Raw genomic sequence first — 144,179 nt, forward strand, 5'->3', positions numbered from 1 at the left:
AAGAGACAGTGAAAGAGTCTATAGCCATCGAAGTAAGGAGTAAGTTCATAGATAGACACAAGAATGATAAACACCAGTTCGTAGTCAATTGTACACGATAGTTGAAATACTGTATCAAGAAGTTGTGGTGATGATGCAGAGCCGGTTGCGGTACATGTTGTACGTGAAGTTGTGGCTGGGATGCTGCTGCCTGGGTCACTTGGTACAGTAGTTTTCGCAGGTTGTATAGTCACTGTTGATCCATGGTGAAGTAGTTCACAAACAGTGCAGTGTTGTAACCTGGGTGAGTTGCGTGTTGAATTGTGTATGTAGAGAGATGTTGACATTAGGACGAATGGTGGCGTCAGAGATGGAGGTGGCCGAATGCTGTTGGACGAAGTTGATGAATCTCCATGTGGCTGCTGTTGTGTTGTTGCTGGAACTGGCGGTGTCTTGTGTGGTCAGTGGCCAAACCTTAAAAGGTCAGGAACCAAAAACATCAAGACAAGGAAAAGTTAGGTTTTTTATAAGGAGTTGTAGGCTCAGCTGAGGTAGAAAAACAGGCTGTCACACGTGACCTTATTTGAAGGCTGCGATTGGTTGGGTTGCATATTGGCGCATGATAGAGCAAGAGACAAATTGCGCCAATACCAAATCAGAAAATAACTTAATATTACTAGAAAGAAGCAGGCAAAGGAGGTGGGTGAATGATTGTGGACCTTGTTATAGAATCTCTCTAGTGTTAGCATCATAATTTACACAATCTCCTCTTAGGCACTGTAAAGCAACATCTCTAGTGTTGCTACTACAATATATATACACTCAGTCTACTCTGCTATGATTTGATCCTATGAAGGATACTCTCTTGTAAAATCTCTACCAATGAATTATGAAGGACAAATTTGTAACCTTGATTGTTATATAATCTCTTGAAAACTGTGATGTTATATGGCTTTGAAATACAGGCCCTGGAAGTGGAAGATCTGTAGCAATAGCAACATATGTAAGGTGTGTGACACTATGTGGTAATGAGGCAAGGGTTGTAAATGTGGGAGACCTGTGAAGGTAGACTTTATATGAAACACGTAGAAGAAGTATAATGGGGAATAGTAGTGAGACATAAGTACTGAATATGGAAGATCTGTGGAAACTGGAGAGAAATGAGTTGATTCTTATGTTTTTGGATGTGCATATGAGAAGCAGAGCATAAGTGACTTATTGGGCATTAAAGTCATTGGATGATGTGTATAGGGTATGTGATTGTGGTGTTATGGACATATGAATGAACAATAAGTGGACAAAAAGTTCCATATTCTGTCCATTTACTTTTTTTACTTCATAAATTATATAACATTTGGTTCCCTTGCTGTTCATCTTCTTTGTTCATTTTTACTTTGTAAAATGAATAACATCATTAAATTGTTTTCCTAGTGATAACTATATGTATGAGATTTTAGAGCTTGTTTCCTATAGTTTCCATATCAAAGATAATAGCATGATATTGAGGAACATCTACAATAATAATAAGGTAGATGTTTCCTCTGGAGCTTGAGGTCCCTTTTATGTTGTTGTTTTTGTTAATGTATGAGTTGTCTGCAATAAACACTATGACAGTATCTGGTAACTGAAGCTCTTTATTATGTGTTGTATTATCACATACAATAGTTATATTACTGAATAGAGAAAAGTGTCAGAAAGTTTTGCAACCTTTATGTAACAATTTCTAGCGAATGCTGTTATGTTCAGCTTGTTTGACAAGCCTGTAATGATAGTATGGCTGCATTCTAGAAAAGGAAAGTTTCAATTTCTTTTTATAAACTGTAGTTTCATTTATAATACATAACAGTGGCTGCTTGTTAAAAGAGTTGACACTTCCAGTTTGTTATATATTCCATTAAATACAACAAGGTTACTTAATTTTTTAAAGACAGGGAAAGGTTTACTAAATTATTTCAAAAATTTAGTTTCAAAATCTGTATTTAACAAGTCACATTGCTAGGTTATTAAATCATTTCCAATTAATTTTTTTTTATTTCTTAGAGATTTAATGTTTACTTGCTTGTAAACCAGACAATTGCTATAACAGAAGGTTCAGTGAATTAATTATATTTTGGTTTTATGTTGTTTACCATATTTGAGAAGTTATGAGTGGTTTTGTTGTAGGAGACTAATCATAGGAAATAAACTGTGGGTGGGAGTTAGAAACCTTAAGTGCCTCGAGTGTAGTCAGCAGTTGAGGAGAATTGTTAAAAATGAGAACTTGAAGGAGCAATCAAAAATAGCAACTGTTAGTAAAAATTTGTTTTTATGTAAGGGCCAGATGGTTGTTATAATACTTTTTCTTACTGCTGGAATTGTTCTTGGTGTTAGTGCTGTAGTTACTACTGCTACTGCAACTTCTGTATTTTCTTGTTACTGTTACAACTACTGGTTACTATTGTTGCTGCTTTTGTTGTTATTGTTGTTGTTGTAACTACTTCTGCTGTTGTAACTACTTCTACTGTTATTGTTGTTGTTGCAACTGGTGTTAGTGCTGATGCTTTTGATGCAGCTGCTGTTAATATTGTTGCCGCTGCATCTGCTGTTTGTTGCACCAAAATATTTTCCATTTGCTCTGAAGTGCACTGTGACTAAAAAGTTTGGTAAACAACTTCTCTCAGTTGTCATTTGGCCTGCAATAAATAGATGGATAATAGCGAATCTTGTGGGCTTCTACCAAGTCAGCTGCTAGACATCAAAACTTTAATGTGTCAATGCCGACAGAAGTAAAACATTGAAGATATGGTGACTGATGGAGAATAGTTGTCTGATTGCATGTCTCTGGACAGCTTCCAATAAATTAATATTCTAGACAAGATGGTGGGGGTCCAGATTGAAGATGTTGACTGTAGGTGTAGATGTACCATAGCCATATATATGAATGGGTGCTGGAAAGTTCCTGGCTTTAAGGGTATCACGAAAGGCTTGGTTAGAGGCTTAACCTTCTGACTTCTTTTACAGGGCTTAGAAAAACTGAAGGACCACTGCAATAAGTGTGTGAATCTGAGAGGGAAATATGTTGGGTAAAATCATAATCAACTGATCCTCCTGTATTTCCCTTTACCCAAAGCCAAGAACTTTTCAGCACCCCCTCATGTTGCTAAATCATATCTACTGTCTTAAGAAATAGGAAGGACATATTGGATAATGTAGCCGTAAGTATATTTCCTGAATTAATGAATGCATATCTTCAGCTAGATTAGCACTAATCTAAAGTGAAACAACAACAACCTCAAAACACCTCTACCACTACACCGCTCTTCATTATGATTACATGTCACAACTGCCAACACTCAACAACACCAGTATCAACAACTACCATAACAACTGTTTCCATCTTCAAAAACCAACACCTCCATAATTCCCCCACCTCTTCCACCACCATCATCACCACTACTACAGCTTTACCATCACCTAAGTGGTTAAGCTACTATTATTAATGGTACTCCTTGAGTGGAAAGTCTCAGAGGAAACACTCAAATGGAATACTCAACTAATTAGTGTAGTCTGTGAGTGTTTGTTTCCTGTTGCAGAGACTGTAGCATTATTTAGACAACAGGTTATTTCTCCCCTCCATCCACACATCTCTCTCTCTCCTTGTTTTTCTATTCACTTTCTGTATGTTGGTTTATCTCTTTATCTCTCTTGCTCTCACCCCTTTCTTGTCTTCTGTGTGTGTGTGTGTGTGTGTATGTTGAGTCAAGTGATGTCACTGTCGTGGCCGATGCCAGTACTGCCTGGCTGGCACCCATGCCGGTGGCACGTAAAAAGCACCATTTCAGCATAGTTGATGCCCGTGCTGCCTGACTAGCCCTCATCCCAGTGGCATGTAAAAAGCACCCACTACACTCTCAAAGTGGTTGGCATTAGGGTGGGGATCCAGTTGTAGAAACTTTATCAGGACAGATTGGAGCCTGGTGCAGCCTTCTGGCTTGCCAGCCCTCAGTCAAACCATTGAACCCATGCCAGCATGGAAAGCAGACGTTAAATGATGACGGCGACGATGATGATATATATATACTCACACGTACACGCACATGTGCATGCAAATTCACATGCATGCACATACACACACACAAACTTTTGACACCCTAGTCAAAAGTTTGAATTCACTGATAAAGTTAAAGTTTTATACCTTAGCTGATGATATAAGTTAAAAACAAGGAATGGTCTTATAATAAAGTAAGTAGATAACCATTCTGGAGAACAATTTATAAAAGTATTAATATTAATGCTATAGTGTTCAATACTTTGTATGCCACCCCTATGTAGCCAGGTATGCTCTTGATCACATTCTCACATTAACCCTTTTATTACTTGTTTCCAAAGCAGCAGTACCTTTTCTTTTAAATCTTGAAATTGATCAAGTATTACATGTAACAATTTTCTTTTTGATATGATATCATGCCATTTCTAAAGGGATCAGATTAGGAGATGGTCCTGGTTCATTTATCCAATAGAATAACGTTATTAGTACTAATGCTCTTTCATATATTTTGAAGAATAGCAGGGTGCATCATCCTGTTGGAATACAGTATAGCTATGGCTGATCGTATGAGTAGGAAACGTCTTCAGAATAGCTAGATAAGTTTTATAATTTGTGGTTTTATCTTGAGGCATTATATCATATTATATTATAATTATATTATATTAAAATTATATCATATTATATTATAATTATATTATATTATAATTTATGGTTTTATCTTGAGGCATTATCCTGAAAACTGCTTCATGAATATTTTGTTACTAAATGTGATTTTAAGCTAATCATCCTTAGTCCAATTATTATGATCCCACCATGCAGAATTGCAGACAATCCTAATTGTTTTTCTGTTTTCCTTTGTTGAATTCATACAATAAAATTGCTTGAATTTAATGTTTTTAGTGTACATTGTTTACATGTCGTTGAATCTATGTTTTGTTTATAGATAAAACACTTTATCCAATCTACCTTGCTGTTTTTAGGTACCATAGTGTGTGTTTTAGATCAATGGACTGCATTGATAAGCAAGTCACTTGATTGTCAATAGTACAGTTCGTCTAACTGTTTTTAAGTACCACAATGTGTTATAGATCACTGGATTGTCTTAGTACTATCAACAATTGTCAACAGTACAATCAACCTAATAATAAGTAGGTACCACAAGGTGATATGATATAGTTCATTGTACTGTGTTTATGATCAAGACATTTCTCTGTCCACCTAGCTGTAAATGTGTACTCTAGTATAGTATAAAGCTTACTGTGCTGTGTCAGTAACCAAGGCACTTAAATAGTCCAATTCACCCAATTTTAGATAGGTACAATGATGTAGTATAGTTAACTGTACTGTGTCTATTATCAAGAAACTCAAGTGTTAATAGTCTAGTCCAACTAACTGTAGTGAGATATAGTTCATTTTTATAAATAGAAGTCACGATATCAACAAGTGTTTAACTGACTTGCAATGCAACATTCAAAGCCAGTATCACTCAGAAAGATGTATTTGTGTCTCACATGTTCTCATTGAAAATACTCTTGTGTACCATGACCCCTGATCATGAAAATTTATGTCAATTCCAGTTTTGGGTAGAGGATCAATGACTCGTGTCAGTACATGCCAATGTTTGTGTACCTAACCTACTAATACAGCAACAGCAAATTACTTTTTACTAATCATATAAAACCACATGTCTACAGGTTAACAATAACAACAACAATAGCAACAGCAGCAATAACAACAACAGTAGCAGCTGCAATAATAATAATGATGACAACTGCAGCACAACAATCCTGACTATCAGTGAGGATATCTTATCATGAATGCACATCTTCAGTGTAGTAAAGACTGTATCTCAGAAACTGACCCTTCTCTTCAGAGCCAGAAAATACTTCAGCTCAAAATAGTCACCAACTCAGTACTAAGCTCAAGTGAAATTCCCAATGATGTATTTCTCTTTCACCTGGGATGGTGCTACTGTCATGCACACAGACATTCCCGATTGCATTTAGAGAAAGGCCATTTAACTGATTGGCATAAACATAAATTTACTCACAAAAACACACTACCACTTTTGGTCCATGGACATGCAGTCTCTTCTCTGTGCATTTCTACTGCTTCTGCAGTAGCCTCTGCTCTTTCTGAATATGTGGATGGTCATAAGAGTGGCACCCACCATGAAAAGATGAATAGGAGGTGCCTCTGATGATAGGGATATGTGAGGCACAGAGATGAGCAGCTGGTGGCAAAGACAACCTTAAGAATCAGCTCAAATGGACAACAACAATGCAAACAAGATAACAATGGATAGACCAATTAAGAGAGATATGCAACAGGCCAACATTATTCCAGGCGAAGGGCATACAAGAAATTGGACCTCATTTGGCAACTCAAAAATACTTGATAGTATGAATAAATAATTTACGAATGTACTGATATGCAAATGAGCAAAATCAACACCTATTAAAGAATTTTAAGAAATATTTCTAAGCTGCTTCCTCTGTCATTAAGAGGAATAGAAGTAGGCACACTTGATAATGAGACATCAATAACCAACTGAAATGAATTGAGTTGTTCTTGGGTTCACTTTGCAAACAGAGGCCTGTTGATTAAACACAGGGCTCTGTCTACACAGCTTGGCTGTGTACACATTGTCAAACATATTCATGTGAACTTATTTATAATTTAACTGCATACACACACTGATTAAGTACTTTAGTTATTCTTATTTACTTTATTATTTCCAAAAGGATTTAAAGTCAAACTATGTTATCCCTTGGGACAAATACATCAATGGGAGACTTAATGAGAGATTAAGAAAATTTATGATTAGTGACTAGTGATCACTTCACTAATTCTTTTTAATGTCAGAAGGATGATAATCTCAGTGTACTTAGAAATTAAGTCTTTTTATGTTGGTTACTGTTTAGTGTTAATAGATTTAAGTACTGACTATTTTCTGTGGCATATAAGATAACTGGTTGGTTTCCAACCTTTTATCATCATGACCCATTTCAGCAAATCAGTAATTCTCCACTACCAATTTATTTCTTAGATATATTTCAGTTACTTATAAACCCTAACCTACAAATCTGTGACCTTATAACATTGGTAGACAGTGGTAAAAATGAGTGTTTGGAGCTTGGTCAATAAAAGAACAGATGAATTAAAAACTAAAGAAAAAAAAGAATATGTGGTCATTTCTTGTCATTGAAGAGATTTCATGATCAATATTCTTCTTAAAAAAGGAGCAATAATATTTCATGTCTGCAGTTGTTGATGTTGATGTTCCTGGTCAACTCTGATCTACAAATATATGATCAAAAATGCTCTATCCATGACCACCCAACTTTATTCAATGCTTTATTCAATGAATCTTTCTAAGGATAGTAGGTTGTCATTTGAAGGATATCTGACAGCTATTTCTAGCAAGTTAAGTAACAACATAGAAGCTTCTGTCATTGGTTCAAAAGGATCCTACTACAATTTTTATAAATTCCAGTCTAATCTTGTTTTGCTAATTAGATCACATTGGCAACAGAAACTATCATCTATGCTTAGTGTGACATCTGAGCAAGTCAAAGACCTATTTCATGAGTTCTCCCACAGTTAACTACACCATTATATATATTACTCATGAAGTTCAAGTACCTAAGATTAAAGTTGAATTGATAGAGAGTGGAATTTTGTATTTGAAAACTGTGCAGAAGCCTGTCCTATGTGTTGGTAATAACTCTTACATGACATCATAGTTCATACTAAAAAATCAAAGTTTATATGATAAACTATTATGCAGTACATCACTTCTTGATGACTAATTTATTGGCAAAAAATATAACAAAAACTGTTATCTCTGAAATGTAGTTTCATGCCAAGATTCTCCATTAAATTCACACCCTAATTAGACATGGGCTGACATTTGAAAAGGTTAAATTAAATGGGAAACTTTTAGGAAAGCTACCATTTAGAAAGCAAATGAAATGAGATTACAGAAACAATTTATCTCTGTACATAAACACCCAAACATCAGTAACAACAACAACAAAGTATGAGGTTGATTAATGCAATATCATACAAATTGTTGATGTTGTGTTTGTCAAGAACATAGAATTAATTTAACTCGCAGCCTAATCTACATTTCTGACTAATATGTAGGAAGCAGTGCACAACTTATTTCCTTCAGTACTTCTATTAATGAGAACTAGTTGCCAGTACTTGGATGTTTGAGTTCTATAATGAATGCTTATTATATAGTATATTGGTGTGATAATCTGAATGAAGAGTAGTAAGAGTTGACTTTAATTTGCAAAAGAATAGGTGGTTTCTATTGGTCACCAGTGACATTTATGTTGACTGTGATAATGGAATGTGAATACCAGAAAAAAGGAAAATAAAAAAAAGAGTTCAGTAGTGGGTGTGGCAGCAAGCAGTCTATATTGGCTCATGTTCATAGTTTTGTGATATTTAGAGCTGAATTGAGTGAGAGTTGGGTGTTACATTTCAGAAAACTAACTCAGACATCAGTGTGAGGATTGTTTTTTTTTTAATTTTTAGTGTCAGTTGTCCTTTAGAAAAAGGTATTTGGAAGTTAGTTTCTCTCTCTCTCTCTTGTGTGTGTGTGTGTGTGTGTGTGTGTGTGTGTGTGTGTGTGTATCCATCTGTCCGTCCGTCTGTCTGTCCGTCCGTCTGTCTGTCCGTCCGTCTGTCTGTCCGTCCGTCTGTCTGTCCGTCCGTCTGTCTGTCCGTCCGTCCGTCCGTCCATCCATCCATCTATCTGTCTATCTATTCTTTTACTAGTTTCAGTACCTTTAAAAGACTTAATGTGCCTGCAAAGGGATATATATATATATATATATATATATATATATATATATATATTATATATATATAGTAGGGTTCAGTCCCACTGCATGTCACCTACAATGACCCCAGACCATCTAAAGCTCTGTGACTGAGTGAATCTGGTAGCCAAAAATTGAAAGAAGCCTATTGTGTGTGTGTGTGTGTGTATGTGTGTGCTTGTGTGTATGCATGTGCACATGTGTGTGTGTGTGAGTGTGTGTTACCTTGTCTTGACATTGTGTGATAATGTTGTACACCAACTTCCCCATCATACCAGCAGTGTCATTCAACTCCAATTTTTCATGTAAACATGTCTGGCCATAGGAAAATATTACCTTGTTTGGAAACAGATGAGGGTTGGTGACATGATGGGCATCTGGTTGTAGAGAATCTGCCTTGGTAAATTTAATTTGACTCATGCAAGCATGAAAAAGTGGAGATTAAAATGAGGGATAATGATGTTGATATGTGTGTCTGTCTGAGAAAGTAGAATGAATGGGATGGATTGTGAATGAAGGAAGAGTGAGGGATGGAAACCAACAATGAAGATTGGATGTCAATAGGGGGAGAACCACAGTTGTTTGAGTGAAGAGAAGGGGTCTCAGTTATATGCATAGTGTGCATATACATTATTCTTGGAGAGCATCAGTTGTATGGTTGAGAGCCTCATTTATATGGTTGGGTAAGTTTTCTTGAGTGTTACATATTATCTATCATCTGGGTCCTTTGTCATTTCTTCTGTGAGTCTCAGCATCTTTGGGATCAACCTTCAACACCTCATCCCATGTCTTCCTCTTCCCCAGATTGTTTCTCCTATGAGTGATTGGCACTTCTTTATACTACTATATTCACTAGCTTCAAAATCATAGACTGATCAAAATATTTTCCCTTCTATTCAATAAAATTATTTTCTTGTTTGCTCATTCTGTGGTGCAATTTGTTTTTGTAATGTCCTTCAGGATAAGAATATTTCAGTTTTCCACAGTGACTTTTGTGTTATTTTTACCAACATGTCATTAAGTAAAAAGCAAAACAAAAGCAAAAACAGCAACAAAACAAAGCAAAAAATAATTATATGAAATAAATAAAAGTGCAAAAGAATATAGAGATAAATTGATTGGAACAAGATCTAGTTTTAATGAAAAAGCAACCATCTACACATTGTTGGGAAACTGCCACCTGTGTTAATCAGGACACTCCACATTCCTGATTAAGCAACTTTATTTTCACTCTGTATTGTTCATAAGTGGATATTCTAGAATCCTCTGCGAGTTATAGTAGGTTAGGGGTCAGTGAACCAGGGTAAGTTACTCCAAGTGGGGTAAAAATGAAATGCTTGGGAGTAATGAGGACACATTAGACAAGTAAAGTTATATAAAAAATGGGTTCCTTGTTACAACAGAAATTTTTCTTCTGGCAACACTGTATCTGTCCAATGTAATGGATGTGTAAATAGATTCATATAGAAAGATTCAATAGACCTTTTGAATTTTAAGAATCTATGATTTTCTTCCTTTGAAATCAAGTGGGTAATGTCGGCGTAAATAAATATATTTTGAGATAATTGGTTAAAAAAGTTCCCTGACCCCTGTAGTAGGTGAATAGGGCCCATATCCTGTGGAATGTTGACATAGAGTATCTCATAACATCTGTTGGAGATGTATGCTAATATTCTGGCCTTTTTATGCTACTTGGAATGTGATCACATCTCTTTCCTGATGTGCAAAGTCTAGAAAGTTCTGATGTATTTCATATAAGGTCTTTTATTAGATACATTTTAGCCTCACAAAGGGCTGTGAAGTCCATTTCATTTAGGAAGGAAGTGGTGTTGGGGGTCCTCTTTATAGGAGCTGAACTCCTCTTCATTAGTGATGAGTTTTTCCTCAGCAGAGAATGCCTCTCCTGCTATTTTTAATTATTTTCTTTGGGTCTTCTAAATTTAAAAAAAAGAAAAAAAAAAAAAGCCTATTAATCCCCTTCAGCTCCTGTCTGGCCTCCATCTCCATAAGTGGATGATGTGGTACTGCTGTGTGGTGATATTTCTTGGTCAGTTAGTGCTCACTGCTGTTGCTACTATTGTAGTTCACTCACATTGTGACTACTGGTTGTGGTAAGGAGAGGGAGTTCACTGGGTTTCTTAGTTAGTGCCTGTCAGTGATGATGGGACAACATACAAGATTTGATTTTGTTCTTTTAGGCTTTCTATACAGAAAACTCTTAGATGACTTTTACAGTCATGTCTGGCACCTGGGCTTTCTGCCATTCATGCTGTATTTTAAGACTCCCCACTCAGCACCCTGTACAGGATATGAGTTTGGTATTATTTTGTGGTCTTGTAGAGTTATGAGGATTTGTATGTTTATTGCAACCTCACTTGACCACAGATCACCAAAAGTTACATTAGCACTGACTACCCCCTTATATTGTGGTATGAAAGTGACTCCAAGCCAAGGATTGATGTTGTCACCAATGTCTCTGATGGTGATACTTGTGTTTTCTTTTGTCCAAAATGTGTGATTAATTTATGAGCAGGTCTGCCTTCAGATATTTGGGTTTGTACTTTTGCTGTATCCTCTGTTTTAAAAACAAACACGTATGGTACTTTATACCTTTTCTCTCCATTCTTCAAAATCTGTCTTATGCACAAACTAATTAAGACAGCTGCAGGAGGAATACCTAGCCAGAGATAAACCTCTGTACTTGGCTTTCATTAACAGGGTCCCTCGATCCCTTATATATATGTACACACACACACATATATATATATATATATATATATATACATATATATATATACATATATATGTATGTATATCTTTGTATATATGTATGTATGTATGTATGTATGTATATATATATATATATGTGGGTCATCTGTCTGTATACACACACCTATATCTATTACATGCATATATGAATATTGGATTGAAAGCAATGCAAAAATAGGCATAATTTTTTTATTAACTGACTTAGGTTGTTCAAATTACATATGTTGGTAGAGTAACCCTTTATAACAACTCTTCTTATTCCTTGGAAATAAGTAATGGATTCCAAGCAGAAGCAATGGGCTTTCATTAAATTCTTGATGAAAGAAGGGTGCAAGATGTCCAACAGCCACCGGAGGGAGGCTACAGGTTGTTTACAGAGATGACACAATTGACAAGAGCAATGTGTACTGATGTATTTTAAGAAGGGGAAGTCACGTAGTGGAAGACCATCAGCTATGACCACTGGTATGAATCGCCAGCAGGTGGATGAATTGATTCATACAGACAGACGTATCGTAATCTGCGTGCTTAATACTCAATTCAGCTGTGGTCACAATGCATTACAAAAGATGGTGGAAGACTTTGGGTATCGGAAAGTGTGTGCAAAGTAGGTACTGCAGAAGATGATATCCAATTTGAGGAAGAGAAGGATGGAAATCTGCTCTGACCTGCTAGAAGTGTTTCAAACCAATGAAGACATGTTTTTTTTTGTCTCTGATTTGGTGACGGGGATGAAATGTGGCTATATCTTCATGATCCTGAAATAAAGGCCCAGTCTTGAGAAAGGTATCACACTTCTCCAAGGCCTAAAAAGTTCAAAAGCCAGTGATCGGCACAATGTTTCAATGACTGTTTTGAATGATGGCAAGGTTATCATTCTCTTATTTTTCTAGAATGTGACTGTGCACCTGAAAAGCTTAGGGAAGCTATTAGGAAGAAGGGACTGAACAAAACCTTAGAATGACCCACTTTTACCATGATAATGCGCAACCATACACATCTTTTGCAACAAATCAGGCAATCGGCAAATTGGGCTAGCCAGTGTTCCCCCACTTAACGTACAGCCAAGATCTGACGTTCTCCAACTTTCACCTGTTCGGCTCAATGAAGAAAGGTCTCCAGGGACAACGAATGACACAGACAAGATGCAAGTGATCATGAAGAAGTGGGGCCACCGTACATGCTCGAATGTTTTCAAAGGGTATTCCAGACTTGGGCTCAACGATGGCGTAAAGGCATCACTTGTTATGGACACTAATGTTGAATAGTACTTTTGTATAGAGGAGGAGTTACTCTACCAACATGTGCAGTATGAATGACCTATGACAATTAACAAAAATGTCATGCTGACTTTTGGGACAAGCCTTGTATAACTGTATTGGGTAGCGCTGTGTCTGACCCAACAAACCTACAGACAAAGCACTCTAGCCATGACCAGCTTTTTTATTCATTTACAGTGTATCTAGGATTACATTACCCAGTGTGTCCTTTAAAAAAAAAAAATATAGGAAATGATTTAAAGAGGGTTTGGCTGCTGTTTTTAGTTGGTTGAGGAATTGCTTAGGGGCTTCTTTGTTGTGACTGTGCAGACCGGTGAGTACAGCTGACCATTCTGTTGATTGTCAAAAGTATGGATTTCTTATTCCCTTTACAATTAAAGAGTACATTTTCTGTATGCTGAAAAAAAAAAATCCTCCTCAAAAATATATATATAAAAACGAAAATACATATATTCAAAAATTTGTACTCAAACTTTCATACCTCAATAAGGGACATTTACCTTTCAAAAGTTGTATAAAGACTGGGGCAAATGTGTATATAGATATACAAGGGTTGGACAAAATAATGGAAACCCCTTAAAATTTCAAACAAATTTATTTTAATAAGGGGTAGGATAACCTTTGGTAGTAATTATAGCTTGAATTCTATGCGGTATGGACTCATACAAAGTTTGAATTGTTTCCAAAGGAATTTTTGTCCATTCTCCAGTTCTTGTAGTGATGATGGTGGAGGATATTGACTCCTTACATATTTTTCTAAAATGCACTATAGAAAACAGGTTGTTGTCCTTCTAATGTGACTCTACTCAGAAGGCTGAAATCTCATTTGACAGGAAACCCAGTATAAAGAAATACATGGAACAAGGTGGTGACTTTAAATGTCTTTAATGCAGGGCACACGTATATATACACAAACTGAATGATAAATGGAAGTGGTTGATGGACATTTATTCATATATCTACATGCATCTGCATGGGTTGTATATTAGCTGTTAATCCCGGTGAGGAAGATCATGAACAGTTATATGTTAGATCCAATGCAGTGTAAAGATGTTGTTGACGATGTTGGTGAGAGACATGATGGTGGTGATGAAGATGGAGGTCACTGTCAGTGGTTAGACCTTAGAAGGTCTGAAACCAACAAATCTTGAGACAAGAAGGAGGTGAGTTTTTTATAGCTAATGGTAGGCTCAAATGCAGTCTGGAACAGACTATCTTGCATGATTTATTTGGAGGCTGCGATTGGTTAGGTTGCATATTGGCGCATGATAGAGTAAGAGACAAATTGTGCCAATACCAACTAATCAGAGTGGTAGACACAACAGGGTCCAAAACAACGCCCAAAGATTATCTGTTATCTGCCACGCTCGTATGTACGTATATATAATAGAGAGAGAGGAAGTTCACTAGAGTTCGCTACAGCACCATAAATGTTCAATAATATTGAGATCTGGGGACTGTGGTGGCCAGATAACATATTCAACTTCACTAGAATGTTCCTCGTGCCATTCAGTAACAACTTTAGCCGTGTGAATTGGTGCATTATCACCCTGAAAGATTGCATTTCTCTCCAGAAACAGTTCCACAATCATAGGATGAATTTGATCAGATAAAATTATTAGATAGTCTTGACTATTAATTCTGCCACAAAGGAAAACCATTGGGTCGGCAGATTTCCAAGATATAGCCCTTCCCCACCAGATCATCACAGATCCTCCTCCATGTTTAACAGTTGAAAGAAGGCAGTCTGGGTCAAATGCTTCTTTTGGCTGGCTCCACACGTTTACTCGGCTGGTGGTCGGAAATAAGGTAAAAGATGACTCGTCCGAGAAAATAACATTCTTCCACTGTCTAGGGACCAATTCTGTAGGTTTTTACTCCACTCTAAATGCTTTGCAACATTTGTTTTTGAAAGTAGTGGTTTTCTGATTGTAGCCCTCCCGTGAAATCCAGCTTTGTGCAGCTCCTGGCGAACAGTTTTTGTGGAAACTGGGTTCTTGAGGTGGTCATTAAGCTCTGCAGTACTTTTGTGATCCTTTCTAACAATTCGCGTAAGAGCCCGACGGTCCCTATCTGAAAGTTTTGGTTTTCTTCTGGAGTTTTGTTTCGACGAGGTTTTTCCCGGTTTCTCAAAGGCTGTCATTACTTTTGAGACAGTACTTCTTGATACACCAAACACTTCAGCTGTTTTTTGTAACGCTAGCGCCTGCCATACGAGCACCAACAATTTGACCTCTTTGAAAGTTCGATAGATCTGTCATTCTAACGAATTTTAATTACCTTTTTCTGATGATATCTGAAAAGAAACAGCAATTTTAGCAAAACATATTAAGCAACACTAATAATAAAAAAAAACATAAAAATAAACAAGCTTTTGACGGATGCTAGGTGTTTCCATTATTTTGTCCAACCCCTGTACATACATTTGACACAGAGCCGAGTTCGTTGTGGTCAATAAGTAATCGATCTTTGCATGAACTCGATATAAAAATGTAACTGCTTTTAAGTTTATTCATTGATATAGTTTTTTGGGGAGTAGGGGAAGAAGGCGTCGAAGGTAGGATGAAAGAAAATACTTATTCTTTTGTACTCTTTATAGCATTTTGATTTCCAGTTTGAGCGAAGAAACGAGGTTAGGTATAAAACAAGTACCCAAACAAACCTTTGGCAAACTCTAAAAAGAAAAAAAAAAAAGAATCAAATTGATAAATTCGAGCACCTTTCTTCTCAGTCGTAATTGTTTCTTATTAAGGTATATTTTTTTTAGAAGAGAAGAAACGAGATAGCGTGATGTTCATATTTATTCCAAACAACAGAGAAATAAGTTTGATCCAACTGCGAATCGAACCCGCGTTGTGAAATGTATTTGTAGGTATCTGTAAATCTTATTCCACCACATGCGCAACATTCACAACCAGCTATGTATTTGCTAAACAGATATTAGATATCAAAAGCAGGTCCTTTACTCAAAACCTTAATTTCACCATGTTTAGTTAGGTGTACAGGGATGTCAGTCGGTCGAGCTGTAGTAGTGGTAGCGACCCAAATAACATCGTACGCGTCGGATTGCATGCAACAGGGGAGCAACAATTCTTATTACTATGTAAGCAATCACGTGACATTGGTGGCTCTTCTTTCCACTGCTCGAACACCCCACCGATAACTTCATCTAAATTGATTGGAATCGATTGAAATAAGTATCTCATCTCAAAAATCCTGATCGAACCATAAAGCTTAAGTATATATTCATTTTGATACATGGTCTCAGTTTCGTTTGTACTCAAACATTGTGTTTAATTGAGTAAAATTGCCTTCTTAGCGACTGGGGTGTGATGCATGACTTTGAGAGAGTTGCACACAAGTGTTACATCCATCACAGACGCCATATCACCTGGTGGTAAACTCGCCCCTTGGTCTTCAGTTTACAGTGGAGTTTGTGTCTGCTTCCAGTTTATATAAAAGGTAATATATATATTTATTGAATTTCATTTCCCTTGCGTTCCACTATTTTTCTTTGCATTCATGTGCAGGGAGGGTGTTATTTAACTAGACAAAAACTTTTCCTCCTCTGACTTAAATTTTTTCTGTCGACCGATATTCAATGCACAGCCATAAACTATGATGCATGTGTGTGTGTATATATATATCCATACCATAGCGTGTGTTTATACGCACACCACAGTGCGCGCGCGTGCATATATATATATATATATATATAATACACACACACACACACACACACACACACACACACACACACACACACACACACACACACACACATATATATATATATATATATATATATATATATATAATCTCGGTAAATTTTTAAGGTAAAAATTTACCTATACCTCTAGTGACAGATCTTATTCTAAATAAGGGGAAAATTATATTTCTGCAAGATGGCGGGATCTCCCAGTGTGTATCTCTCTCTCTCTCTCTCTCTCTCTCTCTCTCTCTCTCTCTCTCTCTCTCTCTCTCTCTATATATATATATATATATATATATATATATATATATACGTGCATGCATGTATGCACGTATATATATATATATATATATATATATATATATATATATATATACGTGCATGCATGTATGCACGTATATATATATATATATATATATATATATATATATATATACGTGCATGCATGTATGCACGTGTATGTGTGTTTTTTAATTAAAAAAAAAGAGTTTAAATAGGAAATTCAGCGGCTGTACCACCATATCAGACTTCGTTACTGACAGGTGCCAAATTTGAATATCTAGATGTAGGCCTACTAGTAGGCCTTATTGAACAGGGTGAAGTCAACCTGTTACATATATTTTTAGTTTAATTTAAACATTAAGTACTAGCAACGCTTGACCACCACCGTTATGTATTCAAAATTAGTCATCTGCTATATACTCGCACATACTTCTGTATGCAAAATGCACATCCATACATGCAAAGTAAATATGCATACATCTTTAAGCCTTTTATTTTCATATATAACATAAACGTATATCTTTTAGAACCTTGTCATTTCATAAGATTTTGCTGGCAAATTTTTAAATTAGCATAAACATTTATTTATATGAAAGAAAATCACCGGAGAAACCTCATTCAACGCTTTCAAATCCTATCAAAACTATTGAAATCATTTGTATGGATTTCTTATTATACATGTCACATACAGAAAACATGCAGACGGATACATACTCAGACACGCCCAGATACAAATATGTCTCCTCATATTTAAAGCTTTACACAACTCTTATGTACACCAGCATTTACACTCTCTTAAACACGCATCTTGACATATAGGGTTTGGTAGAGCAAATAAAAATAGAATTCTATACTCGAGTATATATAATTTATCAAAGTGCCCTGCACGAAACTCGACTCTGATCACTTTTGTAACGTCTTCCTATTATATAGTCACATCTACAAATGTATCTCAGACCTAAATATATATTGGGATATGTGCTACAAGTACTATTAAAATGATCATACCATAGATGTAGACTAGCAGAATCACGCCCAGAATGTACAGAATTTATTCCAAAGTGAATAAAGTGCTCCATGTAAAGCGTAATCCCCATCAAAGTCTAGTTCCCTGTTCACTGTCAAATCTACTTAAATTTTATTCGTCAGTGTCAAATCATTTGAAAGTAGTTTTTTATGTAATTCTCTCATTTATAATATTAGAAATTCCCAGACAAGCCATCTGTGACCTCGGGTGTGCCTAACGTATGTAGGTCATTTGAATTTAAATCTTCTGCAAATATGTACATTCAAGTTACAGGTTTCAACATACAGGTCTGTCTACACAATACATACATGAAGCAGATATGACCGAGTAATTAAGATTGTTTTGCAAATCATGAGATCTCTAGTTTGATTCTATTGTACAAGGCGAGTGTCTTAGGCTATAGCTTCTGTTCGACCCAAGCCTTGTTGAGTGAAATTAGCTAAATGGAAACTATCAGCGCGGATCGTACTTTTATTTCAAAAGGTCAGTGTCATACTGATTCGGCTTGAGAAGTTACATGAAATGTATAAATGTCTGGAATACTCAGCTACTTAATGTATAGTTCACTTGATCTAACAACTGGCATACTCAACATCAAAATAGACGGAGATCCATTTACCTAGCACTTTTTTTGTATGTCCATCCAATATATGTGAAATCTGGTAGCTACTTAGCTATTTTTGTTGCAATTATGGTAATATCGCAACAACACTGTCACGTACATCTGATTGGTATTAATAATAACCTAATGTACATGACTATGTGCAGGATATAACCTAAAATAACGGGTAGTTTGCCCACATGCATATAATTTACACGTTTGAGATATGCATTTTCTTATACACATAGATAATCTGGCGAAGGTAAAGAATACGTACACCCGGTGGTTGGGTTTTTGTTACGCCGAAAACTGCTCCGCCGATAATCTTTGCAATAATGTGTAGGAAGAAAAAATAAATACCTTAATACGTTATAAAACAAACGGGCTATTTTCCTTATATGTGTGTAAAAATATATGTATTTGTATAGTGTGTGTGTATATAGATAGATCATCAAAGACGAATATGAACAAATATGTATGCTGAAACTAGTAACTAATATATTCATGTGTGAATCTACGTAGATGTACTCTGTATATTAAATTATAAATATATGTATATTTATGAATGCAGTCTAATATATTTATATATATATGATTATAGTTAATGTTTACACAAATCTATATACCCGCATCATTAATTGGGTGTGAATCACATAATCTCAGTGTGTCTCGCGTTTGTGCTATGAGTCACTGTTAAAGTGAGCCTACTGCTCTCACTAGAAGCCATAGAATATCTTCACAAAATTACAGCTTGTTGGTTCCTCTATTTCAACTAAATTAATGGTACTATTGGGTGGGGCTATTTAGTTTTATATTTCTGCCTACAAGAAATACATTAAATACGTATTCGTCGCTCCACATTTTTTTAGATGTGTGTGTGTGTGCACGCTAGCTTCGAAGTCGGCCCTGATACGATAGACCATATTCAATGCTGTTAATAGTCGTCTTTTTCATAAGGTTGGACCATGATTTATATTATCTATGCCGATTTGGCTGCTACTTGTAGCAGCTCGAACGAGTTTGTAGAGGTTTTTCTCCGTTGGCTTCTGGAAAGAGAATCTTTTTGCGTTTGGTTTGTGTGTATTTTAATGTATGATTTTAGTAGTTTATGTATGAAGTGTGCTTTCGTGCATAATTTTAGTGTATGCTTTATATTTGTGGGTGCGCGCTGCAGTATATAATATATGCTCTAGTGTATGCTTTTGGCATGTGTGTAATTCGGTATGGTTTTAGTGTGCGTATGTGTGTGTGTGCTTTAGTGTTATTTGTTATAGAGACTCGGGCGTGTGGGGATTGAAAAGGGGGCATGCAAATTGCCGTGCTAAATAAAATTAAGATGGTTTAAAACTTTATAATCTTGTTCAACTGCAGAAGAATTATATAGATACAAATTATTTTGACACCTCATTAAGTAGGTAACAAGAAATTTTACGAATAATCACTGCTTTAGTGTTTGATTTTGTTCTTTGGCATTTAATTTTAATGTGTGCGCGCGTGCGCTTTGGCATATGATTTTGTGTGTGCATTGACATACAATTTTGGTGTGTGTGTGCGCGCACTCTATGGCAAATAAATTTTAGGGTGTGTATTTTAGCATGTAGCTTTAGAATGTGTGTGTGCTTTAGCGTATAATTTTAGTGTGAGGTATGCTTCAACGTTATGATTTTAGGATGTGTCAGCTGGTGTGTGCTTTTGCGTATGATTTTCATGTATGTGTGCTTTAGTGTATGTGCACACGCTTTAGTACATCTATCTATCTGTCTATCTATTTATCTATCTCTTCTACCTATATTATAACGGAGAAAGCTGCTTATTAATTAGGTATGTAACAGTTACTAAAAGAAATGTATGTACATGCGTGTGTAGTATGTTTGTATATATATATATATATATATATATATATATATATATATAATATATATATATGCATATGTCTGCATGTTCTATGCATGTGTGTTGGTATGTATGTTAATATGTATACATACGTAGATACATGTATAGGTGCGTGTGTATGTATATTTGTATACATGTATAATTTATATATATATATATATATATATATATATATATATATATATATATATATATATGAATGTGTCGAAATGCATGTCTAAATATTTATCATTAATTTTGCCTGCTTTCCATGGTATCATGGTTTGGACATTTTAATAAGATCCAATAGGTCAGTCATTTTGCTGCAGTATATGTGTATATATGATTGTATAAGTATGCATACAGAAACGTATACTTAAACACAGGTATACATCATCATTTAACGTCTGGGAAACGGACATTAAATGATGACAATGTATGTATGCGTGTGTGTGTGTATATGTATGTATATACACACACACACACACACACACACAATTATAGATATGTATGTATACAAATATATGTATATTTGTATATACACATGTAGGTGTGTCTATGTAAACATTTGTATGTTTTTACATTTTTATATGTGGATATTTGTATTTGTATACATGTGTGTGTATATTGTGTATTAGTGTGTACATATGTGGGCAATCTTTCGTTTTGCAGGTTAAAACGAAAGGTTGCCCATATGTGTATCTTTTGTTTCAGTCATTAGACTGCAGCCATGTTGGGACATAGCCTTGAAAATTTTCTAGCTGAATGAGTCGACCCTAGTGCGTAATTTTTTTTACTAAGCCTGTTACTTATTCTGCTGGTCGCTTTTACACACACACATATACACGATGGGCTTCTTCTAGTTTCCGCCTACCAAATGTACTCACCAAACTTTGGTCAACCTGAAGCTGTAGCAGCTAACACTTATCCAAGATTCCACGCAGTGGGATTGAGCCTGGAACTATAAGGTTAGGAAGCAAGGTTCTTACCACACAGCCACGCCTGTGGCTGTATGTGAATATGTGTATCTATATTTTTGTATGTGTAAGAATGTTTGTAAGAATGTTCGTTTATATAGACATACATATCTATGTGTATATACTTGTCTATATATGTATCTAAATGTTTGTATGCCTATATATACATATGCATGTATCTGTGCCTATGTGTAGTTATGTGTGTGTGTGTGTGTGTATATATATATATATATACACACACACACACACATATATACATACATACACACATATATATGTATACATATCTTGAGAGTGGATTTATGTGGACACATAAGTGGTGTGAATGAGGCCAAGGAAAATATTACTTTATATGCAAAGAGATGTGTGTAAGTGACAGGAAGGGATTCTTGTAAAATGTGTGTATATATGTATATTTGCACATGTATATGCACTTATATTTATATACATTGCATGTGTGTGTGTGTGTATATATACACACACACACACACACACACACACACCTGTCTTTGTCTTGTTTTTCTGTAAATTTCAACATAATTGCAGGAGTGGCTGTGTGGTAAAGTGACCTAGGCTGTGTGGTAAAGCGACCTAGGCTGTGGGACTGGCAATTGGAATGCCAATAGGCACTTCAGCTCCACTCTCGGGCGGGCAATGCCGGCAATAGGAGTTCCACTGTGGATTTTTATAGTGGGTTAGTAGAGTTTAAGTCTGAAGACGCCTTGGGGGAGACCCTGGGCTATGATGAAAATCAGTTCATCGACCTGTTCCTGAAAACTTTCGGGCCCAGGTATCTGGACAATTAGCAGAAATCCCTGGCTTGGCAGTGCTTTCGTGCGGCGTTACCTGTTCGTGATAAACTGTCAAGGCACGGAAGTGCCAACTCGCCGACGAGTTCGAGGCGCGGGCAGGACAGGGAAACCGTCTTGCACGCATTTGTAGAATGTCCGGAATTAACGGGACTGATAGTTTTCGCAGAACAACTGTTGTCATCGATGGGAAGAGTACAGCTATCAGCTGAATCTATCATCGAGATTGTGCCGCCTCCTTCCCTTAACAGGGAAAGGAAACCTTGCTTTTTCTGCATAGTATCCATACTGAAAGAAACAGTATGGAAGACGTGTGTGAGAGGAATAATGACTGGTACCTTTGTATCTGGCCAGGGGTTGGTTAACTTTTTTAGTTACCACATCAGGAGTAAGATCAGGCTGGAGAAGAGGTACCTGTCACAAGACAGATTCATAAGATAGAAGCCTGTGGCGAGAAAGCTGGAGTGTTTGACTCTAGGTAAGTGAAAGCCAGAAAAGGGAGGAACAAGCAAGGGGTCTACCCTGGTGGTCGGATGCCTCTCCTTCAGAGCAGCCATTACAAATCGTAATGAGCAACGCCGAATAAGAAAATCAGTAATATATTAATTATATGTTGTTGTACTTGGGGATGGTCATTTTGCCAGTTTAGCCAATAAATATGTAAACGGAATATTAATTATATTTTTATATTTAATCGCTAAATAGCAGCTACTACACCCTTTATGTTTGTCTGTCCTTGTTCGTCCCCTCTTTGTAATGCCTTCATGGCAAATCGTTATAGCATCGGGTCGACCAAAGCCTTGTGAGTGGATTTGGTAGACAGAAACTGAAAGAAGCCCGTCGTGTATATATATATATATATATATGTGTTTGTGTGTCTGTTTGTCCTCCGAACATAGCTTGACAACCGATGCTGGTGTGTTTACGTCCCCCGTTACTTAGCGGTTCCGGAAAAGAGACCGATAGAATAAGTATTAGGCTTACAAAGAATGAGTCCTGGGGTCGATTTGCTCGTCTAAAGGTGGTGCTCCAGCATGGCTGCAATCAAATGACTGAAACAAGTAAAAGAGAGTATATATATATATATATATATATATATATATATATATATATATATATATATATATATATATAAATATATACACACACACACACACACAGACATGCATACATCTTTATTTGTGAATATATATAAATAAATGATGTATGCATATGTGTACAGGAAACAAAAGACAGACAGACAGGTGAAGGAACAGTAAGCAGGTGTATTAATTTGATGCTCAGAAAAAATGCAGTGTATCTATCTATCTATCTATATATATATATATATATATATAAAATAGGCGTAGGAGTGGCTGTGTGGTAAGTAGCTTGCTTACCAACCACATGGTCCCGGGTTCAGTCCCACTGCGTGGCATCTTGGGCAAACGTCTTCTACTATAGCCTCGGGCCGACCAAAGCCTTGTGAGTGGATTTGGTAGACGGAAACTGAAAGAAGCCCGTCGTATATATGTATATATGTATGTGTTTGTGTGTCTGTGTTTGTCCCCCCCAACATCGCTTGACAACCGATGCTGGTGTGTTTATGTCCCCGTAACTTAGCGGTTCGGCAATAGAGACCGATAGAATAAGTACTAGGCTTCTAAAAAAGAATAAGTCCTGGGGTCGATTTGCTCGACTAAAGGCGGTGCTCCAGCATGGCCACAGTCAAAAGACTGAAACAAGTAAAAGAGTAAGTCCTCAGTCAAATCGTCCAACCCATGCTAGCATGGAAAGCAGACGTTAAACGATGATGATGATGATGATGAAATAAATATATATATATGCACACATGCATAAAAATTAATACTGGTTATTCATTAATGATGTTAATGTCATGTGCACTTGTTGCAATGATTAACCCGTTGAGATCACTGGACATATCCATGGCACTTTGAAATATAATCTGCCTTGTATACCTTCAAAAAACCTCATGCATTTCAGTTTAGATTAGGTTTAATCATCTCGGGTGTTGTTTTCTTTCCTTTTGATGTATGTAAAAGGGGTAAATGTTCTAGAAATACTATTGTAAGTCAAGCATTTTCTTGAACACCTGATCCTAATGATCAGAATATTAATTTACCAGTTTTTAATAGTGATCAGTGTGTGTATATGTTGGAGAATGTGGAAAACTGCTCCCATTACAAATAAAATCTTTCTACAGTTGTGTGTGTGTTGCGTGAGAGTGAGAGAGAGAGAGAGAGAGAAAGAAAGAAAGAAAGAAAGAGAGACATGGTTAGATGATGAGTCAGTGTGTGTTGAATGTAACTCTGCTACTGACTGACTGATAAGCTCAATGGTGATAGTTGAGTGAGGGAAGAAGATACTCCCTCCACTCCATTCATGAAAGATTAGATATTACAATTGATTCTGGTTAGTTACTGCCATAACTACTGTTACTCCCATACTTTAGTATTCTATTATTCATATCCACCACTGCCTTCTTATGTCTCGTGTTACTGATTTTAGTTTTGATCCTTTAACCTAGATTTACAATCAGTTCTGTAATCAGTTTATTCCCTCCCCCACTACAGTTTTCCGTAATGTGTAGGTGTTAGGCTGTCTTTGATGTCAGCACTTTAAATGGCTGCACTCTTCATTAAAATAAAATGTAATGAAGTAGTACTTACTGTAATTGAATTTATAGTTAATGTTTCAGTGAGTACTCGTTAGGTATCAACAAATGTTGAAAGTACATTATAATTGCTATGTTGTGACTAAATCATTTCTAATATGAAATTTAACACCTTTCTTGATCCATAGTTGAAAAGAAAAATATTAAAAACAAGAACACGATTATGTAAAATTTCTTTAATAATTTTCTTCTCCATCGAATGACATTTTCATTGTACTTCATCACTTCTGCTTTGATATTCATTTTTGTATTCTGGCATTGGGTGGATCAGTCTTCATTTGAGGCCTTCATTCTCAGATCTGTCCTAATCTCTTCTCCCCAAGTTGGCTATAGCTGTTACCTTCTACTGTCAACCAAAAGCTTTTTCTTTGTTTCTTGGGTTAATCTAGAATGTATCTGGCACTATTATTATAATGTCCTTGTATACATAGCTAATACTTCTGATGTTTATTTAATATATATATGATGATTCCATTATGGTAATTACTGATGTCTAGGGCTAATCACTCTACCATAAGAGTGTTTTGTCCAACCTGCTATTAGCCAGTATGGCTGGGTAAGCCTACAGCCAATATAAATATGGCATACTGAGGCTTCAGGAAGCAGAACATTGAAAAGAGCTAAATAGAATGGAAAGATTAAATGGTTGGCTGCTTTAGCTTGAAAGTTCTACATCAGTTAATCAGCAACATCTATCACTCTCTATGAAAGGAGCTTGTTCTCCCCAGGAAAGAAATTGAAGATTTAAAACATTTTGAATAAAATATATATAAATAGTTTAATTTGAAAAAAAATTAGGTCTTAGTTTAGTTTTGAAAATTAACTGTTCTTGTTAATTTTCAAACTTAGTTTTTTTTGTGGTGTAAAAATGTGCATAAATTTTCACTTCATTGATGAAAATTATGTCCATTGTTGAATAATTACCTTTTAGTCTGAGGCAAATCAGTTAATAGTACAAAGAAAATGTTATGCTGTTTTGTTATCATATATTTATACTATTGCCAGTGCTTTTAGTGTTGGATGCATTCTTCTAACCTGTTGATAAATGTAATATACCTTTCCCCATCACACAACCATATTATGACCATGATAAACAATGTGAGCCTTGTAAAAAAAAATTGAAATAGCTGTGAAAGAAGAAACCTGTTAGTTTTTATCTATTTTGAAATTGGCAAATATAGTTAGCTTACATTGAATCACCAGAAGCTTCATCCCAGATTTTGCATAGTGGCAATTCAATGCTGAAATATCATAGTGATGAATCTTCAGGTAGTAACTCCATGGGATGATAATTTTTCAGGTGGGGTCAGTGAGATCAGATCACTGACACATCACCACTGCCAACATTTACTACCACTAACATCCTCTACAGCACTGCCTTCATTACCTCCACTATCACCAACACCAACCTAGGAAACCTATGTGGTTGTTTGCCCTGCTAGAAATAGCAACCAAATGTCATCCTATAATTTTAAGGATATATTGGAATATGGTCCCTGATATGAGAAAGATGTGGTGCTCATGGTTGAAACCCCTTTGAACATAGGTCTGCTTGATTTATCTGATCTGGGTTTAAACAATAGCATATATTTTGCTATATTTAATTTTTTTTGTAGCTTCAGTTAATTTTGGTACAGATATATGTATTTTTTTAAACTTTCACAAAAAAATTATTAACACATTTGTTATTCTAATTATACAAAATATGTTCACTGTAGTCTGTGGTAAGGATTCTTCAGCTCATCATTCTGAGTGATCCCTTTATATATTTAGGGTCCTTTTTAAAATGAGTTGGGTTTATTGGCAATACTTATTGTTTCACTTTTGATCCTGCAGACTTCAGATTGAAGGTGTTCAGTTGTGCTCATTCAGTTATTTTTTGGACATTTTGTATCTCAAACTATATTGTCCAATGTGTCCTTTTTTCAAGGTGGTAGGGATGATTCTGTGGAGGTGGATGTTCATTGCTAGTTTTAGCAGGTCAGGCATAGATGCTCCTTCTTTGGTTTGATTTTGTTTTATTAGGATTGATGTAGTAATATTTAGACATTGAACGGCAGTGTACCAAAGAGTGCATGAAATGTCTCATCTGATTGAATTGTCTGCCTATTCACTTATAATAGTGTTGAAAACTCAAAAAGTGTCAGTCTCTCTTTACCACTCACAGTAGTTGTGACTGAGACCTACACAAACCATAATTTATGGACATGTGAGTTGCACTAACTAGACAGTTGTTTAAATTACTACTTTCTCAATAAATTACTACTTTCTCAACAATTATTCCCTTCTGTCCTCTCTTGTAGAATTTCTCAATTGGTTTGGGGTTAGGATATATTGCTTTTTGTTTTTTTTACATTTTTTTTTTTAACTTTTGTTTGATGTTTTTCAGTTTTCCTGTTGGTTCATACTTTTATATACTTTCTTCCCTTTCAGAATTTTTTTTTTTTTTTCAGAAAAATAAAATAAATTATTATTACCATTGTTCATTTTTCATTATGTTCATTCTGTAGTGCATTCAATCTCATTTAAGGTGATTTTGCCTTTCAGACTTTGAAAAATGATAAAATAAGCAGTATCTAGATATTGGGATTGATTGAAGCTAGTAATTCTGCTCTGCTCCCCAGATATCTGGTCTGTATGGGTGTAAGAAAAGAGCAACTGACAAATTCATTTGTAGTATTTAGTTATGTCTGTATTTTGAGGCCGGCTTTATTCTTCATCTTTCCAAGGTTGATAATATATATACCAGACAAGTGCTGGGGTTGATTTAATCAAGTATACACCATGCAGAATTTCTATATTTGTTCCAGTGTTAGAAATGTGATTATATTAAATTGTATAGCATCAATCTACACATATTTAGTTTCACCCTTCCACACACCTTGCTACTAAAACTACTGTGTCAGACTAAATGTTTAGTTTCACCGTCTTCTCCCCCACACATAAGTTTAAATCTTGCCAATGTTACTTAGGTCATACTTTTCAGATCAATAAAATATTACCAATAATATACTGCAGTCTATTCAATCACTTTTACCAAACACTGGCTTTGAGTTTAGCCAAAAGAACTTCATATTTGTTACCATTGCTATTAATTACGGATAGCTAAGTTTTTATTTCCATATAAGCTTGATAAAATACATACCAATAAGATTGCTTTGTTTTATTTGTCTTAGATGATAGAATGTATTGGAGGAGTATGGATTCAGTTGTTTGTACTGTTTCTTTACAAAAATGACTTGGTAAAGAGAGGTTGTAAATTATTATTGTGGCTAATTTGGTTTTCATTATCTTCAATTAACATTCTTAATTTAAGGAATAAGATCAGTAACTCTAAAGTTCGTAAACTGATAAAGTACTAGTAAAGCATTATGATTATTTACTTATTAGCATTATTGCCTTAGTAAAGACTAACTATTTGGATTTGCGTATGTAAATGTACTCTGTTAATTTCTTTTGTGCGATCTTTGATTCTTGTAGTGGAAAATCAGTTTTCTTTTTGAATATAAAGACATTACAGACGAGTAGTATTAATACATGACCCAATTATCAAAAAGATCGTCTGTACAAAAGCTTGAATACTAGAATTCCTTTTGAAGCTTCATGTAACAAAAAAGTCTCAGTTTGAAGAGAAGTTTCTGTTGTTGGGTTTTGTTTATCCCCATGTTTCCTTGAAAGTAAGTCTACCACCTGTCAGTAACTGCTCACATTTCAGTTTTGAGTCTCTTTTCTCTAGTAAAGCTGTTACATTAGAGGGACATAAGCAGTTACAGTGTTCACAAGTTTGTTGTCAATCCCTTTTGTTTTTATCATTGAAAGCAGGTGTACTTAGAATTGTATTTTATAAAGATTGTTACCACTTGATAGCAAAACAAGTAGATGTTATCTGGGAAACTAAGTTGGTTACTTATTAAAAGTTTGTGTTTGTGTGTAAATATATACATGTGTGTGTGTGTATATATATATTTATAATAAACTTGTTTGCCATATGTGACCTTATTGTAGTGACTAATGAATTAACAGGAATGAACAAGTGAATGCTGAGTGCCAGGCTTAAGTGAAATGATAGTGATAATGATTTTAAATATTGACTGGAATTTACAAATTTCAAAGATGACATATAGTTAATTCAATTCATTCCAGTTACCTGATTTGTACATACATTATAGGTCCTGTAATTTACATGATTGATTGGTCCTGTTGGGATGAAAAGCAAAGTTGATCTGGATAATGTCTGAACTCTGAATGTAGTTAGTGAAAGATATTTACTGCATACCATAATGATGATTGTTTTAAATAGGCATAAAGCCACAAATTTAGTGGGCTGGGGAAAAATCAATTATCTTGACCTCAATACTTGACAGGTACTTTTTATCAACCTTTGTAGGATGAAAGACAAAGTTGACTTCGATGGGAATTGAACCCAGAATGTAAAGGATTGTAACTAAATATTGCAATGTGTTTTAATCAGTTCCTCAACAATTCTGCTACCCTTTCCAAAAGTATTAATATTGCAAATGCCAAAACAGACACGGAAGTATAGTGCAGTCTTCTACCTGGCCCAACCCATGCCAGCATGGAAGGATGTTAAATGATGATATCATTAGTGTATATATGTCACATTTTAATATGGTCCCTCTGCTTCAATGCCTTTTATAATGCAAATCATTTTACAGAGTGTAGATTAAAGTAATTCACATAAGTCTTATGAGCAAGGTTTGAACTAAAATATTGTAAAATTTTATTTACTTTGGTAAGAAATGTGAAGAATCTAAAAGCCAACTTAACTTTTGATTCATAATGACTCTTTGTCAATTATTTTATTCATTCTTCTTAATTTCTTAATCTCTCTAAAATCTTTTCTCACTTCAGAATTTCCTTTTTAGCCTTATGTTCACTGAGATAATAGATCTGAATATTTTAAATCCAATATCAACTGTTCAGTATCAACACTAAGAAGACTAAAATTCTTGCTACTCAGAGTATTTTAGTGGTATTCAAATAATTTTATGACCTGTTTTATTTCTTTAAATTTGTTTTATAAGGGTACAATGGAGAATATATTTTTATTTTGTGATACATCTGATTTAATGTACTTGAAGAAAAGACTGGTTGATCAAGTTTTCCAACAGAAGTTATTTGAACACTGCTCAATAGCGTTCCTATGAACTGGTCGTAGGTGTACAAGACTTTAGAGCTGGTCTTTCTAAGAATGAATAGCTGAACTGATTTTATGTCTGTTTAAAATGGTAATGATTATTATTAATGATAGATATGTTAATGATAAAGAAAAGTGGGAACTAGATTTTCAGGAAACAAATAATGGTGTCTGTAAAAGTAGCCTTAAAATGTTTTGTGCATTGTGAGGAGAGGTGAATTCTAATGTTTTGTTATATAAATGATAAGTTGGTTAAAAGGTGGCACATGAAAAAAACATTCAAGTGAGGTCGTTACAAGTGCCGCTGGACTGGCTCCTGTGCAGGTGACACGTAGAGAACATCATTTCAGCGTGCCCATTGCCAGTACCGCCAGACTGGCCCTTGTGCCGGTGGCACGTAAAAGCACCCACTACACTCTCAGAGTGGTTGACGTTAGGAAGGGCATCCAGCTGTAGAAACTCTGCCAGATCAGATTGGAGCCTGGTGCAGCCATCTGGTTCGCCAGTCCTCAGTCAAATCGTCCAACCCATTCTAGCATGGAAAGCAGACGTTAAACGATGATGATGAAAGAATGCTTAAATTTAAATGTTGCAGTTATTTAAATCCAAATGATATAATCATTGTGAAATAAAGTTGAACTTGAAATTTCAAATGTTATTAACACTCCTTTCATTTGTTTTTAAAATTAGGGTTGAACCCGCTAGAATTCAGATTACTCTGTCAAGTGTAATATTTATTTATTTACATTGTTTTGAATTAATCATTCATTATCTCATAGCTTTGAGTTTTTGATGATGTGATAATTTATTTTTAGAATGACATTGTAGGGTAGGTGTAGGAGGCCAGATTTAGCCATCAAACAAGTAGAATATTTAGCCCCAAAATGACCAGTCTAAATTTAAATGTTAGAATAGGGGCCAGTTGAGTGTTTTAGCTGAAATCCTACAAAACTATATTTTATTCTTACTAGTTTTGCTAAAGTACTTAGATTTAGTCAACTGATTATAATTTTCTTATTTGAAGAAATATTTTGCATATTTATTTTACTCAGTTCTCTGCAAGTAGGTTTATATTATATCTGTATAGTGTAATTGTTGATTCTTAAGTAACTACTGGCAGTTGTGATTTTTAGTTTTGAATGAAGTCAAAAGTAATTCAGTTGCGATAGTTGGCTGGTTGTTGTTAGTATTGATTCCTTGTTGCAAGGAAGCATTGTCCCATTGTCATGAGCAAGTATTATTAGTTTGGCTTTATTTTAGGATTATAGCATTTTTGTAGAGTACATTGACTGTAGTAATATCTTATTTTTCTGAGTTTAATGTGAAATTCAAAATGAATATAAAAATGTTAAACTTAAAAAAATATAAGTTCAGGATTTTCTACTCTAAGATAGTGTATGAATATGATAAATTGTTCATCTGGGTATTATTGTTTTCTAGTAATTAAGTCTAGCAAAGATTTGTTTTTACTTAAAAATGCAAATAGTATCATCATCATCATCATCGTTTAACGTCCGCTTTCCATGCTAGCATGGGTTGGACGATTTGACTGAGGACTGGTGAAACCGGATGGCAACACCAGGCTCCAATCTAATTTGGCAGAGTTTCTACAGCTGGATGCCCTTCCTAACGCCAACCACTCAGAGAGTGTAGTGGGTGCTTTTACGTGTCACCCGCACGAAAACGGCCACGCTCGAAATGGTGTCTTTTATGTGCCACCCGCACAAGCCAGTCCAGGGGCACTGGCAACGATCTCACTCGAAAATCCTACGGGAGCCAGTCAGGCGGTACTGGCAACGGCCACGCTCAAAATGGTGCATCTTATGTGCCACCCGCACAAGAACCAGTCCAGGGGCACTGGCAACGATCTTACTTGGCTTGCCGGGTCTTCTCACGCACAGCACATTTCCAAAGGTCTCGGTCAGTAGTCATCGCCTCGGTGAGGCCCAATGTACGAAGGTCTTGCCTCACCACCTCAGCCCAGGTCTTCCTGGGCCTACCTCTTCCACGGGTTCCCTCAACTGTTAGGGTGTGGCACTTTTTCACGCAGCTATCCTCATCCATTCTCACCACATGTCCATACCAGCGCAATCGTCTCTCTTGCACACCACAACTGATGCTTCTAATGTTCAGCTTTTCTCTCAAGATACTTACACTCTGACGGGTATTCACATTGACATTACACATCCAACGGAGCATACTGGCTTCATTCCTTGCGAGCTTACGTATCTGCATTAATATTATATACTGTTGTCTTTTACACAATATTTACTTTTGTGTTTTGTCTTTCCATTAGTGTTTACTTAACCTTTTAAACCTGTTATGAATATTAGATGTTTTCTCATGTTCATTGTAGGACATTTTTATTGATTTTGTGTATGTTTTGACATTTTTCTATTTTCCTCTATGGCATCTAGGGTCATATTTAGGTTAGGGGTTTAGAGGAAAACAAGTTAGGGGTTTAGGAGAAAAAATGATTTTTGTGCAGTAATGTATTACGTTGAATACAAGCCATTGACATGTTTTCAATATTGACTGCAAGCAAGCTGTTGCTATCATCTGAACAATACTGGTGCAGATTAGAATAGTCTTGATACTACATCTTCTACATGGATTGATATGTGAATTACACAGCCATGCTACATGGCAGTGAAACATGGGCTGTAACTGCTGAGGACATACGTAAGCTCGCAAGGAATGAAGCCAGTATGCTCCGTTGGATGTGTAATGTCAATGTGAATACCCGTCAGAGTGTAAGTATCTTGAGAGAAAAGCTGAACATTAGAAGCATCAGTTGTGGTGTGCAAGAGAGACGATTGCGCTGGTATGGACATGTGGTGAGAATGGATGAGGATAGCTGCGTGAAAAAGTGCCACACCCTAACAGTTGAGGGAACCCGTGGAAGAGGTAGGCCCAGGAAGACCTGGGCTGAGGTGGTGAGGCAAGACCTTCGTACATTGGGCCTCACTGAGGCGATGACTACTGACCGAGACCTTTGGAAATGTGCTATGCGTGAGAAGACCCGGCAAGCCAAGTAAGATCGTTGCCAGTGCCCCTGGACTGGCTCTTGTGCGGGTGGCACATAAGATGCACCATTTTGAGCGTGGCCGTTGCCAGTACCGCCTGACTGGCTTCCATAGGATTTTCGAGTGAGATCGTTGCCAGTGCCCCTGGACTGGCTTGTGCGGGTGGCACATAAAAGACACCGTTTCGAGCGTGGCCGTTGCCAGTATCGCCTGACTGGCCTTCGTGCAGGTGACACGTTAAAGCACCTACTACACTCTCTGAGTGGTTGGCGTTAGGAAGGGCATCCAACTGTAGAAACTCTGCCAAATTTAGATTGGAGCCTGGTGTTGCCATCCGGTTTCACCAGTCCTCAGTCAAGTCGTCCAACCCATGCTAGCATGGAAAGCGGACGTTAAATGATGACGATGATGATGATGATGATGATGATGATGATGATTGTGTAATCTATCAGTGTGGTAAATGCTGGTCCAAAATGCTGGTCAGAAGTCTGAATACAAAGATGAAATTTAGTATTTTTTTAATAGTATATTTTTATATAATGATAAACACTAATTAGCTACTTGATATTTGCAACTAACTAAGTGAATTTATATCATGGTTTGTGAATGATGAAATAATCTATTATATAAATATTTCATAATTTCAACTGACATGTATGGTTCTATGTACATTTATATAGATTTATGGAATTGTCATCTAATAAAAGGGGTTCAAATTGTTGCTTTATATGGCAGTGTACTCACATTGGACATTTACTAGTATCATACAAACATGCTAGCAGCAATAAAATGCTGTTGACAAGGCTTTATTTCATTAGTAAAATGTCTACTGAAGAAAATCAAAGGCTATTTGGGAAAACATTCAAGAATCATCTTCAGTTTTGTAGGAATTTTACAAATTAGACTAAGATCTAGTTTAAAGTTGTGATCAGGCTGAGATATCCATATCCATTTAACAAGCTGTATCTAACACTATACAGCTGTTGAGTTGCTTGTTTGAATCTGGTCAAATGTAGCTGAACAGATTCATCTTAACAGTATTGCTACTCTCTGAATCTTCCTTCATCACTGTTAAATTAAGTCCATTTTCCTCTGGAAACTAAACAATCCAATAACTTAATAAACTTATTCAAAGGTATTAATATTATTAATAGGTAACATATATACTAAGTTGTTTGTTCATCTTCCTAACAACTTCAGCTTCTCTTATTTGGAATCACTTAGTCTATCAACTATCTGATCAAAAGCAACTCTTTTGGTCATGGGGCTGTAGAAATTTGCTTTTGTTTTCTGTTGTTTTCTACAGATGGATATGATACTTAATGAAGATTTGATATGTATTACCTTATCTAAGTATTAAGTAAGTGTTGACTTAAGTGAAAATAATGAAATATTTGCAGTAGATATAAACACTTGTCTGGGAATTGGTTGTGCAGTTCAGTACTTTGTTCATTCAGTTATCTTACCTCATGAAATGAATTAGTAATGTCCTTCTTCAATTGGCTAATTTGTATTAAATTTTTAATAATCTTGAGTATTTTTAAAACTTGGTTAGTAATTAGTCTGAGAGAAAAGATTTTAAGACTAGCATCCTCCATTTGTGATTCAATGTGATGTACTTGTACATGAAAATCTAAGAAAAAAACAAGTAATATGCTTTGAGTGATGTTGCAAATAAATACTAGGAACTCAGCTGTTATAATTTACAGATGAATTGTTATTCATGTGAATAATGTCTGCTTCTAATTTAGATAAGAACACTAACTACAGAGCTGAAGGTCAAGCACAGATATAACTTAAAGGAAAATATGCCAGTTAGTAGGGGTGAGAGTGAGGGAAAGATGTTTAAAAAGAACCTTGGCATGGAGATTTAAAAAGAGAATTGAAGAGCCTGTTGGTAGCTGCTGAAGTTGTAGCATTTGACACAGTCTGTATTTGATGAGCCATCTATTATCTGAAAAACTAAGTTTGGCTGTAAAATACTTGCCTATAAAAATTTGGAATGGCTCCTTAAAGTATGATTCTATTTCCATTGGAATATCAAAAGTATAGATTTCAAATTTGTACAAAATGGTAAATTTAATCCATGCCTTCACTAGCCTTGAATGCCTAGTTCTTGCAACGATTCAAGTCATGTTTCTGGTTTGAGGATAAATTTCACTTTTCTCCCAGCAGACATGGAATCCTACAAAAGGCCCTGGGTGCTGCTCCTGCTGTTCTAAGTTGTAAAAAAAATGTAATTGAAACAGCTTTGAAGAATAAATCTGCAAAAGTGTCTTCAACATAGAAATAGACTAGAGTGTGTAATGTCAAAATTGAAACATATTTTCATTAATGGAATAATTTGTTTCCCTAATTGGAGATAACAATATTGTTTACAACAAATTTTGAAAAGATAATTACTCAGATTTAAGAGCTCTTGAAAATATGGAGGAGAATGTAATGCCAGTAATAGAGAGTAAGGCTTAACCTTTCAAAAGCTTCCATTTTATCTTGAACAATCACAAATGAAATCACACAACACATATATTTAAGAAAAAAATTTAATGGTTGGGTATTGCTGATGTCTCCAGGAAATAGTTTTCCCTTTTATTTTTACATGTCAACATTGCTATTGTACAGAAATAATAATTCTGGTGGATCCCTAAAAGATGAAAGACAAAGTCAGTCTTAGTAGGATTTGAACATGGAATGAATAGAGACATTACTATATACTGCAAGGAAATTTTATCATTTGCTCTCTTGATGTCTGCTATAAACTTTTCTAATAAGAAGCTGCTTATAACATTGCAGAACAGTATTTGTATAATCTGATTAAGAGTTAATTAAAAGAAACTTCTACTTCCAATAGATATCCAGTTTTTACTTTTTACTGGCTCAAACAATTTTAATTCCAGTTTTTGTTCTCTCTCTCTCTCTCTCTCTCTGTAGCTCACTCTCACTGTGAGTGTGTGCTTTAAATTTGAATAGTTGTTTTGACTATAAATGTCTAAACTAAAAATGTAAGAGAAACAATTAGGAACAGTAAAATAATCTCTTGAAATATTTTTATTGTATTTTCTTTAATTCCAGTGGTCTTCTTGAACAACTTGAAAAAAAAAAAAAAAAAGAACTGAGAAAGGTAGGTATTAAACACAATTTTTTTTTTCACATAAAGTTCTAGTTTTAATAGTGTTGTGAATGAATACCCTTCAAATAAAAAATTATTTTAAAAAGCTGTTAAAATGCCCAGTTACTGATTTGTATAGGAAGCAGTTAATCTTCTGTTAAGGAAAAAAGAAACTGTCTTATGAGTAATTTCAATCTTGGGTTAGTGGTTCATGTGAGATAGTCATATGATGCCTGTTATTAAATTATTTATTTCTGCAGTGTAGAGTTCAACACTGGATTGACTTCTGTCGCTATTTGATTTTAAAAAAATTTGACTGAAATACTGAAAATATGTAACACTCTCTTCAAATAAATTCATTCATATGTTATTAAACAGAATTTCACAAGGGAACATGTTGAATTTCTGTTTAATAAATTTAATTCAATTCCTACAATGTGTTTTGTATTTTAACTTCAGGATATTCTGGTGTTCACAATTACTGACTTTAAATCACATAAAATTTTCGTCATCATACATTGTTATAAATCTGCTGTATTTTGCTTAGCCTTTTTGAGTTATTTTTTGTTTCAGTTAATTGTTGCACATGTTTTGACGGGACAAGCAATATGTGCGCAGTTCACTTATATCCTGATGCTATTCTGCATCTCTGCTGCAATTCTATTGATTTCATGTTGATTGCTTTGTCTGAATCATAGCATCTACACACATACACACATTGTGTATTGATGTATACGTGTGTTTGTACAAGTATATTTGTGTATACACACACATACACACAAGTGTGTATGTGTATATATATGTGCATGTGTGTGTTTGTACATGTATGTGTGTACACACACACACACACACACACACACTTGATTGTGTTGCTCTCCCTGTAAGCCATTACCTGAATTATTTTTATCTAACTATTCCTGATTGTTGGCATTTCTGTGTACAGGTTATTTTGAAGCCACTCTTCTATAAATTCAGGCGTTGTGTTGAATATTTTACTGTTTTCTCCATGTACTGTTAGCATTGACAGAGTTGCTTGCAATCATAGTAGCAGTAGCCATTTGTGAGATCTACTTGTCGCTATGCAACTGATGACGTTGTTATTGGCTGCTGCTGTATTGATCAATCATTACTAGGTTCGGTGTGATGAGCTGTGCAGCTTGGCAGCAAGCTGCTGACACTTTTCCTTATAGACATATTTTCTTTATAATCAGCTGCCCATGTTTAAATGCCCTTTCCTTAATCAGTACCCTGATGTATTTGCCCTGTTAATAATTAGCCTCATTTTGGCCTATCTGATTTATTACGGTTTATATTGTCTTTTTCTTTACTTATTAACTATCAAGAAAGAAGGTAAGTTGTTTTTCATGCATTCATCTAGATCAACTTGTAAACTCTGTTGCTAATTGCATTTGTACTATAATTTCTAGTGGTTGTTGAGAATTTTACCATTGCACTAGACACATGCCCACACATACACACACTTACATCTGCATAACACACACCTGCACACACCTCATCTGAACTGTTAACTATATTCTCCAGGCAGACTAGCCTCTTTCATTGCGACCATTTTCCACTTAGGAATTGATTGACCGTGGAAACTTTTTTATGCAACCACTCTTGTTGTTTTAGCAAGCTGATAAATATTTTTGGGTTACGCCTGTTTCATCAAGACCATAGCTATTATTATTGTTATTGTTGTTGTTTTATGATGGACTTTCAAGGTGACTTTTTCCACAGACAGATCTATTCCAAGTGATGGAATTTGCTCTGTTTAAACTGCTGATGTAATCTTATAATGGTTATAAATTTATTTTTTAACACTTTCTTAACTTATGGTAATCATTCTAATGTAATTTTATTTACTCATTAAAAGAAGTGAATTTAGAATTGTAAATATACCATATCTCTATTTTCTCATGAAATCTCTTGTAAATTCATACTATTTAGACATCACTATATAAATTTATTTTGATTTTTTTTTTTTTTCAGTATGTATTTTTCATAATTCTACTGTAAGTTAATTCTATAAGTATGATGTTAGATTCCATTGCTCTCAATGGATTCATCACTTGTCTACCCACTACGTAGCTATTTATTTCTGTCTCTAGCTTGATTTGTAAGGCAGAAACTTGAGTAATTAATCATAGATACATTTTTTTTTTTGTATTCTTGATTATGCATTTAAGAATTTTTTATGCACATAGATACACACACATAAATGTACTTGCGAACATACATGAGCCACATACAATCGTACATACAATTATACATATATACATAGCAAACTATTTTTATCTTTTGCTGCAGACAGACAAGCTATGACTTCATGTTATTCATATTCATTATAATGCAACATAAAATTATTTTCTCTTTCTCATATATGTATATATATATATATATATATATACACACACACACACACACAAACACGCATACAATTAATCAATTACTTCAATAGGATTGTTTATAACTTTAAACTATCTTCATACATCTTATTAAATTTGATAAAATGTATTCTTTAAAACCATTTGTCCAACTGTTTAACTTTTCTGTGACTGTATTTCTTTTGAAATACATTGCTTTGGTTTCAGTTTTTGGAAATAATGAAGAATTTTGTAAAATAACTTTGTCATTATTAAGCTGGTGTTTGAACATAAATTAAGATGGAATTCTGATGAAAGGTTTTAAGTTACTTTAAAACAGAAAGTTTGTATTATAAAACCAAAGGTGGTCTCAACTGGGTTGTTATCAAAGGGGTTAATTTAGGGATAGATAAATAACTTTGTGTATATGAGTAAATATTTACAACTGCTGTGTAATTGCTTGAATTCAGGTAGAAAGTTACATTACACATTTGAGATAAAGATCTTTACTAAACTCACCATCTAGTTTCTTGTGATGAATGGTTCGTTTAAATTACATGAATTAAAAAGTGAGTTAGTATAGCTTAAATTAGCTTTTAACTATTATTTGAATACTACCAGTAACTGCCAAAATAATTTAGTACTTAATTTTCCTGAAAGGTTCTGACTTCACTGTATACTGATTGTATATATAATTGGCATTGAATCTCCTCTTACAATTAATGTTAAGTATTGTCTTTTACTATAACCTCTTGGATTGGTCAAAGTTTTGTGAATGGATGTGGTAAATGGAAAATGAAAGAAATCCATCATGTGTATGTGTTTGTCTCTATACTCTGATATGTGTAAATGAGTCTCTGTCATTTTTCAATCTTACATGTAAACATACCTAACAGGGCAATATTACCTTGCTTGGAAACTGGAAAGGTTAGGGTTGGTGACAAGAAGGGCAAGCATGGAAAAGTGTAAGTTAAAATGATAACCTGCAGTTTATTATTGTTCCTGCAAAAGATAAAAATAGCATCCTTTGGATGTGTTACTTGTATTTTGTGAAAATGCATAAAGAGACAAGAATGGTGTGTGTGCATATATGTCTACCTGGAGTATGAAGTTGAGGCAATATTAAATTAAAATAGCCATCTACATATCATACGTAATGTACATATACTGTTGATAGTCTAGTTACAGCGGTATTTGTACTGAGATAACATCTCTTATGGATTGCAGTGTTAAAAGCACAATACATATCAGAGAATAATTGTTTGAGCATGTGGTTGGCTGCAAGTATGTGTCATTGAAAGGGCCTAAAGAGGCTTAAATGCATCTGACTCTCTTGCTGGCCACTATTGGGATGAATTTTATCTCCTTGATATTTATTGTACAGTAACTAGCCTATTGACAATGTATATATATTAAATATGATACATAGATGACTATTTTAATTAAACACTGTTTCAATTGTGTATACTGGATTTTTAATCAGTGGGCTGCTTTTTGCAACATGACTGAATGTTTTATTCACTTTTTCATGCATCAGAGATGGTGAATTCTGAGTGCTTGAATATCCCAAAAGGCCGAAATGCACCGGCCACTTTCACTGGCTGTTGCTGGGATGAATTCTCATCTCTCTCTGGTATTTATTGTTTTTAACACAGCAGATCCTTAGGAAATATCTCAGTTCAATTATTACAGTAACTGGTCTATTGACAGTGTGTATACATTAATATATATATATATATATATATATATATAATTTATTTATGTCAAACCATTATCTAACATTTATTTATGTCAAAGCAAAGACTACCTTGTGCTCCAGTATCTGCTTTGGCATGGTTTCTGTGGCTGGACACCTTTCTAATGCCAATCACTATACAGCATGTACTAGGTCCTTTTTTTGTTGCACCAGTACTAGTGAGGTTGGCCCTGCAAGATGAAGATCCTCTTCAACTAAGTGAGGTTACATTTGGTGAGAGAGAAGGGGTCAAAATGGAACTTTTTTTTTGCTGTAGGGGTATCTACACAGCTACACATTATAGAAGAGAGGGTATGAGTGGTCAGGGTGAAACTAGAAAGATAAAAGTAATGGTGATTGAAGTGTCAGGTGGCCCCACAAGATAGGTGAGTAGATGTGAGTGGGAACATGAGAAAAAGTGTGGGTGGATAGAGGTTGCAAATGTGTATTGGAAATTGAGAGATGATTAGAGATAGGGAATGGGTGAGAAGGTGAATGTTATGAGCAAGTGTTATAGCATTTGATTTATGATCAACTGTTCTTTAATGGCTTGTATGGTGAACATTAGAGAGGTGTGCATTTGCTTTGCTAAGTGCAGTTATGTTTGAATTGTGGATTTAAGATGGGAAACAAATGTTAGTCTATTAGTTAGCCAATTATCATAATGACCACTGCTAATGAAAGTTTATATCATTTAACTTATAGGATATAAAAATTAAACCCCCCCCCCCAGCAAATATGAATATAAATATTTAAGATACACCACTACATACCCCTATAAACCTATCTACATGAAGCAGTACCTATACTAAATACCAATCACTCTTGAAACAGTCTGCCTTGGTTTTAATTGAATAATACATTTGTTGAGTTTGCATATAAATTAGTCTATATTTGTTGGAATAAAGTTATAGTATTTGTTTAAGAGGTTTGTGCATTTTTAAGGAGGATACAGAATTATCTTCACTTGCAATCATTGATTTTAAAATGTATTCCTGATTCAGTTTTATAGAAAAGTAAATGTGTTGTATTCTTTTGCAAACGAATAGTTAGAAATGTTGAAAGAGTTGTGGAGGTGGATATTTGACCTGTGTGGTAATTATTATAGAGTTGGCAATTTTCCCATTTTACATTGTAAAGTTATAAATTGTATGAGGACTGAATTATTGTCAATGGAATGTGTCAACACACTCACACACAATCTTTTTATTGACTGGCATTATTTCAGGCTTCTATAGCTATCAAAAAAGTGTGTCTAAACTGAAAATTTCATTTTACAAATATTTATGTAGCTGAATGAGTTGTTGGTTTGGTTAATGCTTAAATTGAAGCGTTTTATGTATGGATTGTTTTCTATACTGGACATGTAACTATGAAGTGGTGCTGGTGTTTGTAGTGAGATTACTTTAGGAAGTAGAATAGTGTTCATTATATTGTCAGTTATGTTGAGTCTAGCTGGAATGTTGTGGTTTAGTCCCCCTCCTAGCCCCAGGCCTGCCATAATCATACACACTTAAGACTAAACAATCAGTGACCATCCTGACTTCTTGATATGTGCAGGGAATCCAGAACCCACATTATCAACTGCATTCTTTTATAAGACAGTGAGGTATTATTTGAGATTTGGATGCTATTTCTAGCATGTCACACGACCACGTAGAGGCTCCCTTGCTGGCTTTCTGATTTGAATGCATTTGTTAAACCTGATATTTCATCAACAGAAGAGGTTTTGGTTTTCTAATTGCTCTTTATTCATCATGTTTATTTGAAGAGTTTGCAAAAATCCAATGTTCAAATGATTTCTTTAAAGAATCCTTTGTATAACTGACAGTGTTCCTTCAACTCCATTACTCTTGTTATTTTTCCATGTCTTGAATGATTAATTCTTGATATTTGCTGCTTACAAAACCTTGTGCAGCTTTAAAGGCTTCTATGTAGAATATAGTGTAAATTTTGTTTTAAACAGAGAATGTTTAATTAGTCAGAGAAGCCTTTTAATGACAATTGATGTCATCTGGTTAGTTCCTATCTTAACTAAATAATTCTTAGAGCTCACAGACAACAGATAGTCTTGTATTCAATTGAATTTTCTTTTTCATTCTTTCTTCAATTAAACATCATTATAATTTTTTTTTTTGCACCAATATTTCTCCATTTTTCCATCTGCTTTTCCATCAAGTAATACTTGAATTGATTTATTTAATTGTAACAACTTTTCAAATTGTTGAAGCATAATTTTTAGTTACGTAATGTTTTTACAGTCATTATGATTTCAGCTACTAGGGTAAAATTAATGAAATGTGTTACCTGTTGGTTCAAAATCAAACTACAGTATACTAAAATCAAATTGCAGTAACACTGGCAATCTTTGTAATTATGTCCTTATTCTAGTGATTGGTTTGAATGTAGTTAGAAATATTTTTTAGTTTCAGTTAAGAAATTATTGGTTCCTGGGTGGTGTAGTAGTTCTGACTAGGAAGGATTAAGCAACACTGCATGATTGAGATATGCTACTGGAGCATTAGTCACAGGTGTTTAGTAGCATGAGACCATTTAACAAAAATGATTGAAAAGACGATAAATAATTACCATTACTTAGAACAAAAACTTTAGTTTATTGGTTCTTTTACATTGAGACATTTCTATTGATAAGAGAATTTTTCTTTTTCAATTTTGTAGAAGCATATTATAAATTCTACTATTGAGACTGTAAATTTAGTAGATTGCTTATAATATTTAGCTTATGAGGGAGTACTTGAAGGAAATTGGAATTTTGCAATATTATTTTACTCAGTTTTACATGTTTACACTTTTATTGCCTTCAAAGTATTCTCCATTTGAAGCAATGCAGTGATCTAGGCACATTTTCCACTATTCAAAGCAGTGCTAGAACTCTTGCAAACTGATAAATTTTAATACCTCTGTTGTTTTTTTTTCTTCACCTCTTCCACATCTGCAAATTCTGTAGCACCAACTTTCATCACCAGTGATGACCTTTGAAAAAGGTCTGGATCACCTTCCATCTGTTCTTTCAATTCATGACATGCATTCAGTCATGACTGCTTTTGATCCACTGTGAGCAAACGAAGCACAAATTTTGCTGCAACTCTTTTCATTTGCAATTCCTTACTCAGAATTTATTGGTAGGAGCTCCAGGATACATCAGTCATATCAAGTTTGCCAATTGTTTGGTGATGGTCCTGCAAGATCAGTTCATGAATTTTCATGATGTTTACATTCATTCAGGAGGTTGACATTGTTCTTCAAGCAACAAGTGACCATTCCTAAAGCATGGGAACCGCTTTTAAACTTGTGTTTTGCTCATGACAGCATCCGTGTAAGCTGTTTGAAGCATGACAACTGTTTCAGCCACCATTTTCAACAGCAGAAAACAGAACTTCATGGAAGCATGCTGTTCCTTCATTTCAGCCATCACAAAAATTGACAAAACAAAAATGCACCATGTGGTAGTGCGACATTAGTTGATGCTGCTAGTCAGCAGACTGATGCCTGAGAGTCATATCAAGTGGCTTCTAGTAGTGGAAACCTGAACTACAACGGGCTTGTCCCACAGAGAATGTTTCCAGTTATTTTTGGATATCCCCTCATATGTTTCAGAAAGAAAAAGCTTGGAGAATTAAGTACTACTTATGTGACTGAGTTCTGTTTTAACTCGTAGAAATGATTATGCTGATGTACATGTCAGTGAACTGAATGAGTATCACTCTGAGCCCAAACCTTTTCCTAACTTAACTGTTATTAGTCCTGTGACTGGATGAATTGCTGAGTTGGCTTCAGAGTGATTTAAATATCAGAACATAAGGAAAAGGGTACTTTTCAAATTTAGTGTTATTTAGTTCATGAGTTTAGTTCACTTGATCTAATACATTTAAAACATGGTTTACTTGAATTCCTTTATTTCCACATGCTCGACCTTCATTTGTTGGAAATCTTAGCTAGAGGTTATTATTGAGTGAAGCTTAGGAAAGGAATGTATGAATTGGAAGGTATTACTACCATCCAGTGTAGTTAGGTAAAACAGTTTTATGAGAACTTTATGTTGATTACATAAAGCAATTAAAATAATCCAAATTATAATTCAAATTAGCTATTTAGAAAAGGTTTTGTAGAGATATTTGATATATCAAACCGAAATAATTTATTGAGATGGGAAGGAAGTTTTTTTTATCAGTTTTGAAAGTTATCTTTTATCTTTGCAGCCGTTATTTCAGTCCTGATTTGATAAACTTATAATATCAAAGGCATTTCAACTGTTATGATTTTATATATATATTTGTAGCCATCCATCCAAAGCTACATTGCCTAATGTGTGTGCCTTTTTAAGATGGTAGTATCATCTAAGGGAGACTTGGCTGCTGTATCTCGCAGGTGTAGAAGTTCCCTCATTAGCTCATCTTCACAATTGTTGCTAACCCTTTACTGTTCAGCTTTGAAGTTTCAATGATGCAATTGTTTATTTTTAGAATGACATAAGGTAGATCTGAAAGGCTAGATATGACCGGTTTGAATGTAAAATAAGTAAAATATTTGGGTTGGACATAACTGGTTAAAATGTTAAAGATGAATTGAACAGCCTAACTCCAAAATCTCAAGTATTTCTACATGCATTTGTATGATATTTTTCATGTGTAACAGTGTATATAAACTGCAATCCTTAGTTATCTTTTCTAGATTGCAATTTGTTGTGAGCACTTTTACTAGACATTGTTTCCTCTTTGCAATGCTGTACCGGGAGAGTTCTGATTGTACAAATTTCTCAGAAGAGCGAGACCTATGACAATATGCTCTGTTTGAGAAGACCCATCAAACCAAGTGAAATTGTAGTCATGGCTGATGCTGGTGTCACCTAACTGGCACCTGTGCTGGTGGCATGTAAAATGCACCTTTCGAGCATTGGGTTTCATGGAGACAAAGTGGCTGATGGCAGTGGCATGTGAAAAGCTCCTTTCAAGTGTTGAGCCTCACGGAGGCAATGACAAATGACAGAGACCTTTGGCATTGTTGTGTTTGAGAAGGCCCATCAAACCAAGTAAAACCGCAGTTGTGGCGCATACTGGTTTCACGCAAATGGCATCCATGCCAGTGGCATGTAAAAGCACCCATTACACTCTTGGAGTGGTTGGCGTTAGGAAGGGCATCCAGCCGGAGAAACCATGCTAAATCAGACTGGAGTCTGGTGCAGCTTGCCAGCCTTGGTCAAACTGTCCAACCCCTGCCAGCATGGACAGTGGACATTAAAGGATGATGATGATGATGATGATGATTGGCAAGCTGCCTCATAGTCAGTTCATTTTGCCATATTCTCTTTCTTGCTCACTGACTCATATGTTAACTAAAGTCATTGATTTACAACTCGGTTAGGTTGTCACAGCAGTTAGCAACAAGCCTTTGCAGTTGTCTTTTTCCATTTTTTCGCAACAAAGTTTTTATCTCTATTTTGTTATCTTAAATGAGATTTAAATGGTTATTGGCACATCTTTGTCCTCTTAAGTAAATTAGCAAAAGATTATATTAATTCTATACTATTTTCAGTTGTATGCCTATCTTCACTTTTTTTTCTAGTTCTGCCTAATGATTTCAAAAACCTTTTATATCTGCATTTAATGGTTTCATATTAACTACACGGATTTTATTATGTTTTACAACTGTCATTGTTGGATTCAGGGGAAGAGAAAGTTTTATTAGAAAAAAAAATATTATGTATTGTTACCCTAAATGAAGTGTCAAAAAAAAGAAATAAAAACAATAAAGAAACAACTTAGTGTTAAATTTCCAGTAAATAGACATGCAGGAACCCTCAGTGATTATGTCTCTGAAATTATGAGATTTTGTTATGGAGGGAAAAAAAATACTGAACAATTTCAAAATTTCATCTTAAATAATGTAAATGTTTTTGTTATTTAAATCCAACAATTCTAGTAGATGGACAATTGTGTAAACTGTGCTAGTGTGACAGACTTCTCAATAATGCTGGAATTGATAAAACTGATGAAAAGTATTCTTTTGTTCTTGGTAAGTAATCTAGTAACCTACATTTATTTACTGTTGCAGTGAATCAAGATGACCGACGTCCAGCCAAGAGAAGTGAAGATTTTGGAGACGGCGGAGGACATTCAGCTACGTCGTGAAGAAGTTATTAGTCGTTATGGCTTCTTTAGGAATGCCTGTAAGGATCGGAGAGAGCGACTGGAAGACTCTCGACGTTACCAGTTCTTTAAGCGAGATGCTGATGAGTTGGAAAGCTGGATTTATGAGAAGCTTCAAACAGCATCGGATGAGAACTATAAAGATCCCACCAACTTGCAGGTAAAACTTCAGTTATTAATAATTGCGTTCTGTGTAAAAAAGAAAAATGAAAGGGAGACAGACAAATATAATATTTCAATGTTTTTCCTCATATTTCAAACAATGGCCATTTATAGTTATATTAGTTTTTCTAAAGATGTAACCTTTTCACTCTTCTAAACTGGTTTGGTAGGGTTAATTGGGCCAAATAAATGTTGATAAGTATTTATTTTGACTTTTTGTATATATAAACTTCTGAGAAGTTTAAATATTTCTTGGGTTAAATGTTACGTTTAAATTGAATATATTCTCGAAATATTTAAGCACAAGTTAGTTTGAAGTGTTTATCTAGTTTACAGTAGCTAGTTATTTAATAATTTCTTTTTAAACATTGCAAGTTTTTGGTTACTTAGCTGATAAAATGGTATTAATTAAACAATATTATTTGTATTACATTTTTCTCTCAAGGTAAACTTTTCAAATATTTTTTAGCATTTGAAATATTGCAAATAAACCTAAATTCTATTACTTCTGTAATATGTGGTTTCTGGTGCATATTAAATATTTTAATTTAAAAAAAAATGTTATCTTTCCTTGTAAGTGACATGCAATGTACAGCTAATCTTTGATGGGTAGTCTGTTAAAAGCACTAAACACTTCAGTATTAGATTGATAAATCTTGTTACATTGTCTTTTTAATTTTTAGAGGGGTTTATGAAATATAAAGCCTTTTAAATTGATAATCTCTCAAAATTATTTTAGTATCTTTTAAAATCTTTCTAAAAAAAAAAAATGTATTGTAATCTCTATTTCCCAATATATTTTTCTAAAAAGTTCATCTAATTTTCTGTGTAAATTTTAAAATCCTGTCCATTTTCATTACTTTTATTTAGGCATTCATGTATATTGATCAGTTTTGAAAATATCTTGCAAACATTTTCCAAATTGTATTGACTCCTTTTTGTTTTTGAATTTAAGAAAATGAAAGTAATTTGCATGAAAACAGATCAACTGTACATTTTTTCTTCGTTAGAATAACTTATATTGATTCTAATAGTATTAAAAGAAAATTCTTTTTTTTTTATTCTGTATTTAACACTGTTATTGATATATGCTGCTATTATTCAGGCTAAGATCCAGAAACATCAAGCTTTTGAAGCTGAAGTCGCTGCCCACTCTAATGCTATTGTGACACTGGATAATGCTGGTAAAGAAATGATTGACCAGAACCACTTTGCCTCTCAGACTATTCAGGTAACTTTATTATTTAGATGTTACCATAAATAAATTGAATGTATAATTGACAGAAAAGGAGACACTAAACTAAAATCTGACTTAGATGTCTTAATAAAAAAGCTCTTTGCATAGATGAGACTCCAGCTTTATAGAAATAACTCCAATGTTATTCAGTTATTCAAATGATTATATTTAAATAAATAATAAAAAATGCAATATATAATGGAAACAAAATCACTTGACAAATGAGAAAATATACTGTATATAATTTGAGTGTTCTGCTATCATTCTTTAGATTAAATATTCAGCTTTCTTACAAATCTGTTTTCTTAGTTCCAGTATCTTGCCTGGTGGTGTATAATGCCAAATTTTGACGAGTGTGATGTGTGAGGCTACTGCCAATGTAAATGCTAAACTATCACAATGTTTACTGAATCAAAATGGCTTAACTCATTGTCCTTGATATTTGTTGATCTGGAGAAAGCCTTTGTCAGGGCACCTCATTTTGTGATCTGGCTGATTCTGAAGAAGCTAGAGGTAGACAGATGGTATGTTAGAGCCATACAAGTAATGTATAGAGGTACTATCATTTAGGAGAGAGTTTGCAACAAATTTAGCATACAGGTAGGAATTCACGAGCGTGTGGTTTTCAGTTACTTCCTATTTTAGTATTATCTTCCATGCCATAACAGAAATTTAAGATTGGTTGCCCTTGGGAACTACTATATGCTGATGATCTCATCCTTATAGCAGAATCTTTAGCAGAACAGAATAGAAAAGAAATTCCAGGTTTGGAATCAAAGGGCTTTAAAGTTAACATAGCAAAGACTAAAGATCTAGTTAGCTGGAGAGCAAATAGGGCCCTACTCCATTTCTGGAAAATGGCCCTGCTCAGTATGTAGGAAAGGTGTAGGTAGAAATTCAATGTGGTGTACTCAGTGCAAGCTATGGACACACAAGAGATGTAGTGGGATGACAGGAAAATTTAACAGAAGTTAAATTTTCTATGTGGTAGATGTGCAGGAATAATAAACGCATGGGAAATAGATTTTTTTGAATGCCTGGGGGATTTACAAGTGGTAGTAGATAGTTTCTGTTACTTAGGTGACCTAGTTAGCTGTGGCAATAGATGTATAGCTTAGTTGTTAGAATAAGAACTGGATAGAAAATGTTCAGAGAGCTATTACCTATGTTAGTAACAAAAGTTCTTTCTCTCAGAGTGAAAGGTAGATTGTATGGTGCTTGTGTATGATCAGCAATGCTACATAGTAGTTAGATGGCCATGAATTCCGAGGACATTCAAAGACTAGAAAAGAATGAAACACCTACTATACGCTGTAATGAGGTTGGCTTTAGGAAGGGCATTCAGTTATAGAAAGCATGCTAAAACAGACACTGAAGTTTGGGTTGACAGATTTTGTTAAACTATCCAACCCATACCAGCATGGGTAATGATGATTTAACATCATCCTTTTCTATTATTTCTATAAATCCAAAAGTTTATATAGTATTTTTTGTAAAGTAAGATACTTAAAATATATCTTGATGGTTGCTTAGTGTGTTTTAAAATTATAAAATTCATTTATTTTCCATCAGGAACGTCTTGACAAACTACATGAATTGTGGCCATTGTTGATCAGCAAATTGTCTGAAAAAGGTTTGAAGCTGCAGCAAGCACTACGTCTTGTCCAGTTCATGCGGGAATGTGATGAAGTCATGTTTTGGATTAATGACAAGGTAAATTGTGTTTGTATTATTTTAAAATTATTAGTATTACCATAATAATAATGATAAAATTGAAGGCTCATATCTTGTATTCTTTTCCAGTTTTATGTCTTTAGTTTTTAAAAATTTATTTTTTAATGCTATTTTACAGTCAACATTTGGAATTCCATTTGTAAATGATTTAAAATTCATGACCTAAATATTATTTTTAACTCTACATTGTAAAAACCAATTACAAAAAAAGGAAAAAAAAAAGAAAAAAGAAAACAAACTTTTCAAGGAAATATGTAATTGAAATTTTTATGTGATGTCTGGTAGAAGGTGTATGAAAGTCTGTCTGTTGGAGGCAAGCTTAGTTTTTAAATTGCAATTCAGATTCTAACATTAATTTCAAATAATTGTCTGGATGATGGAAGTGTAAAAGTTAAAAAAAAAATATATAAAAAAAAAAAAAAAAAGAAATAACTTTAGCTCTGAAGTTTTCTTTTATTCTTTGACTTGTTCATTTCAATGTTGACTTTTTTCTAGTATCCTATTGAAAAACTGGTAAGTAGATAGTGTGACATTGCTGAACAAGCTGCTTGTGGCCAAGGGCATGCAATGTTCTTGGGAAAGTTGCCTCAGGCCGCTGCTTTTTTTTGTTCTCATTTGAAATTTTAAATTAACTTATAAAACACATGACCAACAAAATGTTCTTTTTTAAAAAAAGGCGAACAAAAAGTAGTTTGGGTCCCAATATTTGAATTAAATTTACAAAATGTAATATTATTGTAGTGGGAGAAACTTTTTTTTTAATTAACAGGTCTATTTGTGATTGGATATGAAAATTATATAGCTTTATGACTGTTCATCTTTATTTTTTTTTCATTACTTTCCTTAGTCACTGATATAGAATCTATTGGAAATATTCACCCTTATTATGGCATTTTGTTGACCTAAATTTTTTAGCTTACAAAATAGAGTTTTTGTATTATTGAATACTAAAAGAACTGCAGTATGATTTTTATGTACTTTTAGGATTACTGTTATCTTGAAGTTATAGAAAAAGAAGTTTCCTCAGTTTATTGTTTAGTTAATAAGGTTAACCCCAAATTAAATTTTATATGTATATTTAATTTTCAAAATGATTTAAAGCTATTCCTTCTAGTATTTGAATAATTTGTTTTCATCAGGTCATCAAGAATGAAATGTCCAATTTTGAACTCTCTTTTGACTGTGGCCATGCTGGAGCAATGCCTTTAGTCGAACAAATTGACCCCAGAACTCATTCTTTGTAAGCCTGGTACTTATTCTATCTGGCTATTTTGCCAAACTGCTAAGTTACGGGGGCGTAAACACACCAGCATCGGTTGTCAAGCAATGGTAGGGACATACTCATACACACACGATAGGCTTCTTTCAGTTTCTGTCTACAAATTCACTCACAAGGCTTTGGTCAGCCTGAGGCTATAGTAGAAAACACTTGCCCAAGGTGCCATGCAGTGGGATCGAGCCCGGAACCATGTGGTTGGGAAGCAAGCTACTTACCACACAGCCACTCCTGCACCTAGAACTGGAAGTTTATTTTACTTTATCTCAACAAAAAGCAATGCATTTAATCAAAGTATTCACCTAGGTTACCAACAGAATTTTGCCATTTATCTGTAGCTTATTTATGCCTGCAGTGAAGAATTCTGGAGAGCAAGAGGTGATGAAATCATGAAAGGCAGTTTTTGCATCTTCAGATTTGAAGTTTTTTCCTTGCAAAAAGTTGTCTAATGCCTGGAAGACGTGATAGTCAGTTGGTGCAAGAATCCATTTTTCATCACCCATAACAATATGATGCAAAAATGTTATTCCGTGACAGCAAAGAACTGAAAGTTTCAAGATGACGTGTCATTTGATGCTCGTTCAGTTTGTGTGGTACTCATTTGTCCAGCTTCTTTGCTTTGCTGATTTGTTTCAGATGGTCCAATACAGTTAGAATCGAAACATCAAACCTTACTGCTAACTCATGTGTAGCTTGAGATGTATCTGCTTCCACTACAGTTTCCAGCTCATTATCCACCTTGGTCTCAGGTCTACCACGGGGCTGATTTTCAAGAGTAAAGTCACCAGACTGGAATTTCTCAAACCATCAACATACAGTGTGCTCATTCACCACATCTTCAAACACCTCTCTGATGTTTCAAGCTGTCTGGGATGTATTGGTTTCACGTCATTAGTTTATATTCATAAACATGATTTTTTTTATCTATCCATGGGTGCACAAAAATTGATTTACAAGAGAAAACTCACAATATAACCAGATACCATGAATTGCATTTCAGAAAGTGATGTAACTCTTCAATTGTCAGGATAAAACAGAGTTAACGACTGTCAAACTTGGTGCATGAGAAAATCGGATATTTCATTCTTAATGATGTGATATTACTGTACTAAAGCTGGTAAACATGTAGGATATTGTATAAAATAATTTTCATTTAATAATTGTTTTGGGTTTTTATGTTATCTGTGTGATCATCATGGATAAAGATAAACGATATTTAATTCATATTGGGCATTAAATATCTTTAAATTTGTCTTTAGGTATGAAATTTGTTGGCTCCCCTCCAATGCTGTTTGCTCTTAGTTTACAATGTTATTCTTAACTGAATGGCTTTCTATAGATTAAGGGATTATTGTCTGCAACACTCTGAAATTCTATAAAGCAAATCATTTTCAAACTTTTTTCTTTATATCTACCAATATTTATTTAAAAAATATTTGGATGTTTGTAAATCTGTTTCCATGAACCAATTTGTTTTTAAGGTAAAAAGGTAATAAAAATAAAATATTTTTGTATTATACAGTATCTCTTATAGGAACGATCCTTAAATTATAGCATTTTTCTAAATTTTCAAGATTATATCCATTTGGTCCAAATTATTTTCTGTTCACCTTTCCTTCTTTACAGTTATTTTATTCAATTGAACTACCCATTGATTGTTTCTTCACTTGAAGAAAAACTCCTTCCAACAACCTGTTTTAATTGATTGTTTGGAAATTGTGTGTTTATTCTCTTCCATGTTTTGTTGTTATTGATCTCCTCTCCTCCATAAATTCTATTTCTTAATTGATATTTTGACATGTGTGTTTCCAGTCTAATAAAGTAGCTTTAGTCACTGACTGTTAGCCTCTTTAATCAGCACTGTTAAATCTAATTTTATACAACAGACTTTAAGTTTGTTGTTGTTTCTATCAGAGCATCTACTTCTTTATTCCCTACAAATCCATAAAAAATAATTGGACAATTTTGATTATGTTAATACTTTCTGATAATTTACACAGTAATAAAAATATATTTGTTCAGTACTTAACATATTTAAGCAACCTGTACAATAAAATATATTTAAAAAAAAATCTTATAATTAGATGTACATACATATCCATTAGATTTTAATTTATAATCTTTCTATTAATATGGAGAAATCATCTCTGTAGTGTTTCTGTTGGTGAAATGGTTTTGGTATTTAACAAACCATTCTTCAGTGTAGTATTTTGTATGTCTTTACATTCTGAAGAAATTGTTGAAAGATTTATATTGAGTAGTTGATAATATGGTTAGGAGAATAGAAATGAAAGATGAAAATATTCAAACAATCTCCTGTGAAAGTTTGGTAACAAGAAAATATTTTATTCAAGTTATAGCAATGTAATTCTGTGTCATGTAAAGTATAGGTCTTCAACCAAGAGTGATAAATAGTATTTCTATTGTGTACACTAGCTGTCAGGTTTTTTTATGAAGACAATGTACACAATGCAGAAGTACACAATGCAGAAGCTCTAGAAATGGAAATGAATATGTGTTGCCTAGGAGATTTGTTTTCTGAGAGGCCATGTTATAATCAGCGAGATATCCTGCTTTCTGAGTGGCAATTCTATAGCTAGTTTATGGGGAACATTGCTAGAAATATCTAACTTTACATCATATGAAAAATGTCCTTGAGGAATATCTAGACCATGATGTATGTTTTGAGAAGTATTCTATACAAAAGAATAAGCAAGATGGCTACTTGAATGTACAGTATTCTGTCACATTAAAAAGTGTTTTAAAAGAAGCAACTTTTAACAAGTCATCTCATGAGTCTGGAGTAAGAAAATCACTGAAAATTGTGAACTTGTATTATATCTAAAGTTGATCCAGGAAACTTTAGCAAGAAAGACTAATCCAAGTGATTAATTTAACCAAAAGCACTATTAAATGGAAGAAACATGGCAAAGTATGCTTTTGAAAAAGTAACTTTTTAAAGCTTAAGCTTGTTGACATTTTGGTTAAGATCAAAGCTTATTGTTATTATTGAAGATACTGGACTGGCTGAATCATTAGAGCAGCAAACAGAATGCCTAATGATATTACTTTCAGTTGTTTGATCTGAGTTCAAGTCTCTTGGCCATATTTGAACTTCGAAATTCTACCTTTCATTTTTTTGGGGGGTCAGTAAAATAAAGTACCACTCAAATACTAAGTTGTTGATATTAGCTACTCTCTTCGCCAAATTTCTGGCTTTGTGCCTATTAAGGATATTATGTAGTGAGTTTTGTTAGAGCATTGGCGAAAATGCCTTATGGTATTTCTTTTTACATTCTGAGTTCAGATTCTGCTGGGGTTGACTTTCATATGAAATTGCTTCAAATAAATTTTTCTCTTTATGTACATTAATTAGTATGTGCACACTTCGGTATATTTTGTGTCCTTAGCATTTAGCTAAGAAAAGCTGTTTCTGAAGTTCAGTTTGAAAATAAGATGTGTTATTGAAATGATGAGTGTTTTGAATTCTGTTCAACCAATATAATAGGTTATATAAATGTGATATCAGAAGCTACACTTTGTGATAAATACTTCTTTTAACTACTTCAAATAGACATTAGCTGTGTAAACAGTCAATGAATAGCTGCATTCTCTCCCTCATCCTACCTTTTATTACACAATAACAAACTGGTATTGGAAGTTGATGTTTATTGGTAGACACTGCTAGCATGAATTTGTTTGACACTTGCATTTGCATTTTAAATTCTTCGTTGTTGCTTCCTTTTCTCCAGATACAAAGGAAATTAGTTTGATAAAAAAAAAAAATGTATGTGTTGGTGTTCAGTGAGAGAAAGTAGTCTTGTGATTTAAGCAGAAACTTTTGTCGAAGTAGTTAGTTTCAAATTTAACATCTATTGTTGAAATTAGTGACACAAAACCTGAATGAAAGGCAGTTTGTATGATGCTTCTGTATGTAGTGCAATACTGCAAAGTGATAAAATTTTGGCCTTGAACATGGAAGATTTGAAAATGCTAGAAAGAAATGAAGTGATCATACTCCTTTGGATGTAGTGTTAGTGTATAGAAACAATGGAACACTCAGACGAACTGAGAAAAACTGGATATAAGAGGAATCAAATAAAGTGTGCAAGAAAGAAGACTATGCTGGTATAGGCATATGCATGGAAAATACTAGTTGTATAAAGAAGTGCTGAGTGCTCCAAAAGTATGTGACCTATGGAAGATGGAGGTCAAGGAAGATATAGAGTGAAATGCTGAAGATGATCTCAAGAGGCAGAACCTCACAAAAAGACAAAGGACTAGCATATAATGGTGTGATGAAAACACCCATACAATCCATGCTGGCATACCAATAGAGATATAAAAACTGGTCATGGAGGTTAGGTTGTACAATTTCTACATTTGGGTGTCTTTCAACCATTATGTTTAGGTTTATGTCTCTACTGCTCTCCTTCATTACTTTCTCATCTATTACTGTGTCTGTCTATTTATCATTATTCTCTCTTTCTCATCACACTGCCCTTTGTATATCTGTCCATATTCATTCATTCCTAACCACCACTCTCCCTCATTACTCTATCATTCATTACTGACATCCATCACTTGTTCTCTCCTGCTCCTCTCTCTCCTATCATTCTCTTGCACCTATCACTGTTCCATCTTTCTCTTGCTTTGATTTTCTTTTCCTTTTTTTTTTTTTCATACTTTTTCTAAATATTTATCTGCTTGATCATGTTGCTTTGAACAAATGGAGACAAAGTAGTGGAAAAGACTCTTGGGTCTTGCTGGAAACAAAATAACCTCTTGTGCTGATGCTATGATAAAATGTATCCAGTACACTCTGTAAACTGGTTAATGAATAAATGGAGAAAATGTAGGGTAGTCTTGCCAGAGACATGAAGAAGGCAATTGTCCCAGAAATGGCTTGAAAGAAATTGCGTGAAGTTAACTTTTGTAAAAAGATTAATAGGGAGAATAACGACTATTATATAGTAGCAGTCACCAGAGTTCAACAGCAGTAAAGTGAAATTCTATGCCCAGGTGGGTATGCAAGAATTTAATATTGTTGCCAGTGCAAACCAATACATACAATAGGGTTTCTGAGTAAGATGAGAAAGAACCAGAAATTCAGATGTTAGCTGTTCTCAAGTAATAAACTTTATGAATAGCCACTGAACATTAATTCTTTTATTAGCAATAATAACAGTAGAGTGGCTAGTGGTTTTTTGGCAATGGTTTTTTAAAAGCATTTTATTTTACACAAAAAATGTGGCAGATACATAATGTTAGCAATCGTAAATATTTAGTGTGGAGAAGTGAACTAACTTCAGTAGATGTGCAATGTAAACTAAAACCAGTTTAGACTAAGTAGAGAAAGGGGACAAAGAAGGTTTGGTTGACATTTGAAGGAGAGATAGTTGTGTGTTGGTTTGGATATGTAAAGTGTGCTTTGTGAAAAACGTCCTGATGTTAAGAGTGTTAGGTATCTATAACAGAAGTACTGTTAATTATGAGTAAAAGATTATTTTTTTCCCCCTTTAAATAACTTAACTTTTTCATAAGTTTTGAATTTCTACTTCAGGAAGCATTCGTAACTTCAGAAGAGTTTGGCCAAGATCTTGAACATGTTGAAGTTTTACAGAAGAAATTTGATGAATTTCAAAAGGTATTTGTTTTTAAAATCCAGACTCATTTCTTTTCATATGATATAGATTCTATATGATGTATCTACTCTTCATATGCCCCTTTATGCTTTTTCCTATAGCTTCCGTCTTAGAGAACTAGATATTAATTTGATCTATGGTTAATGATTTTTAGAATTATTGTTTTTAAAGAGTGAGAAACCATTAAAACGCACTATGCTACAATGACTTTAAAATTAATACTATCCTTCAACAACTGAGCTGTGTTTTCCTTATTACATCTAATTAAATTAATATGACCCAAAATTGAAAAATGAAAGCAAATGATTGTTGCAATACTAGATGGTTAATGAAGCCAATCTGCTCCTTTACACTCAGTTATTTATTTATTTATTCTCTCACTGGCCTTATCATTCTTCATAGCAATATCTTATTTTGTTTTCTTTTTTTTTTTAAACCAAAATTACTTAGGAAAATCGACCAATTTAGTTTGTAATATTTTGGTTCATTTTATTTGTTCACATTTTACTCTTTAAAGGTTACTAAACTATGTATAAAGGTATATTGGTTATCTATTTGTTAATAATTTATTAATACCTATTGATATATTCTATTTGCTATGAAACTATAGTTTTAAATGCTTATATGTAAGGTTTCTGTTGCATCAGTTTTCTCAGAAAATTCAACTGAAAGAAGGAATAACTTTTATAACTGTTTTATTTCCTTTTTAAAATGGATATTTTGTGTGCCTTTATTTTCTCAAAAGGAATAAATTTTTTTACTGTTTTTTTTATGTTGTATTTTCACTGTTTTTATATATATTTTAGGATTTGGCTAACAATGAGGATAAAGTAGTTGAAGTGAACACACTTGCCGATCAGCTGCTTTCTGAAAGCCATCCTGATGCAGAGTTGATCACCACTCGACGACAGGTATGGAATCATACAATAGTTTCACTTCAAACTTTGATACCCTAATGTGTAATTTTGATGTAACAAAATCTTGATATCCTCATACATCTTGACTAAATAATTGATGTGTTTTATTCTGCGGCTTATTAATGTAACATCTTGAACAATTAACATTTAATGATATTGAGCTATTAAGGGAGCCTTGAGCAGTTGCTTGACCAGCGAGAAATAGCAGTTAAATCTTCAAATCAGACTGTACTGTTTTTAAAAAAGAGAAAAGACATATTAGGTAATATAGCTCTAGATATGCTAAAGCTGAATAATTTGCAACTGGAACACTTTTGATCATTGGCTTACTTGACTATGGCTACTGTTGTTCTATCTAAACAACTTCAATGATATTTGAATTTATTTTTGCTTTATACTTTTGAAGATTTATTTTATCATCCATTTCATTATATAATGAGATTGAGGTTTTGCAGTAATTAGTCTTGTAAAGCACATATTTAACATTAATGTATGCCTACAGTAATATCACTTGATTTTAAAAGGTAAAATAGTTAAAATATTTTTTTAAAAATCATGCAAACATTTGAGTAATGATTAATACTTTTTTTACAGGAGGTAAATGAAGCTTGGCAACGTTTGAAATCTCGCTCATTGTTTCGTCAAGAAAGACTTTTCGGTGCACATGAGATCCAACGTTTTAACAGGTATCAAAACAATCCTATCATTATAGTATATATCTATGAATGAATGAGCAACTATGCAATGCCCCCACATTCGTTGGTTGGTACCCCTCCATCCAACTGCTCTACCACCAGTTATGAAGTAGGGCATATCTGATAACACATTTTGAATATAAAAGATTTTACATTAATAATTGAATAGATTTCAATTATTTCTTATTGCATTTGAAATCATCTTTATCACATTTTATTAATCTAAAAGTCCACTTCATATAACCTGGTTCTTGAATGTGTTTATTGAATATGTTGATTCAACAAGTTTCAAATTTTTTTTTTATATTACTTTCTTGCTTAGGTAAGCACTAGCTGTACTGAGTATGCAACTTTGACTCATTTGATTCTATCATTCTAATTGCTTATACTTAACTGTACTTCATGATTCTCATTTCCTCAATCATAGGCTTCTTATTTTCATTTTGGGCTTTTGTGTTTATCACTGGCTTATATTCACTTTCCATTGCTATTATGAGTTGGATAGTGTTGAAAATTTGTACATTAGCATTTTGCTGGAGGAATTGCTTTTAAAGCTGAACGACCTTTTTATCACAAAGTACTCATGCCAAATTAGAACTTATTGGCCAAACTAAAGCAAGCACTGCTTAGCTTGTATTTTACATTTCTTTCAATATCTACCATTAAATATTGTTTGACTGAATCACTGTTCATCAATGTTTGCAATGGTTTATTTTTCAGAGATGCTGATGAAACTATTGCTTGGATCACTGAGAAAGATACTGTTCTTTCATCTGATGATCATGGCCGAGACCTTGCTAGTGTACAAGCACTTCAGAGAAAACATGAAGGAGTAGAACGAGATTTGGCTGCATTGGAAGAGAAGGTAATTTATCATAATACTCATTAAGTATTATTTTTCTTAAGATATAAGTAACTCCTTTACACATGGTTGCTAAAGTATAATTGTTTATAGTAAACTAATACATAAATCAAATCTTTGAGTGTATTTTTATATTTGGGGAAATTGTCCAAATGTCTTTTTTTTTAATAAAATGTTTCTTTCATAAATTAGATTTGTATTTCTATTAGGCTAATGAAATTAAAACTGACAGTTTGCATTGCCTTTTGTTATAGGTGACTTCATTGGGAACTGAAGCTAAACGTCTTCAAGAAATCCACACTGACCAGGCTCCTCAAATTGAAGTTAAACAAAGAGAAATTGAGGAAAACTGGCAGAGTTTGCGTGAGAAGGTAGTTTTTTTTTTCTTTATAAGGTTAAATGTTTCTATATTAAATCTATTGTTTAATGCTTTTGTTGTTTAATGTTTTGGTTGTATTTCTTCAACAGTTGGTATCTATTGTTACATTTTATTTCCTTTATAGGCTGCTAAGAGAAAATCTCGATTGGATGATTCCAACAATTTGCATCGCTTTCTTGCTGACTTTCGTGATTTGATCTCTTGGATTCATGATATGCGTGCCATCATCTCTGCTGATGATCTTGCCAAAGATGTTCCAGGAGCAGAAGCTCTACTTGAAAGCCACCATGAACACAAGGTCAGTTTCCAAATTCTCAGTATTTATTACAATAAAAAATAGACTTATAATGTAAAAGATTGATTTAATGTTGGTCTCACTAGTTTTTTGTTAGTGTTTTTCAGTGTTTAAACATTAAGCTTGATTGGTAGTCACTATGGAACCCCTTTGGTTGATTGAGGCAGGTGATGCTTCTTACATGTAATGTTTTCCTATTCTAGTACTAAAAGCAAAAAAATCTAACTTTTGTACTGTGACTCATGATAATATTTATAAGCTATTTAAAACAACTATATTATATTTTCAAGTTATAAAATTATTTCATCATTTTCCATACTGACACAGATTGGACTGGGTGTCATGGTATGAGTCAATTCTTATTTGGAGTCATTGCTCTCCTAGATTGGTTGAAAAACAGATGCTGATCATAAGACTGGACATGAGATAGTTGAATGTGAAAACACTGAAAAATCAAATATTGAATGCCATATCATTACTTTTATAAAAATTTGAGTAACATTTTTACTTAAAAAACCAAAAAATTAAAAGTGTATTGCAGACACAAAATATCAAATATAAGTGCAAATGTAAATAGCTTTATAAATATATATATTCTTTGAATTATTATTGAATAATTGAACATTTTCCTTCTTTCAATACAAATATAAACAATCAGTAATTAAAAGACTGAAGTTTGAGTGAAATTAGTCTTGTACTCTTGCTTATTCTCCTTTGTCAGAGAATGATCTTGCATCTCTTTAACTATTCTGCTTTATCTTACAGGGTGAGATTGATGCTCGTGCCGACAGTTTCAAAGCTACAACTGAAGCTGGCCAGTATTTAGTGACCTCTGAACATTATGCTGCAAATGATGTGAAAGAAAAGGTAAAAAATGTTTTTTTTCTATCTTGATTTTTTTTTTGGTATTTGCTTTTCACCCTCATTATTTACTGGTCTTCTGCTTTGTTATTTGCGTTATAGTTGAATGAGTTAACAGTTGAACGCAGCAACCTTCTTGATTTGTGGGAGGAGAGGCGAATTATGTATGAACAATGTATGGATCTCCAGCTGTTTTATAGAGACACCGAACAGGCTGACACTTGGATGACCAAACAAGAGGTAAATAATTTTATCTATATTATTGATTTGATTGATAACAATTGGCTACATCTTGACCTTTATAATATTAACAAGAACATGAATTCTGGTGTCATGAATTTTCCTGTACTAAAATGCAATATCAACAAAGCAAGGTGTAGCTTAGATTGCTGAGTTAGCTACACATATTTTATTATATTTAGTATAAAACTCATTGTTATAAACTGTAAATTTAAGGAGTCAGTGTCAAAATTAATCATAAACGTGTTATAACTCAGAAGTTGTTTACTAACAGTTGATTCATCAACTTTGAATTGATTTTGACCTGGTTGAGTGTCAATTATCTTCAATGTAACCTGAAGTAGACATTATCTGACTGTTTATATGAGTCAGTATCCAGAATAAGTGACTGTTTATTGAAACTAAATATACGAAATAACTGAATGTTTATTTAACTATCAATATGGAGAATAACTATGACTGTTTAAATAGGAGTCAATTATTCAGAACAACCATGACTTTCACATAAGTCAATATCTATATTATTCTATAGATCAGTTGGTGTTTTTTTATGTGCCACCGGCATGAGAACTAGTCGATGCCAGGTCCACCTGACTGGCTCCCGTGCTGGTTGCACGTAAAAAGCACCAACTGATCGTGACTGATGCCAGTACCCCCTGACTGGATCCTGTGCCGGTGGCACGTAAAAAGCACCCACTACACTCTTGGAGTGGTTGGTGTTAGGAAGGACATCCAGCTGTAGAACCATTGCCAGATCAGATTGGAGCCTGGTGCAGCCGCTGGCTCTCCAGACCTTAGTCAAACTGTCCAACCCAACCCATGCCGCCAGCATGGAAAACTGACGTGAAACGATGATGATGATGATGTTTCTGCATTGTTTTTGATTGTGTTACGCTTACGCCAAGGGAGGTAATAACTGAAATGGAAAACTGTAGGCACAGTCGAAATGTTTAACATAGTGAATGAAACGTCATGAAGATTTATGAATCTATGCAATAAAAGACATCGATCGATAGTTAAATTAAAACTGAAATAACCTTAGTTAGCAAATAACTGTGGGTGCTACTTTTATCTTGTACATGTACCAGACCAAAGGCTGTGGCCATGCTGGGGCACTGTCATTATTCATTTTTTTTTTTTAATGTTTGGTTTAAATACTTATCAGTATCATGAGATTAGAAAAATACAGAATAGAATACAGATATGACAGTTAATTAGCTAGCTAGCAAGATAGATAGTTATGTAGGTGAGTCTTGTACTTATTTCTAAATGAGTTGGAAATATTTCTGATTAAATTTTAATTTTTTTTGTTGAATTATTTTAAACTTTTGAATAAAATCTGTTTACAGGCTTTTCTTGCAAATGAAGACCTTGGAGATTCACTTGACAGTGTGGAAGCACTCATAAAAAAACATGATGATTTCGAAAAATCTTTAGCTGCTCAAGAAGAAAAAATAAAAGTGAGTTTATAAGTAACATTTAAGTAAACATTTTTTTTAAATATCAAAACATTTGAATGTTAAAGTATACTTAGTGAGTGTTGAAGTATGCTCTGTAGGTTTAGTGTTTTCTAAATCAAACTATTTTTTTTTGTTTCAGGCTTTAGATGAATTTGCTACAAAACTTATTGAAAGTGAACATTATGCCCATGATGATGTGGCTACCCGCAGAAACCAAGTATGTAATTGTTTTTCTTTCAATTTGAAAGTATTAACCAATAAATATCATGTTAATTTTAAATTCCAACTGGAATTGATATTACTATTTCATTTTCTACATCTGCCTCTGTTAAACCCTTATTTCATTTTGAACATACTAAATTGTGTTGGTGGTATGTTTGTGTGCATCTGTTTGAGTGACTGCCATTTTGTATTTTGTGAAAGAGGATTCAGTGGCTTGAAGGCTAAAATTATTAAACAATTTGATTTTAACTACCAGCTGTTACACAGAAGAAATACTTTGTACCAAAAATCTGCTGAACGTAAGAAAATGTTGGAAGCATCTTCTAGATATCAGATGTTTGAGAGAGACTGTGATGAGACAAAAGGCTGGATCAATGAGAAGCTGAAGACTGCCAATGATGAGAGTTTTAAAGTAAGTTTGCATTTTAAGCATTTCATTGTTCCTAATGAAATACTTGTCATAAGTAGTTACATGCTTTTGAACCATTTCTCATTAACTTATATTTCATTTTTCTGTAAATGTTTTATTAAAGTTACTCTTAAATTTTGATATTAAATTTTACCCATTGTCTCTTGAAACTACTTCGGTGTGTAAAGGAATTATTGTCTACATGTTAAGGTTCATTCAGACTTGTATATAGATGTGGGTGTTGGAATTTAAATTTACAGATAAATCAAAGACATGTCCCACTCAGATTTTTTGTTGAAAATTTTGACTTCTACTAGGATGATCATATTCAGTGTTGGTGTTTAGCTCCTAGGATTCATGCAATCATGTATTTGAATATAGGTATGACAGATTAGATTTGTGTAGGAGTACAAATCAAGGAGAGGTCAAATTCCTTATGTTAAAGGATTGATTTTAAGCATACCTTCTACTGAGTAAGAACTTGGTTTCTTTAAGCACTGGCTTTGTAGATAACTGTGGGTGTTATTATTTGATGTAAAATATAGTTTCTTCATTGGTTGCTGATGGATATCTATATAATCATTGGTGCAATTACAAATTTTATTCACATCTTAGTGGGCAAGTAACATACATCTCTTCGTACACAAATACAATTGAAACTTAATTTTAAAACATTTTCATCTATGCAGGCATATCTATATATACCCCTCCACCCACATTTATATAGGGATATATTCCTGTGCCAATCCGTTTACAAACATATGTACACCTGCAAGTGTGTGTATTTATGTATGCATGCATAAATGTGTAGATATGGTGTTTGCTTTGTATCACCTGGTCTCAAGTTCATTGGAATCTTGGCCAAGTGTCTTCTGTTGTAGCCCTTGTGAATGAAATTGGTAGACAGAAACCAGATGGAAGCTTGTTATGTATATGTGCATGGTTGTATGTTTACACCATCCTCACAAGAAAAGTGTTGTTTGTTGACATTCCTTGCTAACAAATTGTCCTATAGCTCTGTGCTTTTGAAGTAAAGCCAATTAGGGTTAGCAAATGGAAGTCTGTCTGGTTGTAAAACAATGCCTTTGTCCAATATATTTGTTCAACTCTCCAATATGACAGCATAGGAAAAAAAAGGGGCATAAAATGAATGTGTGTCTATACATACATCAACATATGTATGTATATACAGGCACATCCTTGCCTGTGTAAAGAAGCTCACTCTATAACCACATGGTTTTGGGTTCAGCCCCACTGTACAGTACCTTGGGCAAGTGTCTTTGACAGCAGCCTTTGGCTGACCAATGCCTTGTGAGTGAATTTGGTAGATGGAAACTATGGAAACTCATTGTGTTTGTGTATATTTGTGTTTGCTCCATCAGTACTTGACAACCAGTGTTGGTTTGTTTATGTCCTCTGTAAACTTAGTGTTTTGACTAAAAGGGCAGTTGGAATAAGAACCAGATTTTAAAAAGTGCTACAATTGATTTATTTGACTAAACCCTGCAAGGCAGTGCCTCACCATGGTCACAGTCCTGTGACTGAAACAAAAGTAAAAGATAGGTATATATCTCTTCATTTCAATGCCAACATATGTCAGACAGAATTCATTGAGGTAGTTCTGTGACTGAATGCTCTTTGTGTTGCCAATTCTCACCTGTTTCTAAGTAAGGTAATATTTTCTCATGGCCAGACATGTTTTTACATAAGATAGGAAACAAATGACACTGCTTGTGTGATGGCAAGCTTATTTACAACTATCATGTGATGGCAAAAAAAAATCTCTCTCTCTCTCTCATTCACACTTGTTAAAGTATTCTTAAAGTAATTTTGTGTTGTTTAAAGAGCATTTAAATTTCAAATTGCAAACTCTTATTGAACTTGTACGTTTTTTCTCTGGTTCCATAGGATCCAACAAATTTACAAACCAAAGTTCAGAAACATCAGAATTTTGAGGCTGAGCTTGAAGCCAACAAGAGCCGTATTGATTCCATTAAAGAAACTGGTGAAGAATTAATCAAAGAAGAACATTTTGCTTCTGAAAGCATCAGGTGCTGATCTCTTATTCAGTTATCTTTTGTTTTAATTTTTTATGCCTAGTTTGAATGGATTTACAAAATTTATTAGAGCTTCTGTCCTAGGCATTATTAATTTATTGGACATTTGTTGTTGCTGGATATGATAAACCCCAGCTATTCAATGTTTAAAATAAGAGTTGATTATTGCAAATTGCCATAGATGTTTTGTCAGATAGGCTATAATATTCATTACTTCAAACCAAACTAACCCTTTCAGCCACATCTCTTTACTGCAACTAACCTATAATCTTTTTTTTTTAACCTTCAGAGAACGGATTGATGAAATTACAACATTATGGGTACAGCTTCAAGGACAAACAGAAAAGAAAGGTGGTGTATTTGTCTTTATTCATTCATGCTAATTTATATTAACAATTGAAGTCAAAATGAAATGTACCTTGAAAGATATATTTACTGAACTAATAATGAATTTTAATATAAATTTTATATAATCAGAGTAATTATTTGTTCTGTCATTTACTTACATTGTTATTTTCTTGTGATACAGGTAATAACTTAAAAGAAGCTAGTTTACAGCAACAATTCTACCGTAATGTTACTGATGTTGAAGGTTGGTTGGTTGATATTGAGGGGCAGTTGATGTCTGAAGATTTTGGCAAGGTAACCTCTGGTTTTCTAGCTCAGCTACCTCATGAAACAATACTGTTGAATTATTTATCCATTTGATAGTTCACATATATTAACCATATCATTACTCTTCTTATTCTGTATTAGGATTTAACCAGTGTACAGAACCTGCAAAAAAAACATGGATTACTGGAAGCAGACATTACGGCTCATCAAGTAAATATTAAAACTTTGTATTTATGCTCTTTTACTTTTAGATCTGAAACCTTATATTTCCAATAATCTCTTGTGTGTTTGTGATACACATACATATACTGACGCACATGCGCATATGTTAGCTAGTTTTAGAAATTAGGAGCAGTCTTGATTTTAATTTCTCTTTGCTATTACTACAATGACCTGAACTCTAAAATTTACCTCCTTTACTCAAACTGAATGAAAATATTTAGCCGCACATATATCTCTGCAGTGTTTTTAAGGTTCCAAATTCAACATTTATCCAGCAAACTAAGTTCCTCAGAAAAAAATTGAGGAACCAATGAATTCTAAGTGGTTAGAAGGATTAGGTATATTGTTTAGTGCAGGATCTAGATGACAGGAGAGGCAGGTATTTTATGCTGGTTTTGGTTTTGTGTGATGGACCATTTGTAAGAAATGGAGAAACACCTCTAAGCATTGTGGTCTGGGAAATACTCTCACCACTCCAATTGGCTGTTCTAAAATGTTTTGTTTTTATCAAAATATTAATTGTTCAAACAGCGATTAGTAGAGGACTAATTTATATTATGTTTGAATACCAGGATTATTTCTAGCAGTCAAGACTTGGAAAATTTAGCATTTTATTTTTTTAAAATTGGGATTCATGATGTCCATAATTTTTTTTAACATAAGATTCATAATTTAAGATACAGTTAATTTGTTGTTGAAAGATTGAACCAGTATTTACTCTAATTAATATTTCTTATTTTAGGATCGCGTTGATGGGATCCATGTTCAGGCTCAGGCATTTGTTGAATCTGGTCATTTTGATGTTGAAAACATTCAGAAAAGGAAAAACGAAGTTCTTGGACGTTACAAATCTCTCCAGGTAAAAATCCTTAATATGTATGTTATTTATTCATTATTTGAAAATATTTTAGTAATATATTCTACATTGTAGGTTTAGTTGCAATAGTTAAGCACTGTCTGAAAATTATACCCCCTCCATTTCAGGAACCAACAGGTGGTCGTAAACAGAAGTTGGATGATGCTCTCCGACTTCAGCAGTTTCTTCGTGATGTTGAGGATGAAGAAGATTGGATCAGAGAGAAAGAACCTATTGCTGCTTCTACAAACAGAGGTAAGAAATAAGGGTTTTCACAAAACTCTATAAGATGTACCCGGTGCAAGCTATGGACACATAAGAGGTGCAGCAACATCAAAGGCAGGTTAACTAGCAAGTTAGTTTTTGTTTGTGGCAGATGTTCAGGTGCAATAAAGACTGTAAACAAACAGGAAACAACTTCTATCTCATTCCAGGGTGAAAAACTAGAGGTAGTCGATAGCTTCCGCTATCTGGGCGACCAAGTTAGTAGTGGGGGTGGGTGCGCTGAAAGTGTAGCTGCTAGAATAAGAATAGCCTGGGCAAAGTTTAGAGAGCTCTTACCCCTGCTGGCGACAAAGGGACTCTCACTCAGAGTAAAAGGCAGACTGTATGACGCATGCGTACGAACAGCCATGCTACATGGCAGTGAAACATGGGCTGTAACTGCTGAGGACATACGTAAGCTCGCAAGGAATGAAGCCAGTATGCTCCGTTGGATGTGTAATGTCAATGTGAATACCCGTCAGAGTGTAAGTATCTTGAGAGAAAAGCTGAACATTAGAAGCATCAGTTGTGGTGTGCAAGAGAGACGATTGCGCTGGTATGGACATGTGGTGAGAATGGATGAGGATAGCTGCGTGAAAAAGTGCCACACCCTAACAGTTGAGGGAACCCGTGGAAGAGGTAGGCCCAGGAAGACCTGGGCTGAGGTGGTGAGGCAAGACCTTCGTACATTGGGTCTCACCGAGGCGATGACTACTGACCGAGACCTTTGGAAATGTGCTGTGCGTGAGAAGACTCGGCAAGCCAAGTAAGCTCGTTGCCAGTGCCCCTGGACTGGCTCTTGTGCGGGTGGCACATGAGATGCACCATTTTGAGCGTGGCCGTTGCCAGTACCGCCTGACTGGCTCCCGTAGGATTTTCGAGTGAGATCGTTGCCAGTGCCCCTGGACTGGCTTGTGCGGGTGGCACATAAAAGACACCATTTTGAGCGTGGCCGTTTTCGTGCGGGTGACACGTAAAAGCACCCACTACACTCTCTGAGTGGTTGGCATTAGGAAGGGCATCCAGCTGTAGAAACTCTGCCAAATTAGATTGGAGCCTGGTGTTGCCATCCGGTTTCACCAGTCCTCAGTCAAATCGTCCAACCCATGCTAGCATGGAAAGCGGACATTAAACGATGATGATGATCTTTCCTGTTTCTTTGTTTTTGTCTCTTTATTGTTTGCTTTTGCTCTGTAAACTCCTTTAATATTATCATTATTTTTTCTGTAGGTCGTGATTTGATTGGGGTACAAAGTTTAATCAAGAAACATCAAGGTTTGCTAGCTGAACTGGCTGGCCATGAAAGTCGCATCACCAATGTTTGTCAATTGGGACAAGGTATGATTGGAGAAGGACATTTCGCTGCTGATGAAATTCAACATAAAATCCAAGAATTGGATGAGAAATGGAATAATTTAAAAGTTTGTACTAAAATCACATATTTTTATTTTTAACTCTAACTTCAATTTTAATTTTTTTGTAAAAAAAAAAAAAAAAATTTAATCATGTAATTAAGGAAAATATTTGAATTTGAAAATGGACTACTAAATGAAATCGATTAAAAGATGATTATTTTTTCATTGTTTAGGATAAAGCTAACCAACGCAAACAAGATTTGGACGATTCCCTACAAGCTCAACAATATTTCGCTGATGCTAATGAAGGTGAGTCTTGGATGAGAGAAAAGGAACCAATCTCTGCTAATACTGATTATGGCAAAGATGAAGATTCTGCTGAGGTAAGATTGATCCCTGCAAGATAACTATTTTCTATTTCTTTCTCTTAAAAGATATAATATGATATAACAACATGTTCATTTTTGCTTTGCAGGCTTTGTTGAAAAAACATGAAGCATTTGTTGCTGATTTGGAAGCCTATAGAACTGTTATTGAGGGGCTCAGGGAACAAGCTTTAGCATGCAAGGTAATGATCTGTTTGTTTCAATCTCTTGGTTATGGTTATATTGGGTAATCACCTACCATTAAGACTGTTTGGTCAACACACTGGTACTTCTTCTAGTTTTCAAATTAAACTATGTCAAGTTTATCTTTAGATGCTGTTGTTATTCAGGAACATTATTGATTTGAAGAGCATTTCTCTCATTTGAGAGAAATGCTCTTGTAAACCTAATAATTCATATGCAAATATTTCATTAACCAATGGTTTTAGGTCATTAAGTTCATATTTTGTTACTATAAACATTATGCTTTAGAAAAAGCTACTTAGCTCATATATTTCGACTCTAGCTTCATATATTAAATATAATAAATTTAGCTACCTACTCTTAATCGTGTGAATGGTGTCTCGGAATTATTTTAATTTCCAAAAGCTCTATTTCTTGAAATAGACAATAACACCCTGAGTATAGTACCCCCACCATACATGGAGAAAAAAAAAATGAAAGTTGACTCCTGTATTTCTAAAACTAAAGAATAATAGAGTATTTTATTTTCAATGTATAGTGCTACATCCATTAAATACACTGATGGCGGCATAACTTTTGCTTACTCTACAATATTTACAGTAAATAGTTGAGAAAAAATGTTTAATCTCCACTCTGTTTTAGATATCATCTAATATAATGAATGCGAAAACTAATTTCTGTGTCAGTGTGTCACACTCTCTCTCTATTCAATGAGACTTCTTCTGTTGATGATGTTTTATTAAAAGTAGTAGTGTTGATGGTGTCATTGGGGGTAATGATAAGAGAGAGAAAGAGGGACTGAACACTGAATTCATTTTCTTAATACCACCACCATTGCCACCACATCTGCCATACACTCACTTAAGAATTCTGACGCCACCACCATCAATACCTTTGACTTTGCCGCTTTCCCCTCCACCACCACCACCACTGTCTTTTACTTCACTTACTCTCACCGTCATCCCTGACTGCTCCAGCTACCACCACCACCATCATCACTGCCGCCTCTGTCTCTATCATAACTACAACTCATGCTATTACTATCACCCCATTCCCATCACAAAAAGACTGAATGGTTTGTGTATGGCAGATATGGCAATGGTGGGGGTATTGTTGTTTATCATGTAGCTTTGCGATAAGTTCCAAGTCGACAAATTATATCATTGTTTGGATGAAAATTGTTCTTTGCTTGAAAAATATTGTTCAAATTTAATAAAGTTTAATATGTACTCAGTGCATGAAATGTCATTGTTGGGCCCAAAGCCTAATGAAGAGCCCTGCACAGGAGCTAGCTTAAAAGCTATCCGACAAGGTGGCTTTTAAGCTAGTTGTTAAGACATATATATGAATGAATGAAAGGACATTAATGGAAACTAGGGTTGGTTTATTTGGGTAATAATTCAATTGGTTTCATTTTGATCTTCTAAAATAAGAGATTCTGAATTTTAATAACCATTAGATATTCCCATAACAGTAGAGATACACAGAAACTATGGTCTTTGTATATCACAGAATTTTGAAATCTTTGTACTTTCATGTCATTGAGCAGCTAAGATGATTATAGTACCAAATACTGTACTTTGTTGCTGTATTTTATTGTCCTCATCTAATTTGAGGATAATTACATGTGTTACTTAATGACAGCAACTGGTATTGCCACCTGCTAAAGAGCACAGAACAACTACCTAGATAATAAAATCACTATAAAACATGTTACTATTTTAATTTTTGTATTTCATTTTTTGCTATGTCGTTAAGCAATAGCTGATGTTGGTGTAATAATTTACTAGTTTGAGGTTATTGAGTTTTCTATATTTTTACAATGGCATCCTTTCTTTTTAGCAACAAGAAGCACCTGTTATTGATGACATTGGAACAGAGAAAGTCATGGCATTATATGATTACACTGAAAAATCACCACGTGAAGTATCCATGAAAAAAGGAGATGTCCTTGTTTTGCTCAATAGTGCCAATAAGGTAATTTGTCATGAACTTTGTCAATAATTCAACTCAGTGATCCTAGTAGATGTAATTTCATGCTTTAGGCAATCTATTGTTAATGTTTACAAATAAAGTAAAGAAAAAAATGTAAATCATGAAATAATATTTTAAATAAATTACATTTTATATATATATATATATATATATATATATATATATATATATATATATATATATATATATATATATATATATAATATAATATACACAAAGACACTTCCATTCTTGCTATTGTCTTTATTTTAGGAATGGTGGAAAGTTGAAGTTAATGATCGCCAAGGATTTGTACCTGCTGCATATGTGAAGAAATTAGATCCAAGTCTCTCTGCAAGTCGAAACAATCTGATGGATGAATTTACTATATCTGTGCGACAGAATCAAATTGAGACCCAGTAAGTAGCAGTTTTAGTAAAATGTGAATAAGCTGGCCAAGCAGCATATTAGCTATGTTAAAATGCAACCAATTAAAATTTAGCATTAGCAAGATGACTTTTAGTATCACCAAATTGATGAAGTCTTTTATGGGGCAAAGATGGAATATGATGTAGGAGGCAGGGTCTGCAGTGTGATGCGAGATATTAAATCCCAAAACTCTTCTGAATATAGTCCAGGATCAGAAAATAGGTGATTACCATTATTTTCAATGTTAATAATTATTCAGAGCCAAAATAATTTTTTGATCTAGGTTTTTTTTTCACAAAGAAAAGAAAGCAGGCATTCTAGGAGACAATAAATTATACCATGTACTACGACTGAGGTGTAGTTGCACTGGCTAGCTTTGCTGCTTGGTGTTATATAATTGATAGGAAAAAAATTTACTGTTCTTGAGAATTCTAAATTGACTACATTATTAGTGTCACTCATTATTTTGATGGGACAGTATTAAATGTTTTATAATGAAAAATTGTTTTTTTTTTCCTCTTTAAAAAATCCGTCTATATTCAGGTTGGAGACTATTTTACATGTCTGTTTGGAATATTCCAACTGAAATAGTTATTCAAAAAGTTTTTGACATAGTGAACTTTTGAATTTTTTCAGATATGCTAGCTTAATTGACCTTGCTGATCAACGTCGTACAAAGCTTCAGGAATCTTGCCGTGCTTACCAACTAGTGCGAGAAGCTGCTGAACTAGCTTCTTGGATTACTGAAAAGGAAACCATTGTTGTAGAGCATGATGTTGGAGAAGATCTGGAACAAGTTGAAGAAATGCAGAAAAAATTCGATGACTTCCAAAAGGTACCTAAAAATAATAATAAAACTTAGAATGTTTTTACTGTCATTATTTTATTTCTTGTATGCATTTGTCTTCTATTATTAAAATTATTAAAGTATATGCTGCTTATAAACATTTACTAAATATTTTGAAATTTTTAACAGGATTTGAAAGCCAATGAGGTCCGCCTACAAGAGTTGAATTCTATTGCCGATAGATTAACAGCTATGGGACAAACTGAAGCTGCTGAGAATATCAGGGAACAGATTGCTGTAAGTTATTTTAATCCTATACAAAATTTCAGGCTTTTGTGCTTAATTTTGTTTTAATTATGTATGTTCATTTTGCTTACAAAAACTGACTTTGGTGTTTAACATTGATATTTGTTGAGTTTAAGATAATTGATATGACAATAGTTTGATCATTATCTATTCCATTTTAGAAACTCAACAACCGTTGGGAAACCCTTCAAATGGTTACCCAAGAAAAACAGCAGACTCTTGGCTGTGCTCATGAAGTTCAGAGATACCACAGGTAACTATTATTTAGTTTGTTCATAGTTCACAGTAAGTGGACATTGTTTTGTTAGGTAAAAATATAATAGTTGAGGTATTTTTATTAGTAGTTCTTGTCTGACTAGGTTAATCTATTGTTTTTCTTTTTTTTTAACAGAGATGTGGATGAGACAAAAGACTGGATTTGTGAAAAGGACAATGCACTTAACAACGACAATTATGGAACAGATCTGAGTAGTGTGCAAGCATTGCAACGTAAACATGAAGGTGTTGAACGTGATCTTGCTGCACTTGGAGAAAAGGTTGGTTACTTGAGTGCATTTTTTAAATGCATTTTTCTGAAATTTATCTCTCTTTCTCCTTTCATGTGTTCAAAATTGTTAGCTTTAATGGGAGTAAGGTATGTGGGATAGACATCTTGGTACTGCAGAGTGTGTGCAGAAACTATTTGGTATGGAATGTTTTGGTGCTGAGAAAATAGTGAGTGCTCAGATGGTACTGTGTTTGAAACATTTTGTCAATGTGAGTACAGACAACTATTTGTGTATTTAAAGCGCTCTGTCTTGGTTGCTGTTGCAAAGCAGCCTTTTCTCACAATGCTTTGGTCTACACTTGCTGCTGAACCTTCAGATTGAGAGCTTAGAGGATGTAAATCGTACATTTTGACACCAAAAACAAGTCTGCTCCGTTACTTGTTTAAACTTTTAAAACGACAGAGAAAGGTCATTAAAAAAAAGGGTTACACTGTAGACGACTTCTAATCTAGTTGTTCAGACAAAGAATCTTACGAGTGATAACCAATAAGTCGTATGTAGTTGGATCAGTTATCTTCTTCACTGTAATATAATGACTGTGTAGTGCATCCTGTTGGTTACTGGAGTGCATTTTTTAAATGCATTTTTCTGAAATTTAATCTCTCTTTCTCTCTTCATGTGTTCAAAATTGTTAGTTTTAATGGGAATAAGGTATGTGGGATAGACATCTTGGTACTGCTGATTGTGTGCAGAAACCATTTGGTATGGTGTTCAGACAGATTTGTACTTCTTAGACTAGAGATTTAATGGTCAGAAAATTACTTTAATGCAGGTATGAATAAGAATAAAGGTTTTCAGCCTGTCATTATTACATTACAAATATGTTTAAAATGTTCCTCGAAGTCAAGAGTGGTGAGAGGTTGTAGTGGTGGTAACTGTAAGTTATGAGGAATGAGTTTTAGGGGTAGATTATTGGGGAGGAGTTACTTTTATTGTCTTAGTTACCTTTATTGTCTTATGGATTTATCCAATCCATGGAGATGGATGATCGGATGATACTGCTGATTTTTCTAGTCCATATATAACCAGAAACAATATTTTTGTTTAATCTATAATTCGCCTAGTCAGTGGATAGAGAGACAATGATGTAGGTTTGTCTATTCCATATTAACTTGGGTAAACTAATATAATCTTGTGAGAGATTATTATTGTTTCTCTAATATTTCTGTGCTTTCTGTTTAGGTACGTGACCTTGATTCCTCAGCCAAAAGACTGATGGAAAGCCATGCTGATCAAGCTGAGAGTATTTATGTACATCAAACTGAAATCAATGAAATGTGGAATGAACTTACATCAAAGGTCAGTAAACATTACCATATTTTCGAATTCCAGAAGTTTGTTTTCCTTTGTGGTCACTTTGTCAAAAATGTTGTGACATTTTCCATTTCTTTTGTGCAGGCTGATGCCAGAAAATCTAAACTTCTTGATTCTTATGACCTTCAACGTTTTCTCAGTGATTATCGGTAAGATTTTCCTTTGATTTTCATTATCTTAAATGAATTATATAATATAAATATTTGTAATAAAATATGTGGTATAAGAATACATTTCCAATTTTACATTGTGAATTCACTGTTGTATGCCATTTTTGTGTTTACACATGCATTCATATACTATGTTTACATTATTCTTTTAATTTATTGAAACAAATGATTTTTTTTTATATTAGTAGAAATTTGAATTTTAATCTAAACTTCAATCACTGTTCTTCTAACTTTATCTAAAGAATTTCAGCTTTAAACAAATATTAGTTAATTGTCAAGTAAAACAATTCTTACTAGTTTATTAAATTTTCTTAATATTCCTTGAATTTTGGTATTTTTGTTTTATTTAATGTTTTAAAAATGTGGAACATTGAATGAATATGTTCATTGGCTCAAATCTTGAAATATGCTAGAATTTTAGTACTCTCAAATCATTTACAACTTTGACTAAGTTCATGAGACTATTCACTCAAATATGAGATGATTTTTCACAGAGAAGAGTACTTCATAAATTTTCGACAAATATTTGAAATGCATTTACTTCTTCTTTCAGTGATCTCACATCTTGGATCACTAGTATGATGGCTCTTGTGTCATCTGATGAACTCGCTAAAGATGTTACTGGTGCTGAAGCTCTGCTAGAAAGACATCAGGTTTGTGTTTTTATTTCTGATCATTTAACTAACAAGTACTCAAATTACCACACGCACACACATACCCATTACATTATTGTTTTCATTTCATTTACACTTTGTATTTATTTTAGATATTAATAATTATCCAGGTATTTAAGTTTTTTCCTGGATTCAAAGTTTCTCCCTCACTGAATTTGGCACACTGAAATAAGTTAATATTTTTGTGAAAGATAACTTCAAAAATAGCTTTAAAAAGTCTTCTGGGTGAGCATTAAGCATTATTGTAATTGTTTACTGGTTATTGAAACTCACAAATCACCACCCATTATTTGATGTTGAAAGTGAGGAATATAGGTACTGAAAGAAATTGGGTAGCTTTTTGACATTACTTGAACCAGCACATAAAAAAGCACAACTGAAGAATGAAGAGAAATTAGAATGTGTTGGAATGAGGGATGGAACTCATATTTAGACTTTTTGCAAACATTCTGTTTTTATAGTGAACATTTTGGTATTATTTTAGTTAATTATATAAATGAAATTATTTTTATGTGGTTACAAATTATTCTGTTTGCTAGAGGGAACAGCTACTAAGGTTGACTATTATAATGTTTCAAAGACTGATAAAAATATAAAGACAGAGAAAGCAACAGTGATAGTTACTTAGATGTTGAAAATATCTGATAAAATAGAACACAAGCTAGTTACTTAGTTACTCATGTATTGCAAGTAGGTAGTATCTGCAATGACTTGTGTGACCTCATTTGCAAGAGAATGAGATTTTTAGGAAGGAGTAATTATAGTGCAGCTTAAATTAGCTTCATTTTGGGTTTGTGTCAAGACCAGGAATCTGTGATGTCCTCTTTTTAATGAAACAACTGCAAGAGAAATTCTTAGCTAAGAACAAATACTAAACCTTGCATTCATAGCCCTTGTGAAGGTTTTTGACAGGTTATGATACTCTGAAGCTGAGAGGTCAGAGCTATTCAAGCTATGAGCAGGGTTGCGGTCTGCAAAATGAGAGTTAAGTTTAGCAAAGAAATAAGCATACAAGTAAGGTATACACAGGGCTTGTCTTTCAGTCCCTTCTTGTTTATTATAGTTCTCCAAGCTATAACAATGAAATTCAAGACTGGCTGGCTGATAAGTATTAGAGGAAGATTTCCAAGTGTAGAAGTAAGGCCTAAAAGTTAACCATGTGAATAGAAAAGTTTTAGTAGGAAGGAATGCAAACAGCTTTACTACTATCTTGGAAGTGGTGATGTTCAATATGCAGAAAAGGAGTCTGTAGAAACTTTGTACTGTGTACACTGTGCAAACATGGGTATACAAAAATTGTAATATGATCTCAGGGAGACTGACAGAAAAATAAATTTCCTATATCATGGATGTACAGGAATAGCTAACAGTAAGAACATCCCTTGATTTAAGTAGCAAAGAGAAATTACTGCAGAATTCAGTAGCTAGAATTACAGCAAGGTGGCAAAAGTTGAGGCTACTACTGGTTCTGCTGGAGGCAATGGACTTTTTTCTGTGAATGAAGAGCAGATTTTGTGATGATACCAATGTGTTACATTACATAATAGAAATGGACCCAGCATACTCCATTAGATGCATAATGTCAGCATGCATAAATGACAGCTGAAGTGAGTTGAGAGGAAAAGAAATGAACATTAGAAGGATCAGTTGTAGTCTGCAAAAGAGAAGACGGCATTAATACAGACATCATCATTGTTTAACGTCCATTTAACTTCCTACTTACTAAGACTTTGGTTTTTGCTCCCTAAGACCCTTTGATTCTAGACTCCCACACCCTAAACTTTGTCTCTAGTTCTGGCAGTGACTCAGCTATTAGAGCAAGGTCATCAACATAGAGCAGCTCCCAGGGGCAGTCTGTCTTGAATTCCTCTGTTATTGCCTGGAGGGCTATGATGAATAAGAGGGGCCTGAGGATTGGTCCTTGGTGAACCCCTACTTCTACTCGGAATTCTTCACTATACTCGTTGCCAACCCTCACCTTACTGACAACATCCCTGTACAGGGTTTGTACAGCTCTTATCAACCACTTGTCTATCTCCAGTTTCCGCATTGACCACCAGATATGGGATCGGGGGATCCTGTCAAAGTCAACAAAAGCCAAATACAGAAGTTTATCTTTGGCTGGATATTTCTCCTGCAGTTGCCTTACTGGAAATATAACATCAGTGGTGCTTCTGCCTGGTACAAAACCAAACTGCATCTTATCTAGGCTAACTCACTCCCTAATTAGTTGGGCTATGACCCTCTCTGTAACTTTCATTACCTGATCCAATAATTTGATACTCCTGTAGTTATTTTTATCTAAAGCATCACCTTTACCCCTGTAGTAGTTGCCTATGGTGCTGCTACACCAGTCATTGGGTATGACTCCTTCATGAACTACCTGATTTATGATGCGGGTGACAAGACCATAACTCACACCACCCGATATTTTAAGCATCTCAGTCGTGATTCCTGATGGGCCAGGTGCTTTCCCTGTCTTCATATCCTTAATTGCTTTATCTACCAGGGTTCTGTCGATTTGGGTAGCTGGTCCCTCAATTGGGTCAACCTTTGGCAGACTCTCCTCCTCTTTAAACGCAAGGGCACCATCATCCATGCAGACACATTTCTCTCCTATGACATCATGATTTTCTCTCATACTGTCTTGCAATATAAATGCTTCAGTTCTTTGGTCCTCACATTGCTGAACATTGGCAAACTTCTTTTCTGCTACTCCCTTGGCTATATATACCTGTCTCCTAGCTTCCATTTTGGCTATCTGATACATTCTCTTGCTACCCCAACTCTTCCAAGCCTATTTCTTTGCTCTAATGGACCTGTCTACAGTATTGTTCCATCACCATGTTACCCTAGGTCTGGAAGGGACTTTGCACTAGCCACAGATTTGGTCTGTGGAACTCAGCAAGCTGTCTCGCAGGAATTTCCAGCTGCCTTCTATGTCACAGAACTGTAGCTCCTCCTCCCTATCATCAAATTTAGACCTGTAGCTTCCTAATACAGTTTCAATATTGTTTGTATTGTGTATAATTATAGCAAGAACTATATGAAACTGCCTATATCGGTGTAAATAATGACTGAACAAAACAATAGAACACCACTTATACACATTAGAATTACATTTGCTGTGTCAATGATCACCATTTTTTTCTTTTTTATTACTTTTCATTATTTTGTTTGCTGTTCCCCATTCTCTTCCATTTTTAAAAATCTTTTGTTTTGACTATTATGTGATGTTAGTGACTCGACCATCTCACAATCTTGCAGATGTTCAGTTCTGAAATTGTGAGCCATTATGGAATCTCGCAGTACCCTGAAGATGATGAGGATGAGGTAGAAAGAAGCTTGTCCTGTGTGTGTTGGAATGACATTGATATAGCCTTACTTAGGTCTGCCTGCTTTAACAGGCATTATTTAGGCATGACTTTTCCAGAAATCTAACCATTTTAACTTCTTACTAAAGTTTAGGAAAATAAAATTCCTCATATCAATTATTGAAGATATACTATTGTAGGATACAAAAAGATGATCTCTACATACTTACTAGAAAATGATTTCTTTATGCTAATTCTCACAAAATTTGTAAGTCATTAATTTTGAATTGTGTTGGAGCTAGTTTTCTGGAATAGTCTTGTCCTATTGCTGTTGCCAGACCAGGCAGTTATTGTTTTAAAATAACAATTGTTGTGAGACTGCTAACCTAATCAACCTTTTGTGAATCTGATAATTCTTTAAGAATTTAACTATTTTTTTTCAGCATTTTGATGATCATATTTATTCCCAATTGTATTTTTAAGATTTGTCTGTTGGAAAATATTGTCATCATCACCACTATCAGTAATTTAATATCAATTTGCTTTGGAATGTTTGTATCAATTTACATTAGGGATAATAATTATGGAAAAACCTTCTTCATATCATTTTTTCAGATGTTACCACAGTAGTTATCTTCTGAAACCTTCTATTTCTCTTTCTGAGCATATATCTCTAATTTGTTCAAGGAATTAAAAAAAATTTTTGTTCTTTTGTGCTAACCTTTAAATTCTTTCTGCTACACTTGTGTTTGTTCTTTAGTACTGTCACTGTAAAGTCAGCAATACTTAGCTTTCTCAGGTTTTAGAATGCTTAAGTTAGAATTACATGGTAGAATTATATTGTAGGGGTTTGTTGGTGAAAAATAAAGATAAAAGCAAAATCTCAGTGACTGAAAGATGGAAGCTTTCTTTCATTAGCATCTATTTTTCTACTCAGAAAATACAAATTGTGTGTTTTGCTTCATGAGGATTTTTACATATGACTATTTTGTTTCCACCTGCCCTCACTTATTAGTATTTGAAACATATCACAACTTATCACTTTCTATACTTGATAATTCTAATGTATATTAGACACCATCATTAAAATCTTCAATCAGGGAAACAAGGAAAAGCTTAAGTAGTGGAATTTGGTGTTTATATTTCTCTTGGCTATTATATCTAATATGCAGTGTATCACCATAATATTATAAAAATAATGTGAATTTGTGTAATGAAAACTGAAATTTTACGACTCAAAGATTTGTAATTTGAGTCTGGAGACAAGGCTTATTGAGTTGGAGGGAGAATATTTTTTGGAATTTTTTTTCAGTATGTCACAATGAAATGTTTGTAGGATGTTTGAAAAAAAAAGACCATCTTTATATCTAGTTAATTCTTTTAAAGATTACTGTCTGAAACTATTTTTATCATTCTGTTACATAATAGGCAAAACTTTTGTTTCAATTATCAGTTAATATATAGCAAATATTTTAAAGTATTTAAGCACACCTCTGGATATTATCTTCATTCATTCTCCATCTCTGCCTCTTTCTTGTAACTTCAAAGTTTGCTTCTTTCTGAATTATTTTATTGGCATAGAAAAATTTAGACATCTGCATAATTTATTCAGTGAAATTTGCTAATTCTTTGTTGATAGTGTCAGTTATTCATCTAAAACACAGATTCTGTATCATTTCTCTTAATTTGTTCATGTTCATTATTATGTTTATTGAAGATAAAGTATAGCAAAATTGAACTGGGTAGTTACAAAGACAGTTTCATTTCTGCTGAGATTTGCATGTTGTAGCAGAGTATCACTTTAAACTAGCTCTTTAGTACTTATGAATGTGTTCTGTTTTCAAATTTGCATGCAATTACATTTAGCTTCAGCTACCATCAGTAAAGAATATTTTGGGCTTTACAACTAATTAACACAGATTAGTTTCAAAAAGTGCTATGTGTATTTTCGACTAATTCAGTTTGACAAAAGTTTATATACTTGTTTCCCCTCTGTACTTGTTTCCGCCTCTGTACTTGTTTCCCCTCTAAAATTAAATCACTGCAATATTACTTGACAAGAAGCTAGACAGTCTATATTGCAACAGTAATCTGTCTCCACAATAATTACACATCATTTTCAGCTTTCAGTTATTTTTCTAACAATCTCTTCTTTCCTTACATTCCCAATATTCAAGCCATTACCTATTTCATTAAATGATAATCTAGAATTATCAATTTCATTGTGATCTGATTTCCTCTTATAATTATTGTTTGTCTCAAGATATTTGAATTGCTGTAGTTTTGGATGACTCTATGAGAATGGAGGAGTACTGCTAGTGAATGAAGACATTCAAATAAAAATGTCCACAACTCGGAAATAAACTTGTTTAATTCTTTCAGCTTTTTTTTTTTTTTAGTTTAAGTTGCATAATTTTATTTCTTAGTTGCAAATTATTTACTATTTTTCTTTTATAACCACAAGTTTACTTCCCCTGTTTTGTGCAATCATTTGGGGTGCACAATGAAGGGAAGGGAGAAAATTCTTACAAAAGGAAATTTAAGGCCTCAGATAGGATTTTTGCTTTGCTTGCTTGTTAATTATCTATTCTTTAATCCAGTAATCTTCTAAATGAATGCATGTATTTCAGTTAGTGATCCATTATGTCTCAACAGTTGGTGCATGTGCACTTGAATGGAAGAGGATTCCATTTATTGGATTATTATTTATTGTTTTTGGTATTTATTCAAATGTTGGTTTTAGTGCTAAAATTATTTCTCCCAAATAAAATATGGGATGTTCTTGAATGCAATCAGTTCTGCTTCAATTATAATGGAAAGGCGGCGAGCTGGCAGAAGTGTTAGCATGCTGGGCAAAATGCTTAGCGGCATTTCGTCTGTCTTTACGTTCTGAGTTCAAATTCCACTGATGTTGACTTTGCCTTTCATCCTTTTGGGGCCAATAAATTAAGTACCAGTTGTATACTGGGGTCGAACTAATCGACTGCCCCCCCCCCCCACTCTCCAAAAATTTCGGGTCTTGTGCCTAGAGTAGAAAAGATTATAATGGTTTTCCATTACTTATGGTTACTCCTTTCGCTAAATTTCTTTGTTTCTTTATTTTTATTTCTACATTTCTGTTTGGTTTATCCTAAACCTTGTTTATGTTGTCTTGTGTTTTGTTCAGTTGCCTGGGAACGTCCAGTAGTTTAGCCAGCCACTCTAACCTTGTCTTCTTCAGTTGGACTTTTTTCAACCTGACACATGTTAGTCTGCACTTTTTATGTGTGTTTGGTGATAATGCATGATGCTTTCACTTCCATTATTTTGGTTTCAATTAATACTGGCCTAAATTTAGCTTTCCCTAGGAACAGCTGTTTCTAAATCAGTTTTCTTGCTTGTTGAGAGTTTAAATATACACATTTCCTGTTTATAATTTAGGGTACACAAGATATTGAACTACAGTATTTTGTTAGTATATTACTTCTGCCCTTTTTTAATGTACAATTTATGCTTGTTTTAATAATTTTGGTCTGACTACTGTACCCTATCATTATGGATAGATAGAATATTCAGTATTAACAGGTTTAAATTCTCTAAAATGTTTAAAAAGCTGAATAAGAGAGTTTTCTTCAAATTTCTATATTACAAATAGTGTCTGTATAATTTTGATATCTTATAAGAACATTTAGCATTTTCAAGAAATGCAGATACTTACACAGTAATATCTTTAATATTTGATTTAATTTAATTACTTTTGCTTAACTACTAAAATATATTGCCAGATTGTTTTCAGCAGTTTTTATGAAGATCTACACTTCATAAAAAATGAGGGAAAAAAAAAATTTAATAATTATAATGTCTGTGTTTTTCTTTTAAATTGAACCAACATGTTTATTTTCATTTAACATTAATCTTGATTAGACTGAATTATTTACAGTGCATTTGGTTTTCATGCTAATATTATTTTACTTTTTATTTTTGTAACCTTCTTAAATGAGAAAGTCAGTTTCTCGCTACTTCTACAGTTTATACATATAGTTCAAGGAGTTAGCCTTTGCTTTTACTTCAGTTAATTATTAATTTTTACTCTACTTCAGGAACATCGAACTGAGATAGATGCCCGTGCTGGTACTTTCCAAGCATTTGAAATGCTTGGTCAGCAATTACTTCAAAATCAGCATTATGCCAGCCCTGAAGTACAACAGAAGTTGGAAGATTTAGCTAAATCTCGTGAGGCATTAGAGCAGTAAGTCAAATTTGTCTTCCATAAAAATTTGATTTTTAAGATTTCATCTGTTTTTCTTAATCATGAATTGGGAAGTTCCTATATTGTATTATTATATTAAGATACAGTTCTTAATGCTTGTCCCTTAACTGTTGCAAGAGTTAGTACCTCTTTATGTGGTTGATTGGGATAGTAATGTGCCTTATTTACAATTATTGGCTATAGAAATCAAAATATTGCCTTATTGAAATTAACACTATATAGCATCATGTGACCTCAAAGTAGGTGGTTTTAATCACTTGGAAATTGCCCAGATTCAGTATCTATATCACTATAAAGCGTGAGGAAGTTTATAACTTTTTTCTTAGTATCTTCCAGCACCAACATGCTTTAGTCTGAAGAGCAAATGTTTTGTATTTTTAATACTAAGAAACAAGATTATTCTGTTCATTTCTAATATAAGGGACAACAGTTAACAATTAGATCATCTAACCATCTGTAATTATTTGTATTGCACATTATAAGCCAGGTTAAAAAGGGAATTTAAATATATTCAAACTTGCCAAAATTTGTGTCAAGTTTAAAAGCTGCTGCTTGAAAGTAAATTATTTAAAGATGAAAGCAGAGACATATCAAAAGATCAAACTTGGATTAATATAGGAATAGTTGCAAGATATGGCATTGAGATAATATTGTAGGTAGTTATGACATCTGAACTAAGAATCAAGAACTTTGACCATCCACTTGTTTCCTGCATCTGTAGAGTTATTTTAATAATTTACAAAATGTTTTCTATTTTTGAAAGTTCCTAATGTATGCTTGAAATCTTGTAGAGTTTAGATTCATTAAATACAGTCTAATCTACCAAATCTGTTTATTTCCTTTTTAAAGTGCTTGGATTGCTCGCCGCATGAAGTTAGATCAATGCCTTGAACTCCAGTTGTTTTACCGTGACTGTGAACAAGCTGAAGCATGGATGGCTTCTCGTGAGGCTTTCCTTGCTGGTGATACAGTTGATGGGGACAATGTGGAGTCTCTTATCAAGAAACATGAAGATTTCGATCGAGCTATTAACTCTCAGGTATCATTCTTTCATTGATATTGTTTACCACTAAAGTGTTTGATAGAAAATGATTTTTTAAAAAGGATATTTTCAATGTACATTAAACTATCTCTCTGACAGATACTCTTTTTTTATTTATAGCAAGAGAAAATACAAACACTTGAGGCCTTTGCCCAACAACTTACTTCTGGTCAACATTATGACAGTGATGCCATTACAGATAAGAGAGATCAAGTTCTGGACAGGTGAGATTGTTTTTTTTTTTATTATTTTGCTTTTAGGGTTTGGATTAAAAAATATTAACATCTCAATGTATTGTAAAGGTGGAAATTTGGTAAACCCCCCCCCCCCCCCGCCCAAGTTTCAGGAAAGATATTTCATTGTATACAAGTTTTGTGTACAATGTTTCTAGATACAAATCATTCAAGTAGAATTTAATGTTTCAACTTCTGATAAAATATCAGTAATTGTATTAGACTTAGGTAAAATTAGCACAGGAGTGGGTGTGTGGTAAGAAGCTTGCTTCCCAACCACATGGTTCTGGGTTTATTCCCACTGTGTGGCACCTTGGGCAAGTGTCTTCTATAGCCTTGGACCGACCAAAGCTTTGTGAGTGGATTTGATGGATAGAAACTGAAAGAAGTCCGTCGTGTATGTGTGTGTGTGTGTATATATATATATATACACACACACACACCACATATAAGTTGAATGAAGTTAAAACATGGTCTGATTTTCATGTTTTTTATGGTATTTTAACATTAAAAAAAATATTTTGTAATGTTCATAAAGTTAAGTTAGCACTTTCATACATAGTGTAATCATCAGATTTCAAATGTGTTTAACTGACAGTTGAGTTCTTGACAACTTTAGTACCTTTTAGAATGCTCCAATAAAGTGAATTTTTAGAATACCTTTTTAACCAATTTGCATGCATCTTAAACATCACGGTTTGCCAGGCGTACCGATATTCTGTAACTTGTTTATATTTACATGCTAGAGATATTTTTTAATCCGCATCATTAACTGGTTGTTATATTATTGCTGAACTTCCTTTCGGAACAGGTTTGAACATTTTAATAAACCGTTTTTCTTTTATCTTTCTTCTAACCTCACTTGTGTCTTGTGGTTTGTAGAAAGGTAAAATTAGAAACATTTTCTGACCACATGTCTCTATATGTTGTGTTGTGCTCAATGGAATTTGGTGAACATTGGCATTCCAGATTTGTTGTCCGTGGACTCGTATGTATTTGTGTGTCTGCTTGTCCCCCACCACCATTGCTTGACAACTGATGTGTTTATGTCCCCGTAACTTAGCGGTTCGGCAAAAGAGACTGATAGAATAAGTACTGGGCTTACAAAGAATAAGTCCTGGGGTTGATTTGACTGCAGCCATGCTGGTGCTCCAGCATGGCTGCAGTCAAATGACTGAAACAAAGAATAAAAGAATATCTATTTTGGGACTGCAACTAGTGAACCTTGAGATTAATTTGATTGTATTTTTAATTGTTTTAAGTAAATTTTTACCATAATTATTGCTGATTTTCTGCCTACCATAAATCTATAAACTGGTAGATTAAGTTAGAACCTAGTCTAAGGAAACAACCACTTTATAGTAACAAGTGTTACAATTTCAAAGTTTACTCCACAGACAGTTTTCTTGTTTTGCTCATCATTATTGTCTTATATCTGCTTTCCATGTTGTTAGGGGTTGGCTGGATTGCCACATTCCAAGTTCTTATTTGCAGTTACTGCCCTCCTAGGTGTGGTTGGGGTATATATCTATCTAGCATGTTTTCTTTTGGCATAGTTTGTACTTAGACATCCTTCCTAACACTAACCATTTTACAAAGTGTACTGGGTGCGTTTTATAGTAATACAAGCACTCTTGACAAGATTATAGACTATTGGGTGTATTTTATTGTGACACCAGCATTAATAAGATTGCATTTTACCTTGCAAAACAAAAGGAGTTCCTCTCTGCTTTATATTGTCTCTGTTTGTTTAGGACAGTATAACTAATAGAGAACTTAAAAAGAGAAAACAACGGCAGAATATTGTCTAGCATGAAGAGGGGAACAGATTGATTAGGGCGGTAGAGTGGAAGAGGAGAAATGGGTGACCTTACTAGAGAAGTATTAATGACATAGAGTGAATGGAGAGATTAATGGCAGCTATATGTTTGCAGCTGCTAGAATGATTGATGGATAGTTGTAGAAATGGTTAATGTTCGGAGTACATGAGAGATAACAGTAATAGGTGATTTAAGGAGAGAAAATAGTGGTTAGCATATAGAAATGGGAGTAATGTTAGCTGGTGATGAGCATGGGTAGTGAATTTTTGAGATGATGGTGGTAAGAGTGAAGACTGTGAAGTGATAGTAAGCAAATGGGGTTTGCACCAGAAATCAATAGATTTGATGCAAACACTTGATATTCAAATAACATGATGAGACACCCTATTGGCATCTTCATGTTTGATGTTAAAAGAGAGAGTTCAACTGGTTTATGGGGTAAGCAGAAGAGCAGATAGAGATTTGGGCCTAGGAGCTTGGATATAGATATATATCCCAACTTCTACTATGTTTCACTCTGCCTGCTTGGGTAAACAGGTTTTTAACATCATGTGTTGCCAATCATGATGATCCTTTATTGTTTCCTTTGTGAGATACAACATCAATAATCACCATTTCGTTCTAAGTCTTCTTTGGTCTGCTGCTTCCACAGGTTTAATTTACTTTGAGCACTTATCACATGCTTGTACCAGTAACAATTGTCTCTGTGATATACTATATCTGATTCCTTTTCCATGCAGCTTTTGTCTCTTGCTCATTTGTGCTCTATTGTTCAACCTTAGAAATTGACAGTAAATATTGCAACAAAGATGGATAAATTCATATATTAGCATAGATAGTTTGTTATTGATATTTCATTTCAAAAGGCTATCATAAGCATTGTCAGCACCTACCATACAGATAAGTTTAAGTCTGTGGGAGCTTTTGTTTGTCATTGACTTAGTTCTCTTAGCTGAATTAGTCAAAGATTTAGAGAGAAAATTCCAAACTTGGAAACAAAAACTAGAATCAAAAGGCCTCAAAGTAAACTTAGCTAAACTAAGGTTTTAGTTTGTAAGACAGAAGAGAGAATCCCACTGTCACCAGTAAATGGTCATACTTGATGCAGAAAGGGAGCAGACAAGAATTCCTTACTGTGTAGAATTCTATCAACTGTTCTGATGGCTTCCAAGAAGTAGTTGGTAGTTTTTGTTGTCTAGGTAATCTAATTTGCAGTGGAAGTGTGTTCAGATGAGAACTGATTTGGACTCTGATAACCTATCCAATCCATGTCAGCATGAAAGAAAGGATTTAAAATTGATATGGATATTGCCAATCAAAAATATAGGTTATGCATGCAGAGATATGTTATGATTGTATGGTTGTGGAGTTCAGTCTCACTGCAGCAAGTGTCTTCTAATGTAGATTTTGGTTGACTGTGCCTTGAAAGAGGAATTGATAAATGGAAACTGGGAAGCCCTGTGTGAGTGTGTGTGTTTGCACATGCACAGTCTGAAAGGTTTTACAAAAATTTGTGTGATAGCCAATTTGATATTAGGTTTGTCAAAATGTTTCTCCATTTCAGAAGGCTATTTTCTTTTTTTTTCACTAATTATTTTTCTTTTTATGTAGATGGGCTAAATTAAAGGAAGCTCTCATTGAAAACCGTTCCAAACTTGGTGAAGCACAATCCCTCCAACAATTCTCACGTGATGCTGATGAAATGGAGAACTGGCTTCAGGAGAAGATCCAGATTGCATGTGATGAATCTTACCGAGACCCATCTAATATTCAGGTAAGGTATTAATGATCTGTCATCCTGTACATTAACTAGGCTCTATCTTTTTTATTTTATTTGCTTATTTTGCTCAATATAATTATTTCAATCTCTGTTGATTGTTTACTTTGTGACTAGTGAAATGGTCGATATTTTTCTGTTTAGAACATAACTGGTGTCAGAGATGGTGTTTAGTTGTTAATCAGTGTCAAAAAAATCATCATTGTTTTAATGTCCACTTTTCTATGCTTCTATGGGTTGGATGGAGTTCTGTTAAGCCAGACTTTCTACTTTTCCTGTTGCCAATCCTTACCTATTTCCAAGCAATGTTCCTCATGGCTAGACATGTTCTTGCAGAATAATGGAAATGAAGAACACTGTTTGTATAACAGTGATAATCATTTTACAACTCTCACATGATGTCAAGACAAATAGACAAGTATACATACACTATATACACATATATACATTGAGCTTCTTTCAGTTTCCATCTACCAAATTTATTTACAAGACTTTTTTGGTGTGAGGCTATAGTAAAAGACATTTGCTCAAGGTGTCACACAATGGAACTGAACTTAAACCTGTGTGGTTGGGAAGCATACTTAACCACACAGCCACACCTAAAAGAAATTCCTTATCTAAGAGAATTGATTAATAAGAATGTAAAACCGATTTAGCTTTAGTTTTAACTGAAAAATTTTCAAGAAATTTGTTCATGTAACATTTGCTGAAAACCTGAAGTTGAAAGATAGATTTGAAATTGTCTCTAAATTCTATTTCTTACTGAATGAATCTGTCTGAGAACATGTATACATTGAATGTTCTGGTGGTTCTTACTTGCTCTCTACTTAATCATTTGTCAGAAATGTTGCAGTGAGTTGTCATTTCATTGCTGTTCTCTGGTTGCTTTTGTTTTCTACTTTCTTCTCTCTTTCTATCTGTCTTTCTTTTCAGCTCTTTGTCTTGTTATTCTGTTTAATCTGATCCTTTCCTTGAAAATTATTTCATGCGGTGTTTCTTTCCATCTGACCATTGCAGGAGTTGAATGTGGAGAGAAACAGCTGGGTACAGGAGGTACAAGTTGACCTGACCTCTGGGTTCTCTCCCCTTCTTCATTTTCATACCCCTCCCTTTCCTTACTCTTCTCCTGCTTGTTTCTTTCGTTCTCTCCAACCTCATTTCCATTAATGTGAATGTTTGCAGTGTTGTTGCTTCCATGTTTTAACTGTCCCAATTCTTACAGAAATGTTTATGGCAAGCCATTTGTTTTGGTTCTGAGTCTACTGAACCTTACTGTATATGCTTTATCTATGTTACTGTCAAAGCTAAACTATTAATAAACAACTTCAGAACTCTTGGAATTGTACTTGTTTGGCAAGTGACTTGAATAGTTAAAAATGAATTCCCCACAATATAGTTAAAAGATCATCCCAGCTCTATTGATGATGTTTAGCTACTCCTATAACTGAATTATTTTCACCTCTTAAACCTTATGTAATGTGTGTGTCACATTCAAAATAAGCTGTTGCTCTTGCTACTATTGTATTATTCAACTTAACTCTTTTACTGGTGCCACTCATTGAACTGATCCATTCTGGAGCAGAATAATTTAATTTTGCCTTGTTTTAAGCATTAAAGCTTATCAGATGTGTCAGTTATGAAACAATATCCCCCCTCATCTTTTATCATTATAGTTCCTCAGTGACAGCATCTTTTTATCTTGACTAGTAGAGACAGAAAACCTTTCAAATTAACCTTTTAAGTTTTACTTAATAAAAAAATTCATATCTTTTGCTTTCCTTGCTCTCTCTCTCTCTCTCTTCTCTCTCTCTCTCTCTCTCTGTCTCTCTCTCTCTTTCTCTCTCTCCCCCCCCCCCGTACTGCATGAGCCTGCTCCCTTCTTTATATGAAACATTGCGATCTCTCAGGAATTTCATTTAATGTTAAATTTGAATCAACTAACCAAATTGTATTTTGTCTGTTTGTGTGCATTGCATTTGAAGTGAGAGAATTAATGTTTTGCCAATATTGACAGCAAAAAGGACAATAAAAAAATTAGTCCACAATTAACTCCTTGATTATTTCTACAACAAACTGATTGCCATCATTGATGATAAAACTTGGTTTTCCGTTGTAGAAAACTGCATCTTTTGAATATACAGAGAGCATTGGAATGCTTGTTTAGTCAATTCTCATTAACTGTAACTCAACTCTTTACTACCAGATTTTATAAGTCTATATGTATGAAGCTGCAAGAAATATATTCCTCATGCAAAGTTGATGAATCAAACTTCATTAGAGAAGTATCAATATTCTAAAAATTTGATGGAAAAAAACATTTCCTAACTTTTTCTTTTCAATCCTATACTATTGAAAAGGACTTGAGTTATTGGGTCTAATTTAATCTTAATTCATACATAGTATTTAGAAGGAATTTCATTCTAAAATATCTAACAGAACTTGGTTACCTGTATTTAAACCTGGTTTCTTGTATTAGTCAATGCATTGACAGATAACAATCAACTGGCATTGCATATCAATTTGTTTATTGCTCTTGTTGTGTGCATCTTGTAAATTTTCATACCTTATATTATTTATTAAAATGCCATTAATTATGGATTTTATATTAAATGCCTTCTACTTTCCTCTTTAATATCAATTACTGTTAAATAGCTGTTTTTTGTGTGTGACTAAGAAAAAGTGTCATTTTTGTTCACTATGGATGACACATTGGATAATCCACATACTTTTGTAACTGAAGGAGTGGAGATTAACATTGGTTCTTCATGTAGTTGAAAAGATATTAGAAAACACTGAATAAAGCTATTTTCTTCAAATGTTTTTGAAGTTTCACTTCTAAGTAGTTAATACAGAATGATTGTTGAGACTTTAATTTCTAATATATATATTTGTAATAATTCAGTTATTGTTGTCCTTGCCACTGATGTTGCTTTCTGTTTTTGTCTGCCCTTAATTTAAATGAAGCTCCATTGTGGAGTACTTTGTAACAGAGAATACCTTGTAAATTCAGGTGTTCAAAACAATTTATGCAAACAGCTAAGTTTTCAAACATATCTTCTAATGCTAACAAGAATGAATAAAGTTGTGTAAACTATAGCCTAAAGATATTGTTAGCAGTAATTTTAGAGAACTGTATGTGACACAAATTTGATATATTTATTCTTCTCAGAGCAAACATCAGAAACATCAAGCTTTTGAAGCTGAACTGGCTGCCAATGCTGACCGATTACAGGCCTTATTATCAACAGGTAATAGTAAGTATCCAGGGATTCAACTGCTAATTCCTGGTGTTTATTTCTTTGAGGAAATATGTGTATTGTCAAATTTCTTGTTAGTTAATCCTCTTTATTTTTGGATTAAGTGAGCATTCTGTTTGCTTAGTGTGTTTATCTATGTAGAATACAAATATATTCCTGAAATTGATGCCATAAAAACTGTCAAGCACATTACATTGGCAATAACAGATATAAGCAATGTATTAGGTTTTGTGCCTGAGGTCATATAACTACACGTATGATCTTGTTCTTCATGCAGACTTGATTGATCGTTCCCAATGTGCTGGTTCAGAAGATGCAGTACAAGCCCGACTTGAAAGTCTCTCAAATCAATGGGAGTCTCTTGTAACAAAATCAACTGAGAAAAGCGAAAAACTGAAAGAAGCCAACAAGCAACAGTCTTACAATGCCGGCGTTAAGGATATTGATTTCTGGTTGGGTGAGGTATGACTACCATTATTTCTTTCTCCAAATTAACAGTTTATCATCAACATTTCTCATATTCTTTTCAGACTTTGTTTTGTCCATTGTTTAGGATGCTGTTTGTCAACTTTTGCTATATTCCATAGGTGGAACAAATGTTGGCGTCTGAAGACTATGGCAAAGATTTGGCTTCTATCCAGAATCTGCTTAAGAAACATCAACTTCTTGAAGCTGATGTTGGTGCTCATGAGGTAAGTAATGCATTATTTCATATGAACTTGAATATAATCTATTACAAACTTGCATCATTTCCTCAAATGTCCAGATTATTTTCTAAAGGGTACACATTTGTCATATAATATTTGTCTATAATTCAGTGACTAGACAGTTCAGTTTAGTATATTTATGTATAATGTCATGTGTAAATGTCCCTCCAATAATCAATTGAAATAGTGAAAAAGAAGGTAAAAATGTTATATGAAGCCCTCTATTAAACCTAGGAAAAGCGGTTCCCTTTTGATATCCAACTCATGATAAACTTACTACAGACAGGTTTTTGATGTATTGATTATTGGAAATACTGTTTAAAGAAATCTCTGAAACGCATAGTTCCTATAAAAAAAGTCAATGGTAGTATGTTTAAAACCTTAAATTGTTATTGAAATAAAGTAACATATAATACAATTACTAGCTAAAGGTTTATACATATTAACTTACTGTATAATTTGATCTCCTTTTATTTTTTAATTTTACTACTAAATTTATCAGGCACAGGCATAGCTGTGTGGTAAGAAGTTTGCTTTCCAGATGGAAACTACAAGAAGCTTTGTCGTGTGTCTGTATTTATGACTGTAATCAGTATGCCGAGTTGCGTCCCTTTACAGAAAAAAAAAAATGACGTAGCCATTTAATAGAGTAATAAAGTAAATATTAGACTGAATAATGAGATTTATATGATTGACACATGCCTCAGCATGGTTCAGTCCAAAGAGTGAAACTAGTAAAAGCATAAAGTATAGGTTGTGAGGGATATTTCACAACAGAATTGATGGAAGGAGGAATGGGTTTTAGAGAGTCTGCTAGTTCTGAGGATTTTATGGGTTAGATTATTATTTGTTTTGATGTGATTATCTAAAATTAATGCCATTAAAATTTCTCATCTCTAATCACCTTTCTCTTCTATTATTTATTTTATATTTGAGTAATTTCGTATTCAGGATTTCACATTGCTTTTCTTCCTTCAGTGGTCAATAAAAACAAGTACCAGATATACATTGAAATTCTAGTTAATTGACAATAGTACCTTTCGTTACAAAATTATATATAAAGAAAGAATGTAAAGATTGCAAATGATTCTATTAAGTCTTTTTTCAATTTAGGATCGTATCAAAGATTTGAACACTCAAGCTGACCAGTTTTTAGAAGCTGGGGTCTGGGATGTTGACAGTATTGCCGAACGTAAGAAGACAATTAATGAAAGATACGAAAGGTAATAATGCATTTAATAGACTAAACCTTAAATTGTTTAGTTACCTTGTTTTAAAAAATATCCTTTCATCGTTTTTCTCTCTTTTTTTTTTTTTTACTTTAGAATTAAAGAGCTTGCTGAACAACGCCGTCTTAGGCTCAGTGAGTCTAACACTAGGCACCAGTTCATGAGAGATATTGATGATGAAGAGGCTTGGATTAAGTATGTTAGCTCTTAATTTCTATTTTTGGTAGAAATTATAGTTATTATTGTTAGAATTTGGAAGAAAATTAACAAAAACCATTTTCCATTCTAGAGAAAAGAAAATTCTTGTTAATTCTACTGACTATGGTCGTGATTTAACTGGGGTTCAAAACTTGAGGAAAAAACACAAACGACTTGAAGCTGAGCTGAATAGTCATGAACCAGCCATCCAGGTAATATTTTTATATTCCAGTTGACATTTCATGGGTGCTTTATATATTTTCTTTGTATCTTTTGGGCTCATTATTATTTTAGATTTGAAGTTGCCTTCAATTTGATACTTTTCTTTTCAGTTTGTCCAGGAAACTGGCCGCCGTCTGATTGCTGAGTCCGATATTAATGTTGCTGACATAGAAGCCCGTCTTAATGGCTTGGCACAAAGTTGGCAAGAACTAAACCAGCTGTGTGTCCACAGGTCTGTAGCTTTTCCCGGATTTTGCAGTAATTGTTGTTGGCTTCATTATCGATTTTGCTAAAATCAATTTTGAATTTCATTTCTTATATGGTACTTCTCAATTTTACCTCTGGAATAGCACTTATAGAAAGTCTCTTAGTTAGATTGCCAGTTGACTAAGTTTTGCTGTCGCTTGTAGGTGGATTGGAAATAGTCTTTTGCCTGCTTCCTATACCAAGTCAAGGAAGTCCTATTTTAGATCAATGGTATCAACATGGGTGCTCTCAGTAGCAAGCCCTCATATTTTGTTGTCTGTATTACAGATTTAGTATCCTATCTAAATAAAAGACAAATATTGTTTGATGTTATAATGTACTCTTGTATAAATGTATATTCTCTTCGCGTTTAACTTAATATCTGGTTTGTATTTATATTGTTGCTATTTTATAAAAGCTAACTCTAAATTCTACATGCTACATAAAGTTGTGCATTTTTGCTTGATATCTTAAGTGATCATTGTTTCTTTTACAGAGGTCAGAAACTAGAACAATCATATGCATTCCAACAATTTACAGCCAATGTTGAGGAGGAAGAAGCCTGGATAACTGAGAAACTACATTTGTTATCTGGTGGAGATTATGGTGACACTATGGCTGCCGTACAGGTAATTTATTTTCACAGATGTACAGAGTGATTTTTAGTAAAACTTTGATTGGAAAGAACATGAATTAAAAAAAAAAGACATGGTAGTTACTTGATTGACTCAGTTACAATTTCTTACAGTGGGTATGAGGTGTTAATGAATCTTTTTATATGGTGAAGGTGTGTTTTTGGACATTAAGAATAACAAAAAACAAAAATATTCCAATTTTTTTTTTAGAGTTTTAAGTTGATCCTGATTTAAAAATCATTTAAAAATAACTTGCGACCAGAAGATAATATAGAACAATGTAGGTGCAGGCATGGCTTTGTGGTTAAGTTTGCTTCCTAACAGTGTGGTTTTAGGTTCAGCCCCACTGCATGGCACCTTGAGCGAGTGTCTACTATAGCTCCAGGCTGACCAAAGCTTTGTGAGTGGATTTAGTAGACAGAAACTAAAAGAAGCTTGTAGTCAGGCAGGGTGTGTGTAATACATGTATGTGCTTGTGTCTCCTGGTCCTGACATTACACAATGGTTCTAAACAAGCATCACTATCATACAAGTGGCTGTTTGTTTTCAATCTTATGTGAAAACGTGTTCAGCCATAGGAAAATATTACTTTAAAACAATTGAGGTTTGGTGACAAGAAGAACCTCAACAAATTTAAAACAACAAATTGTGTCTAATTCATGCAAGCATTGAAAAGTGAACATTAAAACAATAATGATGACTCTTAAACATGTTTTAGTGAATTTGTATTGAGTGAGAGAATTCAGTGTTACATTGCATTTGTCGTTTGTAAAATACTAGTCAAATCTTATCTTAGCTTCTATATTTATATTGATTTGTCTTATATTGTTTGTAGGGTCTGCTCAAGAAACATGAGGCTTTTATAACAGACTTCCAAGTTCACAAAGACAGATGCATGGAGATTCAACGAGAGGGGCAGAATTTAATTGATGAGGTATGAATTATTTTTATTTTTCTCTTTATATCTTGATTTGTTTATTCCAATAAGGGAGTCACTTTTGTACTGATTAAGTTCCTGTTTTGTATTGCATATAATAATTTCTGCTGGAGGCAGAATTGTTTTGTGAATAAAATTGTTTCAACTATAGTCTTTTTTTTTTTCAACAATTGATAGCATTTCAAGTAATAAGATAACTTTTGTTTTAAATATCATAAAAAATGATGCATTTGATATTTGTATTCAATATTTTATTGAATGTCTCTTCAGAACAATCACAATGCTCCAGCCATCCAACAACGTATCAATAGTCTCCAAGAAAAGTTGGCCTCCCTTGAGAATGCTGCAGCACAGAGACACACAGGGTTGGTTGACAATTCTGCCTTCTTACAGTTTATTTGGAAGACTGATGTTGTGGAAAGCTGGATTGGTAGGTGTATATTTTTGTTTTGTTTCGGCTAATATTGGTTGGGTGGAATCAACATATGATTTATTACATTCCGATAAGGCTAGAGAAAAAGGAATACCGCCTTTATAGCAAGATGCTTGTTTCTGTCTCTGTCATACTCTAACCTTTCATCATCTGACACAAGATCATCTCCTTCAATGTCCCCTCCCCTCTCCTTGTCTTGCAAGTTGCTTGGTGACTCTGCTGGTGCTGATGCCACATAAAAAGCATCCTGTCCACACTGATCATTACCGGATCCAACAACTTGATACCTCTATAATTCTTTGTATGCAAAGCGTCACCTTTACCTTTGTAGCAGTTGACTATGGTGCTGCTACACCAGTCATTGGGTATAACTCCTTTGTGTATCACCTGGTCAACTATATGGGTGACAAGGCTATAGCCGACACTGCCAGATATTTTGAGCATCTCTGCAGTGATTCCTGATGGGCCAGGGGCTTTCCCTGTCTTCATACTCTTGATTGCTTTGCTTTATCTGCCAAGGTACTGTCAATTAGGAAAGCTGGTCCCTCTGTTGGGTCGACATTCGGCAGACTCTCTTTCTCCTATTCATCCTCTTTATTAAGCAACCTTTCATAGTGGCGTCTCCAAACCTCTCTCTTTGCAGCCTCGTCTAGTGCAAGTGAGCCATCATCCATGCGGACACATTTCTCTCCTACGACATCACAAATCTCTCTCACACACTGTCTTGCAACACGAAATACTTCAAGTCTTTGGTCCTCATGGCGCAGAACATTGGCAAATTTTTTCTTATCTGCTTCTGGCTGAATAAACCTGTCTCCCAGCTTCCCTTCTGGCAGTCTGATACAATTCCCTGCTATCTTTGTTCTTCCAGTCCTTCCAAGCCTGTTTCTTTTGTCTAATAGCCCTGTCAACAACATTGTTCCACCACGACGTTATTTTGGGTCGAGAGGGGACTTTGCACCATCCACAGATCTGGTCAGTGGCCCTCAGCAGGTTGTCCTGTAGAAACCTCCAGTTGTCTTCCACATTATGTGATGTTATATCCCATTCTATTTTGTTGAAGGCTTTGAGTAATATGTCTCTAAATCTCTGTCCATTTGTGGGATCTTTAAGCTTCCAGACCCTTCTCCTCCAAGCTGGTCTACTTCTGGGCATCCATTTAGCCCTGATCCCGAAGTTGCTAACTACTATGTTGAGGGGTACATTCTTCGCCTGGGAAGGTTTTGGCATTTATAAGCAGCCCTCTTTCCCTTTTTCTGGCGAGGATGTAGTCAATTTGGCTAGTGCGTGTGACAGGCGGGTTTCCTGGAGTTGGTATTGTAAGCCATAAGATCATTTGCATCGCAGAACTCCAGCAGTCTGGTTCCCTCCTCATTGCGGGAACCAAAGCCATAGCCTCCATATACGCCATGGAAGCCCCCTGCATGTTGTCCAACATGTCTATTGAAATCAACAGCCACAAAGAGAAGGTCTCTGTCATTCGTTGACGAGGTAGTCTGCAATAGGGTGTCATAAAATTGGTCTTTCTGCCCATCCGGTAGCCCTGGTTGAGGGGCATAGGCCGAGATAACAGTAGCTAACCTATGGTGAAGCACTAATCTAATCTTAAGTACTCTGTCGCATACTCTAACTACCTCTATTACCTTATCCACCCATTTCTCCGCAAGAAGTATACCCACACCCTCAACCCCATCAGTGTTCCCTGCCCAGAAAATCTTGTACCTGTGTTCTTTGACTGTGAGGAACCTAGCGGAACCTCCTCTCCACATTACTTCTTGGATGCAGCACAAATCTACATGTCTCCGTTCAAGCATCTCAACAATCTCACCAGACCTACCTTTCAGTGTGCTGCCGTTGAGTGTGCCAACTCTGAGGGTGTGGGAGGTGTGGGCGTGTGAGACCCTGGGATGAGGGACAGCAGTGTCATGTACCTGAAAAGAAAGCTTGCATTTGGCAGAATTCATAAACAAAGAATAGCCTACAACGTACATACACTATGCCATTTTTATGCGCTATATGATCGATAAACCCTAGGTAGGGGTGGGGATGGCATTAGGCCCTTAGAAGTGTTCGCGGGAGACAACCAAAGGATGATAGAGGATAGGAACTTCTGGTAAAGGTGGAGGGGGTGGGAGGGTGGGCGTACCGCGAGCCAGCAAGTTTAGGCGAGAGCATCTTCTGCACTTGTATACTATGGTAGACAAATTTAGAAAGAATGTATTAACAAAATGATAAACTTGAATAAATAAATAAAATGTGACGATTAATGGATATGCATGAACTTCAGGACAAACAAGGAAAACGAATCTATCGGACTATGTTTACATGGTAAAGAAATAGATAGATAATAAAGAACAAATGGGGGATAGATAGATAATAAAGAACGAATGGGGGTGGGGGGGATATGGTTATGATCTTATCAGAAACAGGAGTACATGAACGAGGTTGAAAGGATAAAATTTCTTATCTGATCATCTTCTGAAATTCGTATTCTATCAGCAGAGGAATTGAAAATCAAGTAGGGGAAATGGAGCATTGCACTGGTTTATATAGGGTTAGGGTTGGGGAGTGGTAAAATCAAAGAGAGAGAGAGAGAGGGGTCTGAGTTAGGTGGACAGGCAGTAAATACAGCACAGATGAATAATTAATAGGTGAATAACTGTTCTAATTTATTTAATTAGTGATGAAAACTATCCTAAATTATTCAAGTCATCTCTAAAAGGTGCATTACTTAATTTGTGCTAATGAAAAGACAGTAATGGTAGGTGTTAAAGTGTTTGGAAGAAGTTCAGTGATTCTTTATTTTTGTGTGAAGCATGTTTTAAAGATGTGTGAGAGTGAGAATATTGGGCTAAAATTTAAGGGGCAGTGTAAAAATATCAATGTCAATACAAATACTTCACCTCACATCCCTTGATTGTCTGTCTTGGTAACCCTATGTTTATAGCATTGACGTAACATTACAAACAGCACACTCCTTCAGAATGAGAAAATATTTCAGCTGTGATTAGTTGCAGACGCTGAGTCACCACTGATAATCCCCTTCCTACCACACCATTAAGCCCTCCTCCAAGAGAAGATAAGTTGATTGACAGATGAGCTTCACAACATAACTATTCTCTCTCTCATTCTTCTCTTATTAACTACAACAGCTATTTCCAACCAACACACTTGGCCTTCTTGCTTTGATCATTCCTCTTATTCCTAACTCCAAATTCTATCTCTGGAATTCTCTCCCTGCTCAGATATTTCCTTCATAATTTCAAACTCTCAAACAGATTGATGTCAACAGGTTAGGAATGCCTGCAAACGCCAAAGGTACCCTCCTCCAAAGGCTAGTTTAGAAGAACCATTGAAGACAGAATTGAAATGTACATATGGAAATAGATATGACAGTGTAATTAAGAAGTTTGCTTCACACCCACATAGTTCTGGGTTTGGTCCCATTGTAGTCTTGTGCAAATGTCTCCTACTATAGCATTGGGTTAATGAAAACATTGCAAGTGAAATTTTGTAAACAAAAACTGAATTGCTCATTGTGTGTGTGAGCACAGAATGAAAACTCATTAAGTCGAACAAAAATATCTTGTTAGCAGTTCTGCCTCATTTGTGTTCCTTCACATGAAGGTCAACTTTATTAATCTTATGAGATTAATAGAAAAAGTTCAAAGTACTGTTGTAGATATAACTGACTAAAATACTTGAAGGTGCCTCAGCATGGCCTCAAGCCATGTACAAAGGTGAATGGGGAAGTAATGAGTATTGATAATGAGTGATGCTTTACAAATTATAGAACTAATGGCTGTCAGATATTTGTTGTGAAAGAGGAGACATTGATAAATTATTTTTTCTAATTTCAGCGGACAAAGAAACCCAAGTTCGCTCAGATGACTATGGCCGTGACCTTTCCTCTGTACAGACTCTGTTGACCAAGCAGGTAAATAGTTACATCAAAATACTCAATTTATCATAAAATGTATTTCGTGGCTTCAAAAACCTACTTTTGATAATGATAACGATTATGATGATGATCATAAATAATAGTTTCATTAATTCATTAATACTTTTTGCAGGAAACTTTCGATGCTGGATTACAGGCTTTTGAGAAAGAAGGTATTCATACTATCACCGCCTTAAAAGAACAGCTTATTGCATCCAATCATGCTCAGACTCCGGCCATTGAGAAACGCTACAATGATGTAATTGCCCGGTAGGATATTTACTTCTTCATTGATTATAGTTACTGTTATGTACTGGTTATTGCTGGGGAAATGTAGTGTACCTGGATTCAAACGTAGATGTTCTTTAATATTTCTTGTGTGTGTGTGTGAGTGTGTGTGTGTGTGTGTGTGTGTGTGTGTGTGTGTGTGTGTGTGTGTGTGTGTGTGTGTGTGTGTATGTATATATATATATATATATATATATATATAAATGTGAAGGTCTTTCTATGAAGACTAAAATTGTGTGAATTCTTTGGCTGCAATTGTTTGTAAAAAGTTGACTCAAATATGATATAATAGAGTAATGAGGTTATTACTAAGGTCTCTAATAGTGGTATCAGCTTCAAACTGATGAGAGACCCTGTATATAGTTGCTTTGACCTGCTAGAAATAGCAGACAAACATGCATCAGGTCTATCTATTGTCTTTAAAAAAGAAATACAGTGTCTGAAAAAGACAGGATGGTCATAGCTGGATAAGAGCTGACTTGGGAGCTAAACAACTGTTATTTTAAATCACTGAGAGAGTCTTTACTCTGTCAGTTATATTTGGAAACACCCATGTAATCACTGTATACTTCTAATCATATAAATTACATTATTAAAACATTTTATTTTAATTTTTCATTACTTTTGATTATATTTCCCTGTTTATTGCAGCTCACCTCTTCATCTACTGCCAGTACTCCTTTCACTTGATATTCTAAAGTTTGTTGATGGTGGAAATCTACTTTTTAAATAATTAAACTCAGAACAAACAAATATTTATAATGCCCCCACTTAAATGGTGTTTTCAAGTCAAAAAGCTATGTCCAGTGTTCAATTCTGGGTCTCTTTTGCATTATGTGAATAAGAAATAAAATCTTTCACTGGATAGGACATTGCTGTTTTTCAGGCAATTCATTGCTGCAAGCCAACAAAATAGCTATCAGTTCCATGAACTTGATATTGCTTATAGCAATTAATTATTTCATCCATAGTCTCAGCTTAGAACTAAGTGGGTTGGACAGTCAAAGTTATAGTTCCAACTCACAACAAATTGTCTCTTACCCCATCAGCTTAACCTTCCTTTATTGAAGTCTCAAATATTTGTAATTGATTAAATTGAGTCGGTATATTTATAAATTTTCTTTGTTGTCCTTTTCAGATGGAAGAAACTTTTGGATGATTCCGAATCCCGTAAACAAAGATTGTTGAAACTCCAAGAGCAGTACCGCAAAATTGAAGACCTCTACCTTAATTTCGCTAAGAAGGCTTCAGCTTTTAACAGTTGGTTTGAGAATGCTGAAGAAGATCTCACTGATCCTGTCAGGTGTAATTCAGTAGAAGAAATTAAGGTAAATATAACTAGCCAGATTTTCTACCTGTTATGATTGATATGAGAATAATTTAATATTATCTTTAAACTTGGGTTTATTAGTGCTGTAAAATTCATTTAGTTGTATGGTAATGTGTATTTCTATGTTTGACAAATTGCTATTTGTGTAGGCGTTGAGGGAAGCCCATGACCAATTCAAGGCATCATTAAGTGCTGCTCAGGCTGATTTTAACCAACTTGCCAGTCTGGACAAACAAATAAAAAGTTTTAATGTTGGCCCTAACCCTTATACATGGTTCAACATGGATGCGTTGGAAGACACTTGGAGAAACCTACAGAAAATCATTAAGGTACAGTATTTCTAGTCACATATTTTTTTTTTGTTTTATGGTGTATAGACCTCATTGTCTTTAAGTGCTGTCTGATGTTCATCAATTTTGTTTCACACCATCACATATATTTATCAAATTCATTGTTCTATAACTTGTTTACAGGAACGTGATGGTGAACTAAACCGAGAACAACAGAGACAAGAAGAGAATGATCAACTTCGTAAACAATTTGCTCAAGCTGCTAATGCTTTCCATTCTTGGCTGACTGAGACAAGGTCTGTATTTAACTGCTGCTGAATAATAATTCCACTTCTATATTACACACACCTTCAGCTGAATTTATGTTAGAGATTTCTTTATCAAAGATATTAAATCTATCTTACTAAGAAGTGCAGTATATTTTTGTGTTCATTAAAACGTTCCAGATTATTTCTTTAGCAATTATTGTCCAGTAAACTTTATGTAGGAAAATTTTATTGGAAGTTAATTCAGATATGGAGTATTGTTTTCACGTAGTTAATGTTTAAATGATTTAATGTTTTGATGTTTGCTGTTTAATTGACATATTTTTTTAATCTTTTCTCTTTTCTACAACTTTTGTTTTCTATTGTACCTGGTCCTTCTACTCTACTATTTGCTGTGAATTCAGACTCTGGCTTTTGGATGGGTTATTACAGTTTTTTTCCTTCTTAGCATGATGCCTCATTTGGCCCACTGATAAGACAGATCAGTGTGTTTATTTGCCTACTTAGTCCTGAGGATGGTGCTTACCCTAACATGTTGCAATGCCTCTTTAATACCTTATCTTACATTAGGTCCTATTTAAATTTCTTGAGGTATGTTAGCAACTAATCCAGTAATTCATGTTTTGGTTCCCTCAAATTAATCTAGTACACATTGTTAATAAAAACAAGCATGAAGTATATTATTAACATAACATCTCCATCTAAATCCCCAGAAGCAGTTGCTTGAAGCTGAAACTTAGGTTGAAGTATTCATAACTGACCATTTTTATCATTGTGTGCATTTAGATTTAGTTTAACAACAATAAAATAATCAACTTACAGATGTAAAAATTAATCAGCTAATTATCATTTAATTGCTCATACCCCTACTAAATGACTGACATCACTTCAAAATGAAATTTTAACAAATGAAACTTTTTAGACATTTAATCTGTCTGAAATATTTGGAAGGAAGGCTGTTTATTTAGAAGTGGTTTGGTAAGGGATTGTGTTTGGTAGTGTTGGTGGAGCAGTTGGGGGGAAGAACCAAATTCTTAATTAGCTAACAATGCATTGAAATATTAAAGATCTTTAAAGTATTTGAGATATTGTTCGGAGATAAAATATGTAAGATGAGTACATGTGCGTGCATGTGTGCTTGTATGTGTGTCTGAGAATATACTTTCATTACTGGTCACTAACACTGAATCATCTTTTTGTTTTCTATTAATGATTGGTTTAATATTACAAATTGTATTATAAAAAATTAATAAATGGTCTTGAATCCTTTACTTCGAATTGTAATGGCATATTTCATTCTCCCTCTTTCCTTGCATCTTCATGATTCATTCTATTTTCTGAAGTATTTGGTCTCTATAAAAGTAGATACATTTCATTGAATTTCTTATCCAACAAGTCATTGGGTCTTATCCAACAATTCATTTGATATATTGGTTATTTGTTAGCCAATATATTTATTCGTTTGTTCCTAAAACCTAAATTTACTGCTAGATTCTTTTCCTTCCCTGGAACCACCTGATTTATACTAACCCAGCCTATTATGAGTTACTACTAAGTGTTATGCCTTTTAACAATAATGGTTTAGATTTGTTTTTCCAAAAGCATGACAAGTAGCTTTAAGAAATGAAACAGTTTGCCTGGAATTCTAATGAACTTGCTGATCTTAAGCATGTATTAAAAAAAAATTTTGTATTGTGAAATATTTCATAAAGTTTTAGTAAAAAAGTAAGTTAAATCAGTATTTAAAGTAAATATTTATTGTACACTTTTATACATGTAAACGAAAACTGTTCTTCATAAATTGGTTTTCACTACTTTATCGTCCTCCTTATTTTTTTGCTTATTCTGAGATTCCCCTTATTAGGCTTGTGCCATTCTACATTGGCCTCTCTAAAGAATACAATTGAGAATATATTTATTGAAGTTATCAAAATGTCTTTCATCTATCAATTAATTTCTATTTCTTTACTATAGATTGTATTGGTTTCTAACATAAGCACAAGGCTATTTCTTATGTCAATTTTATTTCTATCATAATCTATATCTATTTGTATATTTTTTCAAACAGAGCTGCTATGATGGAGGGCTCAGGAAGTCTTGAAGATCAGTTGGAAGCTGTTAAGGTGAGAATCAATAGTGTAAATACAAGATTTTAGAATTAGAAGACAGATATAGAATTGAGTCAGTTTTTTAATCTCTCAGTTACCTCATGTATCTCCAATTTAGAATAAGTACACTATATCTCTGTGTTGTAAGAGGTGACTAAAAGGGTTTTAAAACATTGCCTCATAAAGTCTATCTAACCCATGCTAGCATGAAAAAGCAAGTATAAAACATGCACTGTACTTTTTAAGAACACACTAATCACTGCGTTTGGTATTTAAAGTTATGGAATTGTCTCCCTTGCCCTTTTTTTAATCAAAATTATTTTTTTGCTCAGAATAGATCATTTGGATAGTAATTGTTCTCACCACTAAGGATATAATTTTAAGTAAATGTTTTGGCTTGGTTGTTCCAAAAGTATAGTAGCCAGAGTAAGAACAGGTTGGAAAAAGTTCAAGAAGCCTCTGCCACTGCTGGCAATATAGGTCTTTCCCTCACAATGAAGAGTAGATTATATAACACTTGTGTAAAAACTGTAATGTTGCATGATAGTGAGATATGGGCCTTGTATGCAGAGGAACTGAGGAAACTGGAAAGAAATGAAGCAATCTGACTCTGTTGGATATGTGTTGTAAGTGTACATGAATGACATGATACAAACATGCCATGAGAAAAATAGTACAAGAGAAATCAGATGTGAGCAAAAAACAAGACTGCATTGGTATGATCATGTAATGCATACGGATGACAAGTGTATAAAGAAGTGCCATTCATTTAATGTGAATGGGGTTTGTAGAAGAAGGAGACCCAGCAAGACATGGGACAAAGTGATTAAGACTGATCTTAGGATGTTGAACCTCATGGAAAGAATGACTGGCAGTATGCAGTTCTTAAGATTTGCCCAATTTGATGAAACTAAGTTCTGGAAGTGTGTGTGCATATGCGTGCACACATACATGTGTTTATATGTATAAGTTACTGTTTCATTACAAAAAAAAGTACTTCTAGTGAGGGATAATTATCATTTAATGTACACAGAATTTAAATTGAAGCTATTAGTTTCATGCTGTGAAAATATAATCTGGCTCATTCTTTCATACTTTAACCTCTCATGTCCTACCATAAAGCCACATCTCCTGAGATTTGTAATCTTGTAAGCTGCAAAGCAACATCACTTGTAATCCTCATCATCATCATCTGTTCTCCATGCTGGCATGGGTTGTACTGTTTGACCGGAAGACTGCACCAGACTCCAGTTTGATTTGGCATTGTTTTCTATGGCTGGATGCCCTTCCTAATGTCATCCAAGCTCCGAGAGTGTGATGGGTGCTTTTATGTGCCACTGGCATGGGTGCCATTTGTGTGACATCAGGCATGAAAAAAGCACCCAGTACATACTGTAAATTGGAGGTGCATCCTGTAGAAACCATGCCACAATAGATAATGGAGAATAATGAAGTCCTTGGACACATCTGATTCTGTCAGATCATTTCTCCAATGAATTCTTTAAAATGGTTATTGTAGCAGGAGAATTTTATGTTGTTTCCATTGTCATTTGTATTTGTTTTTCTATGCTTGTATGGGACCCTCTCCAACACAGTGTCTTGTCACTTGTTGCAGCCTTTAGTCATCTCTTTCCTGAGATGTACCTTCACCACATTTTCCTATTGTTTTTCTAGATCTTTCAGTTTTTCTCTTCGTTTATTCATGCTCTTTTATACAATAAAGCATAATGATTTTACTTTTTAAGCTTAATCTCTTAATCTCATATCTTGGATATTTAGAACAATTTCTCATCTTATGCAGCAAGGGATGCTGAAAAGAATCTTGTAGTATGAAGTATTAACTTGAAGTTACATACAAATGTTTGTTGACTAATTAGGTTAGATCAGCTAAATCAGATTAATCTATTTTTATAGTTTGTCATCTTTAATTTGGATTTCACATTTAGAAGTTAGTATCTGAAAGACTTGTAACTAGTATAATGAAAATAATTCTAACCTGTCAGTATGTAGTAGTAGCAGCAGTGAAAAGTGAATTCTTTAGATGTTATCTTTTGAATGAAAGTACTATGTTCATTTTTGGTATTTTATATTAAATTTTAGCGAAAAGCATCTGAAGTTAGAGCACAGAAAGGCCAATTAAAACGGATTGAAGATCTTGGTGCAGCCATGGAGGAGAGACTTATTTTAGATAATAGGTAAGAAATCTTTCAAAATTATTTCCTGCTTTTTATTTCTGGAAATTGTGCTGGTACTACCATTTACATTGAATTATATTTGTTTAATGTTGACGATAATGGTATTTGATTTTTAATTACATATTAATTTTTATCATTTCTTATTAGGTATACAGAACATAGTACTGTTGGTTTGGCCCAGCAGTGGGATCAACTGGACCAATTAGGTATGAGAATGCAACATAACTTAGAACAACAAATCCAGGCTCGGTAAGAGACTACATAGTTTAAATATCAGTTCCCTATAAATTGTTTTAATGTTAAATTAATGGTAACAACTGATTTGTTGTTACTGTTAGTAATTTCTTTGGCAATATATGCAAGTTCTACATTCATTATAACAAATTCTCTTAAATGTTTCTAGATATGAAGTTTGGCTCATAGTTTATCCAAATACAGTAATACCTCACTTTACAAGGACCTGCTTTACGAGACTCTGGGTTTACAAGTTTTTTTCTGTTTGAGTTTTTGCTTTACGACTGGCCTTCGTGCGGGTGACACGTAAAAGCACCCACTACACTCTGAGTGGTTGGCGTTAGGAAGGGCATCCAGCTGTAGAAACTCTGCCAAATCAGATTGGAGCCTGGTGTTGCCATCCGGTTTCACCAGTCCTCAGTCAAATCGTCCAACCCATGCTAGCATGGAAAGCGGACGTTAAACGATGATGATGATGATGAGTGTTCTCTGGGAATGAATTAATTTGTGTATCGAGGTATTACTGTACTTTGAAACATCTAGTAATTATTGGTGACATTAATTTAAGTAATCACTTTTTCGTCAGATCATGGGTTCTGGCTTGCTCCATGTTTTTGACTAAATTGTTATGGCAGAAATAAATAAAATATTGATTTTTTTTGGCTTCTGGAATATTATCAAGATTTGTAGAATATTGTATAAAATATTATGTCCATGACTAGTGAAATAGTTCCAACTAAGTGTGAAATTAGCTCACTGTCTGCTTACTGGTAACTCTCTTCCACTTTACTCTTGTTTGTCCTAAGATTGAACAACATGGAGGTGATTTCTTCACTTTTTTTCATTAACATTTAAAGTATAAATTATGAATGTCATCCATCACAGCTATTTTGTCCTTTTGAAATCTTTACTAACAATTTCATTAACCTTTCAAATTACTATTATTTTTCTTTCCATTACAGAAACCGCAGTGGTGTGTCAGAAGACGCTTTGCGAGAATTCAGCATGATGTTCAGGTAAAGAGCTGATTTAACAAATTATGATGGTGTAATCCCTTCTCCTTCTTTTTGACTGTACTAGTCTTGCCTAAAACAGTAAAATTCTAGGAAATCTCTTTAAGAGAAAAGTCTTGTTTAAATGTTAGAATTCTATTTTCAAACTGAAACATTTTTCCTGAATTCATTATCGTTTTTATAGCTGTGAAATTTCACACCCCTGGCTTTCTTTGATGTTTCTATTTGACATAACTATCTATTTTCCAGACACTTTGACAAAGATAAGAGTGGCAAACTTGACCACCAAGAATTTAAATCTTGCTTACGAGCTTTGGGTTATGATTTACCAATGGTGGAAGAAGGTCAAGTTGACACGGAATTCAAAGCAATTTTGGATACTGTAGATCCCAACAGGTCAGTAAAATTTGTTTTCATGCTTTTGTTTTTTATTAAATTAAAACCTCATGGATTTTGCATTATTCTGTCAACTTATAGTAACTACTTAATTTGATTCATCTGTTAATTGGTTTCTATGTTAATAGCTTTGTAAGCATGGGAAAATAAATGTAACATGATGGTTATGCTAGCCATTCCATTTGAACACTGGTTTCTGGTGTTTTAATAATTTTCTGAATCTTGAATGTTTTCTTTTCAATAGTTTTAGAAACAGCTTTTTGGAATTAATCTAAATTATTCACTTTGACTGTGGAGAGAGAAAAAGACTTAATTATTTTTCTGAATCTAATTTGTTGCAGAGATGGACAAGTCAGTCTGCAAGAATATATGGCATTTATGATTAGCCGAGAGACCGAAAACGTTCAATCTAGCTCTGAAGTGGAACAAGCCTTCAGAGCACTCACTTCAGGAGAGAAACCTTATATAACAGCCCAAGAACTATATGCAGTAAGTTTTAGGATATTGACTATTTTAAATAATTGTCTTAATGTTAATCTTTTCAAAGACTAACTTAAAAGAACTCTCTTCAATTTAACCATGATTTTAAAGTATTGTCTTATCAAATGTTACTAGTTTGTTTCTTACCTTTAACTATGACATTCTTTTCTTTCTAGAACCTGAGCAAAGAACAAGCAGATTATTGCATCAGTCGTATGAAACCCTACACAGACAAGACTGGTCGATCAATACCGGATACATACGACTTCACTGAATTCACCAGATCTTTGTTCATCAATTAGCATTTTCTTATTTTTTAATCTCCTTGTAGCTGGCTTTGACAATAATTATTGCCTTTCTTCTCCATTTTCTTCTTTCTTTCCTTAACTCTTCTTCAAAAGCTTCCAGGCACTTTTGATATGTTGCTTCTTAGTATGGCACCAACCATTTACTTGATGGTTATAATCCTCCGTGGTGCCAGTCTGTGTACTTTCTATCATGTCATATTTAATAGACATGTCTTCTAAAAGTCTATTCAGAGCTTGCTCCTTCCTGTTCTTATATGTCTACCTTCTTTCTCAGATGTATTCTTCAGTGGCAATCTCAGTAACTGTATTGCTAAACTAAATGTAGCAGAAAGCCAAAATTATTTTATTATAAAATATATTTGAAAATAAATTCACTCACCAAATGTCCACCTTATCTGTCCAGTTGCTGTGAAACCTGTGCAAGTTTTCTTCTTAGCTTCTTCAAGCTTATAAACTTTCAACATTTTCTGTATTCTCTCTGTTGGCACCTCTAACTGCCTGGTAAAGATATCTGATAGTCATGGAGAAATCTAGGGATAGGCTTGTCTGATTAGGTTGTGAGATGTATAGTGAGATGTAAGACAGATGGGCCATATTTTATACCAATTCACTGCTTCTCTTCTTTAACACTTGAGCAAGTTCCTAAGAAAAGTCTAAACTAATTCACTGTATCTACTAGGTTAATATATATATGGAAGGATTTTGTTATTTGGAAAGAGGTTCTTGGACATGTTGCTAGCTATTTTTATCTACAATAAAATGCCTTCACCTTCTCAAAATGCCTTGTGTATTTTTTGTTTTACTTAACTACAGGTAATGAATCCGTCTTGTCTATGTAAACTTAGTCTTAATTTGAAGATAATTTTGTTAAAATCTAATTTAACAACAGCACATCACCAGCTCATCACCATTTTAGATCTCATTTTTCTCTGTATGTGCTCTCACAATTACTGAATTATTTTCTACAGGTAGCTTAAATTACAGGGAAGAACAACTAATTTTGTTTTATATTCCGTGGGGTAGAGATGTGTGTATGCGCACACACGCACGCACACACACACACACACACACACATTGTTTTCACATCTACTTTTTCATACTTGCATGGGTTAGAACTGTTGGGGTAGGATTTCTATGACCAGATAGTCTTCCTGATGCTAACCATCACCATGCAAGGTAATAATTCCCTTGTCTATCAATGAGTTTCTTAGACATGCTCTTGTGAACTGCAAATGAAGGACACTGAACAGGAAAGTTGTTTACAGTCAGTAAACACTTGTGAAGACAAGGGGAAATACTCTCTTTCTCTCTCGCACGCGCGCGCGCACACGCACACACACACACACACACACACACACACACATGCATCAGGCTTCAGTTTCCATCTACCAATTTCACTCACAAGGTATTGGTTAGCCCAGGGCTATAATATGGAACACCATCCAACAGTGTTCATGCAGTGGGATGAAACACATAATCACATGGCTCTGAAGCAAACTTCTTAACCTCACAGCTGTATGAGGGAGATTTGGTTAGTATTTCTTGTAGGTTTAGTGACTAGATGCTCCTTCATTGGCTGTTAAAAATCATTAAAATCATTGGAAAATGTCCAAAGTGGTGATGGTAAGTATGAATGTCGGCCTAAGGCTACTAATAATTAGATTTTCTTTTCACTGGGCACAGAAATAAAATGATGAGGTGACGGAGTGAGGAGGAGGGGATATAAATGAACTGACCTCAATGTGTTTTTTTTTGTCAACACTAGATAGGTGAACAATGAAGTTGATTAAACTTAGTACTGTGAGGTGCCCTACAACTGTTTCTAACGACCAACCATCTTTAAAATATATCTCACAACAATGAAATTTAAGTGGAGTGACTTAACATTTTTTCATGACCCTCAAATAAAGCCAGGACTTGTCAGGGTTTGAAGTCAGAACCTACAGCTATGAGACTAAAAATTATTAGGCATTTTTATCATTGTTGCCATAACATTGCCCTTGTGGAGGCTGCTATTATTCACAGTAGGTAGTAAGAAAATCAGTAGAGGAATGTTTCATTGAAATAATTAGTGATGATGCTAGGTCATTGGAAGATGTAGTATTGTCATAGTTTATGTGAGGATGTTATAGTACAGTTGTTAGGGAGCTTATAAATAGGTTTGGTCAGACGGTATAAATATATTTTCATCAAAGACTTAAATATACTGAATATGGAAAGCGGACGTTAAACGATGATGATGATGATGATGATGATGATAAAAGACTAGGTTTTCTATGGCTGCTGACCATTGGAGTGTTTTATGGAAAAAAAAACTAGTGACTAGTGTTTTTCCTTTATGGTTGATGACTGATTGTCTTGTAACTCTAGTCTGATGAATCTGTGGGGTGACTGATGAGGCCTATCCAGACTAGAAATTCTCTTTCACATGTAGGACATGTATGCGAAAGTGCAGTGTGTGGGGCACTAAAACTCCTTAGCAAAATGAGTGCTTCTCAGACGCATTCTTTTGCTTTTAGAGGTTTAGGTACTGGTGTGAATCAGACTGCACCAGTTGTGTTGGCTTGGGACAAGCAGCTCGCAGCAATCTTTGAGAAATTGTTTTATCTTTTGCTAACCAACAGTGAGGTTTCCCTGACAGAATTCCTCTTAGAAGAGCTGCTATGGCATACTATTGACAGGCTCAACCCATTTCACCTGAACTCTCTGCAAAAGAGACTTAAGGCGTTGGCTTACTGTGGTAATCCAGAGTCAAGTATACTGACCTGTTAGTAGATGTGCTGATGTTTCTTATAGACTGTCTAGGACTCATAGGTATATAAAATGTTGTGAGAACAACTGTACACTAGACTTTTACTTTGTTGGTACCGCTTTTGAGAGAGTGTTGGTGAATCACTTGACTGCCTGTCGTTTTTGAACATTCACAGTGGCCCTAGTTTCTCGGTACAGATTCCTAGAGGCAGGCTTATATGAGCTCAAAATTGTCACAGATTGTTGTGAACTAGTTCATTTCTAACTACGTCTCTTGCTCACTAACAATGTTGAGAAGGAATTCATCAAGAACGACCTCTTGGAGACGGCTTAATGACAAGTGTTATACAACTTATCGTCAGTTCGGCACCGGATGTGGGTGTCAGAAGTGCTACTATCGAAAGCATTGCTTAAATATTACCGAAAACATTATAGTGGAGGGTAGCACGCAGTCTTGTTTGATGCCATTCGTTACTGGAAAGGTGTCAGATGCCCCTCCACTATTCTCTGCGCAGACCATCATGCTGTCGTAGAACTGTCAAACTATAATAGTAAATCTGCCAGTGCAAGAAAACTTCTCCGTCGTTCCTGCTGGCCTTATTATCAGGTCGACGATGTTGTAGAGATGTTATTGGCTGCGTAAAACATTCCCTGATTCACACGGAAAATTCATTAACTTTCTGGGAGTAGGCTTTGTTTTAGGTGACCTGGTAGACAATTGAGCAGCGCACAGGCTAGGATCTTGTCGGCGATAGATATGGGGGACATTTCTCTGTGTTGTCCCATGAAAGTGATAAGTCAAATTCCTGGTTCACTTCTATTTGTAGAATGCAGCTAATAAAATTCGCATTGACGGAATATGGCCGTTTGAGCACAGTATCAGTGTTCTGCCTATCTCTCTCATATCTCTTGTTTGTCTATGAACGTCTGTGCTGAGGAGTAGAGATGATTCAGAGGGCCGTATATAGTCTTGTGTAGTAGAATCGTTCAAGTCCCACTTATTTGCATAGCTGTGAATCTTATCTGCCTTTACTTTGAACAAAGAGACTGGAATTTTTCAGGCTCTTGAATTGACTGCACGGGGAACTACATAAAGGTTGTTTTTATTACTTACTCAGATCTTTGATGGGATCAGAGAAGCAGATTCTGCTTAGCAAGAAGAGCTTCGCCCTCCTTGTCATTCCTATCAAACCAGTCTTGGTTGTTGCAACTAGCTGGTCCGACAGACTCCAAAGGGAATGTGATAGTGTCCTTGAAAGAGGCCCATTATTATTCAGTTCTACCTTATCTCTATGAGAGCTGAAACACTCTACTGCCTGTCTGTGAAGAAGTCCGGTGTATTTATTTGTTTTAGCTTGGAAGCATCGAATTTCTTGACAGACTTCTAACCCTGAGCTCCGCTGTTGCGCTGGATGTGCAGGTTCGTTTTCAACCTGACAGTAGGTATCATAGATGACCATGTCAGACATCCTACTGATCTCTTATCCCGACGATGACGTAGTGGAACAGATGACAATGTTTGGAAAAGCGGTGGATACATGACATCTTGTCGCTAATGGACAGGTGGGACATTGTATTTGTAGCGGAAGGACCACGAGCAATACGTCCTGAGAAGCAAAAGGTCATTGTTGTAGCTTTCAATGCCATGCTAACCTTAACTCTAACCCACTGAGGATTCATAGTCAGCCCCAATCTTTGCACATTGAAGTCACCAAGGAGGATAATTTTCTCCAACTTGTGGACACCAGTCTGGACCTTGCCAACTTTGTCCTAAAACTTTCCTTTTGCATCGCTTGGGGTGATCGACGTTGGACACCGATGAAGGCTGCACTATTTTGCATTCCAGTGGGAGCTTTAGATGCATCAGGCAGTCATCAAGTTCTTGTAGTAAATGTGGTGGCTTTATCAGTAGAAGTAGTACGATAAAAGCCATCTTGGGGTATGTTATGTGAGGAGGAAGATTAGAAGAGTTCTTGGTAAGTGACCAGAAAACTCCACCACTATGCGACAGGCGATATCGATCTACAAAGGTACCATTAAGGGTCATGAAGGAATCGGGTAAGTGCCAGAGGTAACAGGTACACACCATTCTTCATCTCTGCTGGTTAACTATTTCGAGGGAGCTTTTACATTGTCGTACGACCTGCTAGAAATGACAGTCAAATCGCTCTCAAAACACACCTTATTGTCTTACAAAAGGATATATTGAATAACATGATCCTGAATTATGACCAAGTTATGCTGGAAAAAGAAGGTATGACAGATGACATGGGGCTATCAATAGCAACAGTAACAATCGCGACGGCCATTTGGAAACTGTGATATTTGGGGATTGTGGGTTTGCGGAAGAACATAGTTGTGTAGGATGGGGTGGCAGACATGAAGAGCATGAGAGGACTAGTGGAGTTCCATTCAACATAGTTTAGTTGAAGTTCCAGGGAATAGAAAGGTGTATGGAGTAGATTGTCTTGATGAAGCATTGACCAGATGATCTGATGAAGAAGAGTAAAGGACGAAGCTTAAGTCAAGGTCCAGTTCAGAGGTGAGAAAGGAGTAAAGAGTGTCGGTGTTGAACTGGGCTATGTGTAAGTGAGGACATGAACTGGCTAAGACAATAAATTCCGAGGGGCATTTTGGTTGGAGGTTATAATGAATTATTTCGGTTCAAGTACATGACTGCCATTTATTATTGACCCAAGAAACACCGAAGACAAAGTCGAACTTGGAGGGATTGGAACTCATAACGTAAAGAGACTGTAGTAACGCTGTGCGCATGCGTAGTCTCACGCATGCGTGGAATTCAACAACCAAGCTATCCCGCTTCATTCTAACTCTTTCTTGCTGGCCAGCGATTGAGCAAGGACGTGTTTAGCTGTCTCTCTCCATCTTTCGAACTTACGCTAGACAGCTCGCTCACATCTACATACCAACGTCCCAACAACCATATTCACACCATGCTCACACACACAGAAGACGTCTCAACAAACAAGAGCTAAAGATGTATATATTAACCACGTTGAATAAATGTTGTTTGTGTTGATAGTCTGGAGTTCAGCGTTCCGTTATATTCTTAATTTTATATAGGATAGTCAGGTATACATCTAATGATGTATAACCCACTTTCCTATAAGACGTACTAAATAGTACACTGTCAACATTCTACTGATTCTGGAAACAGTTCAGACTAGAATATTTCAGAATCATTAAACAAATGTACTACAGCATCACCAGCTAAGTATAGACCACATGCAGTCTTGTTTACAATTTGAAATTGCGCTAAATTTGTGTTGCGATAAAGATTACTGTATTGTGTGTACATATTATATGGAGACTGTATCTTTAAAGCAGGTATTGCATAGTGCGTGTATGTGTCTGAATTATTTGTTTGTATACATGTGAAGTGTGCATGCATGTGTATATAATATGTATAATGCTAGTGATTCATTGTATGTTTGTGTGTGTGCAGTGAATATAGTGTGTAAAATACAAAGAAACGATTATCTTATGTGTAAAATGTGTGAGTTGCGCATGATATGTGAATTTTGGCATGTTTGTAGAGGAATGAATAATACATGTGTAATTGTAAGTAGTAGATATATGTAGTCTATCAAGTGTGTAAACACTTCAGCGTGAGCTAATACACTAGTAAACAGTAAGTTTTCAAATAAACATCCCCCTTTTCTTTTTTCTCATGTCACATAATTCTCTCTCCGCTCTACCTCTCTCCTTCTCTCCCTCAAATCCCAAACACTCGTTCCTCTACCTTCCACTTTCTCATGCTCCCGACGTTGTCTCTCACTCTTGCATTCCCTGCTATCTCAAGTACTATCCTCTTAATCACCCTCATAACCCACAAACTATTCCCAACCCTCCTCTACTCCATATCCCAGACAGGGTCCTTATCCCTCTCCCAGACAATCGCCCCCTTTTCTATCTCATGTTTAAACACCCGCCCCTATCACAGAAACCCCAGTTCTGTTGATTGTCGACAGGGACCAGAGTTTAATGACCTAAGCTGTAATTGTATGTATGCATGCATGCATGTATTTATGCATGTTTGTATGTATGTTTGTCGTTATGTGTTTAAGTGTTGTCTTTTTTTTATTAATTATGTGAATACTCTTCTGAAAAAAAAAAAAAAAAGAAAGAATGGGGCTGTTTTTGAATAACAAACAAACCTTCACAAATGGAATGTAAGCAGTAACAGGTCATATTTTCACTTTTCCACTTAAAAATGTAATTTTAGGGTACATGTTAGCAAGTCACTTTGTCTACCTAAACCCCACTTAGTAATGCAACCAAGAGAGAAATATGTATGTATGTATGGCTGAATGGTTAAGAAGTTTCTTTTGTGACCATGATTTCCTAGGTTCAATCCCACTGCGCGACATCTTGACCAAATGCCATATTTCCTTATAGCCTTGGTTGACGCATACATTGTAAGTGAAACTTGCAAGACAGAAACTGTAGAAATCAAAGCTTTAGCCTTTTGAATGTTAAAGTCATTTTCTCTGGGACTGCTCAACCGCTTACACGCTAACTCAATGAGCTGGTAATTCAAATGATCGAACAAATGAGTCTTCATCATTGAAACCGACGGAGAATAATTCATTCATTCATCAATCAATCAATCAATCCATCCATCCATCCATCCATCACTATAATCAATCAATCAAACTATCTATTTATCTATCTATCTATCTATCTATCTATCGTAAAAATGCATATTTTCATGCATGTATTGAGGCGAGTTAAATGTTTTGCAACATTTGCATACGTGCTAATTTGTATATCTCGTGACCGAAGCAGTTCGAGCCGTGGAAGGTACCCGCTGAGGCTGGTGGTATCGTGGTAGTTGATGTGCAGACACATTTGTGCATTACTTCACTTCGTTTGTGATTTGAACGCCGCACGGATGAACGTGCCATGTAGTCTAATTCGTGAACTTATACTTTACGAGTTCGAACGGGTCATAATTCTACAGAACCTAAGACATTTGTTGTGCGAAAGGTCAAGGGGCAGTTGATCAAAGTACAGTAACCAGATGATTCAGAAGAATTTCGTTCGGGTTGCAAGAATCTTGACGAGCAAGCAAGGTCAGGCCAATGAACGGCAAAGTAGATCGATGTACGGACGGACCGGTGAAATTGCTCGGTATCTGGTTGGTCCAGATCTTCAGTAGGCAAGAATTGGGATGAGGTTACAAGTAGGGTGGTCATTATCACTCAAAAATGGGTTTGAGCTGCGGTGGTGTATGCTCATATTGCTGCCTTAATAACTTACCACCTGACCGTTGTACCTTGCCTCAGACCACGTTTTGTTGAAATGGAACGTTTACTTTTCTACTTCCAGTAAAAAGGACGTTTCGTTAGTCTGGCGGTCCATTTGTTGCCAGCGCCTTCTAGAACGCGGGCTTGGCATGACATGGCTGCTAATGCGCAAACACGCACTGCGGATACGCCATTTATAGATCTTCCTCGATGGTGACTTTCCTCAATGGTCTACCGAGTAGCACTGTTAGTTCGAGGTAAACACTACTGGCACGGAAGTGCTGTGAGGTCAGACTGAGATGCACACAGAGCGATGAAACCATTCTACACACACTTGTGCAGTGTCCGAATATTGGCTGACTTGTGGAGTTATGTCGAATAGTTTTTATCGCGTGCAGGACGAATCCGACTATTGGCCGAATCCACCGTGAGGATCGTTCCACTTACCGTTAAGAAGGCAGGAGAGGCGGTGTTCCTCTATCTAGTGGCTAGGGCGAAAGAGGCTGTGTGGTGGAAGAGGCTGAAAGGATTGAGAAAATACCTCTTCGGTCAAGCCCTCATCGACTTTTTAAAGTTCCACTTGGAAAGGAAAGAGAAGGTGGAAAGCGAAGTGCTACTGCCCTGTGAATTTCCGGAGAAAAATGGCTCGACTGTGGCAAAAAAAGAAGAAAAGGTATACTCTGTATGCGCCTGTAGATAGGCGAGCATGAGAGAGGGCACTGCCTTAGATGATCAGGGTAATTCTGGCTCTGTGGGGTTACTTGATACCCCCTAGCTGGAGTTTCTTCTGTATCAAGAGGACTGCATCAATCATGTTATCACATATTTTGTATACTATGTAAACTTATATCACACTTCTCCGTTTTTCCATGCCTTCCTTCACATCATTTACGTAAAGCGCCATACAAATTGCTGTCTGTCCTTGTAATGCCCCTTCAGTATGCGCCTGTGGCTAATAAAAGAAATTCTTTGTTTTGTATTGTTTTGTGTAGTGATAATAATGGAAAGCTCGACCTAATCGTAAATATTGCAATAGATATTCAAAGTCTGGGTTTCCTTGGACTGGCAACGAGGATCAACCTCTTCCACTGTGTGTTGTTTGTGATGAAAAGATGTCTAACGAAGGCATGTTGCCCAGCAAGTTTAAAAGACAATTTACAACTAATCACTCACAAGACTGCTGGAACAGCAATCTAAACAAAGAAACTATTTTGAAAAAAAAAGTATGAATGCTTCTGAAAAGGCTCAAGTCGCGTGTATTGAGATAGCCGAAATGATAGCACTATAAACGAAAGCGCATACTTTAACCGAGTCGATAATCTTACCCGCTTGTAGAAAGATGGTTAAAGTCGTGATAGGTGATGAAGCCAAGCAAGAAATAAGCAAGATTCCGCTCTCAAATAATACAATCCATAGGAGAATTATGGATTTATCTGCTGATATAGAGGAAAATGTACAGAACAAACTTCAGAACTCAGAATTTGCTCTACAGATTGAAGGATCAACTGACATTAACAACAAAGCACAATTACATTTATTCGTTTTATTGACGGTAACCAAATCATAAATCAGTTCTTTTGTTGCGAAGAAATGCCACTCACTACAAGAGATCAAGATATTTTTGACATTTTATCTGCTTACCTAAAAAAAAAAAAAATGGAATTTATCCTGGAATTCATGTATTGGAATATGTACCGATGGGGCACCATCTATGATAGGCTCTATTAAAAGGTTTTGTATCACTCGAACAACAGCAAAATAATCCTAATGTTATATGTACCCATTGATTCCTACATAGGGAGGTACTAGTTTCAAAAACAATACCAGTTGACTTAAAGCGAGTATTAAACCAAGTTGTTGAAATGGTTAATTATATTAAAAGTAGGCAGTTAAGTGTCGCTTATTTGAACAAGTTTGTGTTGATATGGATTCCCAGCACAAGCGCGTACTTTTACATACAAAAGTCAGATGACTCTCAAAAGGTAAGGTGCTGCATCACATACACGAACTCTAGAAGGAATTGCATGCATTTTTTAAAGAAGAAAAACATGAACGCTCCCTGGAATATCTACAATGTAAATTTTGGGTTTCCAGGGGACTCATGGCAGGTAATGGGTTAAAATCAAGTATGCTGAGTTACCTATTGATACATTTTGGATTGCTATTATGGGAGAATATTCCCCCTCCCCAGTAGCAAAGGAAAAAAAAAGCTTTATTCATTTTGATGCAATTTTCCACATCGTGTTTATGTGAATTGGGAATTTTCAACCCTCAATAACATAAAATCTAAAAAAAGAGAGAGGCTTTGTTGCATCGAAGAAGAAATGAAGATTTGTCTTTCTCAAATACGTTCCAATATTGAAAACGTTTCCAAAAAACATCAAGTGCATGTTTCTCATTGATAACTTTGCTTCATATATTGAATAAAGAGTAAGTACGCGCAATTTTTCTGTATTTTTAATTATCTATCTACTACTTTATAGTTTATGCTATGCTAATATGCATAAAACTCCTTTTGAAAAAAAATTAGAATTTATGTACAAAGTGCGCCAAAATATTTTGACTTCTTGTAAGGTGCACCACGAGTAAAAAAAAGTTTGGCAACCACTGTGCTAGCCTGAGATGCGTGTAGAGAGACGAAATTCTTCTTCACGCACTCGTCCAGTGTCCAAGCATTACTGACCTGTGGGTTTATGTCAGACGCATGCTGTCACGTGTAAGACGGATCCCGCTATTGGCTGAGTCAATTGCGAAGATCGTCCCGCTGCCTTTCTTTAGCCGGGAAGAGCAGGCAGTATTTCTTTGTCCAGTGGCCTGAGCGAAAAAGGTTATGTGGTGGACCAGATTGAAAGGCTCAAGTCCTCATCAACTTTTTCAAATTTCACTTGAGAATTGGAAAGTGAGTGTGGAGAGGGAAATGCTGCCAGTAATTTTGTTGAAGGATGGGTGAATGCTGCAAGAACGGTCCGAGTGAACGGGCCTACAATAGACGATGAGGTGAGGGCACCTGCCCCAGTGGTTAGGGTTTCCGTGGTTTTGAGGAGTTTCCATGATCATCCCTAGAAAGTCTCCCTCTTTTGGGGAACTTTTCGTTGTTAAAATATATTTTGTTATTGTTTTCACTGTTTACACACTCATTTTATGTGACCCAACATCGTGTTGTCTTGTACCCTTCCGATGTTTTTTGTGAACCCTTAGTGGTTAATAAAGAAAATATTCATCATCATCATTATCATTATTGTCGTCGTCGTCAACTTTGCCTTTCATTCTTACGGGGTCGATAAAATAAGTTTCAGTTGAGTATTGGGGTCGATGTAATAGACTACCCCCTCCCCTAAAATTTCAGGCCTTCCTTGTGCTTAAAACAGAATGGATTATTATTTATATTATTTACATTATTTACAATTGACGCATATTTGTCCTCATCTTGTTTGTTGTTAACACAACATTTCAGCTGAGATAACTTCTAGCCTTCATCAGGTGTCTTGGGGAAATTTTGAACCTGGGTTCGCATTCCTAAGGTATTTTTCAATGTTGTTGTTGTTGTTGTTGTTATTATTCAGGTCACTGCCTGGAATCGAACTCGGAATTTTGGGGTTAGTAGCCCGCACTCTTAACCACTACGCCATATGCCCGTGGCCATTATTATCTTCCTTTTCAACTTTTTCAAGTTCCACTTGAAAAGGAAGATGAGAGTAGAGAGGGAAGTGCTGTCTCATAGCAAATTCGTTGAAAGATGGGTGACTGTTGGAAAAATGGCCAGTATAAACGGACCAATTCTGAGAATACACCTGTAGAAAAAAAAAAAAGGTAATGTAAAAGGAGAAAGGGCTCTATACCCCTTTCTTATTTTTTTCTGACCAGGCTCCCGTGGTTTTATGGGTTTTTCCACGTGTAACCTCTCCTTTTTCGAAGCGCCTCCCCCTTTGGGAGTTCTACTTATTTATTTATCTATTTATTTATCTATTTATTTATTATATCTTTCTCCGTTTTCTTCCTCTGTTTAGACGAACTTTCCTACCTTTTCGGACAAAACCTTTTGTAACCTTCGTCCTGTCTTTGTACTTATATGTTTTTAATTGATATTAGCCCTTGTGGCCAATAAAACGAATTAATTATTATTATTATTATTATTATTATTATTATTATTATTATTATTATTATTATTATTATTAATGATGATGATGATGATGATGATGATGATGATGATGATGATGAGGAGGAGGAGGAGGAGGAGGAGGAGGAGGAGGAGGAGAAGAAGGAGGTGAGCTGGCAGAATCGTTAGCACGCAGTGCGGGATGCTTATTTCGTCTGCTGCTACGTTCTGAGTTCAAATTCCGCCGAGGTCGACTTTGCCTTTCATCCTTTCGAGGTCGATAGATTAAATACCTGTAAAACATTGGGGCCAATGTAATCGATTCGCCCTCCCAAGTTTCAGGCCTCGTGCCTTTAGTAGAAAGGATTATTATTATTATTGTTATTATTATTAAGGCGATGAGCTGGCAGAATTGTAGGCACGCCGGGTGAAATGCTTAGCGGTATTTCGTCTGCTGCTGCGTTCTGAGTTCAAATTTCGCCGAGGTCGACCTTGCCTTTCATCCTTTCGTGGTCGATGTAATCAGCAAGCGCCTTTCTCCAAAAAATTTTCAATGCCTTGTGCCTAGAGTAATAATAATAATAATAATAATAATGCCCCGAAGCTGTACCAGACAGTGGTTTTCATGGCTTCCCATCTTAACCGATTGGAAGTGTTATCATGTACATTGTTTTGTCGTTTGATGACTTGCTGTAACGTATTCCTCACTACTACTACTACTACTACTACTACTACTACTACTATTTGGTGGTGTCAGTAACTGTAGTTGTAGGAGTGTCATTTTAATGCCACCCATACAGTAAAGCCTAGCCTTCAGCCACATCTTACAAATCTCACTCGTCTGATTCCTCTCTTCTAAGAATAGCTTTTATAGCTAAAAGAATGTAATGCTGTCGACATTGTTGACTATGAAGTAAACAAACGTACACATTCTTGCACGCGCGCGCACACACACACACACACACACACACACACACACACACACACACACACACACATGCACACCGGGGAGTGAGAGACATATTTTCTCATAAATGTGCGTATATATGTGTGTGCGCGCTTGTGTGTGTGTGTGTCTGTTAAACAAAACAAAGAGTTAATAACTCGGAGTGACAAGTCACATGTATATGAACAATATAGACAAATACAGGTATGTCAAATACCACACAACATAAATTCTTGATTTATTGAAATTATCTCCGTCTCCAAGAAATGTGTTACACTTGCCACATGAGAAGGGAAGATAACCTCAATTATTCATGAAAGGTGACATGCCATTAAAGGAAATGACAGACTTATTGTCTGACGATAAGAGGACAATGGTGGACACTTGTTTCTATCTGAACAGGCACCATCAGTACGACAATTGTCCCAACTTGTCTCCTGTAGTCAAGGAACATAGAAATATACAAAAGAAGTAGAATATATTTATGATCTAGGCCAGGGTTTTCATACTTTATGACTTGCGGACCCCTTTATATTTCAGGCTTTACCTTAGGGACCCCCTTATAAACACTTATGAAATTTATACATAAATATTTGCTTAAAATAACATATATTTTTACATTTATTTATTTAACAGCATTTAACAAATAGGTTCATTGTCAATTAAAAGATTTCGATTAAAAAACATATAAAATCAAATTGCGGACCACAGTTTGAAAACCCCTGATCTAGGCAATTGGCATAAGTTAAGCAAAAATGAACTAAGAGAAATCACAAGAGAAATAAGAATGGTGAGTGGTGAATGGTATGTAAATGAACAACATAGACAAATACATGTATATCAAATACGATATAACAAATTCTTGATTTAGTAAAATTTTCACCACCGCTAAGTGTATGTGTCACAGCTACCAAAAGGCAATTGAGAACAGCTCCATATGAGGAGAGATAACACCAAGAATAAAGAATTCTCCAAAGTACAGGCAACATTTAGGAAAAAAGACATCCTTATTGCCTGGAGGAAAGAAGACAAACGTGGTCATGATATGTAGCCACACACATATTTTCAATTACGCACATAAACACATGCATACACACACGCATACATAACATATACACGCACATATATGTTTTACTGTACAGCAGAATTACTCTACAGGTTTCAGCCAATACTGCATATGTAAATTAAAGCTGTCAGTCTTACGATCTCATTGTGGATAGAAAAAGAGGGATCACCTGGACCCCTTTCAGTCTTTGGCGATATTATAAATAATGAAATTCGACAAAAAGGCAATTAAGTGCTGGCTGAAATCTGTGGGTTACTCTGTTGAACATTATGGCCTCAATATTGAAAACTGCTAACACATAAGATGTGGCCGTGTGGTTAAAAAGCTTTCTTCCCAACCATGTGGTCCTGGGTTTAGTCCCACTGCAGGGCACATTGGGCATCTTCTACTATAGTCGTGCCGAGCAAAGCCTTCTGAGTGGATTTGGTATGTGTGTATATGTGCTTGTGTTGTATTTGGCCCCACACCATTGCATGACAACCGGTGTTGATTTGTTTTGTGTCCTCGTACATTAGCTGTTCGACAAAACAAACCGACAGAAAAGTCATACTTGAAAAAAAGTACTAGTGTCAATTTATTCAACTAAACTCTTCAATGCAGTGTCATAGCATGGCTACAGTCCAAAGCAAATGAAAGATACTACATCTGTCTGTCTATTTATCTACTTATTCCATTTAAACAGAACAAGAGGAGACACGTGGGATAGGGCATCATTGATGAGGTCACAGGATGTGTGGCGAAAGAACTTCGATAAAGAAACTAAAATAATAATAAAAATAAAGTTGAAATGAAAGCCAAGTATATAGTGCGTGTGTTTAATTGACAAAATATGACCATCTCCGAATATAACAAGAAAGCTCCACCGAGTGCAGCATAAAGTGATGGATTTTAGAGAAATGTAAAGGGTACTTCAATAGTAGCAGGAAGTGTAGATTATGTCTGGCTAACAAAAGAGCGATATTAAAGAGTTCTCAGCTCCCAGGCGTCTACGTGAATAGCAGATGTGAAAATTATAATCCTTGCTTACATGGAAGGAAGTACCCCATCCTGACAATAATTCCCAATCCCTTAACTTCGACCCTCTCTCCACTAATACAGTTTTTTTTCAGAATCATAATCTCCGTATTTTTTTACGCATTTAAAAAAAAAAGAAAAAAAAAATTTCCGGAAAATATTTTTAAATGAGGAAATGGGGGGGGGGGGGGGGGCGTGTATGTCGAAATTTTGAAATTGAGATTTTCGAAATTTTTTTTTCAGAATCGGAATCTCCATAGCCTAAAATGTGGGATTCTGTAAAAAAAAAAAAATAATAATAAGTGGGGGGGGGGGGGGGGGAAAGGTTCAGATTACATATTGTCCATCTGGACCCATGGTATTTTATAACGGAGAATAAATCGTCGCTTACCAGTTCATTTCATCTCAAGTTATACATATTCATTTCCACATACATCTTTCTCACTCACCTCATCTTCGTTACATATGTATACAGTAAAAGATGAAATTCGAACTCGGAATATTTATTTCTAAACTGAGGATATTATTTGTTTATATAATCATCTGGCAATTTTGTCCTGATACATAGCTGACTTAATTACAAACTTTCGATCAGCATGTGTTGACAGTGGTCTTTCCAACCGTCACTTGCAACTCGAGTCTATTCATTTCTTCCACATTCTTTTGTTTACGCACATTACAGTATCTACTCGCTGTCAGCTTTAAACAGATGACACTATCTTTCACGCCTTCCTTAAGGTCTGCACACAGGACTCGCCCACACGCTTATTAAACACATCCCACTCGATACATACACACACACACCCTCAAAATAGCCGTGACCTCAAGAATATCATGTAGGGGACATCGGCAATTCAGCATCCTTTGACAGCACCATACGGTACAACTAAATAAACATTATAACCCCCACTTTTCACTTACATTTTACACCTACCTCCTCTCTTCTCGTCATAACAATGTTTCGTACTAAATACTTTCCGCAATCCCCCCCGTTTCAGAACTAAACTGTTTGTAACTCCCTCAATGCTTATATTTTCTCCTTCAAGCTAAACAATAAGCACACAGACACACACACATACACACACGCACATAGCACACATATTTTTACAACTGCAATACCAATACATCATGGGTTATGAATAAATATGTATACAGAATCACATACCACATGTTTAATAAATTATATAACTAGTTCGCTGGGAAATTAGCCCCAGTAGTTAAACCACAGGGCTTCGGCTACTTAGAGCGCAGATCGAACCGATTATTTTATTCTTTCATTATATATTCGCCGGGAACCATTTCTGTCATCTAAGTTATCGAAGTAAGCAGATCATGACAAACAAAATTTAAATAATGATAGCAGGATCACAGCCGGACGTCAATAACTGTAGCATCAGTAGAGACTATAATTAAATCTAGTCTTTTTCAATGATTCTTTAGGGTGTCTAACGGTTATATGTAGTTGTTTATTGATGTGTCGTACTTGGGACAGATTAAAATTCACCTCACAGAAGTCACTAAGTGTGAAATGTTTATGGTTCGAAGAAGTACTCAGAATAAATGACAGAAGAAAGATAATAGTTGAAATGGCCTTTATTTTACCGTTACGATATAAAAGACAACTGTTTTGAGTTGTTGAGTAAAGATTAGTTGAATTTCTGTTGTCCATTTCGTTAGTAGTTGTGTTCATCTGTGTGACTGCTAGAAGACGGGTGGAAGAAAGAAAGAAAGAGTAAGAGAATTTACCTTTCCGGGTTGACGAGTAGAGAGGGTGAAAGTTGAATATTCCCTTGATGACATTTCATGCGTAATTGCTCCTTCGGCCAGACGCCAGGCGAAAGAGGATGCTTCTCGGAGAGGTGCCGAGTAGAAGAGGGAGTATTGAATTTGGGCTCTGTATTTGTATTATCTTCCTACTCAAATTTCGTCAGGCTAAACAAGATTTCTCGACTGTTAACTGGTCTGAACTAAGATTGATACGCGATTGTCATATAATATTTATATAACTGTATATATATATATGTGAAATACTCAGCTACTAACAACTGATGCGCTGCATGAATTTTGCGTACACTAACAGATTTCCACATGTATATCCAGTAAAAGAAGTATTCATGCTGTATGATAGCATATGGTAGCCGATAACCTTAGAGGGGCTTTGAAATTCGCGTCGTAGTATACCACACGAATACATCATACATACATACATACATACGTAGATTTCTAATGAAGCAATAAGCAGAAAAGAGAAGCCGCCATAAGAAAACTTACGTTAAAAATAACATGCACACGATTTTTTTTTCTCAATAGAAATAAATTACAAAGTAAACGTTTCTAGTAGAAAAGTAGAAGAGAACAGAAGCAGCGTATTACTTCATTAGAAATCTACGGATGCACATACGCACATAATAGAGAAAAATGAAACAATTATGGACGACTTGCTCCGAAACCCCACCGAGTGGGGAACACTTCTCAAAAATAACCTGCTGTTGTTTCCTTCAAAATTCCTACATGCTCGAAATGTACATACATCAAGGTATATTTGTAGAAAATTTCACGAAAAAATATTCATTTTCCTGGAAGTTAAGAGGAATTTAAGTGGACTCTTTTGGAATTTCCGAAAGTTGTCCCCTGCCCCCATTCCAAAACACTTTCACCGAAAATTTTTGTATATTCGGAATCTACATAATAAATAATATATGCATAGAAAAGTTCATTAAAAAATATTCATTTTTCTGAAAGTTATGACCTTCCAAAGTCGGTGGAGGCGGGGTACAACTCTGTAGTTATGCCCCTTGTCTAAGATGTCTGATTATTTCATAAAGAATATCGACTGTTTTCAGATGCCTATTTCTCCTAGTCTCCATTTCCCCTACCCTTACACAACATGGGAAACTGTTTTCTTCCCTTCGTATACTATAGTAATGTCAACATTCTACAATGTCGCCAGCTTAACTTGACGATTTCGCATTTCGTTTTTAATAAACAGTTATTGCTGTTGCTGCTGTCGTTATTGATATTGTTATTGTTGTTGCTGTTGTTGTTGCTGTAGTAACGCCGTGCGCATGCGTAGTCTCACGCATGCGTGGAATTAAACAGCCAAGCGTTCCCGCTTAATTCTATCTCTTTTACGGTCGGCCGACCATGAGCATGGACGTGTTAAGCTGTCTCTCTACATCATTCGGACTTACACTCGACAGCTCGCTTGCAACTACATACCCACGTTCCAACAACTATGCTCACACACAACAGAAGCTGTAACAACAAGAACTAAAGATGTATATATTTACCACCTAAATAAAGTGTTGTTTAAGTTGATAGTCTGGAGTTCAGCGTTCCGTTATATTCTTTCATTTTATATAGGAGAGTCAGGTATACATCTAATGATGTATAACCAACTTTCCTATATTGCTGTTGCTGTTGTTACAGTTATTGTTGGTGTTAGTGACGTTGCTGTTACTGTTGTTGTTGTTGTTGTTGTGGCTCTTATTGTTACCTATAGTTTATTTTATTGACATTGTCTATGTTGCTTCTGTTTTCTTTTATTGCTGAAAGTCCTATCGTTTGATTTAGCAACAGCAGCAGCAGCAGTGGTAGTAGTAGTAGTAGTTGTTGTTGTCGCTGTTGTTTACAGTTTTGCAAGTTCAGAAGAGCTAAATCCGTCGTCTTGGAAACGTACGTGTCAGAGAATGTGGTGTATTGCGAATTAGCTCAATGAACATTCTTTAGATGCAGGCTAGATGTTCGTGCGCACAACAACTGTTCTATCCTAGATATGTGAGAAATGTTCAAATGTCGCGGATTGAAATTGTTTTTTTAAAAGTTTAGCTAGTGTTCAGAGCTAAAGTATTTTCTGGAATTTGAATGCTTAACGTACTAGAAATTGCAGACAAATTGCCCTCAAATTTTACCTTATCGTCTTGTCGAAAGAAAGGACACTTAGAATGAATGATATAATCCTACTCACCCCTAAAAAGACAGGATGGTTATGGCTGGGTTGCCTTTGAACATAAGTCTACTCACCCAGGGTTACTTATGGTTTAACAAATACAAAAGTAGCTACAACAAAATCAGATCTTATATAAGTAATTGAATTTCCCTCAACTTTCAATTTATGGAACATAGGATCGAATACAAGAACATGTTAGCAAAGAGCTTGGGTACCATTAACATCTTTAAGTTTATGATACACAGCATCAAGCATAAGATTTTATTAGAAAGCAGATTGTGTGTCGTCAAAATCGCTTTCAGATTATGGGACACAAAACAAAATACAACATTCAGTAAACATTGTTTTAGTGATACTCAAAGACTGGTTGAATTGCCTTTATAAGTTTTACCTCTAAGAATTCCTTAGATTTTAAATTATCCTCTACACACGCCTCTTCATAAGGAAATACCCAGCACTCTCTAATATTTCTCTCTTTCTCTCCCCTTCTCTCTCTTGCTGTTCATGTCGGCGATTGTATCCTGAATACTTTTTTTATAGTTTCAGTTAGATATTATATTTTGTAAACAATCTTATTTTGTACTAAAGTGAACATAAGAACAACAAAAACACATTTTGCTAACTAGATAAAGTATTGTATGAACGAAAGTGTAGGAGATAGAATTATAATAGTTACTAGTGTACGTTACAATAAACCACTGGTTTAAGACAGCACGTGCGCGCGCGTATATGCGTGTATGTATCTGTGTGCGTGTGTATGTATGCACACATACATACACACATGTACATACATACATTCATACATACATGTATTTGTGTGTGTATATAAATGTGTGTGCGTGAATATGTTTGTGTGTGTGTGCGAGCCAGTGTGTATCTAGTGCATTACACTATTTCATTGGTTTAACAGATACCGTATGAGTGCACTTCTGTGCGTATGGGCATATATTTGTGTGTGTATGCGTTTGTGTGGTATATGTGTGCATATTTTACGCACATGCAATCAGATATATATGTTTGTGTATATGTGTGGCCATGGCCAAGAAACTTAACTGCCGACAAGTTGGTATATAGTTCGCCACTGTTGACAGGTTTGTTAGCTCACAGTGTTGAAATGAATTCTGTTGTGGTCTTGAAGAAGTCAATGGTAAACTAGTGCAGTGTATTCCTTCTCCATTCAGTCTCTATAAACATCTAACTATACAAAATGATGTTACATTAACCACAAGTAGTGCATATCTGGTATCTAAATCTAAAGTAGTCTGTTGGTAAACTGTATTACGGTGGATCGAACTTTAGCATTTTCCCTCTCTACCATGACGGATATCTATTTATTTATTGATTTAGTGACATTATTAGCTGACTCTGTGTGTATGTATGTGTTTACATCTTCCAAAATGGCGGTCGATACGAATCATTGTAAAAGACGTTAAGTCCTGTGGGAGAAAGTATGATATTCAGTTGTTGCTAAGATTGTTAGCAACACAGACTAGAGATGTGAGTGGTCCATCAAACGAGACCTGTATGGGTTTTGTAAGGCTGTATAAGGGGATGGTAGATTTGTTTTTATTTTTTGCTCGGAATTTTTGTTGTTCGTTTCTCCGGTTGTAAGATATTACACCACATTTTCACGCAAATATTCAGGAATTTCCCTCTGGGAAGAGCCATTTTAATAATCCAAAAATATGGAAAAACAGTGAAATTTCTTCCCTAAGTTTTCGTCGCATTATCGACTCGGTTCCACACCTCAAAAACTAAAGGAAAAACAAATTTAAATGTTTTTATGAGTTTTAGATGGCTAATATGGCTCCTCCATGATCAAGACACTTGCTAGCCAAGGGCAACTTCGAAATATAAGACTTTTTAATTCTTTATGGCACTTAACTATTATATTTAATATGCTGTGTTATTCAAATATTTAGTTAGGCTATCTATGGATACTCTTACCAGGTTGCTCAGAAGGAAAACATGATTTTTCTATTTTGAATCCGTTTGTCTCCATTTAATGTTGAAGCCATGGGTATCCTTATTGTTTTCTTGCAAATGCATTCTGAAATTACAGAGCTAAATTTAGATTTATCTAATGGGAACTTCAACTCCATGTTAGTAGCTTCAAAGTAAAGAAATATACTGATCTTCTTAAAGGGTAAGCTGGTGGGAAAAATTCTTTTCATGCCAAAATATTTATGTTATTTGCCATAAAATCTAGGAACGGGGGAATGAAAAATTATTCGGATCTATTTTAAAACGGGGCCGCCAGTATTTTCTCAACGAAACACTAACGAAACACGTTGAAACTTGGGACACTGGTAGAATGTGTCATATAAAACATCTCTTACTCTTAGTCTTCTTAACAAAAAAAAGGAATTCGCAAGTTATTCCATGTTAAAGTTGTCGTATTTCTGTAATTTCAACCAATCACTGACGTTTATTCAGCTCAATAGAGTTACTGCTGGGCGGTCATAAAAATGTTATTCCCTGTGACATATTTCATCCGGTTTAATCGTAATTTATACGCATATATTGTTTATATAATAAATTACGCTGTGCGTATCTATGTGTGTAACAATTTTAGAGTTCGGATTCTAGAGTTAGGGTTAGGGTTAGGGTTACAGTTAACAGTCTAGTTAGGGTTAGGGGATTAATACGATATACACCGTTACAGCTACAACTGAATAGACGTCAGTGATTAGTAGAAATTATCGAAATAAGACAATTTTTTACATGAAATAAATTCGAATACAAAAATATTTTTCTGTTCTATAACACAAAATAGATAAGTATACGAAGTTTGAAAGTCTTTCCGTACCAAAAACACTACATAAAACATAAATGAAAACTGGCGCCCCCGTTTTAAAATAGATCCAATTATTCTTAATTTTAGGGCTATTACTTCTTGTGTGTTTACAATCCTGCTCTGATTTCCATCTCGTCGTTGCGAAGCATTTTTCTATAATCTGATGCAATAAAATTTCAAGCGGAGCTTATGTACTTCGGGGGAGGTTTTAGAACCGATATTACGCCTTCATCTAGTGGTACTCCACCGTATATTCTCCCACATTCTTTGAACTCATCTGTTATATCTTCCGTTGACTGTTGCAGTGTGTAGGTGGTTTCGTTGTCGTTTTACATAATGAATCATATTGTTTTGAAAAAGTCTCTTGATTGTGTAGAATGAATATTCACATTTCCCTACACACCACCCACCACATCACTATACCAAACCAATATACCCTCCTCCACCGTCACCTCCAACAACAGCTGTTGACGATGTCAACAACAAAAATAATATCAATAATGACGGCGTCGTCGACTTCAAGGCCAGTGTTTATTTTGTTTCTACCGGAAACTTTACATTGTTTTGCCAAAATGTCTCAAAAGATGCCCTTTCTGACTTTATCACCTCCCCTTTCTCTCTCTTCTTCTCCTTCCCTCTCGCCCTCTTCACACACACATGTGGGTATATATAAATATATGTCTGTCGGCTATAACAAACAACCTTCTAAGTATATACATAAGTATATATATGTATATATGTTATGTATATGTATATACAAATCTGTGGGCATGCGTGTGTGTGTGTGCATATGTATACATGACATAGTTTCGGCTTCAGTCCCACTGCATGGTACCTTAATATATCATATATATAACAAAAATTTAAATTTTGGACATAGAGTTACTAAAAGTTTCGTATCCACAAGGCCAAAGCCTTGTGGACAGTTCGTCAGACTCTATACAAAGGCAAAAATATAAACTCTCTACGTCTCCTTCAGTTGTTTTTATTAATGGTGTTGAAACGGCTGTAATTTATGAAATGTGTCATTTGTTTGTGTAAAATAATATAATTGAATTGAATTTATCATTTAATGATTAAATGATTTAATTATTCAATTTGTTATTTTGTTTCCATTTCTAATTTATATATATGTGTGTGTGTGTGTGTGTGTGTGCATGTATGTATGTATCAGACGGGACTTTGATGACTGCCATGAGGCAAGAAAGTATACTAGTCCTTATATATTTTATACTCTATATTCAATAGTCAATATTTCATATATTCAATAAGACATTCAATACTTCATTTCATTTTACTATTTATATTATATATTCCATATTCTATATCCCACATTAATTTTATAAGAATATAAATAAAACATAAAAAACAGAGCTGGAACTCTTTTAAATAATATATTCCTCTATACACGATCATACAAAACCCTTTTTTATATTTTATATTTTTATTTTTATTCATATATATGACAAATGAAAGACGGAAGATGGAATATACGAGAATTTATTATTAATCACGACAATTGTTTCGACACATCTAGCATCGATCCCTCATGGGTGGGACACTCAACAACTGTATATATATATATATATATATATATATATATATATATATATATATATATATGTAACATACAGGGTGATTTAGAGAAGACGAACGTTTTTGAAATGGCTATTACTCAGCCCAGGGAGAGGGACATATGTTCGACAGGTACCATTGGTCATTGGGCAACAGTTGATACCATGAGACTATGCACATCAGATGGAAGCAATTTTTGAGGCAAACGACAACCTCATTTTGTTAATGAGAGTCAATGGCATGGTGAATCAACAGAACTGTCGTTATTGGGCTCTTGAAAATCCGAGAGAACTGCAGGAAAGACCACTGCACAGCTGAAAAGTGAAGCTCTGGTGTGTAGTTGGAAAAGCTGCCGTCATTGGTCCTTACTTTTTTAAAGACAATGACGGAAATGCTGTTACTGTGAACTCCGAGCGTTACATCGAGATGATAAACAATTTCTTTGTACCTGAATTACGACGGAAACATATGCTTCTTCGTCGTGAGTGGTTTCAGCAGGGTGGGGTAACGGCTCACACAGCCAGAGCATCAATGGACGTTCTTCGCCCTCTCTTTGGTGACCGCCTCATTTCCAGGTTTGCTGACATTTCTTGGCTTCCTCGGTCCCCTGATTTGTCCATGTGTGATTATTTCTTGTGGGGAAACCTCAAGGCACGCGTGTATGCGCATAAGCAACGTACACTGGACGACTTGAAATCGCCCAAATCAACAGAGCAATGCTGAAGAGAGCAGAGGACAACTTCCAAGCACGCCTTCAGAAATGCATCAATGGAAACGAACATAACACAATGAGTGTTGTCTTCTACACTTAATTTTGACAAATGTTAATTCAATACGAAAACATTGATGTCAGTTAAGTTTGTTTGCAGCTAAGATTAATGATTTTGTGAATTTTTCAAAACGTCCGTCCTCGATTCCCCACTTTGTAAAACCAGAGATACCTACAAATAAACCTGTATATATACTTACGCACACAGTCAGAGAGAGAGAGAGAGAGAGAGAGAGAGAGAGAGAGAGAGAGAGAGAGAGAGGCATATATATAGAGATTTACATACACACACATATATATAAACCTAAATCATCTATAAATTTTTATGGTAAATATATATATGCTGGTAGACGGAGTTGGCCGATCATGCGCCGTTCGAGCAGTTCTCACGGGCGATATCTACGATATAGACGAAACTAGATCTAGTCTGGAGATCCTCGAGTCGATCATGGGGCGGCTACCAGCTCTGTCAGCATGTGTGTATACATTTTGCGTTCCATCTACTGCATTAAGTGTATTTTAACTCTCATTTCTAGCAATGTAGGTGCTTCGACATCCTTAGTCGCACTTAGTGACGATTGAATTTTTTCTTTACGGTATCACGTTGCACCTGACTACATATATATATATATCTTTTACTTGTTTCAGTCTTTTTGACTGTGGCCATGCTGGAGCACCGCCTTTAGTCGAGCAAATCGACCCCAGGACTTATTCTTTGGAAGCCTAGTACTTATTCTATCGGTCTCTTTTGCCGAACCGTTAATTTACGGGGACATAAACACATCAGCATCGGTTGTCAAGCGATGTTGGGGGGACAAACACAGACATACAAACACATACACACATACATATATAGGAAAGTGGGTTATACATCATTAGATGTAGACCTGACTTTCCTTTATTAAATTAGAAGTGAACGGAACGCAGAACTCCAAACTGATCAACAACAACATTTATTTATGGTGGAAAATATACATCTTTAATCTTGTTTGTTGAGACGTCTTCGGTGTGTGAGAACATGGTTGTTGGGACCTTGGTATATTGATGTGAGCTGTCTAGCGTGAGTTCGAAAGATGGAGAGATAGCTAGACACGTCCTTGCTCAATCGCTGGCCAGCAAGAAAAGAGACAGAATAAAGCGGGAAATGCTTGGATGTTGAATTCCACGCATGCGTGAGACTACGCATGCGCACGGCGTTACTACAGGGCTCCCCTTGCCAGTGTGGAACGCACGATAATATCATTTTTTTGGTTGGAACGCCTGAGGCAGGATGGTCACTGAAAACCACCCACAAGATGTAGCACAAACACACACAAAGAAAATGAAAGAAATGAAATGTACACTCGTGTGATACATGCATGCAATGTACAAATGAAAGAAAATGTGTGAGTGCACAAGTGTGTGTGAGAAAAAACACAACATATTAGAAGTGTCTGTAGAGAAAAATCCAGTTCGTATAAAAGTTATACAAGATTATAGTATGTCCATACGCAGGAAGTTGTGGTCCGTGAGCAGAGCTGTAGTTGAGCGTCGGATGCTAGTTGTGACCGGTTACCTGGTACAGAATATTCTATAAAAGTTACACAAGGAAATTTGGAATGTTAATACGCAGGAACTGTAATATAGCTGTGTTCTGTATGTGTGGTGGTAATGATGTCCTGTTGAAACTGTTGGCGACGTCGGGGGAATGCTTGTAGTTGGTAGTAGTTGTTGTTGTCGTCGCGGTGGTAATCTTGGTTGAACGAAGCTGGTGGCGAAAAGGCTGCTCGGTGATGATGGTGTTTGAAGAGGTGCGCTTTTACAGACGGTCGACAGACAAATCTCTGTACGACCATTAGCGAAAACCTTGAAGAAAAATTTTTTTAACCCAAGATGAAATTGTTCGCATGTGACGATAGAAGATGATAAACACAACCGTATAAAATGAATAACAAGAAATATATAGTGTGGCATAAAAGATGTATGTGTATGTGAGAGTGTGAATGCGACATATAAGAACATAATAAAAGACAGGCCGTCTATATGTATGTGAGATATTACAGCAGATAGAAAGTCAGTACACGTGAGAGTTTTATACCAAGTTCTTGAGTACACAATTGGAAGTATCGCAGGCTGTAATTCTTGTCTGTTTATTATCGTGGTGAAGTTAAGTCACCTAACAGAATCGAAGAGAGAGATTTGCCGCGGTGGTTTAGTTCGGTGTTCATAGTAAGTCGTGTTGACTATGGTTGGAGATGTTGGTGGTCATCGTTGCTTGGTAGTTCAGTCTCCATGGCCGCATTTGTTCTTTAGTCGGGGTCACCAGTTATAGGTTGGTAGTCCAGAATCCATGGCCGCGTTTGTTTCTTAGTCGGGGTCACCACTTTATAGGTTGGTAGTCCGTTATATAGAAATAGTTGCTATTGTAGCTCAGCGGGCTGCGTGTTTGAATCACGTCGGAGGGTCACCAGTATAGAGAAGTCGGTTATACATCATTAGATGTACACCTGACTTTCCTATATTAAATTAAGAATTGAACGCTGAACTCCAAACTATCAACACAAACAACATTTATTCAAGGTGGAAAATATACATCTTTAATCTTGTTTGTTGAGACGTTGGTATATTGATGTGAGCTGTCTAGCGTGAGTTCGAAAGATGGAGAGACAGCTAGACACGTCCTTGCTCAATCGCTGACCAGCAAGAAAAGAGACAGAATAAAGCGGGAAACGTTTGGCTGTTGAATTCCACGCATGCGTGAGACTACGCATGCGCACGGCGTTACTACACATATATACGACAGGCTTCTTTCAGTCTCCGTCTACCAAATCCACTCACAAGGCTATAGTAGAAGACACTTGCCCAAGATGCCACGCAGTGGGACTGAACCCGGGACCATGTGGTTGGTAAGCAAGCTACTTACCACACAGCCACACACACACACACACACACACACACACACACACACAAATACGTATATCAACGTATAACAACGTACATATATAGACACATACACACTTATGCATACATATATATAAGTATAAATATACAGGCGTGCACACATACACTCACACATACACACACACACACACACACACACACACACACACACACACACACACACAACATATATATATATATGCTGGTGCACCAGCATGACCGCAGCCACTTGGCTGAAACACATAAATAAATAAATAAATAAATATATATATATATATATAGTAGACTTACTTGCAAAATAGGACGTGTGCGTTCAATAATGTAATAATACAAAGAATATATATACATGTATACACACATATATGTACATACTTACATCTACATGTGTATATACATGCATATCAGGGTACAGGACGTTAGAACAATAAACTACAGACAACGGAACGAACACATAGGAAAACGGAAAGCCACTTGGAATATCCTTTCATCAGCTGTCTCTATTCTATCTAGACGTTTCGAAGACAAGACAGAACGTACTCTAGAATAGTCTCTTCCTGAGTAGTGGATCAACCCACTACACAGAGGATTCCAAGGTGGCAAACACAAACCAAGACAGGAAAAAATGGACAGTGAAAACAACATTCAAAAGCCGTACGGCCAAACGCAAATCTGAGGTAGAACGCTAGTAGTTCGTCTTGCCTTCACAGCGGCTGGAGTGAAAAGAAAGTTGACCACAGGTCACACGAGAGCAGAGAGGATGGTGGAGGGAGGAAGTGGAACAAGGAGGAAGGGACAGAAACAGTGAAGTAGAGGCCAGGACAGAAGGGTAACAGATAAACATGCATCCATATATACGGAGGCTTATAGATATAGTCACACATATATACATACATACATATATATATATATATATATATATATATATATATATATATATATATATATATATATATATAAACAATTGCAACGTGGAAGGTGTTTATAAGCCATTTAAAATAACACACAAAATCCGTTAGATTCACTTCAACATTTAAATTTAATTTGTCAAAATATTTTCGTCGCTTTGAGACCGCGACCTGTTCACTGACAAAATTCTGTGCTGCATCACAGAATTTTGTCAGTGAACAGGTCGCGGTCTCAAAGCGACGAAAATATTTTGACAAATTAAATTTAAATGTTGAAGTGAATCTAACGGATTTTGTGTGTTATTTTAAATGGCTTATAAACACCTTCCACGCTGCAATTGTTTTCGTTCCAGCACACGATCTCAGATCAGGTCACTTGCTATGCAAGTGCATCTCCCTATATATATATATATATATATATACATATATATATATATATATATATATATATATGAAGACGTACATATAGATCCGTACACACAAATACATAGTCATGTGCATGCATAAGATAAATAAATAAAAATATATATAAAAGCATCGACATATGTGCGTATGTGTGTGTGTATGTGTGCGCGCGTGTGTGTTTGTATATATATATATATGTTACGGGTAGCCCAGTAGGTGTCAGTGAAAGTACCTTGGGTGGTTTTACTAGGCTTGTTTGCAAGTTTCGGGAGTAAATCAACTCTCATCACAGCCATTGTCACAATAACCTCCACCACCACCACCGACACCACCACCACCACCACCACCACCACCACCACCGACACCACCACCACCACCACCAACAACAACAATCACAAACACCGCCACCCTTATCATTCCCACCTATAAACACCGCCCGCCAATTCCACCACCAAAACCACGGCAACGACGACGACACCGACGACCCCCCCCCCACCACCGCTGTACGTCCACCCCAACACTACCGACATCCACCACTACCAATGCAGTGACGCCCCCATCACTATACGCTAAGAACAACCCCCCAACGTTTTACCACCACTACAGTTACCAGCCAGCTACTATCGTAATTACTACAACTATATCCACAAACCTTCTCCACTGGCACCATTGCAGGCCTCACTCGCACAAGCACTACCACGACGATGACGACAACGACGACGACTGCCACCACCACGACCACAACCACCACAACCACCACGACCACCACGACCACAACTACTACTACTACTACGACGACGATGACGACGACGACGACGACTACCACCACCACCACGACCACAACCACCACGACCACCACGACCACAACCACCACGACCACAACTACTACTACTACTACTACTACTACTACTACTACTACTACTACTACGACGACGACGACGACGACGACGATGACGACGACGACCACCACCACCACCACTATAAACAAGAGTATCAGTATGAAAAAACACTTCGTCTTCCTTCTCTAGTACTCGGATGCGGTTGGGTAGGGTGGTGGTTGTGTGTGTGCGTGTAGGTTGGTGTGCGATGGGTTTGTGGTGTATAGGACTTGTTGACAATGGTTTGTCTGGTCCGTGTGTGGTCTCTGTTGTCGTATTTGATATGTGGTGTGTGAGTGTGTGTGGTGGCTGCGAAGAATAGTGACAACAACAACATCAACAGCAGCAGCACACTACTATCATAAAACATAGGATAAATTAGTTACTGTAGTCCTAGATACACCAAGTAGCAGAAAAGGGATGGCCATGGCTGGATCATAGTTGGCTTGGACCAAACAGCAACGGCGACACCCCACCATACTACTACCGCTACCACTATCATCACTAGAAATAGGAGCTGTATGTTCCTTATAACATTACTGTCCTAAAAAGTGAAACACATCGGGAGGTTGTGTATAAAAAGACGGACTTTAGTTGAAACATCGTTGATCTGGCTAATCTGAGTTGACCAGGGGCTAAAGAACAACAATAAAGTAATTGCGTATTTTTCAGGAATTAAACAAATCCAGTAAAGTGATTGTCATCGATTGATGGTTTGTTATTGGATATTCTCTAACTAGTTTATGCACATTTTCTTATTAGTTTACCTGCAGATAGTGTCTAGTTTACCTGCAGATAGTGTCTAGTTTACCTGCAGATAGTGTCTAGTTTACCTGCAGATAGTGTCTAGTTTACCTGTGGTCTATCTAGTTATCAACAGACTGTCACAACCAGTGGTTCTCAGACTTTGCGGTTCACTTCCTTTCTCTTGTGATTCCAGGTTGTCTCAAATTCTCTCCAAAATCTAGTAACTTTTTACCGTTCTACTTTAACAGTGGAAATTACTGAAACAATTTACGAAACTCAATTACTTTATTGCAATAAAATGGGGGAAACAATTACTTCTATGGATCATAAAGCTTTCATTTGATTTAATGCTATGTTGTTTGGAATGTCAAAAGTACTTTATTTTCATCAAAAGAGAGGGAGAGAAGTGGGGTGTAATAACGCAGTTCTTGCGACCCAAATCTTCTATTTGATTTAATGCTCACTTTGGCCAGCAGGCACAGAGACTAAACAAGAATTGGAACAGATCCAGTCAGTTTTATTCGAAGGTCATCATGCTAACAGATGTTGAAACGTTCTCGCATCCACGTCTTTTAATTAGTATATCCGCAACATCACAAAAGGCACATCCAACCAAATATGTTGTTGGGAAGGGCAAAACTACTTGCTGAGCCCGAGTATCATATTACCATGAACATGTTTTAAAAACCTTAATAATTGAAGAGAAGAGTTCCAAACAGGATTAAGTCTGTCTGAAGCAATATTTTTCCTATATATATATATATATATGAGTAGCTTGCATAGCATATTTTTATTTAATTAATTTAGATTATTCCGGATTGACATAATATTACGCTTATTTAAGTTTGCTATTATAGTCTCCAGATTAAGAAGAGTAGAGTAAGAAATCTTAATTTTACTTTTACAAAATATTTGGGTTGAGTAAGAAATCCTAAGAACTCAAGACTGCCTTGCTCCACAAATCATGAGTATACTTTGTCTAACATGAGTAAAAACCATTTGGATAAACACCCTAAATCGAGAAATCGAGATAGGTTACGTAGTGATGACGTACTCTGGTATAATCCTCCTTGGAATTTCGCAGCCACTACTAGGATCTCTGATAGGTTCCCCTTCTAGCAGATAACATAAAATGTTTTGTAAAAGGAACACTAGGATGTTTTACCATACCTTTCCTAATCTAGGGATTAAATTCTTTTCTACTCTAAGAACAAGGCCCGAAATTTTGGGGGAGGGGCTAGTCGATTAGATCGGCTCCAGTACGCAATTGGTACTTAATTTATCCACACCGGAATTTGAACTCAGAACGTAAAGACAGACGGAATACCACTGAGCATTTCGCCCGACGTGCTAACGTTTCTGCCAGCTCACTGTCTTAATCTAGGGATTCAGTTGACATATATATAAATATATATATGTATAGAACAAATAAGAGAAATGAGATGAGAAAGTAGATGTTTATTGCATTCGTTTACAGGTGTTTCATAATCTTGTTAGTTATATAATAGATATTACATCAACATTAACACGCATATGAAGTGTACATTCATATATATATATATATATATATATGAAGTGTACATTCATATATATATATATATATATATATATATATATATATATATATATATATATATATATATATATGCGCGTATGAATACCCATATATGCCGAGAAAAGAACTAACAGAGTGATCATCAGAACGATTCAACAGTAATTGAAAATATAAATGGAAGGTAATTATAAATATTTACAAATATTTACCGATATAGTGAGCTTTGTAAATATTTATGAATGAAGAATTTTGCCAAGGCGGTGAAATTTGTCTTTAAGATCTTTTTCCGTTTCAGGCGGTAAGAGAGAGAGAGAGAGAGAGAGAGAGAGAGAGAGAGAGAGAGAGAGAGAGAGAGAGAGAGAGAGAGAGAGAGAGAGAGAGAGAGACGCTTGTGGAAAGAAATAATAAATCTGTGTAAGCCGTTAATGTAATCCTGTGTAATTTTGAACTTTGTATGGTTACGTATAGAAATATAAACAAACTAACGTACACACACACGCACACACACACACACACACACACACACACACACACACACACACACACACACACACACACACACACACACACACACACACTCATTTGTTTTGAAGTTTGTGTTCCGTTGTATTAAATATACTCATCCACCTGCTATGGAGAATGAATCAGACAGAAGGCGACGGTAAGCCAATGACAGATAAAGGCGAAGGACAGCCAGTTTCACTCAAGAAGAACTGGACGCAAGAAGATTAACAATACATCAAGGTTATTAGATCAGTCACAAGAAGTGAGACAAGAGAGACGAGCGCAAAAAATACTTAGTGGAAGTAAGAAAGGAGAGGAGGCCTTTATTCCGCGCATCAACCTCCGTCCTAGTGAGACAACCCTTCCCTTTAGTATGAGTAGACGACAGTTTCCTGTTATCCCAGCATTTGCAATGAGTATAAACAAATCACAAAGGCAGAGCTTCAATAATGTTGGTATCATCCTACCATCACCAGTATTCATCCATGGACAACTTTATGTTGCATTGAGTAGAAGTTGTAATAATATTAAAATGTCGGTAAAGGACCATCCAAAACAAGGTGAACTCATTGTCGATAGGGTTTTCACTAGGAACGTGGTGTTGAAGCAATTACTGTGATAAAGGTTGTAATTATTTACATTATTTACATTATTTACATTTGACGGATATTTGTCCTCATCTTGTTTGTTGTTAACACAACGTTTCGGCTGATATACCCTCCAGCCTTCATTAGGTGTCTTGGGGAAATTTTGAACCTGGTTTCTCATTCCTAAGGTATTTTTCGATGTTATTATTATTATTATTGTTGTTCAGGTCACTGCTTGGAATCGAACTCGGAATCTTGGGGTTAGTAGCCCGCGCTCTTAACCACTACGCCATATGAGGACAAATATCTGTCGAATGTAAATAATGTAAATAATGTACATAATTCCTCATAGATATAGAACTGTAAAGATTGTAATGTTTTTATTTTAATTTTATTTTCCGTATCATTTTCATGCTATCATTTCTGACGGCACGGGTATACTAGTGCATAATAATTACGCAAAATTACATGACTTCAAACAGCAGTTTCATCGGGCTATATCCAGCCTTTCGTCGACGAAATCCTGTTGAATGATTTGGAACATTTATGTATACTTTCGAAGTAACCTGTTAGCATGATATATGTGGCGGTACTGCTAAACTAATTGCCAAAATCTTTCTGATCCCCACTACATAATTACACACACACACACACACACACACACACACACACACACACACACACACACACACACACACACACACACACACACACATATTGTTCATATATATATATATATATACACATAAATATATTGCAAAAACTACTTTGATACAGTCACAATATTTAAAGAAAGATTTTCCAGAGAAAGTGAAGAGAGAAGCTTCATAGAGGTAATATATGGAATGGACCTACAGATAAGGTTAATCGGAGTTAAACGACAGGTTGCAGAAAAAGTTAATGTACCGTGCTCATTTCTATATAAAAACTTGTGGAATAAATACAGGGTGTCCACAAGGTCTGGGTACATGGAGTAAATAAAATCATAACATAAACAATTAAATATAAGAAATAATAATTTCTTAAAGTATGTGTTAATCTCCATGTGGGTACATGGAGTAAATAAAATCATAACAAACAATTAAATATAAGAAAAAATAATTTCTTAAAGTATGTGTTAATCCCCATGTACCCAGACTTTGTGGACACCCTGTACTTTACAGCGACAAATTAGCGAAGTTTGCATAGGAAATACTCCGAAAAAAAAAACGCAACTTCTGCAAAAGAACATCATGATCTTGCATGAATGGGGTATGTATGGGAGCATGTGATTTAATTTTAGAAGTCCAGGCAAGGCTTCATCAAGATGATTAAAAGCTTTGGCATTACTCGGCTTTGCTCTAGCATAGCACCACCAGTAATCTATCAAGTTTTTTGCAGACCGTTAGTTAAAGCCAAACAAGGTTTGTGGACATTTGCAGTATTTGTTACGGCTCCCTTCTCTGTGAGTTCAAATCCCACAGACGTCAAGTTGGTCTTTCATCCTTTAGCGGTCGATAAAAAAAGTATCAAGTCAGTGCGATAGACTGGCGGAAGTGCTAGAACGTTGGACGGGATACTTTGCAGTGTATGTCTCAGCTCTTTGAACTCTAACAGTAATGCCTAGGACAACAATGATGTCAAAGTGTATCGGCAATTGCTTTTTCTTTGGACAGCATTGACTGCATAGAGAGGGAAAACTTGCATACAAGGACAACTGTTAGTCTTTCAAAAAAACCTTACTCAGGACGAAAGCTGCGGAATATGTTATACGAGAGGAAAAAGCAAGAAAAGCAATCTCAAATTCATCTCAGTTTTACAGAGAATATATACCGAAGAATCGGATACTCTGTAGAATAATAAATACTTTTTAAGTAAAAGATCTGGAAACATTTTGAGCAAACGTTTGCGGTTACTTCAAGGACTTCATTCATTAAGAGATATAGCTGGAACGTCGGTTGTGCTACGAGGTGAATCCATAGCTAAAGATAGATTTGTAACGATACTAGTGAAGCTATGTGGTGATAAGTTATTTGAAAGATAATTTACGGTGAACGGCATAATTATTTATTCTCTTAAAAGGACGTTCCTAGTCAGTTTCAATCACATTAAGAACGGGGATGTCAAATCAAAATAGCTCAAATATAAGTATAGCTCATCTATAATAATAAATGCCAAAACTAATTTCTGTGTGTCAGTGTGTCACACTTTGAACCCCTCACTCACTATTCAATGACACTTCTACTATTCCTCCTGCTGAGGTGAGAGTAATAGTAGGCATAGATACGGTGAGGGCGGTAGAAGATTGAAGGCTGTGATGGTAATGGGGTGATAGTAATAGTATGAGCTGTAGTTGTGATAGAGGTGGAGGCGACGGTGATGATGGTGGCGGTTGTGGTAGCCGAGGCGGTCAGGGATGACGGTGACAGTAAGCGATGTTAAAGACAGTGGAGGGGAAGGCGACGAAGTCAAAGGTATTGATGGTGGTGGCATCAGAAGTCTGGATGGTGTGTGAATGGCAGATGTGGTGGCGATGGTGGTGATAATGGTGATGGTGATGTTTGAAAACAATCAACAGAAAGAAAGAAAGAAAGAAAGAGAGAGAGAGAGAGAGAGAGAGAGAGAGAGAAAGAAAGAAAGAAAGAGGTTAGATAGAAAAAAATGCACTGACCCCTGAATGGGAAGACAAAAAATGTTGTTTATCATGCAGCTTTGCAATAAGTTCCAAGTCAACAAATTATATCATTGTTTTGATGAAAATTGTTCATTGCTTGAAAAATATTGGTTAAGTTTAATAGAATTTAATATGTACTCAATGCATGAAGTGTCATTGTTGGGCCCAAGCCCCAATGAAGAGCCCTCCACAAGAGCTACCTTAAAAGCCGCCCGATAGGCATATAAATTTGATTATTAGCTCCGTATCGAAAAAACATTGAACAAACCGTTAACAGGGAAATAGAACTAACTACTTCAAAGTATAACAACTAACTATTATCAATTTCGAAAAACTAGATTAACAGACGAATGATGCTTACAGAAATCATCTGTAGATCCTCTCAGATAATCCATATCTTTAAATGGTCTTCTTTAATTATTCTTTATATAACACTAAATGTTAAGAAGAACATTACATAATTAATATTACTCAAATCAATCAAATCACTCTGAATTTAATTCCGATCGAAATAATAACAATTATTGGGTTCCAGAGTTCGTTACATTTTTGTTGTTACGACATGGTAAAGATTGTAAATAAAGATCAATAATGTTTTAAAGTAAAACCAGTGGAATAGTGTTAGCTACCAGAATGTAATAACTAACTATTGCTCTGTCGGTTACGACGCCGAGGGTCTTAGTTGACTCATTTAACGGAACAGCCTG

General features: G+C 35.3%; 1 protein-coding gene across 49 annotated transcripts; it reads left to right on the plus strand.

The window, feature by feature from the left end:
- The first annotated feature begins 16,245 nt into the window (after window positions 1-16,245).
- On the plus strand, window positions 16,246-108,865 carry LOC106879353 (spectrin alpha chain). 49 transcript variants are annotated; one of them, XM_052978633.2, is made up of 64 exons: window positions 16,246-16,352; window positions 36,101-36,149; window positions 46,311-46,565; window positions 47,673-47,798; window positions 49,377-49,517; window positions 50,034-50,051; window positions 56,378-56,461; window positions 57,266-57,370; window positions 57,971-58,062; window positions 58,792-58,936; window positions 59,188-59,304; window positions 59,437-59,610; window positions 60,373-60,474; window positions 60,571-60,708; window positions 62,058-62,168; window positions 62,308-62,385; window positions 62,647-62,802; window positions 64,708-64,850; window positions 65,146-65,207; window positions 65,386-65,498; window positions 65,613-65,681; window positions 66,436-66,552; window positions 66,678-66,804; window positions 68,044-68,234; window positions 68,402-68,551; window positions 68,644-68,736; window positions 70,580-70,714; window positions 70,985-71,130; window positions 71,777-71,975; window positions 72,117-72,224; window positions 72,395-72,486; window positions 72,625-72,769; window positions 73,964-74,080; window positions 74,180-74,244; window positions 74,819-74,918; window positions 78,207-78,272; window positions 82,333-82,481; window positions 83,352-83,541; window positions 83,665-83,768; window positions 87,209-87,371; window positions 88,392-88,427; window positions 90,544-90,628; window positions 90,909-91,093; window positions 91,219-91,323; window positions 92,452-92,561; window positions 92,664-92,762; window positions 92,857-92,977; window positions 93,098-93,219; window positions 93,730-93,862; window positions 94,704-94,802; window positions 95,076-95,235; window positions 99,099-99,175; window positions 99,312-99,448; window positions 100,605-100,794; window positions 100,946-101,125; window positions 101,270-101,382; window positions 101,757-101,774; window positions 103,421-103,475; window positions 105,561-105,655; window positions 105,803-105,904; window positions 106,852-106,905; window positions 107,152-107,298; window positions 107,640-107,787; window positions 107,955-108,865. In XM_052978633.2, the coding sequence occupies exons 3-64, from the start codon at window positions 46,320-46,322 to the stop codon at window positions 108,078-108,080; spliced, it is 7,374 nt and encodes a 2,457-aa protein (XP_052834593.1). In that variant the 5' UTR covers window positions 16,246-16,352; window positions 36,101-36,149; window positions 46,311-46,319; the 3' UTR covers window positions 108,081-108,865. The 49 variants fall into 49 exon arrangements, with proteins under 49 accessions (XP_052834593.1, XP_052834595.1, XP_052834596.1 ...); XM_052978635.2 differs by having other exon boundaries at window positions 90,544-90,622; XM_089347548.1 differs by lacking the exon at window positions 16,246-16,352 and adding an exon at window positions 19,370-19,469.
- Window positions 108,866-144,179: the final 35,314 nt, after the last annotated feature.

This window comes from Octopus bimaculoides, chromosome 2 (genome assembly GCF_046866305.1).
Source record: "Octopus bimaculoides isolate indiv1 chromosome 2, ASM4686630v1, whole genome shotgun sequence".
Classification (NCBI taxonomy): Eukaryota; Metazoa; Mollusca; class Cephalopoda; order Octopoda; family Octopodidae; genus Octopus; species Octopus bimaculoides.

Excerpts from the sequence above, each read along its gene's own strand:
- LOC106879353 (XM_052978633.2), top strand. The coding sequence starts at position 46,320 with ATGACCGACGTCCAGCCAAGAGAAGTGAAGATTTTGGAGACGGCGGAG. Across the intron at positions 71,976-72,116 it reads AATTCGATGACTTCCAAAAG|GATTTGAAAGCCAATGAGGT; the intron begins GTACCTAAAAAT and ends AATTTTTAACAG. Across the intron at positions 106,906-107,151 it reads GAATTCAGCATGATGTTCAG|ACACTTTGACAAAGATAAGA; the intron begins GTAAAGAGCTGA and ends TCTATTTTCCAG.